The sequence below is a fragment of the Sinohyriopsis cumingii genome, chromosome 7 (assembly GCF_028554795.1).
Source record: "Sinohyriopsis cumingii isolate HCF-2022 chromosome 7, ASM2855479v2, whole genome shotgun sequence".
Classification (NCBI taxonomy): domain Eukaryota; kingdom Metazoa; phylum Mollusca; class Bivalvia; order Unionida; family Unionidae; genus Sinohyriopsis; species Sinohyriopsis cumingii.
In genome coordinates, this window is record NC_142967.1 from 85,203,973 (window position 1) to 85,348,151 (window position 144,179).

At 39.3% G+C, this 144,179-nt stretch overlaps 2 protein-coding genes and 1 pseudogene across 2 annotated transcripts; 2 read left to right on the forward strand and 1 right to left on the reverse strand.

Moving 5' to 3' along the window:
• Positions 1-27,270: 27,270 nt before the first annotated feature.
• Positions 27,271-28,653, forward strand: LOC149795658 (uncharacterized). The gene is made up of 6 exons (XM_089963835.1): positions 27,271-27,291; positions 27,604-27,870; positions 27,913-28,020; positions 28,066-28,107; positions 28,240-28,325; positions 28,464-28,653. The coding sequence occupies exons 1-6, from the start codon at positions 27,271-27,273 to the stop codon at positions 28,651-28,653; spliced, it is 714 nt and encodes a 237-aa protein (XP_089819961.1).
• On the reverse strand, positions 28,474-105,882 carry LOC149795659 (transferrin 2-like). The gene is made up of 14 exons (XM_089965501.1): positions 105,704-105,882; positions 98,430-98,610; positions 75,520-75,644; positions 70,036-70,137; positions 66,167-66,325; positions 59,790-59,974; positions 57,097-57,406; positions 54,159-54,405; positions 52,985-53,100; positions 45,240-45,356; positions 38,690-38,863; positions 38,029-38,223; positions 37,434-37,509; positions 28,474-30,248 (listed from the first exon to the last, which is right to left on the reverse strand). Exons 1-14 carry the CDS (start codon positions 105,768-105,770, stop codon positions 29,996-29,998), a joined length of 2,307 nt encoding a protein of 768 aa, XP_089821627.1. The 5' UTR covers positions 105,771-105,882; the 3' UTR covers positions 28,474-29,995.
• On the forward strand, positions 98,799-103,846 carry LOC149795660 (uncharacterized; annotated as a pseudogene).
• Positions 105,883-144,179: the final 38,297 nt, after the last annotated feature.

The window sequence follows — 144,179 nt, forward strand, 5'->3', positions numbered from 1 at the left end:
TTTTGTCTTTTGTATTCATGTTTGAAAAAAACATTCAATAAACGTGTTCTGAAAAAGTATATAAACTCTTGTCTTGTTTGTTTTTCGTGTCACAAGTGACATTCCTCACACTATGGCTACCTCCACTGTCTCTGCTCCCTCTTCCTCTACTGTCAAAGTCATCGACGAACACTTAGATCGTGCCAGTTGGGAGGCTTTGTATCTTCGCCATCCCTTTAACATGCTCATTGCTGGACCTAGCGGTTCTGACAAAACCGAATTCGTCAAATGTTTGATCGAACATAAACATCATTTGATCGATCGACCACCTCAACGGATCGTGTGGTGTTACAAAGAGTGGCAATCGGCGTACAGCCTCTTGCGAGAAAGTCAAGGCGATTCCATCGTGTTTGTGGAAGGCATTCCTAAAGAAGACGACGGCATCGTATCTGACTCCCGTCAAACCCATTTGGTCATTTTCGACGACATGTTAGGAGAAGACGAAGAAGAAATTAAACTGTGGTTCACGCGCAAAGGGCATCACCGTAATGCCAGTGTCGTTTACATCACCCAAAATTTGTTTCAACAAAGTAAAACCCATCGCACCATCAGTCTCAATGCGCATTACGTGGTCTTGTTTAAAAGCCCTCGAGATAAATCGCAAGTGCAAGTCTTAGCCAAACAGTTAGGAACGCCTTGGCTGACTCAGGCGTACGACGATGCCACTCAAACGCCACACGCCTATTTACTCGTCGATTTGAAACCTACGACCCCCGATGATTTGCGATTTCGTACCAACCACTTGTTTCACCACTGGTGCCAAGACGGAGGGCCTGTCCTGTACACGTCTCCGTCCTCGACTTCATTTCACTCCCCATAAAAAAAATCTAAAAAAACCTCAGACCCTTTTTCGTCTGTCTCACACAGTGTGAACATGACGTCCCTTCAGTCGCATCTTCCCGTCAAATTGATTCGTGCCTTGTATGGCATCAGTCTAGAAAAAAATCTACAAACACGAGCTCGTGTCTTAGAAGCTAGTCTCAAAGAAGTCTTACGATGGTTCACGGTGACGGCACGTCAATTACTCCAAGGAATCATTCAGATTCCTCATCAAACCAAACGCTTTTTCGATCGAAACAAAGTCGCTTTGGTCCAACTGGCCGACCCCCGCATCGACACTCAAACCAAAAAACAAATCATTTTGAAACCTGGAGGGAGCGGTACTCTAGGAGGGGTCATCATTCGCTCTCTCTTAAGATGGGATCCTAATGCCCCCAAAGTTATCCCCAAGAAAAAAGTCCAACGAAGCCCCAAGAAGAAAAAGAAAAAGACCAGGTCCCCAAGGAGAACTTCTCCAGTGGCAGGACCCTCCTCTGACCAGACACCACCACCACCCCGGAAAAAGAAAAGAAGCCCCCAGAAAAAAAAAACAGAAAAAAGTCCCCAGAAAAAGAAAAGTCCACAGAAGAAAACTAGTCGCAAGAGAGGCACTTCGGCCAGGACGCAACCTTACACTCGCAAACCACGACCAGCCACGGCGGTGACCGTATCTCCGGCATCCTCACGTTTGTCCACTTCTCCGTTGATGACACCAGGAACTGAAGAGTACTTGGAGACGTTGATCACACCAAGAACTTCTCCGTTGATGACCCCCAAAAGAACTTCCCCATTGGCAGGACCCTCCAATTTAGCGGCAGTGGCTGCTGCTCACAAAGTACCTTCTCCCAAAATCAAAGTCCATGAAAGATCGGGCATGTTACAAAGTTTACTGGATTTGTCCAAGCAAGAACTGGCTCGATTTAGTCCGTTGCGTACCCCTGCACGACGTGTCATGCCTATCCTCAAACTAATACGACGTAAAGACAATCAGTGGCGACGCGTTCCAGTATAAAAAAGGCCTGTGACCAAGTAGGGGTATCAGTGAACTTGTAAAAGATGTCACCTCCAAGAAGCCAAAAAAGAAAGAGACAAAGGCAGACGCGTCATCCGACGAAGCGCTTAGCCAAGCATCGACATTACCCTAAGAAAAGACACAGTCGTTCCAAGAAAAAGAGGCGTCAACAAAGGGGAGGATTCCTTGGCGATTTTGGGAAAAACATTGTCACCTTTATGACAAAGCGATAGTCGTAAAAAAGATAAAAGGGTGTGTGTTAAGTCATCGACGTTAGTGAATGTCCCGGAACCCACAAGCAAAGATGTCACCCTCCAGAAAACCCCAAGGAAAGAAAAGGAAAGGACTGCCACCACGTTTAGCCAAACATGGGGACATGTTATCTGTCCTGTCCAAAGCTTCTCCACCCCTACGAAAAAAACTCATTCAAACGGCCTCCAAAGAGGTCATCGATACCGTGTGCGAATGTTGTTTGAACGTCTTGAAAGGCACGATCCCTTTGTCCAAACACCAGAAACAATGCTTAGGCAAACATCGTCACGTTCTTCGCCAAATGGTTCAAAAGAAAATTCCCATTCGTCAAAAAAAGAAGATGTTGGTCCAACGTGGAGGCATTTTACCCCTCTTGTTAGGTCCCATACTGAAAGGAGTCTTGGGAACCATGTTGGGAGGACTGGTGGGAGCAAGATAAAAAGGCACTCGGAAGTCCCAAGATCTCAGAATCGACCCCTGACAACCCCATGGAAGGACGAAAACTAGCTTTAGTGCCTTACAAACGATGGATGGAATACCATCGGTGGCAAGAACAACGCACCCCGCATTTACCTCCCAATCCCAATTTGAGCGAGATGTCCCAGTTACAACACGAATTGCAGTCCTTGATGGATCGCCAAGATTTGTCCGAAACAGAAAAATCGCAAAAGTACGGTCAACTCTTGCAACGATTGCAACTCTTTCACCAGAAAGCTTTAGACGAAACAGCTTTACCCACTCTGAAAAATTTTAAGACCTTGATGAAAAGTCCAGCACCATCACCAGTACCAGTACCAGTACCATCACTACCCGTGACCAAGACAGAAAAAGAAGAAGAAGAAGAAGGGTTTCAAACTCCACCAGAAAAAGTACGCAAGTTAACAACACCACCTACCTCCAGAATTGGATGGATTAAAAAGATGATGGCCACCCCTTCTTCATCACAAGAGAAAAAGAAAGTGAAGACAGAAGTGAAGACAGAAGTGAAACAAGAACCGATATCCCCCGCTCAGACATCCTCCTCTTCAACACCTATTGCCGGTCGCACACGCAAAGCATTGCAATCCAAGAAAATACCCCAAGAGAAAAAGAGTAGCATCCTCCGAGAGTGGGTGCCTTATTAACACACCAACCAACACAAAAAAAATGGAAAAAGTCTTAGCCAGCATTTACTACGATCCCTCGCATCCTGCAGGTTACGCAGGAGTTCAAAAATTGTATCGTGCTGCCAAAACTCGACTGAAAAGTCTCCGTTTACCTCAAGTGCAACGATGGTTACAAGAACAAGCTACCTACACTTTACACAAACCCATTCGACGCAAGTTTACCAGAAGTCGCACCCGAGTGGAAGGCATCGATCATCAATGGCAAGCCGATTTACCCGATGTCTCTCATTTGGCCAGCTACAATCGCGGCTACAAATATTTGTTTTGTGTCATCGACGTCTTTTCCAAATTTGCCTGGGTCGTGCACTTGACTTCCAAATCGAGCAGCGAGTTAGTGCGAGCCCTGCAACAGGTGTTGAAACAAAGCGGTCGTCACCCTCTTCGATGGCAAACGGACAAAGGCACCGAATTTCTGAACCAAGCTTTCCAAAAAGAATTAAAGAAACGTGACATTCATTTTTTTACCACCGAGAATCCCGAAACCAAAGCCAGCATCGTTCAACGTTTTCAACGCACTTTGAAAGAACGCATGTGGAAATATTTTACGCATCACCACACTCTGAAGTACATCGACATCTTACCGCACCTGGTGCAAGCGTACAACCAATCTTACCATCGAAGCATTGGACGTGCCCCGCAAGACGTGACTCCCGAGAACGAAGTGTTGGTGTTTGAGCGCCTGTTCGGTACGTCCCCGACGAGGGCTGTCCCCAAGAAAAGTGGAGAGTTGACCGTAGGAGATTGGGTGCGCATTGGCAAAACCAAACGCACTTTTGACAAAGGTTACTTACCTAACTGGACGACCGAATTGTTTCGCGTCACTGGACGAGTGCATGGCCGTCATCCTGCCGTCTATAAATTGGAAGACATGAACGGAGAAGTGCTCAAAGGAACGTTTTATTTGCCCGAGTTACAACGTGTCACCAAAAAAGAAGACGACGTGTACGACATCGAAAGCATTCTCGAACGCAGAACCCGTAAAGTGGGCAAACGACGTGTCAAAGAAGTCAAAGTACGTTGGAAAGGATATCCACCCAGTTTTGATTCTTGGATCGACGCTTCACAAGTCATCGACTATAAAAAGAAGTGACCATCATGCCCTTTCACACAGCAGACGCATCTACGTCGACCACTCCTCCTTCACCTAGTTCTTCTGTGCAAGATTTACAAAAACAACCCTTGTGGGTGTGGTGTGGAGAACGTGTGCCTAAAACGCAAATTGTCTTTTTCTGCCAAATCTTCGTGGTGTATTGTGTCATCGGGGCAACCATTGCCAATCTGAGTTTGCAACAAGGAGACAAACAATTGTGGACCATTTTATTGAGCAGTTGGATCGGTTACCTGCTTCCCAATCCCTCCCTGAAATTCTCCTCGAACGGGAACCACGGGAACCTTGTGTCCAGTGCCAGTGTCAGTCACCACACCAACAACCACAACCAGAACCCCATTTTGGGCGGACACACGCCTCTGACGTCCACTAACCCCTCGGACAGCCACAGAACTCTGGAATTATGAGTCACCAAAACCAATTTTACTTAACCTTACCCAGTGGCAGTTCCATGGAGGTGTTTCCCAAGAACACGTTGTGCTGTTACACGGCCAAATTACCTCAGGCCATCCCATTAGATCACGAAGCCCATTGGGAAGTGGCTTTAGCAGAAATGATTCACCCGACCCAAGTCCTCAATGTCCTTCCCAATCAAAATTTTTTTGATGTGGAAGTTCATGACGAGCAAATGCAACAGTGGATGGATAGCAATGTCAAATGTGACAAGAAAACCCGTACACAAAAGTACACCACCTATCACTTGTTCATTCCCCCAGGCTATTATTTTAGTGGTCAACATTTGGTCAGCACCATAACCTCCAGGTTTAATGTCGTGTTTCTGAAAGCTTTGGAGCATGTCAACAAAAGTGTCACCATGGAGTACCACAAAGCAGCTCGTCGCTTCTTGATGAAATTTGAACGAAGTAAAATCATGTCCATTTTATTTTGTCCTGAATTGTTTGACATGTTGGGCGGAGACATGGACATGAGAAAGACCATGATGAAGAAAAACGAATTACCCATCCTTTACGACAACGAGTCTTTTAGCAAGTTATTTCGTGCCCCGGTAGAACTGAACCAAGGACTGAATTTGATGTTCGTGTATTCCGATGTGGTGGAGTACAACGTAGTGGGACACACCTCCGTACCGTTACTGCGTGTCATTCCTTTCAAAGTTGATTCTGCCACGAACACTGACGAGGAAGGTGGAAACACTTACCACGTCCACCGCGAATTTGTCCATCCTCACTATTTGCCTGTCAGTAAGTCGTATTTGGACACGGTGAACATTGCTATAAAAGGAGATCTGGGACAAAATATTCCATTCACCAAACGAAAAGTCACGGTGAAACTCCATTTTCGAAAACGGTTCTCTCACGACTCGTAAGTAAGTCATGTATCCAGTGTACCGAGGTGTTGCTCGACAGCGAGGACACGGTTTAGGAGATATGTTAAAATCGGCCTTTCGTTCGGTGGCCCCGGTGTTGAAACCGATGGTGACACGCGGATTGCACGCCTTGAAAGATGCGGCACTGACGCAAGGCAAAGAATTTCTCCAAAATGTCATCATCGACAAACAAAACCCTAAAGAAGCCTTCATGAGGGCAGGCAAAAATGTCTTGCTGCAAACGGGTAAAGACATTTTAGGCCGACAAGACACACCTATAAATGCATTGCACGCTACCGAGTCAGGCATTCAGCAAGGACAAGGCAGAAAGAGACGACGAAGAAAATACCCTTTCACCAGACTTCAAGCGAGAAAGGCGAAGAAAAGAAGAACCGTTCGAGACTTAGACGTTTTCGATTATTGAGACCCAGAGAAAAAATGATGCACCGAGAATCTTGCGCTTGTTCCAAGACGGAACTGGACCTGTTTGCCATGCCCCCCACGATGATGACGATGCAAGAATCCCAATGGGTGGAATTTCACCCCGTCTCCTCACTGACCGATTCCGCTCCCATCGAGTTTGAAATCAAAGGACAGCCTGAAGATTACATCGATCTGAATAGCAGTTACTTGTACCTGAAAGTCAAAATTCTAGATAAGACTGGAGGTCCTATAGACGATGAAGCAGTAGCTCCCGTCAACAATTTCATGCATTCCTTGTTCAGTGGAGTGGACTTGTACTTGAATAACAAATTGGTCAGTAGCAGCATGGATACTTACCCTTATCGTGCCTACCTGGAAAATCTCTTGACGTACGGAATAGATACCAAGAACACTCATCTCAATGCCTGTGTGGTATGGGAAGCTGACGAACCTACCAAGTTTGAAATATTGGAAACTGATGAAAAGAAAGACAACAATGATGGATTTGTAGAACGAAGAAAGAGAATCACGGGAGTCGACACAAGTTTAGAACTGATGGATCGTTTGCATTTGGACATGTGGTTGCAAGAAAAGTATTTGCTGAACGGGGTGGATGTCCGCCTGAGACTGAATCGGAGCAGTACCGCTTTCCATTTAATGGCTGATAGTGACGGTTACAAAACCAAAATCCAAGAAGCCAGACTCTACGTACGCCGTGTGGAAGTGTTACCTAAAGTGGGAAACGACATCAGTCAGACGTTGAGCAGAACGACCGCCAAGTATCCCATACGACGCGTGGAAGTGAAAACCTTCACCATTCCCAAGGGACAGCGATCCATGATCGAAGATCATCTATTCCAAGGACAGTTACCCAAACGTTTGATCGTTGGTATCGTCGAGAATACAGCCTTCAACGGAGCTGCCGAAAAAAATCCTTTCTACTTTCAACACTTTGGCGTGTCCAAAATCGAAGTCAGTCGCGATGGCAAAACCTTGTGTACCCGACCTTTCGAACCTGACTTTAAAAAGAAGAATTACTTGAGATCGTACTTGTCCTTGTACGAAGCCACCGGACAGTTACGAGGATTATGCAGGAGGCTATGCTTTGTGGGCTTTTGATTTCACTCCAGACCAAGGCAGCGACGAGGGACATTTTCACCCTATAAAATCCGGCCAGATTCGTGTGGAAATTCAGTTTAAAGACCGAGACCCTGATGAAACGGTGAACGTCATCCTGTATGCAGAATTCGATAATACGATAGAAATCAACAGTTTGAGAGAAGTCATTCTAGATTACTAGAAGCCATGGAAGACTGTTATCCCTCTTTACCTAGTGGAGAAACTTTAGACATGAAATGTGAGGAGACTGTGGAAAAAGAAGAAGTGTTCATGATGAAGTCAAGATGGCCAGAATAAGAAGCCCATTTAGTCTCCTGTTTTGCCAAACACTTGGTCGACAAAATGACGGAATTGATCAAGAAAAATTGCTATGGATGTCAAAACGATCATCCCAGTCAAATTCAACACGATAAATGCCTGATGCTGAGTCAAGAAGAAAAATTGGACGAGTATCTGGACGAAGCTTGGAGTCTCATCTCGAACAAAGACGTGTTGCACCAGTGGTATAAAGACTTGCGTGAACATTCTTGTCCACCATTAACCACTCAAGAGATCCATCGTATCGAAGCTCTCCTGAATCAGAGTGAGCAGACGAAACGAAGAAACGGTTATTCGTCAGACATTTTTAAGCAAAAAGTCAGGATCGAATTGACGACTTATTATTACCTGTGAAGAAGAAAACACACAAATCAATGGATACCTGGGAACTTTATTACCTTTTGAACCACAGTTCGTATACGGCTTCTTGGAATCCTGTCGTCTGTGCAAAAGATGAACTCCCTCATCGCAAACCTAAAGACCATCAAGCTTACGTGATCAACACGGACGAAAGTCATCTCCCAGGAACCCACTGGGTAGCCGTCTACTTTCCTCAAGAAGGATGTGTGGAATATTTCGATTTGTACGGATTGCCACCTTTGGAAGACGATATCATCGACTTTATGAGAAGAAATGCTCAAACCACCCGATTCAATAATGTGAAATTACAAGGCGCAGATTCCTTGGTGTGTGGACAGTACTGTGTGTATTTTCTGCATCATCGTAGCCTGGGATATTCCTTAGAACATTTATTGACTCATTTTGATCCTAGTTCTTCTTCTAGAAACGATGTGAAAGTAGATCGATGGTTCTGTGACCATTATGCTTATCTTTTGTCTCAAGCTAGGAAACGTAGTGTCCATCAATGGCCTAATGATTTCCAACAGTGGAAATCACAATTTCATTCACAACGTTGTCAGCCCTGTTTAAAGTAGATTGCCAATTGAGAAAAAAATGTTTGTGATTTGAAAAAAATGTTTGATGTTATCATGTTGGATTATTGTTAAAAATGTTAGAGTTGTTGTTTAGTGTTAAGTGATTTTTGAATAAAAAATGTTGTGTTTTGAAAAAAAAATGCCTTTGTCTTTTGTTTAGCCATAAGAATGTTGGATTGATGCTCTTTCATTTCTTACTATCCCTCGCATGACACTCACTGAACGTTGCGGCTCGAAAACCGTGTGGGGGATGTTTTCCTTCACGTCCGCGCTTTGACTTTAAGAACCGGGGTTGTTTCCAGTCTAACCATCTATTGTCGACTCATCCTCCTAAGAAGATGTGCTCCAAACTAGCTAAGCTCAACGAAGCCTACGTGAATTTGCATAGGGTCAGACACAGTCTGATACCGAAGCCAGAAGAAATAGAGAATGTGAGAATGTTAAAAATCACTGAAGACCTGATAGAAGAACTCTTCAGAGAAGAAATGAACAGGGAAAAAGAAGAATGGACAGAGAAGTACAAACTTCAGAGACAGCAGCAACAGCAGCAACAGCAGCAGCAGCAACCTGAAGCTGACAGAGGCTTTGTCGATTGTCGTATCGACACCAAAGAGTTCTTCTTCTCTTTCCGAAGAAGCAGACCTATCGCCAGAAAGTCTATCCTCAGAGGACATCGCATTCTTAGAAACTAAAAAAGATTGCCATAGCAAACAAAAAAAACAGCCCTTTTCAGGGCTACCCCAATACTCTAGAAAAGAAATAACGATTCATTTGCCAATGTGTGTAGGTAGAGTAGTGTGAATATAAACACTAACTCTTTATTGATAGTGAGAGTGTATGTGTTTGTGTGTTTGTAAGTGCTCACGTACGTTGGTGTGGATAGTAGATTAAAATCATGTTTTTTTTGGTGTTTGAGGTGTATATTTGGAGTTAGATTGGATTGCTTTGCGTATGTAAATAGTCTATTGAAATGATTTATAAAATTTTTTAAAATAGTGATAGGCAGCATAAAAAAATGAGTGAGTGTTTCTTTTAGGTCGGCGCGTTGTTGTTTTTGGTCATGATCTAGGTAAGATCAATTTTATGTTTTTAGGGGGATGTTTTCCATCACGTCCGCGCTTTCACTATAAATTGAAACTCGCTCGGCAGTCTAGCTACCCTTGTTGATTGATCAACACCAAAAATGAACACGAGACTGGAGAAACTGTTGGAACTTCATGTGCATCTGGAATATGCCAGGCGCATATTAAATGAACTGGCCGCGGAAGCCATTGTGGAGGAGGGAAGGATAAGAGAGGAGGAGGAAAGAAGAAACAAAGAAGAGGAAGAGAGAAGATATAAAGAAGAAGAGGAAAGAAGAGGAGGAGAGAAGATACAAAGAAGAGGAGGAGGAGGAAAAGGAGAGAAGAAGAAATTTCAGAATCCCAGAAACCGAAAATTGGGATTCTGAAGCCACATATCCTGCCTCTGCTCTCTCCCCCAAAAAGGTAAAAAGTAACTGGGGGACAAGATGTGTATGTGGCGCCAGGCCTGGAAGGTGTCACCATTAACCAGGTGTCCATGAAGTTCAAAAAAAACCCAGCCCTTTTCAGGGCTACCCCAATACTGTAGAAAAGAAATAACTATCGATTTGCCAATGTGTATAGGTAGAGTAGTGTGAATGTAAACACTAACTCTTTATTATTAGTGAGAGTGTATGTGTTTGTGTGTTTTTGTTTGTAAATGTTCAAGGAAGTTTGTGTGAATAGTAGATTATGGGTTTCTTTATTGTTTCTTAGCGTATGTGGAGAGTATAGTTTGGGTTTGATTATATGAAATGAGAAAAGTGGGGGATGTTTTCCTTCACGTCCGCGCGTTGTTGGGTCATGATCTAGGTAAGATCAATTTTGTTTTAGGGGGATGTTTTCCTTCACGTCCGCGCTTTCACTATAAGAACCCACAGTATTCGTCGTTCAAACCATTCTACAAAGAAGATGGCTTCTAACCAAATGGACAAAATACAAACATTGCAAGACGTTTTAGACAACTTAGGAATGATGGAGCAGATGTTAATAAGACTCGTTGAAGACCATTATTCCTATAGTCCCCATCGTGTAAAGATGGAAATTAATAACTTAAAAAAGGTAAAGGACAAGATTAGTGGTGTCATGAAAGAGATAAAGGAGGAGAAGGAGGATGAAGAGGAAAGAATAAGAATAAGCAAATGGAACGAAAAAATTGAAAAAGAAGAAGAAAATGAGAAGAGGAAGAAAGAAGAGGAGGAAGAGAAGAAGAAAGAAGAGCAGGAGAAAAAAAAAGAAAGAGAAGAAGAGAAAGAGTGTAGGAGATAAAATAAGAACTTGGTGGAGAAAAAGAAGAAATTAGAAGCAGAAGAAAAAGAAAACCCAAAGGCCCTTTTCAGGGCCAGCCATATTTCTCGAAAAGAGATAGCCTTTCCATTGCCTACCCCTTTTTTTAAATTTAAATTTAAATTTAAATTTAAATTTAAATTTAAAAAAAAAATCCCATATTCAATTCCCCTTGTCCCTAGACAAACCCAAACTCTATTCCCCCATGTTAAATTCCCCCTTGTACGTAGAGTGACCCACGATTTTTCACCATGTTCAATTCCCCTTGAGGCTAGAGTGACCCAAGACTTTTTCCCATGTTAAATTCCCCTTGAGGCTAGATTGTCCCACGATTTTTCTCCATGTTAAATTTCCATTGAGGCTAGATTGTCCCAGGGGGTCCTGTAATGATAATTCCCATTGAGGCTAGGGTATCCCCCCTAACTACTGATGTTTGTGAAATAAAGAAAAATAGAAAGAAAAACTGAGAATCTTTATCGTTTATGTGAGAGTTAATCCACAAAAAAATGTGAAAACACTTATATATTGTGGCAACAGGGCTTAATTTAGCAAATCTAACATTCTTTGCTCAGAATGGCACATGTATAATTGTTTTAAGAACCAATTTTTTTTGTGAAATAGTCGTTGATGACAGTAAAGAGTAGCCTTGTGTGGATATACATCATGCAGGTTCGAATGTAAAAAGTGTACCTTTTTCTGAAGAGGAATTTGCACACTGTATACTTAGATTCAAGTCTGGAAAGGCTGGATTTTTGTTGTAAGTGCACTATGCCACTTAACAGCACTTTTAACAAAGTTTTAATACTGATATTTTTCCAAGTTCTTTGTATCAAAAATGTTCTTTAGACGATCCTAATAATTGCAGGGGTTTATCTTACATTAATGTAATACCTCTATTTTAAACAAACGTTTATTCGAATGGACTGAAAGTAGATTTATTAATGACGAAGCACTAGCTGAGTTTCGGCAGGGATATTCCGTTACTGCTAACATATTCACTTTAGAGTTAAGTTAAATTGCAGAAGTACATTGCCTCAAAAGGTATTTTTATCCGTTTCAAATTGTATGTACTCCTACTCGTAGTCATGTGTAAAGTCAAGTGAAGGCTTAACGGAATACTCTGTATGCTGGGGACTAGACAAGGTTGTGTTTTCAGTCCACTGTTATTTTCTTTGTTTATTAATGATTTGATTCGACTACTAAGCGATAATTGTGGTAGAGGTATTTTTCAGAAATGTCCCCGATCTTTTAGCACTCTTTTTTGCAGATGATATAGTTAATTGCGACGATAAGTTAATAGTATCGCATCATGTGCACATAATATAACGGTTTTACAATACCACTGAAACAGAAGGTTTTAAATGGGGCATTGGGGCATTCATGGGTAGAGGTACATTTTACCAATATATAAGGCTTCTGTTTGCACCCGAATTATCCTGGACAAAGGCTAAATAAACATTAGTAGCTCGGAGTATTAAATATATTATGACTACCATTTATAGTACCTCACCCTCCTTGATTTGTCTGCAGCATTTGACACAATAGACCATGATATATTACTTCACCGTCTCCAGCATGTATTTGACATTCATGATACAGCCTTACTGTGGTTCAAGTCCTACTTGGTCAACAGGACTCAAATTGTATCTGCAAATGGAGTACACTCCAGCCCAGTTGATCTATGTTGTGGTGTTCCACAGGGGTCTGTTCTTGGACCTGTTCTCTTCATTCTATACACTCAGTCGCTCTCAAGTGTCATAGATCATCATCCAGTGTCTCACCAATCGTACGCTGATGACACCCAACTATACAAATCTAGCCACCCAACTGAAGTTGATGCTACCATCCAAGGTGTAGAGAGGTGCATTTCCGATGTTTAAATCATGGATGACATGTAACAAGCTGCAGATGAATGATGATAAAACTGAGGCCATTCTGATCACGACACAAAGACTTTCTCATTCACATCCTTTACCTCAAACAATAAATATCACCAACACCAACATTAAATTCACACAATCAATACGAAACCTAGGTGTTACTCTGGACAGTACTCTCACATTGTACCAACATGTCATGAACATCTGCAAGGCTGCATATCTTGAGCTGAGACGCATCAGCTCCATTCGCAAATATCTTTCAGTTGATGCCACTAAAACATTTGTGTGTTCATTAGTACTTTCAAGACTGGACTGTTGTAACTCAATTCTGTCTGGTTCATCTCAATATCTGCTCCAGAAACTTCAAAAAGTTCAAAACACAGCTGCTCGGATCATATTTAGAGTACCACGATTAGAGCACACCTTCCCGCTGCTCTGTATCCTAAACTGGCTATCCATTCGATCCAGAATCAAACACAAAATTTGTTCTCTGTGCTACATTTCACTGTCGGACTCTAGTCCAACATACCTATCCTACCTCACCCATGTGTACACACCAGCAAGATACTTACGCTCCTTTTCTGACAATCGTATACTCATTATTCCCACTAGGAAAACAAAGTCATATGGACAGCGTTCTTTTGCATACCAGGGCCCAGCAACGTGGAATGAATTGCCCACTGAACTTAGACACAAAGACACAGTGATCCCATTCAAGAGTGCTCTCAAAACTTACTTATTTTGACTGGAAGAACAAACTTAAAGACCTAATAATGTTTCCTACCTTAAATAGTCTCAGCATGTTTTTTTTATGTTTTCCAATTTCATGGTGTTTGTTTTTGTAATCATATCATAATATATGTCTTTTATCTTATATGTGTTGTCTAATGTTGTAAAGCGTTTAGAGCTTCTAAAGATTATGCACTATACAAAGTCCTCATTATTATTATTATTATTACCAAAGGAAATTTGGGTACTTTTGTTGTGTAGATGCCTTTGTAAATAGTTGATACTCTGGTAAAACCTATATTATATAAAGATTCTCAAATTTGGAGACATTAATATTGATAATGTATTGATAGTCTTTAAAGCCGCTACTGCAAACAATATCTATGTATCTGATATGACGTGAATAATAATATTGCCGTTAAAGAATGTGGCAGACTTTGTGTGTTACATATTAATCTAGACGCGTTAAATATTGGTGTAAATTGTTACGTGTGGATTGGAGCAGATATCCAGCAGAATACTATAAAATGCTTAAATCATTATATGATAATGGACGTGTCACATGGGCATCACGCACGAGACATTTTTTTAAATTTGAAATGGTTTTGGCTTTGACTGGATATCACAAGACGTTGGAGATGTTAATGTATTTGTAACAGCATTATTTCAATGATTGAAAGATTGTCAAAACTGACACGATAAAATCATGTAGTCGTCAAAATATAGGTATTATCAAAATTATAAAACATTATGAAATGTTGAGAAGTATCTTTCTATAGGTGTACCTATTTATACCAGTAAAGTTTTTTAATGATTCAGATGTTCTGGCCGTAAACTTTATATAGGTTTACCTATTTATACCAGTAAAGTTCTTTAATGATTCAGATGTTCTGGCCATAAACTTTATATAGGTTTACTTATTTATACCAGTAAAGTTCTTTAATGATTCAGATGTTCTGACCGTAAACATTCTATAGGTTTACCTATTTATACCAGTAAAGTTCTTTAATGATTCAGATGTTCTGGCCATAAACTTTATATAGGTTTACCTATTTATACCAGTAAAGTTCTTTAATGATTCAGATGTTCTGGCCACAAACTTTCTATAGAGACTGGTAGATAAAATGATGTTGTTACAACACGTTATTTGTGTAAGTTTTGTTATTACAGTAACATGGCATTCGTAAAATATGAATATCAGGCATTTTCCGTCTGTAAACATTATCAAGATCTAAGAGAAAAGTATTTAGACAAACGTTGATATTAGTAATCCTAACATGACAAATAACCTTTAAAAATTTAGAAATAAATGGAACGTCACACTAAAACATAATTATCAAAATGATGACTGGAAATTTATCAAATTTACTACATTTGACAGTTACAGCCGATAAACGACTATGATAAATTTACTACATTTCACAGTTACAGACGATAAACGACTATAATAAATTTACTACATTTGATAGTTACAGCCGATAAACAACTATGATAAATTTTCTACATTTCAAAGTTATAGACGATAAATGAATATGATAAATTTGCTACATTATACAGTTACAGCCGATAAACGACTATAATAAATTTACTACATTTGACAGTTACAGACGATAAATGACTCTGATAAATTTACTACATTTCAAAGTTATAGACGATAAATGACTATAATAAATTTACTACATTTGACAGTTACAGACGATAAATGACTATGATATATTTACTACATTTCAAAGTTACCGATGATACATGACTTTTGAGTTTTCATTTCAAAATCATTCATAGGATAATGGATTGTTTAAAATACAAACTTAGGCAACAAGCCTTTACATTTTTTTTTGTAATGAGCTCTTAGAAACACTAATTTATTTTGATTGTGCTGTGTAAAAACATTATTACTTAATTCCCTTCACTATTGAGTGATAAATGCGGTATGCAAAGCGACGTAACTGCTAGTAATATCTTACTGGGTTTTAGAAAACAACCTACAGATTATTATATTTGTGTTTATTATTGATTTAGAATACCGGCAGAATGTATTATATTATATTTATTATTGGTTTAATAATGCATATTGAATATGTTATATTTATATTTATTATCGGTTTAGAATACCTTCAGAGTTTGTGATCGTATTTGTGTTTATATTTTTTTTATAATACTTACAGAGTATATTATATTTGTGCTTGTTATTGGTTTCACAATACCTACTGAATATGATATTATATTTGGCCAAGTGCAGTAAAATCTGCAAGACTAGTTGTGCTAAAGAGGTTGTCATATACTACATTAAGTTAGAAGACATGGGATTGTCATATACTGCATTAAGCTACAAGACATGAGATTGTTATATACTGCATTAAGCTACTTGAAGACATGGGATTGTCATATACTGCATTAAGCTACAAGACATGAGATTGTCATATACTGCATTAAGCTACAATACATGAGATTGTTATATACTGCATTAAGCTACAAGACATGAGATTGTCATATACTGCAATAAGCTACAAGATATGAGATTGTCATCTTGTGAATTAAGCTGCAAGACATGAGATTGTCATCTATTGATTTAAGCTGCAACACATGAGATTGTTATATTCTGCATTAAGCTACAAGACATGAGACTGTCATATACGACATTAAGCTGCAAGACATGAGATTGTCATCTATTGATTTAAGCTGCAACACATGAGATTGTTATATACTGCATTAAGCTACTTGAAGACATGGGATTGTCATATACTGCATTAAGCTACAAGACACGAGATTGTCATATACTGCATTAAGCTACAAGACATGAGATTGTCATATACTGCATTAAGCTACAAGACACGAGATTGTCATATACTGCATTAAGTTAGAAGACATGAGATTGTCATATACTGCATTAAGCTACAAGACATGAGATTGTTATATACTGCATTAAGCTACTTGAAGACATGGGATTGTCATATACTGCATTAAGCTGAAAGACATGAGATTGTTATATACTGCATTAAGCTGCAAGACATGAGATTGTCATATACGACATTAAGCTACAATACATGAGATTGTTATATACGACATTAAGCTGCAAGACATGAGATTGTTATATACGACATTAAGCTACAAGACATGAGATTGTCATATACTGCATTAAGCTACAAGACATGAGATTGTCATCTACTGCATTAAGCTACAAGACATGAGATTGTCATATACTGCATTAAGCTACTTGAAGACATGGGATTGTCATATACTGCATTAAGCTACAAGACATGAGATTGTCATATACTGCATTAAGCTACAAGGCATGAGATTGTCATATACTGCATTAAGCTACAAGACATGAGATTGTCATCTACTGCATTAAGCTACAAGACATGAGATTGTCATATACTGCATTAAGTTAGAAGACATGAGATTTTCATATACTGCATTAAGCTACAAGACATGAGATTGTCATCTACTGCATTAAGCTACAAGACATGAGATTGTCATATACTGCATTAAGTTAGAAGACATGAGATTGTCATATACGACATTAAGCTACTACAAGACATGTGATTGTCATATACTGCAATAAGCTACAAGATATGAGATTGCCATCTTGTGAATTAAGCTGCAAGACATGAGATTCTCATCTATTGATTTAAGCTGCAACACATGAGATTGTTATATTCTGCATTAAGCTACAAGACATGAGACTGTCATATACGACATTAAACTACAAGACATGAGACTGTCATATACGACATTAAGCTACAAGACATGAGATTGTCGTATAGTGAATTAAGCTGCAAGACATGAGACTGTTATATACGACATTAAGCTACAAGACATGAGATTGTAATCTACTGAGTTAAGCTACAAGACATGAGATTGTCATATGCTGCATTAAGCTACAAGACACGAGATTGTCATATACTGCATTAAGCTACAAGACACGAGATTGTCATATGCTGCATTAAGCTGCAAGACATGAGATTGTCACATACTGCATTAAGCTACAAGAAATGATATTGTCCTATACTGCATTAAGCTACAATACATGAGATTGTTAGATACTGCATTAAGCTACAAGACACAAGATTGTTATATACTACATTAAGCTGCAACGCATGAGATTGTCATAAACTGCATTAAGCTACAAGACATGAGATTGTCATATACTGCATTAAGTTAGAAGACATGAGATTGTCATATACTGCATTAAGCTACAAGACATGAGATTGTCATATACTGCATTAAGCTGTAAGACATGAGATTGTCATATACGACATTAAGCTACTACAAGACATGTGATTGTCATATACTGCAATAAGCTACAAGATATGAGATTGTCATCTTGTGAATTAAGCTGCAAGACATGAGATTGTCATCTATTGATTTAAGCTGCAACACATGAGATTGTTATATTCTGCATTAAGCTACAAGACATGAGACTGTCATATACGACATTAAGCTACAAGACATGAGACTGTCATATACAACATTAAGCTACAAGACATGAGATTGTCGTATAGTGAATTAAGCTGCAAGACATGAGACTGTTATATACGACATTAAGCTACAAGACATGAGATTGTCATCTACTGAGTTAAGCTACAAGACATGAGATTGTCATATGCTGTATTAAGCTACAAGATATGAGATTGTCATATACTGCATTAAGCTACAAGACATGAGATTGTCATATACTGCAGTAAGCTACTTCAAGACATGAGATTGTCATATACTGCATTAAGCTACAAGACACGAGATTGTCATATGCTGCATTAAGCTGCAACACATGAGATTGTCACATACTGCATTAAGCTACAAGACATGAGATTGTCATATACTGCATTAAGCTGCAAGACATGAGATTGTCACATACTGCATTAGCCTGCAAGACAAAGAGTTCAACAACTCTAAGAATAATTGCAAGAACAGTGATTTATCAATGTACACAACTTAAAGAGTCGATAATAGTATCATTTACAAAGTTTCATAGCAATCCATAAAAAATAGAAGACTAGTTAAACACATGGCATTGTGTTATATATTGCTACAATACAAACAGGGCAATTATTATAACAAAAGATGTGAAAGTAATGTGATTTGTTGATATGTACATAGTGATAACTAAAATATTTACCAAGTTTCATGGCAGTCCAGCAAATACTGTAACACTAGCTGTGCTAATGAGTGTCAGAAGGAAGACAAGATGATATGAAACAAGAAGATACAGGTGTTTAAAATTTAAATTTCACATTCGGGGGGCAATGAAAAAGAGTTGTCACCTGATGAAACGGATGCTCTACGATGCAAAAACAACTTCAGGGAATTCAAGATCATTTCTTTTTTTTTAACTGCATAGTGTTGAAACCGTCTTTGATGTTATTCAACGATAAAAGATTGTCAAATTAGCCGCCATAGCGGACATATTGGACATCAGAGTGACGCCATTTTCATTTAGGACCAATAAGACATCATCAGAAGTCTTCAGGTGGTAACCCCATGTTGACATCACTTTCACATTGGATGAGTAATGATAAGAAAAAAATGTTTGCCATACTGGATATCAGACTGGGGCTATTTCTCTTTAGTAGCAACACGACATCATAAGACACCAAAAGAGAAGTACTGATAATGTGATTTTTTCAGGATCTTCATTGTGACAGTCATATTAGAAGTTAATCTGGTACCATTTTCATTTACGACTAACTCGATATCGTATGAATGCGTTCAGTGAAATTATTTTTTTTTAGTAAATATGTTTCTTCGCGAATACTTACCCAACCATAATGCCTAGGAGAACTACTACTATCTCACACACCCAGACCTCCCAGGTAACGCTCTTAGCTGAAAAGAGCTAACGTTATTTGACCACCAAGGTGGCGGTCAGGTAGAGTGATCTCCCCTTGATGTAGGGATGCCCGCAAAATCCCATCAATATCCTAGTTACATCTGGAGCGAAAGGCACGCTTTTTATTATGATATAACTGCGGGGAGGATGGGATGGTGCATGTGTATTATGATTAGTTAAGTATTAAGTAGAGTGATCTCCCCTTGATGTAGGGATGCCCGCAAAATCCCATCAATATCCTAGTTACATCTGGAGCGAAAGGCACGCTTTTTATTATGATGTAACTGCGGGGAGGATGGGATGGTGCATGTGTATTATGATTAGTTAAGTATTCGCGAAGAAACATATTTTACTTTAAAAAATTAGTTTCTTCTTTAAATACATTACTCAATCATGATACCTTAGGAAAATAAGTAAGAAGTGGAAGGAGGTACATCGCCTTACCCCGGAGATGCCATCACCGGTCCCCTAAGGTATGTGAGACAGCTTATAGGTAACCAGACTGGAGACGACTCCATCTGTAAAGGAGTGGCTACCAAAACGGAAAAATTTTAAATCCCACAAATCCAGCGGAAGTCGTGAAATCGCGTCTTACGAAGCTGTCGAAGGACCTGATAAGGTGAGCTGTCGCGTTCCGGTTATAAATCTCACCAGCTCGAGTTGAGCCTTTTGGGACGAAAGATCTCGGAGGTAAAATCTTCAGAACGTGGACTCTGATCTCCATCCCACGGCATGAATAATGTCATGTAGAGAACAATTCCCGTCAAAGGCTATGCTCGTGGCAAGTGCTCTAAAATCGTGAGCCGAAATGCATAATAAATCCAATGAGCTGAGTTATTTCTCGATATGTAGAGCGCATAATCCGCTTGATCCAAGACAAAGGGGTCGATCTATTATATCGTCCTGGCCATGTTTGATACATAAAAATAAGCGTCATCTCCCTCGATGCAACGGCTCTGATATTTTAAGACACCACATCACAGCTCGTACTAGATCTTGTACTTAGTCTTGAGCTGGAGTGTCCAGATTAGACAGTGATTTCATTACAAAAGTCTGGTTAGCCATGGACGGGAGCCAGTTCTTGGCAATGAAATAGGGTACCCAAACTCACTCGTCTTGTTGGAGCTGCATGTAATTTGGGTACACTGATAAGGCATGTATTACTCTGATTCTGCCTGCAGTCATGAATGTAAAGAAGGAAGCAGGTATTGTATGGAAGGTGAGTCAACGATGCCCTTGCAAGTCGGCGGGGAGCGTGCTTCATGAGCGATATTGACCCATCACATTGGAACTGTAAGTAGATGGGTCCACCAAGAAGTGTATTGCTGATTTTGCCTGCCGACCGCAAAGGTAGAGAGGAGGCAGGACTCGTATAATAAGTGAACTAATTAAGCTTTTGAGAGCAGTTCAGTTTGTGTCTTGTTCAGCACAATTCATCCCCATGAAAAGTCCACTTAGGCAAGGGTCCAGTGCCGTTGGCCAGGTGGAATCCAAGATCAGACAGGTCTTTGTTTTGTGCGATATGCTGTATTATATGATAGGTGAAACGATATGTTTAACTGATGGATGCTAAGTGTTTGTTTCGAAGAGCCTAGAACGTTTGCTGATGTGGCATGGATGTATCCATTGGAATAAAGTACTCTGGTGTGAACTACTGAGATTGTATTCCATTGCCTTCCTATACTGATCCGGTTAGTCCTGCATTCTCTATTTTAGTAGAGTAATCAAGAAGAAGAGAGACTTACATATATTTGGTTCCTGTTCCACGTTCAGAATCCAACCTGTTTAAATATGAATACATTCGACCAAGATGTAGGGAGCAGCAATTAGACCAGCAGTTGTGCCAAGGATTTGTGTGGCAAATGCTAGGACTTTGGCATTCCATCTTGTCAATCATGTCCATCAAAAGTCGATCTCCTCGGGCATGTATCCTATCAAACTGACGGACGTAAAGGCCGTTCCGTTAGTAAGAGTTACTGCTTGCAGAAATAGGAGTCGCCAATACATTAGCCAGCCTAGGATATGTCGAACTGAAACTTGGATTGCCGTTGCAGATACCACTAAAGAAAACACAAAACAAGAAAGCAAATGTCTGAGTTCTTGTTCCACTTTGCTGTTTGCGATCAAGCACCATACTGTAGTTATTCGTCAGAATGAGAACGCGATTCCCGTGTAGGTTCGCCGGCCACCAATGACTGGCTTTCAAGAAAGGTCATTCATTCTATGATATAGACATACAAATGATCCTTAGAGGGCCAAGCTCCTATGTCAGTCAGAAATAGTAGGTTACTTGTTCCACCTAGTCTTCTGTGTTAGCAAAATGTTTTCGTGATGCAGCCTCGAATAGTTGTCGATTGAGAGCGTTTGTCCAATTGTCAAGGTTCGATCTCCACTTGACCACGTAATCATTGTTATGAATGACCAATACAGTGACCAAAGAATAAGACGCCCGGTACTGTAATGAACAAAAATGAATACACTAGCAGATGGATTGCACAAAAGAGGCACATAATTTACGATTGCATGAATTCAAATCTCCTTTTCCCGGGGAACACATTCTTCGCACTTGAACAAAGAGTCTAGACCTAGTCGACCGAATCTTGAATGGGTACGATGTCTAAGATGTTATTGTTGACAAGAGATTGAAAATAAAAGGAAGTAACACGTAAAACAATGTCTTGCTCCAAAATATCACGAGTCTGTTGTTTGTAACCTGTCGTAGGCGAATCAGCGTTTCTGAAAGCCGTTGAGTGGGACGTGAAACGACGTCTCTTGCAGGTCCACACTGATTGCGCAGTCTTCACGGCTGACAGCTCTAGAATCCGTTGTTGTATTCCATCTCAAGCCCACGAGCGTATCATGGTTGATTTAATGCGCTTATGTTAAAGATCAACTATAAGGGCTGCGTTGTAGCTGAAAGAGCTGTGTCCAAAGTCTTAGAACGTACTCCAAGTACCGTTGGATCTCCAGGTCGTCATAGTAAACCTTCTTCAATCAGTCACAAAGGATTGGAGTATTCTTTCTACCGGGATCTGAGATAAGGGTAGGATGTGGGGCCTGTGTGTATGTAATCAAGATAGGGATATTCTCGTGGAAACGCTGGACCTCTCTTTGACTCGTCCACTTATTTCAGGAGTTGTAAGACTGTTTTCCAGTGGCATGCGCTCTTCTGACATCCCTGCGACTTTGTTGGTTGCCTTGTAAATCCCTCCGCTATAACTGAGAGAGATAGAGAGAGAAAGGGGGGGGGGGGGCGATGGTCTTGTAGCGAATTCTGTCAACTGATCCTTAAGGTAGGAAAATAGATGATGGAAGTTGCGAGCGTACCTTGGGCCCACATGGGTCTGTAAGGTGGTAGAGCATTGAATCTCTTCCAACTGATGTAAACCTCATAGTAACTGGTATGCCTATAGGATGTGGTACCTTTTATGACGTAAACCCTCCTATGAACATGCACCCAATTAGTTTCCTTTAGTGATTCGTGGTGAAAGGATATAAGCTGTGTTGCGCATATTGAGGATCGTCAAAATATTTGATACAAGTTTGATCCCGCATCCAGGACGTTGTGAATCAATTCAAAAGTATTCTTCCAGGATCGTCAAAATATTTGATACAAGTTTGATCCCGCATTCAGGACGTTGTGAATCAATTCAAAAGTATTCACATGGAAGACAGGAAGCATTTGTGATATAATACACCCGTAGATGCTTCGTACTCGTAATTGACGACGTACACAGTCCCAAAAGCTGTTCAATTGCGTAAATAATTGAAAGCAAAATCTTAAAAGAGTTTTAAATAGCCCATTAAATATTTGCACACATATAAATTAAAGCTATAGCCAGAACTATTGTTTAAGTCACATAGGCTACGGCTGCAAGTGTGTAGATGACAGCAAGTGATGGCAAAATGCTTTAATTGTAAAGGAAGCCCTTTGTTGTCTTAGGAAGAAAGAAAAGTTTGAAATATAGAATAAAATATACTTTCCTTTGAAGTGAAGACACCTCCAGCTTATGAGTGTAGGACTTCTAGAAACTTGGTAGATGTCCCTCGTGGTGAAAGCCAGCTTCTTGGCATGAGGGGAAGTAATAACTTATATATTAATGGAATTTGGCGTCAATTACTGTATCAAGTGGAGATCACTTTGCCCGACCACCTCATAGGTGGACAGATAACTTAGCTCTTTTTAGCTAAAAGTCTGGGAGGTCTGGATTTGTGATGTAGTAGTTGCCCTAAAGTATTATGATTGGTAACGTATTTACAGAAGGAAACCCCATGTTGATATGACCATTCATTTCTGAGAAATAGTGATAAGATTTTCAAAATGGCTGCCATGGTGGCCATGTTGGATATCAAATAGGCAGCGGTGTTATTTAGGACCAATCAAACATCTTATAAAGTCTATTTTGTGTGAAAACCACATGTTGATATCACCATTTATTCCGAAGAAGCATCGCCAAATTTTCAAGATGGCTGCTTTGTTGGCCATACTGGATGTCTGAAACAACTTGACCATGGGATGAAGGTGTGTGTAAAGTTTCATGGCAATCTTCCAAATAGTTTAAGAGCAGCAATACTAAGTGTTTGCTACTGAATAGGTGGATGACAGAACAGGCTAATGAAAAGATGGATGACAGACAACAGGCTCATTAAAAGTAGCATGTCAGACTACAGGCTAATGAAAATGTGGATAACAGACAACAGGCTAATGAAAAGGTGGATGACAGACAACATGCTAATCAAAAGGTGGATGACAGACAACAGGCTAATGAAAAGGTGGATGGCAGACAACAGACTAATGAAAACGTGGATGACAGACAGCATGCAAATGAAAAGGTGGATGACAGAAAACATGCAAATTAAAAGTAGCATGACAGACTACAGGCTAATGAAAAGGTGGATGACAGACAACAGGCTAATGAAATGGTGGATGACAGACAACAGACTAATGAAATGGTGGATGACAGACTACAGACTAATGAAATGGTGGATGACAGACTACAGGATAATGAAAAGGTGGATCACAGACAACAGGCTAATGAAAAGGTGGATGACAGGCTAATTAAAAGTAGCATGACAAACAACAGACTAATGAAATGGTGGATGGCAGACAACAGGCTAATGAAATGGATGACAGACAACAGACTAATGAAATGGTAGATGACAGACTACAGGCTAATGAAAAGGTGGATGACAGACAACAGACTAATGAAAAGGTGGATGACAGACAACAGGCTAATGAAATGGTGGATGACAGACAACAGGCTAATTAAAAGTAGTGTGATAGACAACAGGCTAATGAAGTGGTGGACAACAGACAACAGGCTAATGAAATGGTGGACAACAGACAACAGGCTAATGAAGTGGTGGACAACAGACAACAGACTAATTGTTGTTGTTGTGTTGTGTTGTGATTTGGATTTTTAACGTAGCTTTAACAATTTCTCAGTCATATCGCTACGATGTCTGCAATGTGGCAGTTTATAGTGATGTCTAGCACTGGGGCATCATGCCGCAGACATGTAGCATGATGTCCCACCCAGTCACATTATCCTGACACCGGGCCGACCAGTCCTAACACTAACCTCTTAATGCTGAGCGCCAAGCGAGGGAGCTGTTAGTACCATTTTTGTAAGTCTTTGGTATGACTCGGCCGGGATCGAACCCACGACCTCCCGCATCCGAGGCGGACGCTCTAACCACTAGGCCACCGGAGCGGTCAACAGACTAATTAAGTGGTGGACAACAGACAACAGGCTAATGAAGTGGTGGACAACAGACAACTGGCTAATGAAAAGGTGGATGACAGACAACAGGCTAATTAAAAGTAGCATGATAGACAACAGACTAATGAAGTGGTGGACAACAGACAACAGGCTAATGAAATGGATGACAGACAACAGACTAATGAAGTGGTGGACGACAACAGGCTAATGAAGTGGTGAACAACAGACAACAGGCTAATGAAGTGGTGGACAACAGACAACAGGCTAATGAAGTGGTGGACAACAGACAACAGACTAATGAAGTGGTGGACAACAGACAACAGGCTAATGAAGTAGTTGTTGTTGTAGGGTTTAACGCCATTTTTCAGCACAAGATAGGCTATATATGGCGGCCAGTATAATTGGTGGAGGAAGAACCCTGAAAAACCCGGGGAAGAACCACCGACCCACGAGAAGCTACTGGCAGGCTTTCTCACATACCAACGTTAGCCGAGGCTGAGACTCGAGCACACGCAGACAGAGGTGAGATGGCAATGATCCGTAATGGTAAGCGCTTTAGACCACTCGGCCACTCGGGGCCCCGGCAAATGAAGTGGTGGACAACAGACAACAGGCTAATGAAAAGGTGGATGACAGACAACAGGCTAATTAAAAGTAGCGTGATAGACAACAGACTAATGAAGTGGTGGACAACAGACAACAGGCTAATGAAATGGATGACGGACAACAGACTAATGAAGTGGTGGACAACAGACAACAGGCTAATGAAGTGGTGAACAGACAACAGGCTAATGAAAAAAAAAACAGGTAAATTAAAGTATTACTGCCTGAAAATGTGGTCATGCCATCTGCCTATAACTTTAAACTGTCCAAAAAAAATATGGCCCAAAAATAGTTTTCTAATAGTGTCCTAAATTGGATTTCAGATGGATAGACAGATAGCAGCCATTGCAGTCAAGGCATAAAATGAAAGCAGTTTTCTGAAAGTTACATTCCTTACCTATAACTTGGTGAACTTAGAAATGTCTTCATCAGATATCAATTGTCCAGCAAATATTTTACCCTATGGAGTGAAAGCTAACACAACATGCTCCAACCACATTCCTCATTTGGCATAAAGTAACGGAAGCAGAAAAAACAAAAACAAAACATACAAAACTACAGTAGAAGATTTTTATTACAATGAAATGTTAAATTCATACAAAAATATCATTTAAAAATGAAATGATATGTACAACGATCTGTATACTAAGCTGAATGTTTTCGGTTCCAAGTTTCCCTTCATTTTAATCACATTAATGAAGGAAATGAAATATGAGACCAAAAATGTGGGCACAATTTAGAAAATTTATCACTGCAAATTTTACTTCACAAGGTTCTAATAGTCTGCAGACAACAATTTTCAATTTAGCAATGGAAAACAAGAAGTCTCAAGTTTTGAATAAAAACTACATCAGTAAATATTTAGGAAGCTGGTCTGAGAGTCGGACACAAACTTTGTTATCACTAATCAAATACTTTAAATCCTTATGTACTGCCCTTGTGATAAGCATCACACACACACATACACACACACAACCATGCATGTGTAAAATGAAGTTATGAAACAGTAAAGATGTTAAAGTTGGCTTCATCAAATTGTATAAAACATTTAAAAAGAAAATGCTGTTATTCACAAAAATACACTCTTTAAAGTTCAATTTCCAATGTATGTGCACTTAACAGCAATAACGTACTGAAATAATAGTTCATATATGCCAATATGTACATAAAAATACTAAATAAAGTGGCATTGAAAAAGACCCCAAACAAATTATGTATACATTGGTCTAAAAAAAAAATGATGAGGAAGAAAGCAGGTCAAGTATCTGTCCATTAAAATATGTGGGACAATGTCAAAGCATGCTCATTATTTTCTTAATATCACATCTATTTTGTGTATTCTGTATAATTTTTTATATATCCAATGCAATGAAATATTATATACCAGTTATGTTCTTGTTGGTATAACCTAAACAGTCTTTGACAGGTACCTGTTCTTCATTTTGGAATGTATATTCCTAACAGTCTTTGACAGGTACCTGTTCTTCATTTTGGAATGTATATTGAATTCTAGCATTCACTCTATTTTCTATTCCCAAACAAATCATGATGGGAAACAGGCATCAATCTTGTCAACCAATACATCTTTTTTAGGCAGTGCATTTCATCAACAGCAGCACTCTTAAACTTTCAAAGACAGATGCTCACCTTGTGTTGTAGTGTATCAATAAAGGAATTATGAAAAACTGCAACACCGAAGCCATTCTTTCATTCAAGCTTGAAAAAACATAAAAGGAAAGTAGCAAATTTGACACTGCTTAATCTATAAAACTATTTATCTAAATTTATTGCATAGCTAGACTACAGACATACAGACAGACAGATGCCAAACTGACCACTATGTTGAGCTTCTGACAACAGGTACCTCCTTTTGAAGTCCTGAACAGAGTATTAGGTAGCATATAATCTACAAAAGGTCTAACAACAGGTCATTCAACATGTCTTACAACAGGTCTTGTATGCCTTATAACAGGTCATTCAACATGCCTTACAACAGGTCTTGTATGCCTTACAACAGGTCTATCAACATGCCTTACAACAGGTCTTGTATGCCTTACAACAGGTCTTGTATGCCTTACAACAGGTCATTCAACATGCCTTACAACAGGTCTTGTATGTCTTACAACAGGTCTTGTATGCCTTACAACAGGTCATTCAACATGCCTTACAACAGGTCTTGTATGTCTTACAACAGGTCTTGTATGCCTTACAACAGGTCATTCAACATGCCTTACAACAGGTCCTGTATGTCTTACAACAGGTCTTGTATGTCTTACAACAGGTCTTGTATGCCTTACAACAGGTCATTCAACATGCCTTACAACAGGTCCTGTATGTCTTACAACAGGTCTTGTATGTCTTACAACAGGTCTTGTATGCCTTACAACAGGTCATTCAACATGCTTTACAACAGGTCTTGTATGTCTTACAACAGGTCTTGTATGTCTTACAACAGGTCTTGTATGCCTTACAACAGGTCATTCAACATGCCTTACAACAGGTCCTGTATGTCTTACAACAGGTCTTGTATGCCTTATAACAGGTCATTCAACATGCCTTACAACAGGTCTTGTATGCCTTACAACAGGTCTTGTATGTCTTACAACAGGTCTTGTATGCCTTACAAGAGGTCTATCAAATGCCTTACAACATGTCTTGTATGCCTTACAACAGGTCTTGTATGCCTTACAACAGGTCTATCAACATGCCTTACAACAGGTCTTGTATGTCTTAAAACAGGTCTATCCACATGCCTTATAACAGGTCTATCAACATGCCTTACAACAGGTCTTGTATGTCTTAAAACAGGTCTATCAACATGCCTTATAACAGGTCTATCAACATGCCTTACAACAGGTCTATCAACATGCCTTACAACAGGTCTTGTATGCCTTACAACAGGTCTATCAACATGCATTACAAAAGGATAAACTCTTTATCAGATCTTTGGTTGATGGGAAGCAACTCAAATATGACTAAGACATATTGCCATTATAAAAAAGCAACAAATGGCATAAAGTAATTACATTTTTTTGTTGCTATAACAACTTGATTAGCTCACTTGACATAAAAGGGGTGTCAACCGTCTTCTGTGTCAAATTTCCATATCAAAAGTAATGGAGGAATTAATGGTACTTTTTTCAGACATTTTCCACAATGTAAGACAAAAGTACAAATAATATGTTCATATAATACATGTGTTTCACAAATATACATCTGTAACTTTTAGTGTATATATATATATAATCCATGTGTTTCACAAATATACAACTAAAACCTTTAGAAAGTAAATATCAACTGTATACAGGAACATGACATCAAATGTGTGGCAATAACCTAATAAAACGTTCAAAATAAGTGGCCTTCATTGATCAGTTATCTCCCAATCCGATGACAACAGAAAAAGGCAGTCCATATAATTTTTAATTATCCCTAATCCTTTTACTAAATTGTTTCTAATGCTAAATACTGGGTTTTTTAATATGAAAAAATGAGAAAACTAATTAATGGAAAATTCAATCTCAATAAATCAGATGTTCTACCTCATTAATCATAACAATAATTAGTCTACACATTATATTTCTATTCTCAAAGATTTTTTTTCTCACTTTAAATTCAATGTACCTATTACTTTCCAGCTTATATTGAAAAATAATCAGTGGTTAAAGGTAAACATAATCAGTGGTTACAGGTAAACATAATCAGTGGTTAAAGGTAAACATAATCAGTGGTTACAGGTAAACATAATCAGTGGTTACAGGTAAACATAATCAGTGGTTAAAGGTAAACATATTTTTCTATCAAGGAAAGAATAACTTAAACTACAATTCTTGATTCTCTTTGTTGGATTTGAATTTCTGGTGTCGCTACCCATCAGAATGGGTGAATGTAACCAATCAATGTGGAACCCCCAAATTATGTCATACAAATCCGACCTATTAATAACAAGATCCCAAATGATAGTTATTCCACATCAAAATTCTATCTGCCAAACCTGTCATTTCTTCTTTTTATTTATAAAAGCCTTTGTCAGTTTTTCCTCATTTTATGCATGCTGCAATAAAACAACTGAAAATCCTGGCCAAAATCACTAGTTATTTTTAAATTCTTCCATGAATTAATCAACACAATCTAACTGCAATTAAGGTGATAACATGCAGTACTTTGTCAATAATCAAAAGTGCATGATCATATATACAAGAAAATGCTAATGTGGGAATTATATGAAAATGTACAGTTCAAAATGTCATATTCGTGTTTCGATAATTGATCTACATTTATCTGAGTCCATGGTATAAATTGTATCAAGATAAAACTGGACATATAAATATGGGAAAATTACATCTTGCAGCTTTGAATTACCACTATACCATATATTTAACAATGAGAAATAGTGAAGACAATACAAATGATAAATGGGCAACTATTGATGTTGCCGAGCTAGTTGTTGTACAGGTGTAATCTTCAAGATAGATAATCTGATTGATAAATTCATAGCCCAAGTAGTTCTTGTAATCTTGCTTGTCTTCCTCAATCTTCATCAGGCGGACAGCATCATCATTAAAGATCAGATCACTGTAGAACAATCCAGAGTCGAAAAGATGGAAGTCCCCATCACTGTAAACATATAAAACAAAATAATATTTACAAGAAGAAACATGTGGCAAAGCCTCATTTTCCAAATATTTTTTTAAAAGCCATTTATTACCTGCACACACACTTAACCCCTATCAAATATCCACAATATAGAATTGAGTGGATTTACGTCCAAAATCATCATGCATATTTAGCATCCTAGCTTAAGTACAGCATCACTGCTCAAAGTTAGTGATGGTCCGCTATCCTGGGGCTAGTAAATTTCCTGTTGGACTATTAGCATTCATGACTAATGAAATCTAACCTGGTTCTCCCTATCTGCATTGATAGTCACAATTGACTGCAAATCTTGCAGCCTACACATCCATGACATCAGAGGTACAATAATCCTGTAATGCCAACAAAATATCACTTTTGAATGGTCATAGGAAATTTGGACTAAAGATTTTAAACTGGACATGAATTTGGCACAATACCACATTACTGTAGTGCCATAGACATCAAAACCCCTATTATCATTGACTGTTCCATCCTTAAAAGATTACAATGAGACCAAAATTTTTCTTGATAGTTTTTGAATTATTATGTTGCAATGTCTATACTGCTATGATGAGAGATGTTGCCATGCTTTCACTGTAGTAATGTCTATACAGCTATGACGAAAGATCTTGCCCTGCTTTCACTGTACCAATGTCTATACTGCTATGATGAGAGATCTTGTCCTGCTTTCACTGTAGTGAGGTCTATACAGAGAAGCCTTATTAATCCAGACACCTTCATTCCCAGTGAATATGTCCAGATTAACGAGTTTTCCAGATAATTGAATAATGCACCTTTTTATTTCACGATGTCATCATACCATATACATGTACATGCTTGCTGTAAATGTACTGTATATTCAATATTGGTCGAAATAAATTAATGAATACATCTATTGACTAATGAGCTATTAATTGACATCCCCATTTTATTCTGAAATGAAGCCCTATATGGTCCACAGCTTAAATCAATCAACTGTATTTGTACAGCCATCAGTAAACTGTGATTGCTACATACAATTGGTAAACAACAAACAAGCTTAATGACCCAATTTATTAACCGTACGCTATGTCAAAAAGCATGGACGATTTGATCCCAGTGTGTTTATTTAATCATTAACACCCCGTTGGTGACTAGCTAAAACAGACATTGTTTATACAATCGCTGGTTACAATAAGGTCACACTACTTAGTTTTTCCACACACATTATCATGTGATCAATTGATAACTTTAAAATACCACTAGAATTTGAGCAATCAAAGATTGATACCTTGACACACCTCCACATTTGCGTAGGTCAATCTGTGTTATCTGATTGACTGTATTTTCATATAAGACTTTTCAAATTATCTTATTTTTGTAGATTATTTCCAGATTATTGAGACTAGTTTTCTAGTAATTTTACACTTTGGTCCCCAATTTTGATTCCCAGATCCGTAATGCGGAGTTTTTGATTAATGGAGCAAATTAATGTTATGGAATTCTATTCCCGTTTTATTATGTCTGGATAGCAAAGTTTCCGGATAAACGAAGTCTGGATTAATGAGATTCCTCTGTACTGCTGTGATGAGAAATCTTTGTCTTTTTTCTCTCACATTATTTTTTTTGTCGTGAGTAAGCTCTGAAAACTGTTTATGAGGCATCCTTTTACATGGTTAATTTCTGGGAAATGTTTATGAGGCATCCTTTTGTATGGTTAATTTCTGGGAAATGTTTATGAGGCATCCTTTTATATGGTTAATTTCTGGGAAATGTTTATGAGGCATCCTTTTATATGGTTAATTTCTGGGAAATGTTTATGAGGCATCCTTTTGTATGGTTAATTTCTGGGAAATGTTTATGAGGCATCCTTTTGTATGGTTAATTTCTGGGAAATGTTTATGAGGCATCCTTTTGTATGGTTAATTTCTGGGAAATTATGGTTTTCTAGTGAACTTGTACTGAATATTTTCAAGTAAACTTGCTGTTTTTCAAAACCAAAGATTTGTACATCTGAATTGTGAATGATTGTGATATTTAAGAAATAAAAATGTTATTCATCTAGATATGTGTTTGACATTGTTCTGTGGGACAGACTAGTGAAGATTCATCAGGACTAGTAATTCTACTTGTCCTTCTAGCAACAAGAATTTTTTTAAAAACTTCTAGCTTGTGCATGTACTTGCTTATAAGTTTATTACAAATAAAAACTGCGCAGACCCAGATCTGCCACTGCATAGTGTGCCAGCAGACCTGGGTCTAGTCATTGCAGATTGCTGGAGTAATTAGTAGAACAAACAACAAACTTGTGCATTAAGTGTTGACAGATCAGTGTCTATGTTGTTTGCAGTTGGATTCAAGTTTTAACGTGTATATACATCTAATTATTTCAATAGATAAAGTTCTGATGTGTGCACATTTAGTGAATATGTATGCACATACATGTACCAGCAGTAAGTTATCACATGGTTTGCTAATTGCCTTCAAAAGGTGCTTTATTTTGTTTTGGGGTTTAATGCCATTTACATGATTGGCAATATATGACAGCCAGTATAAGTGGTGGAAGATGAACCCTGGCAAAGCCCTGAACCACACCCTGATAGCTTTCTCACATATCCACATTGCCCAAGCTGGAGACTCACAAAGAAAGAAGTGCGATGGCAGTGATCGGTAAAGGCAAGCGCTTGAGACCACTTTGGGACCACGATAAAAATTAGCTATGACCATGCAAAAACAAATCCAAGCTAAACAGCTTTAGACATTTTTTGTGCAGTGGTAATATTTCTATTATCTGCCATAAACATCAATTCTACTTTCTTTTTCTTAATCAACATACAAAATGTTTTTTTTTTTAATAACTTACTAGCCATACTGTATTTTGCAAAACTGAAAGCATTTAATTGTATTCATTTTGTACCAGTGAAATTCAGGATTGCTTTAATCCACTAATCAAAAGACCCACTGAAAGGTATTATGCCTAGTAGTAAATAGACACCTGCAAAATTAAAAATCCACTAAACTGCCAAATATGTTAAATGCAAAATTAGAGGAATTCACATTGAAATATTACATGTAACAAACCATTCATTAAAAATATTTTACACATTAAAACTGGCTTCCCACTGGGAGAAACAAAATAATTCATACAAAAAAAAAAGCATTTCACTAAAAGTTAAAATAGAAATATTCTTAGAAATGTAACAATGAGAGCTGAATAACAATAATGTGTGCTTTTACTTTAGCAAAACATCTGACCAAGAATCTAGGATCTGATCCATTCTCATTAGTATATTCATTTAGTATTATGAGAAAAATATGAGGTACAGTTGCAAAAATTTAATTTGATAAGTTAAAAACAGATTGATCTTTGATGTCAGTAAAAGTATGAAACAAAAGCATAACCTGAAAACATGAACAATATTTTGTATTTAATATTTGATGTTCTCTATTTTATAAAAATAAAAAACCAAAAAGGAAAACTAGATCATATACTGGAATCTTCCGTTTATAACTCACATACATATATGAAGCACAACACGCATCGAAATCTAATGACAGTATGCTAACAGCTAATACATGATGCAAGAATATTTATGAATTTAAAACAACTATTTATAAACAACGAAGTGCACGACACCTTACAATTTAAGTTAGAGATGGTAACAATGAAAAACTTTAAATGAAACACAAGGCTGTTACAAGGTTGTTCTTGGCAGCAATGTCAGTTTAAGATTACAGGTTCTGGGAAGCTCATGACAAATCTATTCATCAACAAGCATCCAAAATTTAAATGATACAAATTATAATACAATGTCTCAATAACAACACAACAATAATAACGCCTTTCCATAATTTAAATGATACAAATTATAATACATCACAAATAAGAACACAACATAATGATGCCATTCCAAAACTGAAATGATACGAATTACGTCTCAGGTGACTTATTTACCTGGCTGCAAAGACATTAACTTTCCACTTTAGTGACTTCTCAACCTGGCTGTAAAGACAATTCCTTTCTGCTCTTGTGACTTATCATCCAGGCTGTAAAAAATGTTTACTTTCCACTCTTGTGACTTATATACCTGGTGTAAAGACATCTACTTTCCACTCTAGTGACTTATATACCTGGCTGTAAAGACATCTAAATGTTTTTTTACTTGTCTATACAACTGGATAATAATGTAATAATGACTAGATAAGTCTTGAATTATGTTTGTTTTTAGCTGTAATTACTGTACTGTAGTCAAGGATACAGAGATACAGAACATGATCCATTCAAATTTTCAAACTAAAAGACATGAACACATATACAAAGATAAGAAATACTCACTTGATATCAAATCTTGAATTGTGAAAAATGAAAAGTTACTAAGTTGTCATTCAAGTAAACTTCAATTTTGAGTTGAATTAACACTCCAAAGTTCCAAGTATATGAATACAAAACTGCTCTCTTTCTCTTGAACAAATCAGAGAAAGAATTTATAAGCATTTGAAGCATTAAAGCACAGTACAAAGAATACTGCAGTATACATACATACATACATATATATATATATATATATATATATATATATATATATAGTACTCTCCACAATACACACACCTCAAGTCAGATTTTTAGCACAAGCTGAAAGCACTACATAAGTGAGCTTAATTTTAATGAGTTTGAAGTTTTGTTTTTGATGTTGTGAAGATCAAAACAATGGATTAAGAAGGCAACAAAACAACAGATGAGGAAGGCAACAAAATAGATTAGGAAGGCAACAAAACAATAGATGAGAAAGGCAACAAAACAATAGACAAGGAAGGCAAAAAAACAATAGATTAGGAAGGCAACAAAACAATAGATTAGGAAGGCAACATGATTAAGAGTTTTTTGACCATTTTCCATTCAAACCTGTGTAACTGATTTACACTCCACTACACTGTGTTACACCTGAATAAATGTATGACTCATTAAGATGCCATCTGCTGCATGTTCTTAATTGGCATGGGTAGCCCTCTTGTGTGTCGGTGGAGCCGAGTGTAATCTACACCTGAGAGTGTATTACTACCAGAGTTGGAATATAACACCAGCTCCAGTCAATTAACTAAACTGCACCTTACATTAGTAAGCACAAATGTAGCATGGTCAATCCAATTCGGTATGTGCCAAATTGTAAAAAATTATGACAATGAGAAACAAGTATCAACATTTTCAACTGTGAAATATGTTATCTTAGAAATTATCCACCATCTGTATAATCTGATCACCTTTGGCAATTTCTGTGTTTGCTAGAGTCAACAGGGAATTAATGATGGTCCTAACCAACGTAAAATATCAACTAATAAGCAAGGATGCATGGAAATTAACAATGGAGAGATTTATATGAAGAACACAATATACTGAGGAGTTTTAAAGGGAGGCAATACTGTAGTAATACATAAATATCCATAATTTCATAAGTGCATTGAATTGTTAATTATTATTACTGAATTATTAATTATTAATATCAAGTGCAAATAATACTCTTTGACAATGAAAATATTTTTGATTGCTATTTCACCAATAGAGAAATTCAAATTAGCAGTGTTTCAGCAAAGTTAGAGGAAAACATTGGGCCAATGGTACCATCATAATGAACCAGCCTTATAATAAAATGAGATATCATTTACATTGTCTATTTTACATGTAACTGGTTTAAAAAAACAAAAAAAGGAACTTTATTATCTGTAAGATTCTCCACTTTATTGCCTCCGACCATACTCTGATATCATGGGAAGAGGAGAATCTACAACGTATGCCTTTCTAAGATTACAGTCATCCAGTCTTCGGTAAATGTCAGCGTTTAAGAGATTCTTCAGGGTGTGATGATGTTTTCTTTTATCTTTGGTTTTGCTATTTTGAAATCCAATTCCCTGTTGACGTTTCACTTTCTGTTTGACTTTTACCTCAACTTTTGTAGGTTTTATCAGCTTGCTCAAAATAAACATTGTATCTGCAGTCATGTGTATCACTTTTATGATCTGAACATGAAAAATGGGTGAAGAAATCAGTTATCCATCATTCCATATAAACCTCTTGGCAAAAGTCTGCCGCCTTTACAAATAATAAACTTCATCAGTGTCAATAGGGAATGGAAGTTATGTTGGTTGAATTTGTTTCCAATATTCATCGATTATTACAATTAGGTACATGCTAGCCTTTCAACTAATAAATATTATCGGATATACTGATTACACAATTATTTCAGGATGATCCTGAACTGTGCCATATATGAGATTAGAAGAATGGGGAAAACCGATAGTCCTAACATAGCAAACCAGCAATCATATTAAGATATCTTGATGGATTTTTAAAATATTTTGTAAAGTAATAACTGAATAATTCAGACAATTCACAATCTGTTGATTGATCTGCATCAGATTCAAGGCGAAATAACGTGCCTTGTTCATTTTTGGGAGTCACATTTCATACATCAACTCTTTTCTTGTGGGACTTTGTGTCCATTATGTACAAATTCTGAACGGGTACATATTGGCTGAAACACTAAAAAAAGCATCTAATGATAAGCTAAAATAAATTTCAGGACCCCCTCCCCCTGCACCATATACTTAAACTGTGTTACTCATAATACGCCCCTCCCCCTGCACCATATACTTAAAATGTGTTACTCATAACACGCCCCTCCCCCTGCACCATATACTTAAATTGTGTTACTCATAATACGCCTCTTCCCAAGGACTGAAATATAATATATGAAAAGTGTGTGTTTGTGTGTGTGTGTGTGTGCTAGCCATTTGGATTTTTAATGTAGCTTTAAAAAAAATTCAGTCAAATTGCTACGATGTCTGCAGTGTGACAGTTTATAATGATGTCTAGCACTGGGGCTTCATGCTGCAGACATGTAGCATGATGTCCCACCCAGTCACATTATCCTGACACCAGGCTGACCAGTCCTAATGCTAACCTCTTAACGCTGAGCACCAAGCGAGGCAGCTGTTAGTACCATTTTTGTAAGTCTTTGGCATGACTCAGTTGGGGATCGAATCCAGGACCTCCCGCATCCAAGGCAGAAGCTGTAACCACAAGGCCATTGGAGCAGTCTATATGAAAAGAACTCTCTGAATAATCTATGGTTTGCTATATATGTCCATTTTTATTTTATCTTATAATAATTGTCTAACATAATTTCTACTTACATATCTGAGGAAAAGAACTGCTGGGCATTGGCAAATAAGTTCCAATAGATGTCTCTCTCAGCCCGAGTCTTGAAACCTGGCAAACAATAAAATGATCAATGAATAAATCAACCAATCAATATAAACATGGCTTCTGGAACACTTATAAATCTTAATGCAGCGTGAATCACCCTGTATTAATGTTATCAAAGCTTCCACAGTATACCTGTATAGCCAAGCCAGTATGACAAAATTTAAGTGTACAAGTCGGAATGTGACATTCATTTTCTACATGAAGTGCTTAAAAAGAGAAATTAAACATTAAAACTCTGTGGCAAAGAACAGCTAAATTGGTGCAAGTGCATCTGAGGTAAAATCACCCTGGCCTTCTGTTGTGATGTGTCACTATCTGAGAATGGGAACTAACTCTTCCTAAACCATACCTTTAGAATCTAAATGCAACATATTGAGAGAAAGTTAAGATATGAGTAGAAAACCAAAGGACTACAAGAACTGCTCATACAATTGATTATTCGGTTGCTGTTAACTTCATAACATTATGAATCAATGTGTATTTTTTCTAATCAGTCAATAAATGCATGCAACAGATTCTCACCAGCTGTAACAACAGCATTCGACGGGACAGTACCAACAAAACATCTTTCCCAGTTGTCTATTGCAGTTCTTCTGCCATCTTTACACATTATCTCATAGTCATCAGAACGCCTATTTCTCGCCCATATAGCCTGGTTACGACCATCCGTGTTGTCTCTGACTGTAAGATGTCGAACAAAAGCAACATCTCCAGCCTCTGCAAAGAGATTCCACTGTTGATTAAAGAAATGTCTAAAGTACAAAGAGAAATGTAACAGTATAGCCTTGTCAAACTTGACCAATTCTCAGATTCAAACTCAAAATTCTGAATTTTGATTACATGCAATCAAATTACTGCCAATGATTTACGAAATATTTTTAACTTGGTGAAGAACAATGAAATAAATATCAGCATCAACTTAATACATTTTGAAATTTCTTTTTGACAAAGGGAAGCATTGTGTGTTCCAGCCATTACTAGCAGATTGCAAGATGTCTTTACTTGTGATGCTAAAGAAACCCAAAATGTGTTTAAACCAGGTGAAAGGTTTCCCTTTCATTAATTAACAGCCGTTTCATTCTTCCTTGTTCAGAGATTTTAACTAATCATAAATTTATACTTAAGATTTTTACATCCTGGAAATGTACAGTCCAATTTTGCCTTCTGTACAAGGCCAACTTACTTTCAACAAGGCACCTAAATGCCCCCTTGGGTCCATAGTATGGTTCGTCGCTGTTACGCTGGCACTTGCGGTATCCACCTGCTGCACACCCTTCACAAAGATTAATTGGCTTGCCATTACGATTGTACTCCTTTTCAAGTGCACCTGGAATACAGCTCCTACTGAACAGCTGACCTGAAAAGAATGCAGTAATTCCAGAGTAGGAAGAGTACCACATATACGTTATCTAAATTTCAAGAACTTGCATGCCACATCTAATGAATATTAATGTTGCAACTGCCATAAATAGTAATAGTCAACTTGCTAATTGCTACTTTAGCAAGCAAGGAAAAACAAAAATGTGTTTATATGAACCAAAAATTCAGTCATAAAAAATCTCCTGAGGCAAGATCTAACATATCTGCTGATGTAATACATTTATATATGTCTGCTTTCTTACAACATAACCATAACTTACAACTGAATGATAACTCATGTAATGTAGAAATGCAATGTTTCATACTGGTCTCGTGTCTCCTCATCTGCTGCACATGAGACTTTAGGTGATTATTCCGGATGGATTTAGATTATACTTTCACTTTTAAGGGAGAGTACTGCAGAAGGTGAAGGAAGCACCCCAATAAATTTATCATCTACAACGATGTTGCAGCAGCCCTAGGCAAGACTGGACTAACAATCTGTGACCTTTAACCCTTACTTTTCAATAAACCTGATGATACATGAATGGAAATGGAAGATACAGATCGTTCATAAAGCTCCAATTATTTACAAAAAGAAAACAACTCATCTTGTAACCTTGCCTCTTTTGACATTTGTCAGCCCAAAAAATTTAAAAAAGTATGTGTGGTTCTGGTTTACCAACCCACCCTATTTATTCCTGCAAACCCTATTTCCAGTGTCTGTGTGTGTGTGGGAGGGGAGGGGGTTGAAGGAGAAAAAAAATCTGACAAGAAAGAAATATACCTCCAATTCAGAATGCAAATGACACTTATTTCATGTCTCATTCAAATCCATCCAGACCAAAAGAAAAAAAGCAACAAACTAGAAGTGTGTACACAACTACCTACCATAAATTTTTTCAACATAATCAGAACCACAAATATTTTTTCTATTTGGCACCATGATGGATAGCATTCATATTCAGTGTTTCAAGAAACAATGTGCTAGAACACCATTATACACGATTGAAATTCAATTTTATTTTTTATATATTTTTTTTATAGGTTTCTTCAAGGTTTTACAAGTTTTTGGCAGTCTAAGACACAACCAGTTTCAAGATTATCACCATGATGAGCATAACAAATATTAAATATTTGATAATGTATGTTCTGATTTTGTCTCTACAAAAAAATGAAAATAAATTGCCAGTAATTGGTAAAAAATTGTGCAAGCTTTTTTAACTGCTAGGCTAGCCTAATGAAGAACTGTATCCAAAAACAGCTTTTTATGTCAGGGTAGAGCCACTTATTTTCCCCAAACCAAAAATTTTTATAAAAATTTAGGTGTTCTTCAGTTTTCTTAGGCTTTTGTTAGGTTTTGAAGATCAAAATGAAAATTTAGGTTTTTTTAGGTCAACTTCTAACCCTGATTATATCACTGAAACATTGATGCCTTGAGGTCCACAAAATAATAAGTAAGCAGCACTGTCATGTACCTTCTCTGTGCATGACTTAACATTAACACAAAATATTTATACAAAATTTCAAAGTTTGAGGAGGACAGCACCAATACTGAAAAAGTGTCATCTGACTCATACAATTTACAACACTAATGAGACAAAAGAAAAAAATGGAAGCCTAGTTTTATAGTTGTTCAAATTACTCACACAAAGGAGAATATAAATGTCTTCATATGTATTATGCAGTACCTCATCACTTATAATCTCCTGAACTGTAGAAAGTAGTTCCATTACTAAAATATAATTCTTTAAAGATATACAATAAAAGCACAATGAAAATATAGTGTGTTGATCATGTTACATCAATATATAGTGTTGATCATGTGACATCAAAATATCATATAGATCATGTGACATTAATATGTTGATCATGTGACATCAAAATATAGTGTGCTGATCATGTGACATCAAAATAACGTTAATCATGTGACATCAACAGTGTTGATCATGTGACATCAAAATATCATGTGATCATGTGACATTAATATATAGTGTGTTGATCATGTGACATCAATATAGTGTGTTGATCATGAGAGCTAATCATCTATTGCATGAGACAACAGCAGATCTCGCTGAAGTTTTATGTCTCATGAAATCTTATATCACATCCACACTCAAGACAGAGTTTCACTGATCAACATAGTCCACCGATTATGCTTTTACTTACTGATAATGCATTGGTATGAAAATATAACAAATATGTCATGCATTTATTCTAGTTATTATGACAAAGATGTGATGCATTTATTGTAGTTATTATGACAAATATGTCATGCATTTATTATAGTTATAACAAATATGTCATGCACAGTTTGTAGTTATTATGACAAAGATGTGACCCATTTAATGTAGTTATTATGACAAAGATGTGACCCATTTAATGTAGTTATTATGACAAATATGTGATGGATTTATTGTAGTTATTATGACAAATATGTGATGGATTTTTTGTAGTTATTATGACAAATATGTGATGGATTTATTGTAGTTATTATGACAAAGATGTGATGCATCTATTGTAGTTATGATGACAAATATATCATGCATTTATTGTAGTTATAACAAATATGTCATGCATTTATTGTAGTTATTATGACAAATAGGTCATGCATTTATTGTAGTTATTATGACAAATATGTCATGCATTTATTGTAGTTATTATGACAAATACGTGATGCATTTGTATGCAGTTATGACCAAAAAAATAGGTCATCAACATCTAGTTATGACAAATACTTTATAGATTTCTAATTATGACAAATACACCATGCATTTACATGCAGTTATGATATATATGTCATACATTTACATGCAGTTATGATACATATGTCATACATTTACATGTAGTTATGATACATATGTCATACATTTACATGCAGTTATGATACATATGTCATACATTTACATGTAGTAATGATACATATGTCATACATTTACATGTAGTTATGATACATATGTCATACATTTACATGTAGTAATGATACATATGTCATACATTTACATGTAGTTATGATACATATGTCATACATTTACATGTAGCAATGATACATGTCATACATTTACATGTAGTAATGATACATATGTCATACATTTACATGTAGCTATGATACATATGTCATACATTTACATGTAGTTATGATACATATGTCATACATTTACATGTAGCAATGATACATGTCATACATTTACATGTAGTAATGATACATATGTCATACATTTACATGTAATAATGATACATATGTCATACATTTACATGTAGTTATGATACATGTCATACATTTACATGTAGTAATGATACATGTCATACATTTACATGCAGTTATGATACATATGTCATACATTTACATGTAGTAATGATACATATGTCATACATTTACATGTAGTTATGATACATATGTCATACATTTACATGTAGTAATGATACATATGTCATACATTTACATGTAGTTATGATACATATGTCATACATTTACATGCAGTTATGATACATATGTCATACATTTACATGTAGTAATGATACATATGTCATACATTTACATGTAGTTATGATACATATGTCATACATTTACATGCAGTTATGATACATATGTCATACATTTACATGTAGTTATGATACATATGTCATACATTTACATGCAGTTATGATACATATGTCATACATTTACATGTAGTAATGATACATATGTCATACATTTACATGTAGTTATGATACATATGTCATACATTTCCATGTAGTAATGATACATATGTCATACATTTACATGTAGTTATGATACATATGTCATACATTTACATGTAGCAATGATACATGTCATACATTTACATGTAGTAATGATACATATGTCATACATTTACATGTAGCTATGATACATATGTCATACATTTACATGTAGTTATGATACATATGTCATACATTTACATGTAGCAATGATACATGTCATACATTTACATGTAGTAATGATACATATGTCATACATTTACATGTAATAATGATACATATGTCATACATTTACATGTAGTTATGATACATGTCATACATTTACATGTAGTAATGATACATGTCATACATTTACATGCAGTTATGATACATATGTCATACATTTACATGTAGTAATGATACATATGTCATACATTTACATGTAGTTATGATACATATGTCATACATTTACATGTAGTAATGATACATATGTCATACATTTACATGTAGTAATAATACATATGTCATACATTTACATGTAGCAATGATACATGTCATACATTTACATGTAGTAATGATACATATGTCATACATTTACATGTAGTTATGATACATATGTCATACATTTACATGTAGTTATGATACATATGTCATACATTTACATGTAGCAATGATACATGTCATACATTTACATGTAGTAATGATACATATGTCATACATTTACATGTAGTAATGATACATATGTCATACATTTACATGTAGTTATGATACATATGTCATACATTTACATGTAGTTATGATACATATGTCATACATTTACATGTAGCAATGATACATGTCATACATTTACATGTAGTAATGATACATGTCATACATTTACATGTAGCAATGATACATGTCATACATTTACATGTAGTAATGATACATATGTCATACATTTACATGTAGCAATGATACATGTCATACATTTACATGCAGTTATGATACATATGTCATACATTTACATGTAGTTATGATACATGTCATACATTTACATGTAGTAATGATACATATGTCATACATTTACATGTAGCAATGATACATGTCATACATTTACATGCAGTTATGATACATATGTCATACATTTACATGTAGCAATGATACATGTCATACATTTACATGTAGTAATGATACATGTCATACATTTACATGCAGTTATGATACATATGTCATACATTTACATGTAGCTATGATACATATGTCATACATTTACATGTAGCAATGATACATATGTCATACATTTACATGTAGTTATGATACATGTCATACATTTACATGTAGTAATGATACATGTCATACATTTACATGTAGCAATGATACATATGTCATACATTTACATGTAGTAATGATACATATGTCATACATTTACATGTAGCAATGATACATGTCATACATTTACATGCAGTTATGATACATATGTCATACATTTACATGTAGTAATGATACATGTCATACATTTACATGTAGTTATGATACATATGTCATACATTTACATGTAGTAATGATACATATGTCATACATTTACATGTAGTTATGATACATATGTCATACATTTACATGTAGTTATGATACATATGTCATACATTTACATGTAGTTATGATACATGTCATACATTTACATGTAGTTATGATACATATGTCATACATTTACATGTAGTTATGATACATATGTCATACATTTACATGTAGTAATGATACATATGTCATACATTTACATGTAGCAATGATACATGTCATACATTTACATGCAGTTATGATACATATGTCATACATTTACATGTAGTAATGATACATGTCATACATTTACATGTAGTTATGATACATATGTCATACATTTACATGTAGTTATGATACATATGTCATACATTTACATGTAGTTATGATACATATGTCATACATTTACATGTAGTAATGATACATGTCATACATTTACATGTAGTAATGATACATATGTCATACATTTACATGTAGTTATGATACATATGTCATACATTTACATGTAGTAATGATACATGTCATACATTTACATGTAGTTATGATACATATGTCATACATTTACATGTAGTTATGATACATATGTCATACATTTACATGTAGTAATGATACATGTCATACATTTACATGCAGTTATGATACATATGTCATACATTTACATGCAGTTATGATACATATGTCATATATTTACATGTAGTTATGATACATATGTCATACATTTACATGTAGTAATGATACATGTCATACATTTACATGTAGTAATGATACATGTCATACATTTACATGTAGTTATGATACATATGTCATACATTTACATGTAGTAATGATACATATGTCATACATTTACATGTAGTTATGATACATATGTCATACATTTACATGTAGTTATGATACATATGTCATACATTTTTATATATTCATTCAGATGCACTACAGCTCCTATTCAAGTTATGAGCAAACAAATTTGTCACTACACATCTCAATTGAGGATCAAATATTTACAAGTTTTATGGCAATCAGGCAAAAATGAGGTGACTATTTATGCGTACAAGACTTGACCAGAACGGAGAGACTGATGGACATCAGGATTCCTATATACCAAAGATGGGAGTATAATGCAGTAACTAAGATTAAATACAAACCAATGTTTTCAAATATAGAACACTGTGCGGGCAGGAATTGCTGAGTCTCTATGTAGACATTGAGGGGAATGATCCAGCCATCTCCACGCCCAATTCCTGCATGACAGGCACGACGATCTGCAAAAGAAATGTGGTTTTCTTAAAGCATGCCAAAATGTATTTCATGTACTAAATATAGAGCCACAGCAACAAAAAATACATGTTTTTATCATATTTCTTTGATGACAAGAACAGGGTCCAGTCAACTATCATTTTAAAAAAGGGCTTATTGTCCAATAAGGTCTTGTCAAATTTGAATCAAATTATCAAAGATTATGTGTTATAGGCTTCACTATTCATTAGGTTACAGGGGCCCCGAGTGGCCGAGTGGTCTAAAGCGCTCTTCGTTACGGATCACTGCCATCTCACCTCTGTCTGCGGCGGTTCGAGTCTAAGATTCAGCCAATGTGGGTATGTGAGAAAGCTTGCCAGTAGCTTCTCAAGGGTCGGTGGTTCTTTCCGGGGTTTTCCTGGGTTCTTCCTCCACCATTAATACTGGCCGCCATGTATAGCCAATCGTGTGGTGAAAAATGGCGTTAAACCCCACAACAACAACAACATCATTAGGTTACAGGCAACGATAACAAAGCAAGAGCCATTCATTTTACCCACATTATTTACCTTATATGAAACATCTTTATCATAAAACCATTTAGAAAGCACACAACTTTTTATGCATGAACAATCTGGTCTAACTCCAAAGCCAATTTCAGACATGTAATCTGACCCTTCACTGAGGTAAGTTCTAAAAGCAGTACCCGCACACTTGGTGTTATGGATCAAAGATTAATTTCACTTGAGAAAATATATTTTAAATTATAATTTAATATTAAAACATACCCTCATTTTATGCATATTGTGAATTGACAAACACTGGAATGTAATTATTTTTGTGATTGGGTACCAGACTACAAACCAGGATTTGTTCATTTCTTCTTTTACAAAGACGTAAACTCAACTAGAACAGAGTGGTATGAACCCTTCCATGAAGTCATTACGTTTAACAAGTCTGATTATCAATTGGACATTCCATATAAAGAAAGGAAAGTTTCGACTATTTCTAAAAAAATAAAGTTTGATGATGTGATTACAGAAACACAGATTGCTTAATATCTTTCTGAACTGCAAACAAAATTTTTTGTTGACATCTAATATGTACAAGGCAATACCATATTCAACTAAGATGTACAAGGCAATACAGGATCCAACTAATATGTACAAGGCAATACAGGATCCTACTAAGATGTATAAGGCAAATACCATATGCAACTAAGATGTACAAGGCAATACAGGATCCAACTAAAATGTACAAGGCAATACCATATCCAACTAATATGTACAAGGCAATACCATATCCAGCTAAGATGTACAAGGCAATACCATATCCAACTAAGATGTACAATGCAATACAGGATCCAACTAAAATGTTCAACGCAATACCATATCCAACTAATCTATACAAGGCAATACCATATTCAACTAACATGTACAAGGTAATACAATACGCAACTAAGTTGTACAAGGCAATACCATATGCAACTAAGGTGTACAAGGCAATACCATATCCAACTAAGATGTCCAAGGCAATACCATATGCAACTAAGATGTACAAGGCAATACCATATCCAACTAAGATGTACAAGGCAATACCATATCCAACTAAGAAGTCCAAGGCAATACCATATGCAACTAAGATGTTCAAGGCAATACCATATCCAACTAATATGTACATGGCAATACCATATGCAACTAAGATGTACAAGGCAATACTATATGCAACTAAGATGTCCAAGGCAATACCATAAGCAACTAAGATGTCCAAGGCAATACCATATCCAACTAATATGTACAAGGCAATACCATATGCAACTAAGATGTACAAGGCAATATCATATCCAACTAAGATGTACAAGGCAATATCATATCCAACTAAGATGTACAAGGCAATACAGGATGATTCTGACACATTGCTGTTCTGTACAACAATGGTGTTATGTAGGGTTGCACTAGTACACCAATGAATTGATATAGATTGATATTGTATGCAAATATGATAACCAATAATCCATCTTAACTGTATCAGTTCAATATTGAATTTTTATATTCCATTAAACACTTAACTTACCATTTGTCAAACTTTCACTACTATCTCAACAATTAATGGTACAGCTAGTGTATTCCCATATCATTGGTAAAGAGAACATTTCAGTGTAGTGTAGCTTCAATTAGGACAAAAACATCAATAATTTAAAGGTAGACATGCTAGAAAAGCATATCATATATTGGAACTAGTGTATCATATGTATAATAAAAGAAAGACGAGTTAAAAATACCCAGCCATATTATCTCATTCAGTTAAGAAATTCTAGCAATCTGACAGGATATGAAATTATTTTTTATGAGTAACTAATTTTAACACATTGAACAGGAAGGTCGCTTTAAAAACAGTGTCTGCAACTATTTTCTTACTGATACACTGAATGAATGATGTTTTTCATGCCATTGGGACTACAGTAACAAGAAAATTATTGTTGACTTGGACTACTGTTAACATATCCCACCTCCAACCAAACCAAACCTTGAACCTACAACCCAACCAAACCTTGCACCTCCCAGATGTCCTTAACCCAAGAGTTGTTGTTGTTGTTGTTGTGGGATTTAACGCCATTTTTCAGCACATGATAGGCTTTGCACCCAAGAATTGTAACCAAAATCCATTATATACATCGTGTGGCTAAGCTATGAATGCAGTGTTAACATTTTAAAACAAAAAAATTGCCAGGTCTTTTCCAGTTTTCTTCCTTGATGAAATTGATTTCTGTGAGCACGATTTGTTGTCCTAAGTGAATGGACTCAATGTTTTGAACCATGAAGTATGAATTTTTAAGAATGAAATCTGCTTTCAAGACTCCTATTACTCAGACAATATCTCCATCCACTTTGATGGTCTGTACAGCATTATATCAAAATCCCAAAATAAAAACATTATTTACACTGATTACATGTACAAATTTATTTGCAGCCATATTTGCTGATAAGACAAACTTCATGCTATTTGTTATGACATGATGCTGTGGCAGACTTGAACTTTATCAAATTGGTAAATTTGTTTTCAACACAGTTCAGGTTTCTTGCCTTGTGGTTGATCTTGGTGACTAAAATTGCTGCAAATTTTCAGCACCTAAGGAACCCCTAAAGTCCATCTTAATTTTCCTCACGATAGAAACTACTCTTTCACTGTCACTGGTCTCCAACAGACAAAGGCAGCTTATGTTGGCAAGAAAACTCACAATGCTTCAGCAATGGTAGCTTGCAGGTCTTCAGTTGAAGGTTTTAAGTATTCCTGAGCTGAAATCTGCTGGGTGCTCCTAATTTTACCAATATCTGTGCTTTCTGCTAGCAGTGTGCTTTTCACATCATCTCTGCCACATGCCCACAGGGGCTTGTATAGTTGCTTACAATTTATGTCATACATGTACTAAACAATATTATGATACAGTACATATATGAGAGGCAAATTGTACGCAATGATTCGAGTCCATGTGCATATTTGCAATTCTAAAATTCATGGAACACTGTGCAAAAAGTATAAACTTCAAGGTTTGATGGCTGAACGAAAGGCCAATTTTTGGTGTATTCCAATCTATTCTTCACTTTTAGTGGAATACATATCTTTTTCCTTGGAGGTGAAAACATTTTAACTGTAGTGTAGCTTAATTACAAAATGTTGTCGTTGTTGTTGTGGGGTTTAACGCCATTTTTCAGCACACAATAGGCTATGCCTTGCGGCCAGTATTAATGGTGGAGGAAGAACCCGGGAAAACCCTGGGAAGAACCATTGACCCGTGAGAAGCTACTGGCAAGCTTTCTCACATACCCACATTGGCTGAATCCTAGACTCAAACCCATGCAGACAGAGGTGAGAGGGTAGTGATCCGTAACGGAGAGCGCTTTAGACCACTCAGCCACTCAGGGTCCCAATTACAAAATGTTATTTAATTCTGAAGAGACATCGAACAGTTAACTATTAGTGGTGTTGGCACATGCGCGGAAAAATATGAACTCAAGCAAATTATGATATATGCTAATCTTTCAACATTTCAAAAATTCCTACACTTAAAAAAGGTGTCCTCATGTAGTATGAGTATGTACATGTGCCACTAAAAAAAAAATTCCAGCTGAGCCCCCATTTTCTTCACAAGTATTTGTAAAACTTGTGTTCTAAATATAGATTCAATACTTTAAAATGCTTGCTACAGGGCAAACTGGAAAAAATGGATATATTTTTATTAACATCGTGACAAGCAGTACAGGACAGTTATTTTGGCATCAGTGACCAATGCTGATATCATGACTTGCATTTAACAGGATAAGTTATTTTATTCCTGATTTAAGCCGATTGAGAATTGGGGAATTTGTGATTTTCTGGCATGCAGTGTGAATCCACGAATTGCTACTGAGAGTGATGAAATTCAAGCCAAAATCATCAGCATAGCTGCCAACCTTCCAGGCTCGCAATTAGTGAAAATAGGAATAAAAATAAGTGAATTTGGACATGAATTAGTGAAAAATGCCAAGACAATAACTCCATCCACTCTGACCATCAATACTACACTATATCAAGATCACAATATAAAACTAAAACACTACATATATGCAGAAATATACCTGCATTTCAATTTATTATGGCATTCATAAACTTCACTTGTTCTTGTGATAATTTATCAAGACATGATACTGTGGCAGACTTGAACTACCTCAACTGCTTAATCGTAAATTTGTTTTCTAAACAATTCAGACTTCTTGCCTGTTGGTTGATCTTGGGGACTAAAATTGCTGACAAATTTTCTGCAGCTAAGGAGGCCCTAAAGTCTGTCTTATTTTTCCTCACTAGAGAAAACTAGAGAAAATACTCTTTGGATGTCACTGTTGCTGTGAGGAATGCACAGGAGCTGCAGCACTTTTGGTTTTTCCACAGGAAAATTTGGAAGCGATCTTCGAGTCTGGGAACATTTGTCGGAACAAATGTTTAGCATGGTCTCCAGCTGATAAAGGTAGATTGTTTTCAACAAAAAAAAACCTCACAAATAATGCTTCAGCGTTGTTAGCTTGCAGGTCTTCTGCCGATGGCTTAAAATATTCCAGAGCTGAAATCTGCAAATTCTTCATTTTCCCCAAGTTCTAGGTGTTTTTTTTGCAACCTCTATGTGCTTCCTCACATCATCCCTGCCACCATGCCCAATGCTAAATTTGTGGCACACTTTGTGCAAAAAGCATGATGTATATCAATGTTTAATGGCAGAATGCATGGCCAATTTTTTATATATTCCAAATCAGACTTCACTTTTTGAGCAATACATTTCTTTTTCCTTGGTGGTGAAGACATTTCAAGATCTTACATGTGATGCTGAACGGTAACTCAAATCAGTGTTGGTTACGCATGCACGAAGCAAAATTCCGGTTAGGCCCCAGTTTCTCTCAAAAGCATTTGTGAAACTACTCTTATACATATAGATTAAAATAAGCTAAAATACTTGCTACCGGGCCAACTGTACCAATCGGCAGTAGTTCTACTAATAACGCGACCAGCAGTACCGGACCGTTTCGGTAACTGCCAATATCACGACTAGCGCTTAACGGGAAATCAGTTATTTTATTAAAGAATTAAAATAATTGAGAATTGGAGAATTCGTGAATTTTTGGCTTGTGGTGTGAATCCGTAAATCTCGGAAAAAGTCATGAAATTCATGCTAAATTCATGAGGGTTGGCAGCTATGTGTGAGGGTTGGCTGGTCTGCATCCTAACAGTTCTTGTCATGAATTACAAACATTTTAAAAATCTGATCTATGAATATTTTTATTATTTAGAGACCAAAATCAGATACCTCTACATTCAAATCAAACTAAAGCATGTATCATTTTACCTCAAGTAAATTGTTGCTAAAACAGAAACAAAACAGATATCTTCAGCTATCCAAGAAAGAAAAATTAACAGTTTTTATCTTTCAGTTTTACTCATTTTGAAAACATTTAAATAAAAGTGTTGGATTATTCCTTCATTACAATGGAAGTATTTCTCCGTTAATAAACAGTTTAAAATTGGAATACATTAGATGATAAATTAAGTATTGGTATGTTCTAATAAGTGTATGGCTGCATTAATGTGTCATATTTTTATTTGTCCGAACTGTCAATAAAAACAAAATAACATCAGTCAGTGAATAATATTTTACAGGCTACATAATTACCACTAATGAACTTAAAACCATATTATGACTGAAATATGGAAAGTTTGATCCTTACACTTAATCATTATTTAGTAAACTCAAGACTTCCTAAGTTTTGTATTTTTTTGTATATCCATTACTACATATATGTTCCAATTTTTTTCAGAACAAAACCAACAGTGGGTTAAGGAATGGGCTGACACAGTTGGTTAAGGAGCAGGTTGAGACAGTGGGTTAAAGAACAGGTTGAGACAGTGGGTTAAGGAGCAGGTTGACACAGTGGGTTAAGGAAAATGTTGACACAGTGGGTTAAGGAACAGGTTGGCACAGAGGGTTAAGGAACAGGTTGGCACAGAGGGTTAAGGAACAGTTTGACATAGGGTTAAGGAACAGGCTGACACATTGGGATTAAGGAACAGGATGAGACAGCTGTTTGTTCAGGAGCATGCTGACACAGGGTTAGGGAACAGGTTAAGAGTGGGTTAAGGAACAGGTTGACACAGTGGGTTAAGGAACAGGTTGACATAGAGGGTTAAGGAACAGGTTGATACTGATGGTTAAGGAACAGGTTGACACAGGGTTAATGAACAGGTTGACACAGTGGGTTAAGTAGCATGTTGACAGGGTTAAGGAACAGGTTGACACAGAGGGTTAAGGAACAGATTGACACAGTGGGTTAAGGAGCATGTTGACACTGGGTTCAGGAACAGGTTGACACAGGGTTAAGGAACAGGGTGACACAGAGGATTAAGGAACAGGTTGATACAGTGGGTTAAGGAACAGGTTGACACAGAGGGATAAGGAACAGGCTGACACAGAGGGTTAAGGAACAGGTTGACACAGTGGGTGTTGAATTACATAATGATGATTAGTGCTGAATAATTTTGCCTAAAAGACTTTAATTTTAAGGTGGCAATACAAATATATGAAGTAAAGAAATAAAAATGATGCTATTTATTTTAATTCTATGGCAAATGACTTTGAAATTAAATCATTCACTTTTAAGTTGGGAAAATAAAGAAAATTACCTAAATATATGAACTTTTATATTTCACTGACATTAACATTTTTCACTTTTATCATAATACACATTTAAAAAAATATTTTATAATGACAATGCATGCTTACCCTGATGCATTGAAAAATGTCATGGGAGATCACCAATTCTGAATGGTGAATTTTATTAAAACTTGAAACTGCAAAATGCAGAATGGTTGCATCTGTGAATAGTGTAGTGTCATTGTGGTTACATGGAAATATTTCATATGATCAAGATAATCCATCCACACCATGCATACAAGATATCCACACCATGACATACAAGATATCCACACCATGCATACAAGATTTCCACACCATGCATACAATATTTCCATACCATGCATACAAGATTTCCATACCATGCATACAAGATTTCTTATGCTAAGAATTATAGTTTATTCTTGGACAGGAGAAAGTCATCTAAAAGAATATACTTACTTTTGAGGTTGAAAAGTGTCATGTTGAGGTTGGCCTTCAAGGCAGCAGCCACTACTTTGAATGAGCCAGTCATATCTCCATAATCCTCAGCTGCTATTGGAACCAGATTATAGTACCTATAAAGACAATTAGCAGTGCTGAGTTTAAATACAAGGATTCAGTAGATTATGGTGTATCACCTATTAAGGATGTTGATGTCTCAGCATTCTGCTTAATCAAGCAGACCAGACTGGAAATCCAAGCATACCAGACTGGAAATCCAAGCAGACCAGACTGGAAATCCATGCATACCAGACTGGATAACCAAGCATATCAGACTGAAAATCCAAGCAGACCAGACTGAAAATCCAAGCATACCAGACTGGATAACCAAGCATACCAGACTGGAAATCCAAGCATACCTGGGCACAAACTATTGGCAAACAGTGATATTACAGCAGATTTTCAGACAAACATTGCGACTTGTTTAGAAGATATGTAATCAAAAATGTTCACAATTACAAAGAATCTCAAAGGTGATGCTGCCAACTGCCAATAATGGCCAGTCCGGAAACCTTAGTAAATCTAGATACAAACCTAGACATATAGTAACAACCTGCCAAAGTTTGAAGTCATTAATGTAAAAGATGATGAATGACTTTCAGGTTCACACTGATAATGATATTGCCACTGCTGGTAAAAGGTTCTGTTTATATGCCACCATTTACAAGACAAGCAAAAACACAAGTTTCATCTTCATTTGTTCCAATCTAGCAAAGATTTAAGAAATGGTCTGACTGATAGCTTTTAACAAAAGTGACCCACTTCCAGGTTTGCTCGTAATTCGCCAGTGGTATGAGGGTAATTACTGGCAGATTCATGGTATGAGGGTAATTACTGACAGATTCAGTCAAATAAAGTAAAAGAACACTCTTTGGAAATGAAGATTGAATTTGTACTGCTATCTTGATGACAATAAATCAATAAACAATGGTTTTCAAGGTGTGGAAACCCAAATGATTGTAAAAGCAAATTCCAAGCAATAGAAGGGTAACTACAATTCTTTACCTATGATAGCAACAGTAACAAAATCAGAGACAAATAATGAGCAACACAACTGCTGTAATACCTTGCAGATTTGCTGCATCAACTATTCTTTTATTCAAGAATCTGTCTGAAAATAAGAGACACTTACTTTCCAGCAATATACAAATCTCCAGCATCCAGTACCATCATATCGGCATCACCTTCCTGGATGAGACTCATACAGTGACGAATGTTTGTTCCTCGCAGGCAATCAAGGTCAGGTTTCAGATCGTTCCCCTTAAATGCCTCAACCATCATCTCACATTTTGCCTGCTCTGCATCTGAGATCACACAGAATCTTGCCACTGCAAGTGGGCAGTAGTTTAGCACATCTAATTTCGTACGGAACTCAGTACCTGAAATATGCACAGATTTTCATTTTTATTCTGCTGGGTATATGTGCTTTTAAGTATATAACAATGTTTGCTTATATAATATAATTAGTTCTCAGGGTTGTACAAATATTTTTTCAGCCACTTGTTGTGGACAGGTGACTTTGGAAAAGTGGCTTGCGCTGATCAATTTCTTACAGTACACACAATGTGTATTGAGCATTTTCTGCCTATCTGTGTAGCTTTAACTGATTTACATCACACTACACTGTGTAATATCCAACTGTTGTAGGTGGAGTTAGGATGAAGCTAAATTGCATTGAAGGGTATATGACTGATTGATTTATGCCTAATAGTCCAGGAGTTACCACTTAGATATATACATGTTGGTGATAATACAAGGTTACAATCCATAAATTTGACAGGTAGACTCCACTTATGCCTGTTACGAGTAGTATAGTTAATATCAAGTATAACTACACTAAAATGCATCTACTCCAGTACAAATGTGGAATGGTCCACTTTGTGTGTACTGTATTTGACCCATTGTTGTCCAACGCTGCATCTATCAAAATAATAATGTATAATGTAACCATTACAAAGCTGAGGTTTATTGATACCACAGAAATAGGGCCAAGATTGTAGCAGGTATTTCTCCTTGCTAATAAGAGTCAGGAGGGCCTGACCAACTTTAGAAGGATCGGGAGGGCTAGAAAGACATTATAAGAATCGGGAGTGCTAGTCAGATGTTATAAGAATCGGGAGGGCTAGACAGACATTACAAGAATCAGGAGGGCTAGACAGACATTATAAGAATCGGGAGGGCTAGACAGACATTATAAGTATCGAGGGCCTGACCAACTTTAGAAGAATGAGGAGTACCAGATGGATGTAAGGGAGTGCTAGACAGATGATAGAATTGGGAGGGCTAGAAAGACGTTATAAAAATCGGGAGTGCTACACAGACGTTATAAGAATTAGGAGGGCTAGACAGATGTTATAAGAATCAGGAGTGCTAGACAAATGTTATAAGAATCAGGAGGGCTAGACAGACACAATAAGAATCGGGAGGGCTACACAGATGACATAAGAATCAGGAGTGCTAGACCGACGTTATAAGAATTAGGAGGGCTTATCAGACGTTATAAGAATCGAGAGGGCTACACAAACGATATAAGAATTAGGAGTGCTAGACCGACGTTATAAGAATCAGAAGGGCTTGTCAGACGTTTTAAGAATTGGGAGGGCTAGACAGACATTAAAAGAATCGGGAGGGCTAGATAGATGTTATAAGAATTGGGAGGGCTAGACAGATGTTATAAGAATAGGGAGGGCTAGACAGATGTTATAAGAATTGGGAAGGCTAGACAGACGATATAAGAATCAGGAGTGCTGGACAGATTTTTATAAGAATCAGGAGGGCTTGTCAGACGTTATAAGAACTGGTAAGGCTAGACACACATTATAAGAATTGGTAGGGCCTAACCAACTTTAGAAGAATCAGGAGTGCTGGACAGATGTTATAAAAATGGAGAGAACTACAGATATTATAAGAATCAGGAGTTCTAGACAAATGTTTTAGGAGTGCTAGACAGACGTTATAAGAATAGCGAGGGTTAGTTACACATTATAAGAATCAGGAGGGCTAGACAGACATTATAAGAATCAGGAGGGCCTGACCAACTTTATAAGAATCAGGAGTGTTAGACATTATAAGAATCGGGAGTGCTAGACAGACATTATAAGAATCAGGAGTGCTAGACAGACATTATATGAATCAGGAGGGCTAGACAGATGTTATAGGAATCAAGAGTGCTAGACAGACATTATAAAAATCAGGAGGGCTAGACAGACATTAATAGAATCAGGATGCTAAAAAAGATGTTAGTGAAAGTACAAGTTAGTGAGCAATTTTAGGATAACAACAATAACAGTGATAATGACTAATGGAGTTGTGAGAGCATTCAGGTTTTTTTGTCTGACACCTCATATTATTCATTTAAACAAATTTTCCGGTTTACAAAAAAGTCATCTAGAGGACGACTTGCCAAGTTTGTAAAAGTTGACAAGGAATAAGCTGATTATGTAAAGCATTGTATTTTTTTTATCTGTTAATGACAGTGAATATGTGAAACTTACCGTGAATATGTGAAACTTACAGTGAATATGTTGAACTTATAAAGAATACATTAAACCAAATGCAAACAGATTAAAATGCAAATACATTAAACTTATAGTGAATATATAACTTACAGTAAATACATTAAACTTACAGTGAATATATTATACTTATAGTGAATATATAAACTTATAGTAAATACATTAAACTCATTTAAAGATAGTGAAAATGTTCCGATTTACAGCAGTTTAGCATCCTTGTCCAGTATGCATTTCCACAAATTCTTTCACAGTAAGTAAGAGACATATCGCATTGATACAAAAGGATATTTTTCACCAAATGAGCCTCCCTTCTTATCCAAGTCACAACATTTTACCATGATTAAATTATCATGAATTCATTAATCTCAGTGATATTTTATGATCAAGAGTAGATGCCCGAGTTATAACAATGATATTTAGTAGTGTTCCCAATGTTTTAATTAAGTTAGTTGTCTAAATCGGTCAAAAAAAAACTGCTAGGAAATGTGTGATTTACAGTAATTTCTCATTACCTGTCCAGGAAATGATGCGTGATTTACAGTAATTTCTCATTACCTGTCCAGGAATAATAGGTATCTTTATCTCCCACATCTACAAGAGTCTTGGTAGCATCAGAGAATAGAAGATTTGACCGCTTAAGGTAGGAATAGCTAGAGGAGCTGAAGATGGAAAACTGGCTGGAATATGGCTTTCCTGCTGCAAACCACTCCACTAGCTGCTTCAAAAAGCTCTTATAGCTTGCTATGGTTGCTGCATTCTTCAGGCTGGATGTCATGACAATGTTATTTGGGACTTTTCCAAAATTACACTGCTGGTAATCTGTGATAGCAGCTGAGGAGCCAGTCGGGCAAATAAGCTCAAATTCCTGAAATGTGTAATTTTCTTGTTAAAGGTTTTGCTTAAAATAAAATCTTAAAAGTTAGCAATATAACATTTAAGTATATTTCAATGACAGCAAGGAGAGCTGGCAGAGTATTTGACTCATAAACCAAAGAATGTGGGTTTGAAACCTGCATAGGCCAGCCATGGTTGGCTGCCACTGTGCATTGAGCTTCCATTCCTTTTGAAAATATAGCCATTAATTTGCATTTTTATTTCAAACGTGAATGTTTAATGAGGATCTATTTAACTATCCATTCATTTTTCTCATAAAAAATTAATTTGACATTTATTCATCATAAAAAAACGTATGAAGGATAAGCTTGTCACAGCTTCCAGATCTCAGGAGAAATGCCAGCTGGCCGCTTGTCCTGTATTGAAAATTACTTGAAACTTGAACTCATTAAGCATCAATACTGCTCACCCTACACTGTACACTTGAACTTGAACTCAACAAGCATCAATATTGCTCACCCTACACTGTACACTGGAACTTGAACTCTTGAGGCATCAATATTGCTCACCCTATCCTGTACAATGGAGCTTGAACTCATCAAGCATCAATATTGCTCACCCTACACTGTACACTGGAACTTGAACTCTTGAGGCATCAATATTGCTCACCCTATCCTGTACAATGGAGCTTGAACTCATCAAGCATCAATATTGCTCACCCTACACTGTACACTGGAACTTGAACTCTTGAGGCATCAATATTGCTCACCCTATCCTGTACACTGGAACTTGAACTCATCAAGCATCAATATTGCTCATCCTACACTGTACACTGTAACTTGAACTCATCAAGCATCAATATTGTTCACCCTACACTGTATACTGTAACTTAAACTCATCAAGCATCAATACTGCTCACCCTACACTGTACACTGGAACTTGAACTCATCAAGCATCAATATTGCTCACCCTATCCTGTACACTGGAACTTAAACTCATCAAGCATCAATATTGCTCACCCTACACTGTACACTGGAACTTGAACTCATCAAGCATCAATATTGCTCACCCTATCCTGTACACTGGAACTTAAACTCATCAAGCATCAATATTGATCACCCTACATTGTACATAAAACTGAAACTGCTTACAATGTAACACCTGTCAAATTAAAGAGCATTTTGAAAAAGTTACCCACTCTTAATTTGAAAAACATAAGCTGACAAGATTTTAAAGTCCATATCTTAATCCCTAAATTAAATTAAGTGTCTTATATGATATCTCTGCAATTATAGATATTATAGTGATAAAAATCAATTAATAGGTTTAAAAACAAAACAAAAACTGAAGATAAAATCTGTTCTTTACTGATCTTTTTTGACAACAGCTTGCATTATTACAATGCTGCTAAATCTGTGTGTGTGTGTGTGTGTGCGTGGTTATTTGTAAGGCAATTTACATCAAGATTTTACTCCAAAAACAATTTCACTAATTTCCTTTGGTGATTACTGTGGCAAAATGCACTTGCTTTAATTTCAAGTAATATCTTAACAATAAGCAAATTAGGTCTACTACCTCGTTCATCCAGCATGTGACAAGGTCACATGACTGGTCATTGGTTCTGACCCTGGATGGCAGGAATATACACGGATTCAGTGAAGAAAAGGGAAATGTTTGCTTACATTTAGCAAAAGCAATGTTTTTATATTCTATAGTGGAGTAAAACAATACACAAACATTCCAATATGACACAACTGATGATGAAAGATCTGCAGATTTGTAATTTTATTTAGCTTAGTTCTTCATCACCCTGTAGAGCCCCCATATCTCTTTACATCAACCAAGTTAGCAATGTGACATCATCTTTGTCAATCATGAAAGCCCTAATTGAAAGTCGCACTAACCGAGTGATCTGAGCATAATAAGCAAGTTAAGAAATACATATCCATACACATGACATTTTCATCTAAAAGGAAAATGCCCTTCATCAAGAGTAAATGCTTGGTTTTGCATAGTTACATAAAGTTGTCACTGTTGATAAACTTGAATGCCTGCTTAAAGCAGAAAGAAACCATTGTCTGGTTTGGAAATATACCAGTCTGTTGACTGAAAATGAGGTAGCTGTTAAATACATGACCTTTATACTGGAAATTTGGTGGGGAGGAAACGAAAATGGCTGTTTAGACCCGGTGACTGTTGAATAAAGGTGACCATTAATAAAGACAAATATGCTTGCATTTTATACTGTAATTGGGACCCATTATGATTGGGGTTGGGACATTCTGCAGTCCCTGAAGACCACTTAAATAACATCTCTGTAATACTTGAGTATCTTCAGCAATATCTCCTTTTACACACATATATTTCTTTAGCAGGTATGACATTTATACCAAGAGAATTAAAATAGCATTTACCTCTGGGTCAACACCTTCCACAACAGCCTGGAGTTGCACTGTATTGTGTCGTAAAAAGGCTATGTCACCACTATTACTGGACAGGCACCGGAACGCCCCATCTTCACCAGCATTGGGATCACTAGATGTGCATTGCTCCACCCCAGATCCGATACACAAGTCACAAACGCGAGTTGGGTTGTTACCTGAAAAAAAATGTTGCAATTCGTATGTTTTTCTTAAGTGGAAGGTCTAATTAGAGATATATAACTGGACAAAGTTAAACATATTTTTTATTTTTTTTTAAATAAATACTGTTATAACATTCATGATGAAAACCTTAAGAAAAAACAAACAAAACCAAAATGGTCTCTCTTAACATATTCATTGTGACACAGTAATAAGTGTTTAAATGTGGCACTAGGTGTTTAAATGTGGCACTAGGTAAGCCTGTGCAAAGGTCAGATGTTATTCACTGATACAAAAGTGAATAAAGTGAAATCCATTATTAATAACTGCTTTGTGGAACTCATCCATGTTCAATGCACTCATGTGCAACATACAAATACACTCCAACTTTCAAAACCATTAAGACAAATCTTAAATGCTGTCACTACCACTGCTGTGACCACCAGAAACATGATATTCATGCCTCATGCATATATTAGCTGTCAGCAAACTAGGATTTAACATGATTCTATAGTTAGAATCCAACATATACTTACCCATCACTATTGTATAGCTTTTACTTTTTTGTGCCAACAAACCACATCTGTTCAATGTGAATACATCCTCCAACAGTGGAGAATTGTCAATAAGACAAGGTCCACCTGTGCACCTTGCACAGAACAGTCATAACAGGGCATCAGATTTGAGTGTTGATGGGCACTCAGCTGGACATCAGATTTGGGTGTTGATGGGCATTCAACGGGACATCAGATTTGGGTGTTGATGGGCATTCAGCAGGACATCAGATTTGGGTGTTGATGGGCATTCAACGGGACAGCAGATTTGGGTGTTGATGGGCATTCAGCAGGACATCAGATTTGGATGTGATGGGCACTCAGCTGGACATCAGATTTGGGTGTTGATGGGCATTCAATGGGACAGCAGATTTGGGTGCTGATGGGCATTCAGCAGGACATCAGATTTGGGTGTTGATGGGCATTCAACGGGACATCAGATTTGGGTGTTGATGGGCATTCAGGAGGACATCAGATTTGGGTGTTGATGGGCATTCAATGGGACAGCAGATTTGGGTGTTGATGGGCATTCAGCAGGACATCAGATTTGGGTGTTGATGGGCATTCAACGGGACATCAGATTTGGGTGTTGATGGGCACTCAGCTGGACATCAGATCTGGGTGTTGATGGGCATTCAACGGGACAGCAGATTTGGGTGCTGATGGGCATTCAGCAGGACATCAGATTTGGGTGTTGATGGGCATTCAACGGGACAGCAGATTTGGGTGTTGATGGGCATTCAACGGGACAGTACATTTGGGTGTTGACGGGCATTCAACAGGACATCAGATTTGGGTGTTGATGGGCATTCAGCAGGACATCATATTTGGGTGTTGATGGGCATTCCGCAGGACATCAGATTTGGGTGTTGATGGACATTCAGCAGGACATCAGATTTGGGTGTTGATGGGCATTCAGCAGGACATCAGATTTGGGTGTTGATGGGCATTCAACAGGACATCAGATTTGGGTGTTGATGGGCATTCAGCAGTAGCAATGACTAAGTGTTGGATAATTAGTTTTACCACCTCAAAAAATAAAAAATCTTACCCATCACTACTGTGTAGTTGACTTTGTCAGTTATGTTGGAAGGCTGATGTTGTTTAATTGATTTTTAAAAACAAATGTACTCACCATGTACAGGAAAGATCCACTTTACAGAATGCAATATGTTATGCTGGGTCCAAGAGAAACATTGGCTGCACTATGCTGTGCTAATGAGCGGAAGTAGGAGAAGATAGTATGGGATGCTGCCTTTATGATGTCCTTGAATGAAGATAGTATGGGATGCTGCCTGTATGATGTCCTTGAATGAAGACAGTATGGGATGCTGCCTGTATGATGTCCTTGAATGAAGACAGTATGGGATGCTGCCTGTATGATGTCCTTGAATGCCTTTATGTTGTCGCTGAATGAAGATAGTATGGGATGCTGCCTGTATGATGTCCTTGAATGAAGATAGTATTGGATGCTGCCTTTATGATGTCCTTGAATGCCTTTATGATGTCCTTGAATGAAGATAGTATGGAATTCTGCCTTTATGATGTCCTTGAATGAAGACAGTATGGGATGCTGCCTGTATGATGTCCTTGAATGAAGACAGTATGGGATGCTGCCTGTATGATGTCCTTGAATGAAGATAGTATGGGATTCTGCCTGTATGATGTCCTTGAATGCCTTTATGTTGTCCTTGAATGAAGAATCATTAAGATAGGCCCACAAGGAAGTACAGGCTCAAACCTCATGCATTTTTAATTTAATAAAAGAAGGATCTCCCTAAGTAAGGGACCGATAAGCTTTTCTGATTGTAGCAACAATCCACCATGAGATAATGAAAGCCAAAATATTAATTGAACCCTTAAACGGATGGAACTGCCCATCTTGATGATTCCTAAAACAGATTCTGCTGAGGTTGGAGATCCTGATAGGCAGTATGTTACAGAAGGTAACTGATATTTTGGTAAAAGTTCTGGTTAACAGAAGAGAGTAATGAATTCGTAATTCCCATTATACCAGAGACAGTCATTACACAATGCACAAATTTTGCTCTGCCTTTTCACAAATGCCAATGTGAGTAAAAGCAAAAGGAAAGGAAGCCTCACTCAAAAGGGTTAAAACACAAGACAGATTCTACATGGGTATAAGAGAGTGGGAGACAAATTATACATGGGCATAAGAGAGTGGGAGACAGATTCTACATGGGCATAAGAAAGTGGGAGACAGATTCTACATGGGCATAAAAGAGTAGGAAACAGATTCTACATGGGCATAAGAGAGTGGGAGACAGATTCTACATGGCATAAGAGAGTGGGAGACAGATTCTACATGGGCATAAGAGAGTAGGAAACAGATTCTACATGGGCATAAGAGAGTGGGAGACAGATTCTACATCACATAAGAGAGTGTGAGACAGATTCTACATGGCATAAGAGATTGGGAGACAGGTCAAGCAGCTTGAAAAACTTAACGAGATCAGCAAGGTGTAAATCCGAACCAATTACCATGCCCCAAAAGTATTTAAGTGTGTTAAGAAAAGACAGCTCTACAGCCCATGATAATAAATACTGAAATTCTTTTGTTCTCAAAAAAGAAACAAAAGGAAAATCAGCAACACTAATCACAGATGGACAGCTAGGATCTGCAGCAATCACCTAGCATTATATATAGACCTTGGATGTAGAGGCTCCCCTGGCCTGAATGATTTAACTGGCAACTCTGCCAACAACCTTGTTCTGGTAGATAGGTCATTTAATATAAGCTAAGCATGGAGGAGAATATGTGGGTAGCTGTACAGGAGGGGGACCCTGTGCTGCAACAGAAGATCAATCCTGTGCAGTACAGACCTGGGTTGAACCATCAACAGGTCTAGAAGATCAATGAACCACAACTGTTAGGCCACAGTGTGGCTATGAGAATGACATGATCAGTGGAAATTCTGACTTTTTTGCATTGCAGTGAGAACAGTTTAAAGGTGTACATGACCTGATAATCCCACTGCATTGAAGCTGAATACATCCACTGTTCATGCTGTCTGGTCCAGGAGAAACATAAAAGGAAGTCTGTTGCTGAGCCTGGTCCCAAACAAGATCACCAGGGGCTTTCTCCATAGTGAGAAAAGGGACTCTCTCACAGAATGGTGAAGAGAACCTTCCATGAGGACCACTTCGCCTTACCAGGACTGTCAGTTAATGCATTCTTCTTCTCTTTAATGTGGCAATTTTTTTCTAAGGTGGCCCAGTGAAGGAGGTTCCAGACCTCCACACAAAGAGAAGGGGTATGTGTGCCTCCTTGACACCAGATATATATTATGATGGATGTGCTGTCATCAGAGGTCATGGTGCATTAAGACAGAAAGAACAAGCTGGAATGTCTCAGCCACAGGATCAAGCATGTTTTGTTATGCTGCAGATTCAATGCAGCTTACTAAATGAAGTAGTTAAGAAACAGTCAGCTATGGTGACTAAAAGCCATGCTTTCTGTTAAGACTCAAAGTGTTTTTATGCATGCTCATGCTACATTTGAGATACCCCTTTGGGATGAACCAGCATTCAAATTAAACCTCTTCGGCGAGTGTATCCAGTAACTTGAAATAGAGACCAGAGTTCTCAAGGTAGACATAGGAATGGACCACACTCTATGTTGCCAAGCAATGTCTTGGCCTGTTGAAAATCTCTGATGTTTCCTAAATCACTGAGGAATGAGGAGGTCTGGTTGTGGTTGACTCCCAGAGATAGTTTCCAAAATGCACAGGATCTTCTTGGACTGTGTACCAGATGGTTTGAGGCAAAGATCTACAGGTAAAAAGACCAGATCTCCTCCTCCTCAGAGAGGATCTGGTGGGCCCAATAGGAGGCATGAATTATGCTGCTTCTACCTCAAACATATTGGAGTCGACTAGGATAGAAGCATCATCATCTAGTACACTCTGAGAAGGAGAATGGCTGGGCACCACTATGTCATTTAGTGAATAGGATGATATAGGAGCACTCTGCACCACCATAACAGCTCACTGTGGCAAGTAGGAGCTTTGTGTACTAGAAGTTCAAGTGGAACAATGGGGACATCTATCTGTCTGGGATGATGCTATGCCTCCAACCTTCTGGTGGATGCCACCTGACAAGGAGATTATAGCAGTACATGAGCCACCGCATCACATCTACTCTGGGTCCAGGATTCAGTGGCCCATGGAGGCATAAAGGACCGTTTACCCTGAAGTTGAGAAGCCCCCACATTCCATAAGGATTCATTGGGATAGGAAAGTGTAGATACTGATCTGATCCCAAGTCCTAAGTCAGTGGGCAAGCTCCAAATCCTGCACAGAGTATGACAGTGAAGTGAGGGAAGGGGGAAAACATGGTCCAATCCCTATCCCATACCATGAGCAATGACCAGTGAATGAGTGACAACTGGTAGGATATGACTTGTGGCCAGTGACTAATATGATCCAAACAGTCACAGAGACAAAATAACTACTGAATGGTCAAAATACACTGACCAGTGACCAGTCATGTCAGGGCCTAGTTCATCTGATTCATCACTCAGTAAGTTGCAGTGCTGCTCTTCCACTCTGGAGGGTAGAACATGCTACCCCAAAAGTGCTGGTTGTGGTGCAAGTCCTCCCTTGCAGGAGAGTGTGACAAACTGTACAGAATACAAGATAAGCAGTGCAGAAGGAAGAGAAATGCTACTCTAAATGTGAGGAGTGTTCAACTTCCCCCTTTCATGTCGAGGCAAACTACTGTCTGAAAGTTAATTCCTCTCCTACTGGAGAGGTTTCACTCATCTTCAAAGAGAACAGTCCTATAAGCTTATGAGTTTTCTTTCAAAGTGAAGACCTATTCATCTTGCAGTGGGCCCCTTGGAGCTCTGCAGGAGAGAAACCTGAAAAAAGAGAAAATAAAGGGGAATGTCATTTCCTCTGCTCTCTATTAAGTATGCCTTGATTCGGCCAGATATCAGATTTCATTGGTCCATATTTTGCAAAATACACAACGACTCTTTCATGTGCACTCTGAAAATGTGAGGCTGTCTGGGTGAGTGTCCCAAAGTACCTTCTTGCAGCCACACTTTCCCACAGACATCCCAATATTCTTCTCAGAAATAATAAATTTAAAAAAAGAACAATAAATAATGTCAATATGTTATTATGTCATACAAGAAACTTAACTGTTTGTATATCCTGTGTACCATGTGCACCCCAGTGTGTGCACAAAGTAAACAATGAACTCACTTGTTAGGAATGTAACTTGGTAAAGTAAGACATTTTAATTGTAAATCATTGTTGTTCTCTGGAAGCAAAGCAGACACAACCTAAAACTACAACCTATGAAACCCTATTTCACTTCACTAACAAAAACCCAGTCTGAACCCACTTTCCTCTCCACAAGAAATGAGTTATCCAATATGACTGCTGACACAAAGTCTGTTTTAAAAAAATATTGGAAACGCTATTTAATTTTTGACATCCCCCTCACCCTAGCAAAGGGAAGAAAGTAGTAATACCCCTCTTAAGGTTGACTACGGTATGAACTAGATAATGTCCAAGTTCTGTGAATTTCGATCCAGAAGTTCAGCTGAAGACACAGCAATGGACTGACACATATGTACTATATTCCAGACTGTGAAATACACAGATAATGTAACACAGTACTTACCAAATGGATTGTAGAAGGATGTGAGAGCTCCAGGCAGACACATTGGGCCAAAAAACTCTGTGACTGTCTTGACTACAGCATTGCACTCAGATACCGTGATCAGCTGATTCTGCAGCAAAAAGGCCACTGGATAAACCCAGCCAGCACCTGTACCAATTCCTAGAAACAAATATAAGGATTGCAAGAATCAGAACAAAGGTCTCTACATTTTTTTTCAGCCTGCTTTATGTTAGTCAGTAAAGGAGACTTTCCAATAGTCCCCATCATTATAAAAAGTCTGGATTAATGAAGAGTGTGTGTGTGTGTGTGTGTGTGATTTAAATTTTTAACGTAGCTTTAACAATTTTCCAGTCATATCTTTACAATGTCTGCAGTGTGGTAGTTTAAAGTGATGTATAGCACTGGGGCATCATGCCAGACATGTAGCATGATGTCCCAACAAGTCACGTTATCCTGACACCAGGCTGACCAGTCCTAACACTAACCTCTTAATGCTGAGCGCCTAGCGAGGCAGCTGTTAGTACCATTTTCGTAAGTCTTTGGTATGAGTCGGCCGGGGTTCGAACCCATGACCTCCCACATCTGAGGCAGACACTCTAACCACTAGGCCACCAAAGCGGGGGACTAATGAAGAACTTAAATACTTGGTTATCACAACAAGAAGGCCAGATCATGTATGCTGAGACAATGACCAAGAAGCATCACTTTAAAACATGTGATTCTGGCTACAAGGCCAAAAGGGGAGAGCATGCTACTGAATAAATTATCTTAATTTCATAATAATTTTTCAATGTCTAAACAAAATCCATCAAGCAATTTAGGACTTACAAGCCAATGAAAAACATAAACTAAAATTTTAATCTACATTTTCTATGACTGTAACCTTGACACTAGGTTAAAAAGAGCTGAATCGATTGTCTTTTTGATGCATAACAAGTATGGTGACAGTCTATCAAGGTGATTAGAAAATATATGCAAACGAAAAGCTCTAACAACAACCTTTAAGAACTGTTGACTCCAATGCTGCTGTTGGAAATGAGATTGTGATGTCCATTAAAGTGGATTGACAACAAAATACAGACTAATCAAGGCCTTCAATGGCATCAATCACCTGAATAATATTGGTCTGTGTCATGAATATGTGTCAGCTCCACTATACAAACTATCACCCTGCAAATGAAACCTACATTTCTATGGTTTGCCAATTTTAACGGCGCTTTTAATACAAAACAAATCATGCCAAGGAAATAGTAGCCTTTCCTAAGGTCGAACCAAAGCAAATGAACAGGGATGGCAAGGTTAGAAGGGTATCAAACCCATGACCCCTGGACTAACAGTCCATAGCCCTACCAACTGTTCTACCTTAAATTTCCTAACGTATGGACATAATACTAATACAACCCAACATAAGTGAGAAGACATCTTTAAATGTTAAATTCGAAATTAACCTGAATGCTAAGGCCCTTATTTTAAATGGTTGAAATGTACAAATACTATGAATGCTGTTTATTACCTGTCTCTGGAGAGGGGAAAAGAGAAAGTCCTGAATACAAAATGTGACTTTTTTATTTAATGAAAGATCTACAAATGTTTTAAAAATTTAACCAGTGAAAATTTTAAATATGTCAATAGCCACAAGAGTGTGTGTGTGTGTGTGTGTGTGTGCACGCGCGCGCATGCGTGCTTTGGATTTTTAATGTAGCTTTAACAATTTTTCAGTCATATCGCTACAATGTCTGCATTGTGGCAGTTGTTTTATAAGACTCATCTCGGGTTCTAATCCATGACCTCCAAGGCGGACGTTCTAACCACTAGGCACCAGAGTGGTCTGAGAGACTAGAGAGAAAGATCTAATTAAAGACATCAACAATTTATCAGATGATAATGAAATATATAATGTGTGTGCATGTGTGTGATTTGGATTTTTAACATAGCTTTAAAAACAAATTCAGTCATATCGCTCTGATGTCTGCGGTGTGGCAGTTTCTAGCACTGGGGCATCATGCCACATGTTGTAGCATGATGTCCCACCTAGTCACATTAACCTGACACCACTTACCTCCTAATGCTGAGTGCCAAGTGTGGCAACTTAAGTACCATTTTTATAAGTCTTTGGTATGACTCAGCCGGGGATTGAACCCATGACCTGCTGCATCCAAGGCAGACGCTCTAACCACTAGGCCACCAGAGTGGTTGAAATATTTAATACTAATTTGATAAGTGAAAAGAAAAATGAATTACAAGAATTTAAGGGTCATATGATTTGGTCTAGAGTATGAAACGAAGAGAGTGAGAAAATGAAAAATATTTTCTAACTTAGAAAACCAAAACTACCTCAGCAAATATATGAAAAGTATCATAAAAAGTGACAACACTATTATTACCAAACAAAAAGAAATACTTGAAGAGACACCATCCTATTGTGAAAGTCTAAGAGATGTTGAAAATCTAGATCTCAACTTAATACTCAAAAACTAATTACAAAACTGAGCCAAGAATTAAGGGCAAGATTTCTTTTCCAAAGGTTTAGCTGCACTAAAAGCATGACAAATTGTAGAAGTCCAGGTTCTGGTGGGTTTTCTGCTGAATTTTTAAAGCTCTTTTGGAATGATTGAGGATATTTTCTAGTTAGGTCAATTAACTTTGGTTATGAAATAAATAGTCTCTCAGCAACTCAGAAGGAAGGGTTTATTACTTTTATTCCTAAAGATGATAAAGATAAAAATTATTTAAAAAACTGGAGACCAATATCTTCTCTTAATAATACCTATAAATTTAGCCTCAGTATGTATTGCAAACAGGATTTTATAAAAATATTGCCATAATTAATGATGATTATACTGGTTTATAGCATACCAGAAACAGATTGACTTTGAAAAACATAGCATACCAAGAACAGTGACTTTGAAAAAGCTTCCGATTCAGTGGAATGGGAATTTTTATTTAAAGTACATTTTTTTTTTCAACTTTGGTGATTCAATTAAAAACTGGGTTCAAATATTTTGTCACAATATAAATTCATTCGTAACTGCTAAATGGAAATATCTCATCTTAGTTTCATATATTGAGGATGCAGACAAGGCGATTCCCGTTCAACTTATTTATTTTTACTCTGTGCAAAGATATTGAAACAAATAATTAAAAAGAATAAGGATATAAATGGTATTAATATAGATGGAAATGAATTTCTAATATCTCAGTATGCAAATGATACAACATTGTTTTTGGATCGATCTGCAAAAACGGAAAATGGAGTGCTACAATATAAATCAAAGTATATTCACAGTATTGTTGTTTACAATCTATCTGTCCCAACGTAATCCACTGTGCTAATGTATTGCAATCATTGTGTTCTTATTTCCAGTATGTCTGCCCCACACTGATTAACTGTTCTGACAAACCTGGATCTCAGCACTGCTGTTCACAGTATGTCTGCCCAACATTAATCAATTCTGCTAACAAACCTGGATTTTGCCCCATAATAAAACTGTGCCAGCACACCTGGATTTTGCCCCATTCTAAATCTGTGCTAGCAAACCTGGATTTTGCCCCATTCTGAAACAGTGCAAGCATACCTGGATTTTGGACCATTTTAAAACTGTGCTAGCATACCTGGATTTTGCCCCATACTAAAACTGTGCTAACACACCTTGATTTTGCCCCATTCTAAAACTGTGCTAGCACACCTGGATTCTGCCCCATATTAAAACTGTGCTAGCATACCTGGATTTTGCCCCATACTAAAACTGTGCTAACACACTTTGATTTTGCCCCATTCCAAAACTGTGCTAGCACCCTTGGATTCTGCCCCATATTAAAACTGCAAGCATACCTGGATTTTGCCCCATACTAAAACTGTGCTAGCATACCTGGATCACAGACTCTAGCTCCCTGCAGGTTATTTATATTTAGCATTGATTTGACCTTCTTTCTTACTGCCACTGCATAATGCTCCATCTCAGATAGATTTACTGAAATTAAAAGTGTCAAATTTTTTAAAACCAGTCCAAAGAAAACCTTTGCAGAGACACAATATATATTAACATATGAATTATATGAACAGAGTAATACTGACCATTGGTATACAAGTACTTTACTTTAAAACTTTCATGGTCCAACTGTAATTTTAATCGCCATTGAATAATATAAACTTCAAGCCTACTAAATGTATTAGTTACTGTGAACTGATTCTTTTTGTAGGTAAAAATTATCATGGTTTTCATGCTTGCTATCAACCACTAATGTAAAGGCCCTCTATATCATCCATCAGAAGAAACAGAAGGGCTTCTTCCCAATCCACGAATACAGAAAAACATGTCTTGAGAGAATGACCCTTCTGCCAAAAAAAGTGGTCTCTCAAAACAAGTATTCTCTCAAAACAGGTTTTTACAAAAGGACCAATTTCCGAGGATGAAATTCAGCCCTATTTAAGAAAGAAAAACAGCCACAATCACTGTACATATCTTATATTCTTTATTCATACTTCCTGTTAAAATATTGCATGCATTCATCTGAAAATAAAATTACATAGGAATAAAGATATACATCTAACATTAAACATAAATGACATCTATATTTGAAAATCACACATACACATATTAGTATATGAATTCAAAAGTTGCCTTCTCCGAAGAATACATTTCCCAATCACATTATGTTAGGACAATAAGTAATGGGAAGAGGGGTTGCTGAGCATTTGACTTCTACCTCAGGTATCCTTCTTGGGAAGAATAGCTTGATTCCTCATGTGAACAAGAACCAATTTTCCTAATTACACAAACAGCACAGCCTGGGGTTACTTGACCTGTGACCCTTATATATGGTTGAGAAGATAGTACCTACAAATTTTCACCAGCGAAGCTAACAGGCTGTGTTGATTGATCTAGTTGGTTCTGGTGGCCCTCTGTGTTGCCACCACTAGATCTACCAGATTCAAAGTTTGCCTCTGCGAAATTAATTCTCAAGACGATGGTTGACACTGCATGCCAACCAACAGCCTCTATTATATCTTGGATAGAACAATCTGTTGGAACAAGAAGATTGCAGAGATGGCTCAAAGCTTCAAGCTACATAGAATAGCATTTACAGCAGAGGAGTGACTGTCCATGCTAATAGCATTTCAGTTGTGCTAAGTGTTATGGAAAAAGAGAAGGTATAAAGAAGAATGTAGACATTGTAGCAATCCTGTATGCATGTCATGGTTTTGCAATATTAACCTAGACATCTTAAATACTCTTTACACAGCCCATACAACTTTTATAAGCACCAGTCATCACTCAGATGTGCCAGTTTTTTGTGGGTATTTTAACACCCATTGCAGCATTATATGGGAACCCTGACAATTAGTTTAAAAACAAACCATAGGTGAAACTTACTGCTCATGTATATTCTATCCAGGAGATGACACGTTTTCCTGCCAATCAAATCTTTTACGGAGTGTTTTCAGATTAACTGCAGTTGGTTTCTAAGGCAATGGGGTTGCAAAGGGTAATGGTGGCTGCAATCACGGAGTTTAGCCAAATTTGTGCATTTACATGTACTGTGAATGACTTTAAAATAATGGGAATCAAATTTCATGGCTTGGTTGTTGTTATGGATTTAATGCCATATTCAGTGCATGACAGGCTAAATACACTGCAGTTGGTATAGCTGGCAGAGAAAGAACCTGGAAACCCCAGTAAGTACACCACTGACCCATGTGGTTTGGTTAAAAGATGCATATTTGTAGATACAGTGGCCCCCCTCTGGAATGCCCCCCCCCAACCAACCAACGGCCACACGCTTCTTAAGGCCAGAATCTCTTAGCACTGACGAGTTTGTTTAAAAGTACCCCTCAAGAATGACCACCCCTCTAATGCGATCAGCATATTAGTACAAAAATGTAAAATGTTCCCCTCACAAGCAGCCATGTTTTATTTCAAATATGTCCAGAACCAATAATTAATTCATATCATGGCATTAAGGTAAGTGATCAGATTATCTCTACCGTCGATATTTGTCTCCCAATTTCAGGTTTCCGTTACCGAAAGAAATGTTGACTAAAGTACATGTAACACTAAGATTAATATTATATCATTATCTATAAAAGCCGACGTTTACAATGTTAAGATAGAGTTTTGGGATTCACACATGCCAAGTTCTTCTCTTTGATGATTACAACCAGACGTATTTGTCAAGATCATAACATGGTCAGCATAAGCGAAATACAGATTTTGTGCATTAACACACGCACAGAAATTAACCTTGAGCAAAACAGGGTAATAGACAAAGACAGAAAAATCATGTTAATCAAGATTAAAATGATGTTTTGAATGGTTTTGCAATGTGCATGACAACAATATCTGCTCGCATATAACACTTATGTAAAAAAATAAGAACTATTATATTCAGTTGAAATAAGTCTATTTTTAAGACAAAAAAAAAAACTTTTAATAATTTGAAGTATGTCGCTTTCTTACTACATACATTACAAATACTTCTCACAAAAATGTAGTCCCCCTCTGGAAAGGCCACCCATCTTATAAGGCCACTTTCCCAGTGCAGAAGGGGTGGCTGAATAAGAGGGGGACCACTGTACTCAAATTCATGGATTGGTCATTTCATGATAAAATAATATGCAATAATCAGTGCTACTAGGATTTTAAAAATAAGTCAGTCCCCATATCCTTTCCAAAAGTGAGCCAATTCTAAACTGAATGGGTCAAATAAAGCCCTCTTCCTTGAGAAATATGAGTAACAAAGAAAAACATTTCAACTGAATGTAGCATCCTCAAAACAGGTTATCATTTGATTTATTGCATCTAATCAATCATTTAGCTGGTATACCTGATTCACAATTTTAAAAATATTTACCAATTTGAAATGTGTTTCTTTTTTATGGTGATTATTTGTCAAGCATGGGTGTAATAATGTGTACAGGTGTAATAATGTCTACAGGTGTAATAATGTGTACAGGTGTAATAATGTGTACATGTGTACAGGTGTAATAATGTGTACAGGTGTAATAATGTGTACAGGTGTAATAATGTGTACAGGTATAGTTGTTGTTGTTGTTGTTGTTGTAGGGTTTAACGCCATTTTTCAGCACAAGATAGGCTATACATGGCGGCCAGTATTAATGGTGGAGGAAGAACCCAGGAAATCCCCGGAAAGAACCACCGACCCTCGAGAAGCTACTGGCAAGCTTTCTCATATACCCACATTGGCCGAATCTGAGACTTGAACCTACACAGACAGATGTGAGATGGCAGTGATCCGTAATGGAAAGCGCTTTAGACCACTCGGCCACTCGGGGCCCGGTACAGGTGTAGTAATGTGTACAGGTTAGAATGGCAAGTAGAACAGTGTTAAAGGAAAAATGACTATTTCTTTTCAAATAATTACAACATGAAAGTATACCACTTTGTAAAAACACATTCTTTTTTAAATTTTTAATTTAAAAAAAACATCCAGCATCCAATTAGAGTATTTATGCAAGCATCAATCAAACTGCAGGACTTTTGACATATTGGTTTGTTCAATTTGGGCAGGCTTGTCATGACATGCAGGATTCACAGTGTGACCAGTAAGTAGCACATAATAAAAGATCATAGTCTCTTCCATGCATTTTGAAGCAAATGGGCTTAATCTGTATCGAACTAACTGAACTGATGTCATTTATTGTTAACACTTATGATAAATGTGGAGATATGACTCTAAGAAGATCCAGATATCCATTTGCTTAAAATCATACAAGCTTTGTACCACTGTTGTCATTTGTCAGCGTGAACAGTGCGTGCTTTAATGGATACTTTCAATGCACATCAGAGATTGCAGTCTCATTTAATGGAAACAGAAACACACCTTTCTCGACAAATTTTCAAGGAGGAATAAACTCACTTTCAAGAGTTGTATTTGGCCCGGGTGATTTGGGGGAGAGAGATGTTCGATTAGATCAATTCCCATTCTACCTGAAAAACATTTACCCTTAAGCCAATTAATGCAAAGTGGATTACCTTCACACATGAGATGAGAATGTATCAATCTTGATTAATGTGATAAAACTAACTTCAAGACAGCTGGACCGACCTGCTGATTGTTATTTCAGCAGTTCATTATGTGTAAAGCATGAGTAATAATAATTTGTTCGTTTGTTCATTCAGAAGTTCATTATATGTGCAAAACATAATTAGTAGTAACTTGCTCTTGTGTTCATTCAGTGGTTCATTATGTTATGTATATTTATATTGTGTGCATGACCTTTGTCCATGATTGAGGTTCAAGTTCTGGCCTACCTGACTTTGGTTAAAAAAAATTAAAATTATGTTTATTGGGTTTTAAGTTCAAGACCTGGGGTTTTGCCTGGAAAATTCTCTTGTCTATCTGATTTTTGTCATATTGTTTGCTAAATTGTAAGTAAACAGATCTGACATTGTTCAAGACTTTGATCAAAATGAAAATGACCAACATCCAGGAATTCTGCTTTATAGTAAGTCCAGTGACAGTCTGTATTGAAAGGACTAAGTAAACAATTATTCATCTTAAGATCAGTTTGTGGAATCACTTGTTTGTAGGATTCAGTTATTATTTAAGAGGACTTATTGATTCAAATTATTCACTGGAATTACAAAGTGCTCACTGGCTTTCTGGACTAAAACACTGGGACTATTAAGGACTCATTCAAAGACATTCTGGATTATATCAATGTCATTAACCAACCCATAGAGACATCAGCACATTCATGATTAAGCAATTTATCTGGAACATTCTATACTTCTGAACTTGTGATAGAACATTTAGGATTATCTGTGATATAATTCTCACTATTGTAAGCATCTTTTGAATTTTCCCTTTGTATTCTATGGAAAATAAACTATCAAATTTTAAAAAACTTGTGTTTTCACTTCTTTCTCTTATTTAGTTTAAAACCATAGTCATAATTATGAGTAATAACTTTGTTTGAAAATGTTTTTAAATGTATGATATGATCAATCAATATCAATGTTATGGAGGGTACTGTTTTGGACATCATTTTTACAAATGTGTGGATAATAATGCATTCAAGCTGACAATACTGCATATATTTACTTCTAAGTCAAGCCAAAATGCAAACCACACACTGCATAAATGTGCTGGCAGATATGGTTCTATGCAGTCTGCTATGAACAACCAGTAGAACAAACCACATAGACCCCAATCTGTCTGCACATTATGTGAGGGCAGATCAGGGTCAATTTTGTATGCAGTTAGACCTAATTTACAATAAGTGAATACATATGGTAAAGTTCCTAACATAAAAACCAACTCCTACTAAACTTAAAGAAATGGCTAAATGTATTTTAAAAAAATATTGAGCACACAAAAAAGTGACATACATAGGTTGTAGATTTCAGCCATAATCGGCATCATAGAATGGTATCTGCCTGCAAAGTAACCCTGTCCAGCTTCCAAGGTCATCAGATCTGCCTTGTCATCTTGTATCATTTGCATGCAATCAGTACTGCAAATAGAAAGCAGGGGAAAAAACAAGTTAACTGACCCTTCTATGAATAGACACAACACTAATAAAATGTACATTAAATGGAAGTTTAATTTTGGCAGACAATAAAAAAACAGTGCTATAATTAGACAGACAAAAGAAACAGTGCTATAATTAGACAGACAAAAGAAACAGTGCTATAATTAGACAGACAAAAGAAACAGTGCTATAATTAGACAGACAAAAGAAACAGTGCTATAATTAGACAATGTGATTAATATAATCATGTATACAGAGTTTTTCAAGAATGGGTCACACAAAAATTATATTCTGTCAATATGCTGGTACAGCAAAAGCATAGTATGTATGGTAGTTGATGCATACCTTACTAAGTAAACACCCTTTCTTTTGGTTTAAACTAACAAAGAATTACCATTACTGGTCACATTTCTCATTTCTGGCCTTATTGTTTGTACTGTGTGCTGCATGAGTATTTTCAAGGACTTCAAAACAGAAATGAAATTTTCTCTAAATGTTACTTTGTTTAGCACTGCACTGACAGGTGTAAAAGAAATAGCCACTACAGCAAGGGGATTCTACTCCATCTACAGTACGCATGTCATGGATTATGGAAAATCTAAGTTGCAATGGTGGACCATAATACTTTCATGCTGTTATCACTTACAAACTGGATGCAATGGGCATTGTGGATTGTCCATGTCATGACTGATAGTGGACAAGTAAAGTTTTTGCCGCAATTAGAACGTCACAGCAATATAATTATGCAATAGTGTACCTCATATATACCATGTGCAACTTACCTGTCAGCTATAATACACTAAGCAAACTGTTCTTTTTAAATTGAACACAATGCAGTTTGTTATTCAAAGACTCACTGGTTAAAACACATTCATTTCGAGTGATGAAAGATAAATTTATGAGCAAATAATCCCAAGAATATGTGCTTTACAAAATATACAAACGTTTAATGATGGTAACTTACTGATAGAAGATTCTGCTTTTAAACAAACAAAAGGAAAACTAAAATATGCAAGAAATCCTACAATTTAATTTTTCATTCCACAAGCCACTTTTTAATTGTTTGCTTAGCATGTACCTACACAATGAAACACACATAGCACTATCCAAAATACTACTGTCTACTAGTTATGCCTCCTTTTAGTGTGTGTGTGTGTGTGTGATTTGGATTTTTAACATAGCTTTAACAATTATTCAGTGATATCACTTAGATGTCTGCAGTGTGGCAGTTTATAGTGATGTCTAGCACTGGGGCATCATGCTGCATACATTTAAGCAGCAGGGGGGGCGAATCGGACATTTTGTCCAATCGTTATTTTGCTTAATTATTACTTCTGCACTCAGCGGATCCGGTGTAATCAGCGCTGGTAAAAAAAAAACGACGTCGGTCCATCCTACACGATGGTGACGTCATTTGGTTTAATTAACACCTTCTGCGCGCCGATCCCCAGCGTCGTCAGCGTCCGGTAAGCACATCGACGACCGCGTCGATGTCATCGCCCCCCCCCCCTGCTGCTAAGTGGCTATTTACAATGATCTTACAAACAGAGTGATCACTAACTCCTCCTCCTGTAGATCAATTAGGTTATTTGACTGATCGGTGAGTTTAAAATTAATTCTCGTTAAAAACCGATCATGGCATCGCATATAGACCGGATTAATCGGATTCTCAACGATTAAATATCCCGGAGGGGCTGTTGGTGAAAATGAATAAAGGATATATCCCTGTTGAGCTTGATTTGATTGATTGGTATCTACCTGGTAACTCCCTTCGATAACATCACACACTAGATTGATTGCTATCACCGATGCGATATTTACGTTGTATGGAGCAATATGCCTACCATCATCCCCGTTATCGTGTCTGAGGATATAAGTTGATGGACTGATAAAATCATTAAGAGACTTTCTTAGTTCTGGCGCGTTGTATCTTGGAAACTTAAAATCGGGTAAATCGGCTTCTGCGATATTATACTCGGTTAGGAATTTTTGTTTATCATTAATTCTGCTAGCGGATATTACCCCGACGATTCGTTCATTGATATATTCCATGTCTGATATAAGTTGATTTAACACCTCAACGTGTTTTTGTGCTTTTGTTTCCCGTAGCTGTTCTAGTTGTGATTGGTAAATACGATTAATCTCGATAAAAAACCTATCGATATCATTTAAATTAATTTCGGCCGTCGAGACCGATCTAGGATTTTTATCGTCCCTAAAATACCAATACATGGTATTCCTGTCTTGAAATGTAAACCAGTCGGGGAGTGACGCGTTTTTCATAATAAACAAAACATCTCGATAACTGGGATTAATCACATGATACGATTGCTTGTCCGCGGGGTTTTCATGAGGTGGATTCTTAGGCCATCCTAGTATGGTTCTTATTGAACTGTTATAGATATCAACCATATACCCCGGTGTGCTTATTTCAATCGTCGACGATAACGTCGGTTCATGAACCGTAATAGCGATTTTTGATTCTTTTCCTGTGATCGATTTTATCCTGCGTTGAAATTCTTTATTGATTTGTTCTATTTGGTATGACCCAGTTGGTATTGTAACCTCCTTCCAGTCTGGGGTTCCATCGGGTTTATTTGTCCGTGCAAAAACCAGCGAGTTATTAGGTTGTTGTCCGTTAAATGCGTCCGCTCGAATATTAGGCCAACTGTGATATACTCGCAATTTTGCCAGCGCTATTTCCTTCACTGGAACCGGCGACGGGAAGTTCACACTGAATTCGGGTTTCGTTGACGTTATTGATATCATACTTGTTTGTACCGGAGTGGTGTTCTCCGCGATCCGCTGAAGTAATTGAAACCCTTCGGGGTTCAGCGACATTATTATTATTTGTTGTCTTTAGTGTTTAATATTAATAACCAGGTGGTTCCGGCTTCCAGTTAAAAATCCTCGATTTTTGACATCGCGGAGCTATACAACTGGACCATCGTGGAGAATTCAACATCGGATACGAACAAATTATCAATCGATAACGAGATCAACCCGGATAATTTCGAGTACGCGTCGGATACTATTTGATGTTTTACTGTATACTTGTTGAGTTTTTTCTGAAAACACGATGATATCTTCCTAGTGATTGCGTTGGCGACTCCAGCAACTGTTGTCATCGTGGAGACAGCGATTGGAACAGCGATCGGGGCTATCGTGGTCACCGTGGATAAAATAACACCGGTACCGGCCACTATACCCGACACCGAGTACACGACCGCGTCGATGGCGGTTATTTTTCAGCGGTATTTTTTTATTTTTGCACGGTATTGTTCGGAAAGCGTTTTCAGGTTCGCGGAGAATTCTTTTGCGGTATCGAATCGATATTGATGTGACGTCGGTGATACCTCTGATTCAATTACCTTGGTGGTCATTTTTATTTTAAAAGAGCTAGTGTTTTTAATTACTTAGATCCACTACAAATTCCGCATACCATGTGATGTTTGCCCTAAATAGACTGCTATCAACGGCTTTAATTATAAACCGTTCGATTGTATCCTTGTCAATGATTGTTGATATTGTATTGTTAAACCCGGATGAACTCGGCGATGATATACTGAACTGCATCGCCGAAATTAATGTCAATCGATAAATGCCCTTAACAATTGCGGTGACATCTATTGCATTACGCATAGGAGTCCAATCGAATGATCCGTATTGAACCGTGTATACGCCACTGCCGATGATCCCATGAGGTGTTTTCATTTTTTCGAGTTGCTCTGTCATTCTAGGTAGTCTGTCCTTAATCGTTTCAACATCAGTTTTGATTGTTTTTATTTCCCCTCCATACGCGTCTACATTTTTTTTGTTCGCTTCAATATTAGTTTCGAGTTGCTCTGTTATTCTCGGTAGTCCGTCTTTAATCGCTTCAACATCAGTTTTGATTATTTCTATTCTCCGCAAATTCGCGTCTATATTATTCTTGTTCGTTGCAACATTAGTTTTGATTGTTTCTATTTCCCGTGTATTCTCGGTCATACTTTTTTTGTTCGCTGCAACATCAAGTTTGATTGTTCCTATTTCATATGTATGCACGTCTATACCTTTTTTGTTCGCTGCAACATCAGTTTTGATTAATCCTATTCCCCGCCAATACGCGTCTACATTTTTTTTGTTCGCTTCAATATCAGTTTTGATTGTTCCTATTTCCTGTGTATGCGCGTCTACACCCTTTTTGTTCGCTTCAATATCGGTTTTGATTGTTCCTATTTCCTGTGTATGCGCGTCCATATTATTTATGATCGTTGTAACATCAGTTCTGATTGTTTCTATTTTCCGTCCATGCGAGTCTACATTATTTATGATCGTTGCAACATTAGCGCCGATTATTTCTATTTCCCGTTCATGCGCGTCTACACTCCTTTTGTTCGTTGCAACATCAGTTTTGATTGTTTCTATTTCCTGTCCATACGCAGTGATATCATTTATAGTTATTGTGATTTCATCCGGTTTGGCATTTTTTTTACCAAGGAATTTATCAAAGTTGTCATCGATCCTGTTAACATTTTTTCGTAACGAGGTAAATTGGCCCGACAGCGTCGTAAACTCCAAAATAGTATTTTTTATTGTTGCAAGATTCGGTTCGGTTACCGTCGGGGTTCCAAAAAAACTAGCGGTAGTGAGTTGTATATCGGTGACAGATTTTTTCACCTCGGCGACAGATTTTTTCACCTCGGTGGCAGATTTTTTCACCTGCGCGTCAAGTTCGGTCACCGATCTGTCTAACCTTGTAAAACCGTCCTGGACTAATGTTACCCTATCCGTCACCGCTGATATATGTCCACCCAGTTTGATTCGTCCATCGGCGGTATACAACGCGATAGCGCCCTCGTCGGTATCACGCTGTCGTATTAAAACGTCATTCAGTGACACATTACCGGATTTCAATTTACCCTGGCGGTCTTGAAATACAACTATTTCGCCCGGGTCAACACTTGTTAGATTCAACATATCAGTGATTTCATCCTCAATTAGTTTTTTTATGTCATCGGTGGCGGGCGTTTCCGTGGGCTTTTTCAGCGCCGAAACCGGTCGCCCCCAGATATCAATCATTATTATTGTAAATGTTATTCTCTAAAATCCGTTGAGCTTCTACGACCCCACTAGTGTATTCGTTTACAACCACATGAGGTGGTTTTCGCGATGATGAAATCGCCGCAAGTACGTTTAATACCTCACGGCCACATATCGGCGGGTCACTCAATTGCTGTGTTGGCAGCGTGGAATAAAAAACCCGGGCTGAACACACCCGGATATACCGCATGAACTCTTTCGGCGGGGCTAACCCGTATGAATCAAAATAGACGATTGCACGCGGATCAATCGCGTATGCAACCCAATGAGTTCCCGCTCCGGAGGACCCATCGAGGTTAATTATGCCTGTTTCAGTATTCCTTGGGGCCGCCGGTAATTGATCCCTCATAAAAACACCTCTGAAGTTTTTTATCGCTAGCGCGTTTGCGGCGTCTATTAAATCAAAATTAGACATGGGAGTCATTGACTCCTGCGTTAATAAACGGTTCCCGGTAGTCTTAGACCCTTTCCCGAGTACCATGAATACGGGGTTCCCGGTAGTCTTAGACCCTTTCCGGCCACGGGTCGTTTTTTTTTGTAGCCTTTCCCGGTTGCCTTCTTTAATGCCATTCCCGCCGCGGTACCAACGGCCCCCAACGCCGCCGCCTTAGCCACTGCTGGTGCGGCCGCGGCAATCAACGCTGGAATCGCAGCTAACAGCGGAAATATCCCACCGGTCTTTTCCATGTTTTTAATTGCTGCGGCGGAAAAATCTATTTGAACACCCTTTTTATTCTTCATCGCATCATTGAAATGTTTTATTTGACGCGCCGTCAACGATATCTTATGATTACCACCCGCCATCTGTGACGGCTTCAGCGTTATTGTGGTCCCGCATTGTTTAGCCGACTTTGATCGTAATTTCTTGACTTGACCATCAGTCAACTCTACACTGACGACACTATACGACATTTTATTGTAAACGCGTTTGTGTTTTCAATTACATGTTTTCCACTGGCGCATCAACGATTCTCATTCGTCCACCAACACCTTCTAGCAGCATTGATTTATCGCTGAGAATGACAGCAACCGCTCTATAATCAACACCACCCGGGGCTATACGAGCTCGGAAGTGTATATCAACGACGGATTGTCTCGTTAAATCAAGATGTTCCAGCGAAAAATAATAAATCGGATACAGGTTTTTAAAATCAAGTTGTGATATTTGCAAACCAGTGTCGACGTTTTGATCACGACCCATATATGACAGCAATCGATGATACACACGTGCGATATGGTTGTCGCCGTAATTAAGCTGTATATCCTCGGATGGTTCCTGTTGTCCGTTTATTCTCAGCGAAACATCCCTGACTCCTAATTGATCAAATATCATATGGCTGCGTTCTTGACTACCCAATCGTTCCCTATTCTGTAGCGCTATGAATATATGACGCGGGGCTGAAACACCCTGTTTTGACGCCAAGTGCCATGTAAACGTATCGGCGACGTTATCCTCTTTAGCATCAGTTGTTACCGCTAGCCAACTCAACAACGATTTCCCTCCCTGTTCCATAAATGCTAACAATAATGCTTCCTTGGTAACTGATGGATTCAGCACCGGCATCCACAATGCCAATTTAGTTAAAATGACTTTACCGGCAGCGACGCCAGCAGCATGCCATATTGCATTGTTATCATCGCCCCTTCGCGTCAGCGCGATTGTATGCTTAGCCCCATAGATAACCTTCCTGACATTTCTGCAGAATCCAAATATGTGATGGAGTGGAATCGCGCATGAAAACTGTCGGCGTGGTCCTTGCAACATCCCTACTCGTGTTGCGAATCCTAGATTGTAATCATTGTTGGTGCTTTTTATAACAGTGAAATTAGCGCCTGGTCTTGCTCTGCGGTCTGGGTTATTTGCTTCAGCCTGTGGGTTAGTTGCGGTATCTCCTTCCACCAGCACGTTGATGTACTGAAGATGGTCAGCGTTATTAGTGGTGTCCTTTGCGAACATTATAGATGGGCCCGCCGATCTTGTATAATCATCCGAGTATCTCGCCAACCCAATTATCGTCGTTGCAACATCAACCTCGCGTTCTATTGATTCAATTTCTCGCCCGTCAATAAGATATCTGGCGCTCTCAAATAACGCCATGATACCGTTGTTGACGAAGCCAACTCGAACACGATGGTCATCTGCGTATGGTGCATTATCGGCGGCATTTGTCACGAGTTCTCCCTCAATTTCGATAAACGCTTCACACGGCAGAAAGTATTTACTGGTATCTTGGACCTGAAGTTCAATTCGCGATCGTAGGTCGGGTTGCGCTGCATAATAAGAATAATATTGATAATCACGGACAGAATCATCCCTGCGCACTGGGGCATCCATATCAAACGCGGGATCAGCGGTACGCGCAAACATTCTATTATTTATCATGTTGATGTTTTCAATTGCGATTTTTTCGTCGTAGACCACTTCCCGCTATCGCGTTCATGAGCGCGTTGGTTGCCGCATCGGCGGATGGCGAAGTCGCCAACGACGGAGTCGTCGCCGCCAACGACTCTAATTTTTCTTCCACGGCGTTATTTATTACTTTACTGACATTTGCAGGCATCACTGTCGTTGATGGCATTACCGGTGGTTTCTGTTTTCTTTTTGAGAATCTCTTAGATTTCACCAATGACATTAGTTTGTCCCGCGCGGCTGAAAGCGCCTTTCCGGCAACATCTCCAATAGCACTAATTCCCTTATCACGAATAACATCAATAGCCTTCATTCCTAATTGTTTGGCTAACGGCGCTACTTTTGGAGCCATTCTTGTAAATAACCCCGCAATGGTGCTACCGAGACCATCTCCATAGTACGCGCGGTAAACAGGCAATCGCGAGTTTACCACGTAGACGAGTACTGGTTTATCATGGTTGTAGTGTATGATCATCCTTATTAAAAACACCAGTTTTCCAATTAGTGATTGTGATCACCAGTGATTGTAATCACCAGTGATTGTGATCACCTCCCCCCACCGAATCAAAAACCGGAATAAATTTTATCAAAATTTCCTTGGGTTTTTGCCCTCGATAAAAATCTGGTTTTTTTCTGGTTTTTTTCTTGATTTTTAGTCATTTTTGGTCGTTTTTTGTTGCCTATAGTCGTTTTTTTCTCGATTTTTCAGAAAAACATCGATTTTCTCTAAATGATTTCCTTGGGTTTCTGCCCTCAAAAAATGGCCAAAAACAGTCAAAAAATGGCCAAAAACAGTCAAAAAACGACCAAAAATGACTAAAAACTGTCAAAAACAGTCAAAAAACGGTTAAAAATTAACAAAAACGATAATTTTATAATTTTATAATTTTATAATTTTTTTAATCATCCACGAGTTCGTCTATGAGCGTTCGATATGCATTAATGTCCATAATACCGCCTGCAAATAACCGCTTGCAAATATCAGCGGCCTCATTGATTATTTCCGTAGAGTTATTTCCGGCTCGTTTTCCTCCGATTAGTACTTCCAGCCGTGATATATCACTGAGAACACTATTAGGGCAGGTAACGCCGTAGGATTCTTTACCAACAGGGTATCCTTTTCCTTTTTTTGGTGTTATACTCTTAACTTCCTTGTGGAATGTGTCGTAATCGGATTTACTACGATGTGGTAATGCATCTTTATGTTTACTTGCTAAATACACTATTCTTGCCCAGTCCTTTAACGACTTTATATTTTTCTCGTAACTGCTATTGATATGCTTCTTATCTCGTATGCTCTTAGCAAAATTGTTGGCAGCAAAATTAATTAATTCTTCCCTGTTGCTGAAGCCTCTAATTTGATCTATTGTGCTCTTCTTGAGTACAATACGGGGTATATTCCCTTCTTTTTCTTCCGGTATTTCTTCTTCTGGTGTTTCTTCGGGTATTTCTTCTTCTGGTTCTTTCGCAGTAGCGCCTAGTTCTTCCTCGTCGGCCATTGTAACATAGGGTTCTTGTGGTTCGGTTATAGCGAGTGGTGGTGGCCTCCGTGTTGTAGCAGCCGCTATTTTTGCAGGGAGTGTTTCTAAAGACCTTTTTGTTTGTTTTGTCTCTGCCGCTATCTTTTCAAGCGCACCAAGAACGGGTACAGTTGCCGCCGTAACATCCTTAGTCGCTTTAGTTACCGGGGCAAATAACTGTTCACTTCCAACAGCAAAATCAGTTTGCATTTGTTGTCGCGTTTGAAGTTTCTCTCTCACTCTATCTCGTAACGGTATAAACTTTATAAGCGCTGCTAGCCGCTCTCTGGCTAGCCGAGTAGTAAGTGATTCACCTACCATTATTGTAAATTGATCCGCAATTTCAAATAAAATTTTCCGCCGGGTCTTTCCATGGTGGCAGAAATATATCGTGTCATTGTGTACATCACATATATATAATGTTACATTTGTATGCCAACTTCGTCACGCGACGTGGGCACAGGTAACTTCAAGCTGAGGCTCCCCACAGGGGTTTCGTCTATGATCCTCCTAATGTTTTTAATCTTACTAGAGATCTCGCGGCGTTTTTCATAAAGCTGCCCGAGTTTTTTTCGTATTGTTTCAATGGCAGTGAATAACCCAATGAATACGCTTACGTCATTGCCATACAGGTTCTCATTAATTGTATGTTGTAATCGTTTTATAAAAGAATACTCGCGGGCTAGCGTAAAACGCCCACGCTTCAATTGCTCGTTTATAGCCTCATAATCGGATAATATTTCCTCGCTGTTGAGCCTATCAGATAATACAATTCCTTGATTTTTTAATTTTGAAATCTCAGTTAATATATTATTGATGTCTTGGGGATCCATATTCTTATAAACATCTTATTTCTAATATCAAAAATTTTAATAAAATTTAAGTTTAAAGTTTAATAAAATTATTGGGGGTCATTTTTGACCCCGTTTTTGTATGGACAGTACAATGCCGTAAATCTCCACTCGAGTGTTGTGGCAGATTGCAGGCATACATGGACAGTACAATGCCGTAAATCTCCACTCGAGTGTTGTGGCAGATTGCAGGCATACATGGACAGTACAATGCCGTAAATCTCCACTCGAGTGTTGTGGCAGATTGCAGGCATACATGGACAGTACAATGCCGTAAATCTCCACTCGAGTGTTGTGGCAGATTGCAGGCATACATGGACAGTACAAACAATGACGGGGGCGTGGTTTGCACTCAACCGAACCAAAACGCAACCCATGAAAATCAATCATGGTTGCGTAGTTGGAAAAAACCAACCGCGCACACTATGAATGATAGTGTGGGCTGCGTTTTGGTTCGTTTTGAACTTCAACGAAGGGGGCTTTATCCCCTCCCCCCCAATTATATAGAAAAAAAAAACATCTGACCGTTTCCCGCCAGGCAATTGCCCGCTGCGAGGCGCGAACCCGTAAATTGTTGACTCGAGTTTCATAGTCAAACATGTTTGCATTGGACTACGGACCGCACCTAACAAATAACGAGTTTTTAAAAAATATAAGCACGTAATGCGTTCCAGGTGAACGCGCATAGGTAACTTATTTACATTGAAACAGACGACTATTTGCAAATCACGTGACAGCATAACTCTATCATGGTGACTTCGTCATACCCTCACGAGTTATCCCCCTTCAAATATGAAAATCGAATTCTATGTCCGTTTTTACTTGAGAAAGCTGTTTGATATACTCGTTCTGCAACAAATCGTACTGAGGCGCTACAAATGTCAAAATATTTTCCTGCCTCATTCATTGACTGAAATATTTTTTCCTCGTGCGTTGACGTATCAAATGATTTGACGCCCCTTACTGCTTTTGAGTACTTACCAGTCTGGCCTTTTTTAATATTTTCACTCTGAGAGATAGCTTGCAGATTACACAGTCTGTTATTTTGATAATTAGAATCAATGTGATCAAAAACGAGACTATCTTTGATCAATCCGTGGAAACATTCATAGATGATTCTGTGACAGAGATATTTTTTCCCTCCAGCAGTAAACATTAAATACCCGTGATTGTTTTTCCATCCAACCGGCTTCTTCAGTCTGCGGTTTCTAACAATACCGTCGCGAGATGCCTCGTAATTGACGAGCAGGGGTGCGGCTGAAATTCTTGGTCCATTTATATAATAATACTACTTGTCTAATTTATTATTTGGTTTAATTATAAATCTTTCAACATAGTCTTGGGGGGTTTTGATGACGGAGTCAGCGGTGGGGTCAATGACGGCGTTTTTAATTCGTTTGTTATAATAGCGTTTTAGTTCCCTGTATCGCTTTCCGCCACAATTAATACACAACTGCGATTTTCCTCTTACACCAACGTGACAAACCAAGCACGGGAGGGGGCCAAGAGAACCATTACGAACGCTTTGTAAATGATACCCGCAGAATTCACCTCTACATGATTTATTGCACGGGGTTATCGACCCAATCATCAACCATTTGCATTTATTCATTATACTATATTCTTTTATTTAAATACTTGTTTTAATTATATGGATGAGTTTGAGAGATTAGCAGTAATTAAACCCTGGAAAAATATTAAGTTCAATCTCGATAGAGTCCTCAAGGACACACCAAAAGCGTTAATAAACGATAAAACCCTGTTGAGTAAAATACGCGATTGTATCAATGAATTCAAACGTGATGGTGCATCTCATAGTTGGTCAACATTTCGAATTGATGGTGTTGTTGATGCTACCATGAACGACAACCGCGCAGCAACGATAATATCACAACCTGACGGTAAAAGGTATTTCTTCAGAGTAAAATTCATTGTCCGGGTGGAATCAGGCGATTGGATCATACGTGATAAATTTGAACCAGTTCTCAGCGACAAGAAAACAGTCACTGTCAGCCGCGACTCCAAGCCGGGGTTGTTAACCGGAATTGACAGACCATACTATGAACGAGCGTATCCTGAAACAGCAGTTGTTTATGGAATATACCCGTTAAATAAGAAACCTGATATCGGAAAACTGAAACCGATGAAACAGTCAACGGGGATAAATTGTGTAGCAGAACGAATAATAGAGCATTTTACAAATGCATGTCGAGGAAACAAATTGACTGATTTACGACGTAGCAAAATCAACCAGTGGGAACTAACCGTAAAAGAGCGTGGAGCAACCATCAGCGACATAGCGAGATTAGAAACATCGCTGAGATTTCCAATAACCGTTACAACGATAACCGGTGAAGTATTATACGAATCGAAGTATAAATCGAAGGGAGCCCCAATCAAAATTATTGATCATAACGAACACGCATGGACGCCCGCGATCACAATATTTCCACGGGATAGAACAGTAAAGTATATACCCGAAGAATTCCTGGGAGAACAATTCTCCAAGGATGGTTTTCTCGCGGAGAGGAAACTATTTGATGCTATTGCCTACTTGTGTAAAAACGACCCTGTATCAGTGTGGTTACTTCGCAGCGCTGAAAACGATGCGGATACCTTTGATCAGTTTGTAAGACCAAACGGCGAATTATATCGCACTGAAGCATTTCACAACAGGATGAAAAAAACCGCCATGGAATTTGAAGAGCATGATGAACAACTGCTAACAAATTGTTTTACGATTCCATCGGTTGTAGCTCATGTTGCAGCAAGGAAAAATGCGTGGAGACCAACGTGCAAGGAATTTCTGCCGGATGTACAATCCAGTTGTTTGGAATACTATCACGGTGGACTATGGAACACTGAATACAGCCGCGACGCTATGATCTCGGTTGATATGGTTGCCTGTTATCCAGCGAGTTTTCTCGGGTATGGATCCGCCGCTGAGTACTTTAGACGATTTGGACACCCCAGTCATGAAATGACTCGTGTTGCTATTAATGGACCTCTGCCTGATTTTGATTTAACCGGATTCGCTCGCATAGTATCATTTGAATTCGCGGCAGGACTCCATCGCTGTTGCTATATTTAGATCGGTAGACACATGGCTGAAAAGAAGTGGTTGCCAATAGCGCTGCTACGGTATATGATTGATTGTAGCATGCTAGTTTCGTTGATTGTCAGTGACGCGATTATATCATACCGGGCGCAGACTGAAGTCTGGTTACCAGAACCGGAGCGTCTAGATAGCATAATTGACGAGTCCAGAAAACACGTTGATGCCGACGAGGAATATATCATCGAATGGTCCAGGAGGATATTCAACCAACGAAACCGCGAGGCAAAAGATCTCGGTAGAAGAATAATTGGTAAGTTCACACAAGGTGGAAAAAACCACGACTACAAACGATATTGCTCACGGCTGATTATAGATGACGCAGAATATGATTTCGTAATCAAGGACGCAGTGGCAAAAAATAGATACGTGAACTGCAAAACAGCTTTCTTGTCCAATGGAACAAGGTTGGGTACAGTTGTTACCTACAGCGATGGAGACAGCCCAGCATACCCGCATTTGAGGGCGTCTATGCTGGGTTATGCTTGCATAAATTTATTCTCGATGATAAATAAATTTCCCGACACCGCGGTTAGAGTAGCCGTTGATTCGTTTTATGTTGACGTAGCGTATAAGGAAAACGTAGCCGGGTTTACTAGTCCGGACGAGAGTTGGGGTACATGGAGAATTAAAAATGAAATACGACGCGATTATTCCCCGTCAGCAGATGTCACCGTTGAGAACAACTACTTACGCGGTGATAAATTGTCAGAATGGTCTAATGCACCATCGTGTTCTGATCCAATTTGTAGACACAAGACGGTTTATTTAAGCGGCTGTGGCGGGTCGGGAAAGACGACTCGGGCAATTGAATTATTTCGAACGCGGGCAAGTATAATCGTGCTTACACCGACCCATAGACTAGCGCGAGAGATAAAACAACGAAATGTTGACGCCGTTACTTATCACAGCTTTTTTCGATACAGCGGCGGTGAGTGGACTCCTGATCGAATGGGGGAAAAATTTATTCCTGAGGTTATCATCTGGGACGAAATATGTACTGTTTCGTTAGATACTTTACAAATGTTTCTTGATTGGTTGCTGCTCGCGAATACAGCGGTGATCATGTGTGGCGACCATGGTCAACCACCACCATTTGTCGGCGAGGGCCCACATGATTGGTTAAAGGGTTTTGTGGACTATTATGAAGAAACCGATACTGATTACCGAGCACTTGATGAACAACTGCGCGAGGTTAAAAAATTAATCAGATTACAGCCGGATAGAATTCAGTGTGAAATAATCCGCGAGGTGATTCCGGAAACGCCGTTAAATGAATTCTGGGAAACATGGAGACCAAATGATTTGATTGTAGCGAGTAGAAAGATAGTCAGAGACACACTTCAGCGGAGGTTGTTTACGTTTCATAAGGAAAAGTTTCCAACGCGCCCAGTGCCGTTATGTTATAGACCCGCGGATATACGGCGGCAGAACATTGAAGTTGAAATCCCGGCCCCGACAGCGTCAGGGACAAAAAAACAAATTCTCGTGCTGAATGATATCGTGCTCGTTGATATCAGCGTCGTCGAGGACGCGCTACGTGCTGATAAATCCCCGTGGACGCTAGGATACGCAACGACAATACATTCCTCGCAGGGACTAACCATCACGGACACAATTGTTTGGATGGTTGATAATCGCATCGAATGGTCGAATCTAGTCTATCTTGCAGTGTCCCGAGTATGGAGAATAAATCAGCTTCGAAGAATTGTTATTGACGAAGCCACCGACGAAGCCGGCGACAAAGTCACCATCGATGCAAGCGTCATTGATAGAAAACTCTCGGGTTACCGCCAACAGGATAAAAAAAAACAGCGGCGTTTTGATATTGATGCCGAATTAATAATTGCGTTACGACAACAACAGAATAATCACTGCGCGAGTTGTAATTGTATAATGAGTTGGCGTTATTCGGATAAAGACACTCGCCAATTTACCGTGGATAGGATCGATAACAGTCTCGGTATTGTCAAAAACAATGTGAGGTTGACCTGTCTTGAGTGTAATAGACGCAACGGCGCTAGTTAAGACCACGCGGGGTAATTGAGTATCGTCAGGTATCACTTGTAGTTGCTCGCGTGTAAATCCGCGCTGAGGAGCAGTTGAATCCAGTCTGTAGATCGGTGGTCTACCAGTTGATCGTGTTATCGTTGATATGTTATGTGTGGTAACACTCCAAATAGGATCAGTAGCCCTTTTTTTACCGCCTTCAAGCTCTCCTGGTTCATATAGATATCTAATAGTGACATCGCCAAGAATCGGCTTGGAAACACTATCTATTTTTGATTTTCCGAGTATATACTCGTATTTAATCGCGTCGCTGGGCTTCATGTTGATTGCTCGGGTAATCTCGTTATTTAACGCTGCAATTACGCCTGGCAACCTTTTAACCCATTCACGAGATCGTTTTTCTTGGATGAATTCCTTCGCGTATTGATATCCAAATAACCGTTCAGCAAGAGTCCGATTGAATCGTTCAACAATTGCCTGATCACGATGTAGCGCAGTATGACCTCGTCGTATCGCGACGCTATGATGTTTCAGCGTTGATAAAACAGCGCCGCGAAATTCACTACCGGGATCAACTTGTAATAGATTTGGCCAGCGCAGAGGACCTCTTTGATAAATTCTTTCAAACGCAGCGGCTACTTCAGTTGCTGACTTTGTTTTTAACGGCTCCGCTTGTTTGTATCGACTCGCAACATCAACTACGGTTAGCGCGTATTTGCAACCATTGTCATGCGGCAAAAATAGTATATCAGCCTGATGAACTTCATTAGGTACGCTGACATCAAAGCGCGAGAAGTTGATTTGTTTAGGCGGTGGTAGATAAATTTGCCATATAGCCTGTTTGGATAACCAATTAGCCGCAGTGGCCTTTGTTACCTTTGCAGCGTTTGCAAGCTTACCAATTGCGGCCTTCCCCTTCCAGTATCCTCTCGGAGAATAATAGATGGATTCCATGTTGTTATTAATTACCAGCGCCCATCATTAATTTACCTTTCATAGCCGATTTTACCAACCATGAAGCCAATTTTTCTTTGACGGATTTATCAGGAATAGCATTTAATGCGTGAATTAATTTTACATCCGCGATATGACGCTGTTGCAGATCGCTACTTTTGTAAGCAACATCATGAGCATGACACGCCTTATCGATAGCGTTTATTGGATACTCACCGGGTTTGGGCTGATTTTGATCATCGAGTCTAATATCTAATTGTGTTCCGGGGCCACAGTAGTTATATCCTGGGAGGTGTTTTTCTCCTGGATACTTTGCCCACGGTGTTCCGGGGAGTTTTGCCAATTTGGCTGCAATATCACCTCCTCGCTTTTTTTTAAAACATCCCCGGGTTTAATAGAAATAAATCTAAATTTCTTTGTACCGCATTGTGCACACTTACCAGTAAGGGCCGATCTGTTATTTCTTGTTGTAGCGGTTGTCATATCATTTGTGCCAGTACGTACTCTACACTTCACACAATATAGATCCATAATTTATGTATAGAGATATGAATATAATTGATTTTTCGGCGACTAAAACAAGAGAACCAGTTAAGCATGTTGCAGCGTTACCAAACTCGATCCGGATGATTATCATCGGACCATCTGGATCCGGCAAGACGCAATTGTTACTCAATTTAATAATGAGATGGATGAAGTGGGATAAGTTGTATTTGTTTGCTCCTAGCGTGGATGATCAACGATGCTACGAGGTGTTGAAAGATTTCAACGAGAATGCATCAGCGATCGCTAAAAAAAATGTTATTGAGTTTATTACAGATATCAATGATGCACCAGGTATTGATGATATTGATGGCGACGTTAACAATCTAGTCGTGTACGATGATGTTATGTTAGACAATCAAAAAAACCCAGCTAGGATATTTTCCAGAGGCAGGCATAAAAACACTGACGTGATATATGTCACTCAACGGTATACTCAGATTCCAAAAGTAATCAGAGATAACTGTAATATTCTTGCTGTATTCAACGGCGTTGATACACACACGCTACGAAATATTTGGCAGACATGGTGCGGCGGTGACATGGACTTTAATGGTTTTTCGAAACTTTTTTAGTCATGCTCAGTCGACCCCACATGGATTCGTAACGATAAATTTACATGATCCTCGGACACGATATCGTATCGGACTTTACCAAATATTCGGTTAGTTGTAAATAATTTTCATTGTAAATAACCACTTAGCAGCAGGGGGGGGCGATGACATCGACGCGGTCGTCGATGTGCTTACCGGACGCTGACGACGCTGGGGATCGGCGCGCAGAAGGTGTTAATTAAACCAAATGACGTCACCATCGTGTAGGATGGACCGACGTCGTTTTTTTTTACCAGCGCTGATTACACCGGATCCGCTGAGTGCAGAAGTAATAATTAAGCAAAATAACGATTGGACAAAATGTCCGATTCGCCCCCCCTGCTGCTATTTAGCATCATGCCCCACTCAGTCACATTACCCTGACAACAAGCTGACCAGTCCTAAAACTAACCTCTTAATGCAAAGTGCCTAGTGAGGCAGCTGTTAGTAACATTTTTTGTAAGTCCTTGGTATGACTTGACAGGGGTTTGAACCCACGACCGTCTGCATCCAAGTCGGACACTCTAACCACCTGAGGTCAACAGAGTAGTCCCTCATTTTAGTAACTGCAACCCCAATATACATGCCCATGCAATAGATTTTCTCAGGCCCTAGACAATAGTGTTTACTTTTACCACTAATATGTTTGTACGCAGACTCCACAATGCATGTGATACAGCATTCTATAACAAACAGCTTAAAAATATAATTAGGATTGCTGGTTTGGTCATTTGACAATCGAACAGGTGAAAGCAATGAAAAAGTATAATCAACAATACGAGATAAATTTGTAGGTATTATTTTCAGTTACTGCAGATACAATTTATTTGCTACATAGAGGATATTTTCAGTTCCTATGCTACTACTGGATACATTTCATCGTGTGGTACTAAAAAACAAGGTATTTTAATGAGTGGGTAAGGAAAAGAAAATTTTCTTATTATTATATACCAAACATGGTGCAGAATTGAAGTTTAGAAGATTAAACTAAATCTTCTGCACAACACGCTCAACTCAACCCCCTTTTTCTAAACTCACCTTGTTTTCAGAGCCCGATCATATAAATAAATGTGTCTTAAGAAAGAAGTAGGACTGGGTTGACCTAATCTGTCGCAGTAAATTACATTTTCGTCATTTTGCTAACTATTTGACCCTATCTGAAAACATTGCAAGTCTCATTCAGTAATGCATCATAGTGGATTTGTTGTTGTTGTTAAGGAAGTAAGGTGAGATAACCAGTGAGATGAGAACGGCATTGGGTCAAATTTCTTTTCCAAGGATAATTTCTATGTTTGAAACGTAAGGCAGTTTCTACTTATTTGTTCTATCTCACAAAGTACTTGTTTTTGTTGTTGCAGGTACAACGTTTGTAGGCACACACAATCAAATATCAACACTACCCCTCATTACAGTTGGGTACCACAAACAATTTTGTACCATGATATGCCACAACTATATTAGGGACTAACAATTTAATGTTCTGTCAGGGGCCTGACACTTTTGTAATATAACACCTGTCAGTAGCTGGAGAAAAAAACATCTTGCACTGATTTATATAAAAATTTCACCATACTATATCAATTATGGAAAAAATCAACTGTCTTGAGACAAAATAAAATAAAATATCTTGGCTCAAAAACAAATCACAGCCACCCTCCTACAGAAAATGTAATCGCCAGTACTTAATAGCAGACAAAATTGCTATGCAATATGTTAATTATTGAATACACTGTAATCTAAAACTAACTAAAGTGGCATGATTAACCTTACACTATAGCTGATGCATTGTGAAAGACATTGTACTGACAGAGACTCAGAGCTTGCATTGATACTTAAGTATACAATTACTTAGCTAAATTATTCAAATAAATTTTCTATCTACCCAGTTTGACATGTTTATTTTTTACAAGTGCAACTGTGACTCACTGATAAGAAGCCACCCCTTCAGATACATCTGACTTGCAAAATACTTAACAAATGGGCCAAAGAAAAATTGACTTTCTGTAAATCCAAAAATGGGGTGGGAGGGTCAACTTACAGTCAGCTTGACTTATTACTGAGTATACATGCTAAATGTAGTTCAAGTTTGATCAAAACTGGAACAGAAATATGGCTTCCAGAGTGGTAACAAGGTGCAAAATCACATCTTAAACTCATTAATCTCTGAAGCCACAATAACTCAGCGTACTTTACCTCCCTCATGTCCCGAGTGCCATGATAATGCGGCTCTGTTTACCTGTCTAGTATCTTGGGCGCCAAGTTTGAGTGTCAGTATTAGTCTAGGCCTGTGTTCAATTGGCGCAAAGCCATTGGTTGATTTCAAAGAATTTCCTAATTATGAAGGCTGTTTATCCAATAAAATTTTAGCTTACATAGAATAAAAATTGCTGAACAAAGGAAAAAAAATTTGACTTCAATAGCGGCAGAAATAGTGGAATTATACAGATCTGAAAATGATGCAAAATGATGAGAATCAGCCATTTGGTGGAGACTTTTACTTAGACTAATGGAGAATTTTCAGGATTTTCATCAGACGAGATTAACAGTGATGTTGAAATACCCACAGATGACAATAGCAGGAGTGATGAAAATGAGAATGTTGAAGAGAATGGAAGAAGAAAATGAAAGAAAAGGTGATCGATGGATAATAAATGAAAGAACACACATCAACAAGAGGCCATTCACAGGACCAACACCAGGGCCAACAATGGATTTAGGCCCAAAAATTGCAAATGAATTTGATTAATACTGAAAACTTTTCCAGCATTTTTGATTCAGCTTATGAGTCCAATCTCTATGTAATACGAAATCAGGAGGAGAAAGAAGACCCAAACTGAAGAGATGTCATGGAGTGTTATGCATATTTAATTTAACTGTATGTTTGTTTGTTTTAAAAAAATTATTATTCCATTACATGCTATTGTCATGTAACATTGTTTACTGGATCTGACATTGTTCAGAACAGAAACACTGTATCTAGTTTCTGACCTTGTTCCAAAAGCAGTGACAGTTTTGATAAACAACTTTTTTCTATTTCTTTAAAATTTTTCTCAGATTAAAAATCAGTAAGTTGAGTCAAAGTCATACCTGGACAACGTGTCATTAAGCATGTGTCAAATGTAAACAAACTTCTATTTTTTCCAGAATGAACTCTTGACCCCTATTCGAGAATCTGTTTTGCATTTTAATTAGTCTTATAACTGATGTTATGATAAGTTTTGCTTTAACATCGGACATGTTAAGTTGTATTATGTTGTGCCATATTTGGGCTGAATTTTATTTTTCTTCAAATTATTGAATTCAAGTGATTAATTTCCCTGGAAATACAAGAGTGCTCTGATAATTCTTGGACAAAGACATTTACTGGAATTTATATAAAATTCAAAACTGGAATAATATTTTCTGTGAATCAACAAGAGTACCAGAGTACAACAATACCATGAATAGAGTGGACACTGCAGTACAACAATACTATGAATAGAGTGGACACTGCAGTACAACAATACCATGAATAGAGTGGACACTGCAGTACAACAATATCATGAATAGAGTGGACACTGCATGCATGCAGACCAGCACAGGACGCAGTACAGTACATACAGAACAGCCGAGAAATGGTGGTTGTACCATTTTTGGCTTATGTTTGATATTGCAGCCATCAATGGATTCATACTAATGAAAGAATCAGAACAACACGTCAAGCAGAGCAAGAACAAATGGATAAAAGCACATAGAATGATAGAGTAGTTGATTTTAAGATGAATCTAGCAAAATTGCTTATTAGAGACTGCAGGCAAAATGATATAGCAGTGCTAGCAACAAACACAGAAGGACACAATCCTAAGAATGGTGAAAAGATGGGAAGATGTTGACAATGCAGCAATCAAAAGTGATGCCTTGAATTTACAAATATGTATATTAAGTGTAATATTCATTTGTGTGTGGATTGTTTTAAACCATATCATGTATATCTTCAGTAAGTAAACATCTGGGAAAATGCATTTTGTGTTCATAGTTCCGAGTTTGTTAAAATGTTTTGTTAGTTTTAAATTTTCAGAGGAGAATTCTAAGAAAATAGATAAGTAAAGAACAAAGAAAATATGTCCATCTGTTTGCAGTATTCACACAAAGTCAAGTTTGCAAGAGAGATGACAACTAGAATTTCTGTGTACATAAAAAAGAATTATTTCATTTGTTAAATATTCAGTGTGAATTTATAATGGATTATCCATGGCAAGAGAAACAAATTGTTAATTAAATCATTTATGCACAAGTTTTCTTTCCATATGTAGCATGATAATTTATACCATTATGTAAATAATTTTATTGAAAACTAATGTACCAAATTTCAGCTTAATTAACTGAATATAAATTCAAAAAAATAACACATTTAGAGCAATTATTCCCTCTGTAAAAATCTGCAACTCAGGTGCTGTCAGCGAGTCTCAGTGATGCAGGCACTGGTTAGGTTAACATGGCTCAAGGCGACCTCTCTGCAGGTATACTATAGGGGAATGCCTAGCTGTTTGACTCAGGGGTTACTGACTTAATGTTCATGGATCCTGTATATCACTGCAGTTATAAACCCATATTTCAAGACGGACTGATACCAGTCATCAGAAAGATGACTCCAGAGTTGTGACAAGCAAATGCTGATTGACAGACACATGACAGCTGCAGTATGATATCAGAAGCTCCTTTGGTCACACATCCAGCTCCGCTAAACTTAGGGCAAATCCTGACACATTAGAAACCATTGTGTATGCCACAAATAGTAGCTTCAACCGATCATATCTGGGAAATACGGATTAAAACATGGCTTTTTCCAGTACCTGCAGAGATAGATATCGATATATACCCACATCAGACAGTGGAGTAGGGTAGTTAAATATATCATTAATGCATGTTGTTTGTTTAATCTTGCCTAGATGGATTGTTGTTGTTGTTGTAGAAGGGTTTAACACTATTTTTCAGCACACAATAGGCTATGAATGGCGGGCAGTATTAATGGTGGAGGAAGAACCTGGGAAAACTACGGAAAGAACCACCAACCCACGATAAGCTACTGGCAAGCTTTTTCACATACCCACATTGGCTGAATCCGAGACTCGAACCCATGCAGACAGAGGTGAGATGGCAGTGATCCGTAACGTACAGTGCTTTAGACCACTCGGCCACTCTGCCTAGAGGGAAACCAGCAATATCAAACATAAAGTAAACAGAAATCCATGTGACAAATGACAAAACTGCTAAAGACATGAAACTCTTGTTACAAATACACTGACCATAATTTGATTTGTGTGTCAAGAATACGTACAATGTTAGCATATCCTTTGTCATCTTTGTCAAATCTGTATAACTTATGCAATACTTTGTGCAAGTGGAAGCTCCATCTTTGATAAATTTGATTTGTGTTTTGTGTAAGTTGGTATTAACAACACTTTTAATAGATTAGTGGTTTTATAATGTCCAAGAAATGAGAGCATGTGCCAAGGACACAATGAGGCAGTCAACCTGAGCTGGTCTGGGCTGGTATTGTACCTATACCCATTGGATTAAACTCTGACCCGAACCCTTTGGATTAAAATCTGACCCTAAACCCTTGGATTAAAATCTGACCCTAACCATAACCCCTTGGATTAAATTCTGATTTTATTCCAATCAAGCTACAGTAGCTTATAAGACTTACATATCAACTCCTCGGACACAGTTCAGCTGAGGAAGAAGATTCTTATTGAGACCGCCTGGCGCTCTGAATTCCGGAATTACGTTTTGGGCCATTACTGGATTTGCCTGGATATTCATAATGGCCACCAGCATGTCATTGCACTTTCTCTCCTCTGCCTCTTTCGTTACACACCATCGCAAAACTGAAATAGAAACTGAAATTGTTAAATCTCTTGCTTTAGTAGACAAAACCATTTTGTCAGTATCAGTGGACCAAATGGGTTGGTACCAATGCATACTGATGTTTCCCTATTCTACAATCTGAACCTTCATCTCCTCAGCACAAAGGATTCATAATACAGACACTGTCTAGTAAACTTTTTGCTTTAGAATGAATATTAACTTGAAAGTTACGAAGAAAATCTTTCATAGTCCAATTGACTCTATGTTTGCATTTGGGCTGAGACAAGGAAATCCCAGTCATGGGGTTATATTATTTGTCTCTTGCCTGTGCCTTGTGGATAGACAAATAACGTAACCCCGTGACTGAGATTTCCTTGTCTTCAACAGATTATTTTTCTCACTCCATATTTTTCCAGTTAAATTAATGTAACCCTGCACTTTTGCAATTTATCTGTGTTACATTTAGGCTCTTACAAAACGCAACAAAAAACTTGCGAAGACAACAAGCATTGTAAAATTTAACAAATAATTTATTTCCCTAGAAAATCAAGGTAAAAATGAGGAAACAACTTACAGTTCATCAAATCAAATCCAAAAATAATCCAAGAATTAAAAAGTAGAAGTCCTAGTAATAAAAATTCCTAATAAAACTGAGTTCAAACCCCGATGAAATCCAAAATGGAAGACGATAACATATGCTGTGGTCAGTGTCGTACTGATGTGTCAACAGTTCTTTGCTGAATCACAGAAAATAATATTCCAGTGTTTTAATTTTGTGTAATTTCTATAACTGTCTTTGTCTAAGAATAATTTTAGAGCACAAGTATTTCCAGGGAAAAATAATCTCTTAAATTAAAAATTCAACTCAAACTGGTCACAAAAAAAACACCTTTAAGTGTCAATGGTTTAAAGCCCGACTGACTAAATTCTCTATAGAAAACAGTTATACACTAATTTAAGATGCAAAACAGATTCCCATATGAGGGTCAAATGATGTTTCTAGAACAACATAGAAGCTTTTTACATGCCTATCATCACGTACTCCCAGTATGGCCTTGACTAAAACCAATGATTTTACTCTTGGAAAGAATTAAAAACAATTTTAAAAATTGTTTACTTCAACTCTTACTGATTCTGAATGGAGGTCAGGAACTAGGTCAGCATTAGATACAAAGTTTCTATTATTAGGTGTTTACAAAAAAGAGTCGGATCAAAAGAGTTCTTTTTATGAGAATAATGGTAAAATGTTGTTGCTTGATGGCAGAACAGTAATCGGAAATAACGGCATGTACAGGTTGGTCATCCTTCAACCATCATATGACATTAAAACTATTTGGAACAGAAGAATCGTATGATGTTGTTGTTGTAGGGTTTAATGCCATTTTTCAGCACACAATAGGCTATACATGGCAGTCAGTCTTAATGGTGGAAGAAGTACCCAGGAAATCCCTGGAAAGAACCAACGACCCTTGAGAAGCTACTGGCAAGCTTTCTCACATACCCACATTGGCTGAATCTGAGATTCAAACCAATGCATACAGAGGTGAGATGGCAAAATGTATGGTAAAATGTATGCATGTTTTTGTAAATCCTTCCTATTATATTTTTACCATAACTCTTCCTGGCACAAGGCAAATGAAAAAATCTAAACAATGAAAACAGTACGACATAAATGGGTTAAAACAAACATATGAAAATTTCATTTTAAGAAAAAGCAGATGTTTATACCAAAGAATGAGATCATATAAACATTCGTCATTATACTAAATTTCTTACAAAACTGTAGTAGATTTGTTTTGATGTGCAATGTACTTTTGAGGATAGACTCACTGAGAATTACCGAGATATCATGAGTTAATATCAATTTGCTTATGACTTAAGAATATGGTATTTCATGCACAAACGTTTTAGTTTTAGTGGGACACTTGGCAAACAAAGCAAAGAAAGACTTCAGAAGTAATTGTAAAATAGAAAATGTTGATTTATTCTTGAAGCTGAATGTTCACAAAGCATTTATAGATAACAATATTTTGGAAATATGCAAATTTTGGACTGAAATGACATGAAGTCAAGAATTTACAAAGACCAAAGAAGCAACTGGGGCGACGCTAGAGGGCGCTGGAAATCAATATGATGATTTTCTCAAAATGGCAACCACATTACCCCTGGTACTTTCTCTGATTTTATATATAAAAAACTGTCATTACTGGATCCAAATGTATTCATGGTTGAAAGGTCAAAGGTCTATATTTAGCATATATGACACTGGGCCTTTTGTACAACATATTCGGCAGAAATAAACAAGAACATAATATTTCAAAATGCAGTAAAATTAAATAAACGAATAAATATGCTGACCTATGGCTACTTTCAAAATACTTTGGAGATCATTTTACAAAAATAATGCAACAATGTAAGAGGATATTTGTGAAAAAACCTCGAATTACTCCTTTTAAAAAGGCCACCCATGCCAGCAAGAACAGTAACTCTTTCTGACATATACATACGTAAAAATGTAATCAGTGCGAAAAATACTAAATAAATTGATTTCGAATCACTCAAAAACTCAATCTTATGAAAAATTAACATTTATATAGAGGAATCAGATTACAGAAACTTGTTGTCATCCAATAAACTAAATATATTAAAAAAATTTGGTAATGGTTTTTCGAAACTAGAATCGGACTTGACAAGTGACTGGTGATACTGATATAATGATAGTTATTATGATATGTGATCACCTTGATGTTATAACTGTCAGATCATTGTACGATTCTTACCTAGAGACTGGTTTGGGGCCATCCATTTAGAACGTAAGCAAAAATCTGGCAAAGCCTGACCCTTCTCTGTACACATGCATACTCTTTTACACACACCCCACCTGCGTATGTACGCTTGATGCACACCCACCCAATTTCTATAGAACGGCCTATATTTAATCCACGCAGAAGCAATCAAGGATTAATAATATAACACGTTTAATAAAACAGAGTCCACCGACGTTGAATGTCTGGCTGCATCAAAGAAATAAGCTGCATAACTTCAAAAAAGTTGTCTAGTGTCGCCTAAAATTCAAAACAACCAACTGAACCCAGTCAAACAGGTCACACATTAGACAAATTATTTACGAGGTGTCATCCCCCCAAGTTTCCTATGCTTACGTACATTATCACTAGACCCCCTATATGCCAACGTATGCATTTGGGTTAAACCTCCCCTCCATGCATATGTACTAAATGGATGGCCCCTATTTAAATTAAAATTTATGTGTTTCATATAGGTGAAAAACGGTAAAATTTTAACTATTTTGAATAATTTTGAAGAAATTAAAACTAATTTGTGTCATTCTTTGTGAAAAACAATCTTAACAAATATTGTCATTATAATGAACAGAAAATCAATCTATAGCATTTCTCTATTTAAAAAAAGCAAAACAAAACATAATCATGAATATTTCCAGACAACAAATTCAGTGGCAGTTCCTTCTCTCTCATTTCCTACTTTAACACTAAGCCATGAACTGTATAATACTGCTCAAAACTGGGCATCATTATTAAGACATATCTAGCACATGGGATATCCTAAATTTTAATTTTGCAACATCTGCAATTTATACCATAGAAATGCAGATTTACTGTAATGAATATTTATCTGAGAACCTGGACAATATGATAAGCTGAATGAGGACTTTTCTATCTTACAAAACAAGATTCTAAACTGGCAATTGTGGCTTACTAAATTGTGATTTCAGATCAATGTATACGGTACCTGGACGTTTCGCCCCATGGACGTTTCGGCCCAAGACATTTCGCCCCACTTCAATGGACATTTCGCCCCACTTCAATGGACATTTCGCCCCACATGGTACATGGACGTTTCGCCCCATGGACGTTTCGCCCCATGGACGTTTCGCCCCACATTAAATAAAGTATGAACCCTCACTCGAGTACGATACTGAATAATCAGTATATCCATGAATAGTTTTACTTTTTCTCTTCCATTTTCAGGTTTTTCAGTCAATCAAGGACCTATTGCCTGAAACGAAAGTCCAGTCATTTGTTGTTGACTTCGAAAAGGGTCTTTGGCAAGGAATCAGAGCAGCTTTTGAAACCCCGCAAATACATGGTTGCGCATTTCATTTTGGACAGGCCCTTTGGAGAAAGGTTCAGGAAATGGGATTACAGGTAAACTCATTTCAGTCCACTCTATTGAGTTGCGATGCTAATAGTTACGATGTCTTTAGATTTTGGATAGCCAGTTCAAAACTATTTTCGTAATGCTGAAAATCATTTATAACTCAACAATATTTTGGGAAATTCAATATCTTGAGAAGTCAAAATCTAAATTATTTACGATAATGTATAAATCTGTTCATCCCAATTCCTTTTTTTTTTAATTTAAAAAATAATTGTATTTTCGTTTCCAATTCTAGCGGGTCTATCAGGAACACGACAGTATGTACAAACTTCTGCGAAAGGTTTTCGCGCTCCCCCTATTACCAGCAGACGACATACCACCGTCATTTGCAGAATTACAACGAAGAGTTGATCCAGAGGCAGTGAATGTGCAGTCATTCCTACGATAAGTGGAAGACACCTGGATTCACAATGACATATGGACTGTTGACTCCTGGTCAGTTTATGGCAGAAGCATCCGAACCAATAATGATGTGGAAGGGTGGCATAATCGTATGAACAGGAGAGCAAGAAAGGGAAATTTGCCTTTCTATCTCCTCATAACTTTACTTTATAAGGAAGCCAGAGAAGTTGGATCTGTAGTTCGTCTGTTGCAAGAGGGGAAGATAAGACGACATCAAAAGAAACAGACAACAAAAGTTCAGGGTCGCCTTATCAAGTTATGGGAGAAGTATGGAAACCACCAAATCAGCACGAACACCTTGCTTAAATGCTGTGCCAGATTGTATGGTCCGACATAGCAACATTAAAGCTGGACGGAGTAATGCTTTCCAAAACTGGACATATTTTATATACACGTGCCTTGTGCGTTGTCCATATGTTGAAAACATTATACTTCAGTAGAGATAATATATATATTTGTATTTCAGTTTCGTATAGCAGTAGCTGATGTTTTACTTGCATGCATTAAAAAAGAAATCATTGATAGTTACTGTTTAGAAGTATACTTTTGCACATCATAATTTGACATCTATACCTTGTCATGAGATGTAATTTTGATTAGTGATGTGTTTTGATTTAAAAATGCAAATACATGCTTCATATTTCAAAAATATAAATCTCTGAAACCATTTTTATATCGCTTTATTGTTAATTACAATTAACATTCCTCGTCCCTCCTCCTGTCTTTTCATTGCTCGCGATATGTCGGGCTATTCTGTTCACAGCTTTGAAAAGATGTAATATATAACGATCGGGATATAGAAATGAAATACATTAATTTGGACTGTTTCTGTCAGCAGTTCAGTCGAGTAATTAGGACCCGATTTATAGCTAGTTTTACAAAATTAAAAGTAACAATGCCAATAAATGGCAGGAGATAAAAAGTCAATTAACCCGAGCTTGAAAAAAATGAATAAAGTTCAACATTTAAAAAAAAGTTATTTTGCTGGCGACCACAAGTCTTTAATCATCATAGCTTTTATTTAGCGAAAGGAATATATCTAACTACATATGTACGATCGTGATATTGACTGTTAGAATTACAAAGCCCCCTTTTAAGTTGTGTCTAATGTACGCTCGCTGATTGGTTAAACGAACAGCATGATAAGTGGCGATATGCCAATTTCCTACAAACGGTAAATGTGGTCTTCATCAGTATCTGTAACAGCGAAAATAAAAGTACTGTAAACGATAGATTAATTTTCTGATCAGTCTTATTACATAAATGAAGAAAGAAAAAAAAGGAAAATATTGTCTGATATAACGGCACGCTGAATGTAATTGAAATGGATGAGAGTGATGGGATTATGGGGCATGAAATTAAATCATAACGACAGGCCCCTAAAGTAAAATGAAGATAATGGTGTAATGCTTGTGAATTTCTATAAATGTCCGATATTTCCAATCATGTGGGGCGAAACGTCCATGGGCCGAAACGTCCATGGGGCGAAACGTCCATGTACCATGTGGGGCGAAATGTCCATTGAAGTGGGGCGAAACGTCCTGGTCCGAAACGTCCATGGGGCGAAACGTCCATAATCCAATGTATACATATACAAGAACACGGTAATGAATATACACTATGGGTTTTAAGAGTAATATATAACTTCAACTTGTGTATGACTCATCGTTATGATATTTCATGCAAAACTTGGGGGGGGGGGGGGCTAAGGAAAAAAATAGGCTTGTACCTGAAACAAAGAAAATGTGAATTTATTCATAAAGCTGAATGTTCACAAAGCATTTCTATTTAACCATATGCAAGAAATATGCCAATTTCAACTTGAAATAAGAGGTCAAGACTTTGCAAAAATGACCAATACTAAAAATGGTGGACAGTGCATGTGTTTGAATGCTTACTGTGAACTTACTTGAAAAGATATCATTAAGATGAGTTCATTTTTTTAACTCAGCACATTTGAATTACGTAGAAAACATTCGATTTTTATTTATCGTAAATTTCTGAAAAAATCACCTGTTGCTAACCAAGGACCAATATTAAAAATGGTGGACAGTGTATGTGCTTAAATGTTTCCTGTGACTTTAATTCAAAAGATATCAAAAATATGGTTTCAGTTCTGAATTCTGCATACTCAAATTATGAAGAAAACATACCAGTTTCATATAATCTATAATTCCAAAGAAAACAAAATCATCCCCTGCTGACAGACTAATTTGCCTTCGCAGGTAGTCGGGGGAATTTTGGTCACATATTCGCGTTATATTCTAATCGATTCAGCAAAACAAAACAGCTTAATTGCAGAAAGTCTCTCCTAATTTTAAGACAAAACAATCCATCTGATGTAAGCAATGTTCCCGCTTACTTCAATATCATACATGTAAACAGGTATAAACTGCCCTGTAGTACTGTTATTGGTTTCTACTACGCTCATGTACAGATCAGGTATAAACAATTTTACCTGGCGGAGAGAGTACAGTGTATGTTTTGGATGATAATCGTTTTCATTTCACTCACCTGCTTGCGATGAAACCATCTCGGTTAGCACAATAACTACGATAGAAGCGAAAAGGAAACGCTCCATGTTCACAAAATGTTAAATATCTCCCAATACTGTCACAACAATTTAGGTTCGGTAAGGTATTCAATAGGTCATCCACTCTACCATTTTAGACCACATTACAAACTAATGTGTCACTGTTTTCGAATTACAGAAAATAGTTCTCTAAAATGTTTCCCATGCCTTAGCAAACAAAACTGTATTGGTGTGATAATTTTTCGATTATACAGAAAACAATTGTTATACCTTATTTCAAATATAAAATTGAAGCTTAAAAACTATGCTAATGTAGGCCTTTATTTAGCATGCGTATGAATATTTCTAAGGTGCACACCTGTGTAAGGCGACACTATTGAACGACGACAATTACTTGGAGGGCGATAAAGAGGGAGATAATTCTATCATTCCCCCATCACCCACAATCCTGTACAGCATAACGTTAACCGAATGATACTGGTACACTATATTAGTCCGGTATCATACTGGGGTGGCATGGACCATTCCAAAAATCACCGTAAAGTTTAATGCAGCTTGTAAAACTCGGTGCGTTGAAAGTGTACAAATTAGTGTAATTATACTCTTTTGAATATCTATAGTGAGGTGTGGTGGTGGGCGGGAAGAAGGCACGTCAACACCAATCTGGCTATACAGTGTTAATTAGGTTTGTATATTTTAAAAGAGCATACCCAAGAAAGAAAAGGCAAAGACTAACTTTCTGTGTTATAATATATTCTACCTTCAAAGAAAGGTAAACTTCGAATTTATTTTATATTGTAAACCGCATTCCAATATCTGGTCAGTTGGAACATCATCACGGGACGCATCCCAGGACGAAAACGTTGCTTCCATTATACATTGTAGCAGTCATCTTCGCTAAACAAAGATCCGATGTGTTAACCCTATTTACATCTTGGTGGATCGAACATATATTTCAATACTTTGTCCTAGCGACATCTATTGGAGTTCATGCATTGTCAGTAGTATATGGGGCCAGTAGTGAATAGGGATACCCTAGGAACTAGGGCACTTCCATGTTAAATTAGAGAGTTGTACCCTGGGGACTATGTAAAATTTAACATTAGAGAAAAAAGTTTGTACCCTAGGGACAATGGGAATTAACATTGGGGAATAGTTCGTGGGACTGTCTAGGGACAATGGGAATTTAACATGGGGAATAGATCGTGGGACTGTCTAGGGACAATGGGAAATTTAACATGGGAATAAATCGTGGGACTGTCTAGGGACAAGGGGAATTTAACATGAGTAGTGAAAGGGGATATTATAGCGTCAATGGGACTTATCATTAAAAATACCCTTGGGAACATATAGCGTCAAGGTAAATTTAACATGGAGAAAAATCGTGGGAACATATAGCGTCAAGGGAAATTAACATGGAGAAAAATCGTGGGAACATATAGCGTCAAGGGAAATTAACATGGAGAAAAATCGTGGGACTGTTGAGCGTCAAGGGGAATTTAAACAGGGTGGGACTGTATAGAGTCAAAGGAATTTAAACAGGGTGGGACTGTATAGCGTCAAGGGAAATGGAACATGGGATTTTTTTTTAAAAAAATAAAAAAAAAAATAAGAAAGGGGTAGGCAATTCAAAGGCTATCTCTTTTCGAGAAATATGGCTGGCCCTGAAAAGGGCCTTTGGGTTTACGTTAATGTATTCATTAACATAAAGGGCACCGTATTGGTCTTCTTCTTGTCCTTAGGCTGCGTCTCACTGTTGGCCCGTAAACCAGCACTCTTTTCAGGCATCCTTGTCTTTCAACGTAGATCCTACGTATCCACAGGCTGGTGTTTGTCCTGTGGACAACGGTCCACTTGGATCGGACATACTTAAGCAAGTCTGTCCGAAACATCATGGAAGACACAAGGGTGGATGACTCAACTGTGGTCCACATCTTCAAGCGACGAGAACAGGTGGATCAATGCACTGAACTGCGCTTATTTATAGGTACAGGTAGGATTGAAACGGATTGAGTTCATTCACCAATCCGAACACGCGTTACAAAATTCAGTCAGCCCGCATCCAATCCGAAGAGAGCAGTCTGTGAAGTCACGTAGTCTATATAGATTCGCTAGCGCTTGTGTGCAGTCAATCTATGCGACAGTGATTCAACATGACGGAAACTCAGAAAACGATCCAATGGGGTGCACCAACAGGGGAGACCGCCCAAGGGAACCCGGACTTACTTTCAGAAGAGGTGAATTGGGATTTTGTGGATTTTCTCTCCTCGCAAGAATTTGTTCCGGAACCTTCGTTACCTTCTTTATTACCGCAAGTGGAGAATTTTAGACAGAGACAGAAAGAAGAATTGGAGAAATTTATACAACGACAAAAGGAAGCGGAACAGGCTTTTCTCCTACAGCAACAGCAACAAGAAGAAGAGGTAAGAAAAAAACAACAGCAACAACAGCAAGAAGAAGTAGCAGTAAAGAAACAAGAGGGTGAAAATCAAACGGTCACGGTACTGTTGGACATTTTAGCGGAGTTAAGAAGTCTGAAACAAATGTATCAGACTTCTTTATCACGACCGAAGAGAATACGACCTTCCCGAGCTAAACACGTCAACCCTGTGACTAAGCCTACCGTACCACCCTTAGTGATTTCAACCCAATCATCATCAACATTATGCAGTTCAGAAGTAGGCCTTGGCCGTGGCAAAGGCATAAGGCAGTTAAAGTTGATTGCTTAAACTCACCCCTACACCATAAAGAGAAAAAAGGCCCTTTTCAGGGCCACCCACATTTCTCGAAAAGAAATACAATTTCAATTTGCCAATAACTCAAAAAAAAAAAAAAAAAAAAAAAACACCCATTTTACCTTTATACTACGTGTCTGTGTATGAGTGCGTGAGTGTACGTTCTTATTTTAAAATCAAAACTAAAAGACTCTTACCTTATATCATTCATTTATTCTTTTATCCATTTTTTACAATCCAATTCACAATTCACAACACAACACTTTAATAAAAAAGTTCATTGACTTCTTCTTTCTCCTTGTTTAGTCTCTCGGTTTTTTAAATTTCTTCACCGTCTTTTCCTCATTTTCTTCCCTTCTTCTTTTCTTCTTCTCCTGTTTCTTTGCCTCTTGTAAATAGAATTGTCTTTTTTCTTCCTCTTCTTCTGAAGAATTCCTCTCTTCATCCGAAGAATCCCTCTCTTCTTCTGAAGAATCCCTCTTTTCTTCTGACTCCTCTTGTTTCTTTTTTGGGCAATCTGGAGACCAATGTCCTTTTTCTTTACAATAATAACAGGTATCTTGACTTTTGTCTTTTTTAGTCCCTGTTTTTGTTCTTTTTTGACGGTCTGGACACTCTGAAGACCAATGCCCTTTCTTCTGACAGATATAGCAAGTATCTTGACTTTTATCTCGAAAGGAAGGAGAGTAGTCCGTCGGCTGGTCTGAAGAGAATTTTCTAATGACCCCTCGCGAAGCTCTGACGAAACGTTCCATCTGGTTAGTCTCTTCCATCGTTGTGCTCGGCTTGAGAGTGAAATGAATAGTGAAAGGACAAGACACACACCCTTTTATATACGCTGGTATGCTATGACTATAAAGTAGCTCATGGTGTTTGAACTTGAGTCATTTGACTTTTTGCTTTCAAGATGAAACGATCTAATTCATTCGAGAAGAAAGAAGAAGAAGAAAGAAGTAAGAGGCAGAAACGTGATCTATCGCCTCGTACCAGGGCTGAAATCTTGGCACAAATTCATGCCAGTGATTTTGAAGAGGACATGAGTGAACCTGAATCAGAACCCTCTAAACCAATTTCACCACCCTTAGTTAACCCTGAAAAGTACTATTCCATTCGAGAGACGGAAAAGCGCTCCTCTAGAAAATTTAGAACTACGGCTTACAAATACACAGTGAAGTTTAAAGATTTCAAGGCTGAAGTGCCGTGAGAGAAAGCAGAAGTGTTTATCACTGGGGTGTGGGATTCTTTGCTCACTGCACTCAAGCAACAATGTCAACCCAAAGAAGACGATCGCTTGAGACTTTCCATACAACACGACGGTTTGAAATCCCCTGTTTGGATCGAGTTTAGCACCCCTGCAGAATTGACCGCTTCCAAAGTCATGGACAAGATTCAACACGTGCAACAATCTAATGACCAGTTTGACATCACCGATGGAAAAGCCACATTGGACATGACCCACGTCTCTCCACCTCAAGGGACCGGACGCAAAAAGATGTTATTGGTGAACGACCTTCGCAGCATTAAGCGTAGCCTTGTCCAAATTCACAACCCTCATGACCAGATGTGTTTAGCCCGTGCCATCGTGGTGAGACGAACCTATGCCAACAAGAACGACACGGTAGAATGGAAAAGAACCTGGAAAACTATTCAACAATCCGACCGAGCCAAACAACGAAACGAAGCAGAACTCCTGTTGCAACAAGCTGGCCTGTCCAAAGACACACCCTGTGGCATTCCTGAGATGCAAAAATTGCAAGATGCCCTAGCTCCACGATACACCTTGAAAGTGCACCCTCAAGAAGTGCGAGGGTCTATGTTGTTTCGAGGGCAAGATTTTAAGGACGGAAAATACATTCATGTTTATCATCACGATGACCATTTCGATACCATTACCAGTATCACCGGATTCCTGGGATACGGTTATTACTGTGAGAAATGTGACCATGGTTATAATAATCGAGAGCAACACAAACATTGTGGATCGAAATGCCCAGGATGTTTGGCCTCTTCACCCTGTCTGAGCGAAGAACCAGTGCCTTGTTCAACTTGTCTGCGCACGTTTGTCAGCTCTACCTGTTACCAACAACATCTGAAAACGCAAGGTTCACAGAAGAAATGCGCTTGTCAACTGCTGAGATTGTTCTCTACGTGTGAACAAGTCATACGTACCAATAATATCAAGACACACGTATGTTCAGGAAAGAAAAAATGTCACATTTGTCACCACATCGTGGACTTGGAACACCAATGCTACGTGCAAAAATACCAACCCCCACCAGAGAAAGAGGACGGTCACAAGAAGAAAGGCAATTTCATCTTTTTCGATTTCGAATGCATGCAAGAAACCGGCATTCACATTCCTAATTTCTGCGTGGCTCATCGAGCGTGCGAGAAGTGCATTCAAGAACCTATTTTCAGTCATTGCCCTCACTGCAGCAAGATTCCTGGAGGACGTGAAAAAATCTTTCGGGGACCGAACACGCTAGCCGATTTCGCTCGATGGGTCTTAGACCCCATCGACAAGACGTGGAGCCAAGAGGACATCGAACGTTACGGAGATTGTCATCGTCATGCCACGGTGATGGCTCACAATTTCTCCGGATACGATGGACAGTTTCTTTTGAGGTACTATACGGAACAAGGCACCGAACGTCCTAAAGTGACTTTGAACGGAGCCAAAATCATTTTCATGCAAGTGGGACAAGTACAGTTTAAAGATTCGATGAGCTATTTGGCCATGCCTTTGAGTCGAATGCCTAAAACGTTTGGAATGACAGAAATGGCTAAAGGGTATTTTCCACACTTTTTCAATACGGAAGCCAATCAACATGCCGTTCTACCCCATTTACCCGAGGCTCACTATTACGACCCCGACAACATGCGTACCGAACAACGAGAAGCTTTCTACGCTTGGTACCAGGCTCACGCCTCGGACCCTTTCGACTTTCAGGAAGAAATGCTAAAGTATTGTCGTTCCGACGTGGACATTTTACGGCGTTGCTGTGGAAAATTTCGAGAACTGTTCATGGAACACGGAGGGGTCGATCCTTTGAAAGAAGCTTGCACCATTGCCAAAGCGTGTTCCTTAGTGTATCGACAACGATTCATGCCTGAAAACACCGTGGCTGTCATCAGCCCTCAAACGACCCACTTTGTCAAACGTCAATACTCGGTCAAAGCCCTACGTTGGTTACATTACTTGTGCGACAAGGAAGACAAGTGGATTCAGCATGCCCGCAACGGAGGGGGGCGAAAAGACCATCGGAACGTATTCGGTCGATGGCTGGGACTTAGAAAACCCCAAGATCGTGTACGAGTTTAACGGTTGCTTATTTCACGGATGTCCTTTTTGTTACCCTGACCGTGGCACTAAAAATCAGTTTTTGCAACGAACCATGGAAGACTTGTACCAGGACACTTGTCAGCGACGCCTAAAGTTAGAACAGGAAGGATACCAAGTGGTGGAAATGTGGGAACACGAGTACGATCACCGTATGAAAACCGATCCCGAGTTTAAACGCCTCGTGGAAAGTTACCAGTTCATGGACCCCCTGAACCCGAGGGATAGTTTGTACGGAGGAAGGACCAATGCCACCTGTTTGCTGTACCAAGCCGACGAAGAGAAAGGAGAAGAAATCAAATACTTGGACGTGTGTTCGCTGTATCCCTACGTGTGCAAATATTGTTGCTTTCCTGTAGGGCACCCGCAATTGCTGACGGAACACATCGACCTGGTCAACATTCGACAATACGAAGGCTTGATCAAGTGTAAAGTTTTGCCTCCCACGAACCTATACCATCCCGTCTTACCTCACCATTGTCAAGGCAAACTGATGTTTCCCTTGTGCCGTACTTGTGCCGAAACGTGCAACCAAGACCAACCTTGTCAGCACAGCCAGGAAGAACGGGCCTTGACGGGAACGTGGGTCAGCGTAGAATTGTTCAAAGCTCTGGACATGGGATACCAACTGTTAGAAGTGTACGAAATTTGCCACTTTCCCAAGACACAACAATACCGCAAGGGTGACCCCACTCAGAAAGGCATTTTCGCCGACTACGTGGATGCCTTTTTGAAACTGAAGCAAGAAGCCAGCGGCTATCCTTCCTGATGTCACACTCCCGAAGACCAAATAAAATTCAAAGAGAAATACCGGGAACAAGAAGGCATCACTTTAGACCACATCGAGAGAAACGAAGGCAGGCGATCGTTTGCCAAAGTGATGTTAAATTGCTTGTGGGGTAAAATGGCACAACGACCGTGTTTACCCAAGACGGAATATTTGACAGAACCTTCCCGCTACTTCCAGATGATTCACGACAAAACCAAATACATGAAACACGTGGACGTCGTTCGAGAGAATTTGATCTTGGTCAATTACGAAGAAGATCTGGACTTTGTACAAGACGACCGTTTTGGAAATGTCATCATTGCGGCTTACGTGACAGCCCATGCTCGCTTAAAATTGTACGAAGCTTTAGAACTGTTAGGGGAACGCGTCCTGTACTTTGACACGGACAGTTGCATTTACATCCATCACCCGATTCAACATCACCCTAACATCGAAGGAGACCGTTTAGGAGCCTGGACAGACGAGCACCCCGACGACAAGATTCTAAGTTTCGTCAGTGGCGGTCCCAAAAATTACGGCTACGAATACCGTGACAAACAAGGAGAAGTGCACACGACGTGCAAAGTGAAAGGACTGACTCTGAATTATCGTACCAGTCGTGTGGTCAACTTTGGGGTATTGAAAGAAGCCTTGCAATCGGGAGAGGATGGAAACTTTAAAGCGACCACCTATCAACCGAACAAAATTGTACGTTTACCCACTCACCACATCGTCAGTCGACCCTTGGAAAAAGTCTATCAAATTGTATACCAGAAGCGAGTGCGACTTCCCAATCATTTCACCTTACCGTACGGTCACGTTGGTATTGGTCTGTATATAAAAAAGGAACCCTAGGCAAGATCGATAGTTCATTGTGACTACCAAGACCGAGCGAACAAGATGAATACTTTCAGAGAAACACAGAACAAGTTGTTTAGAAGGGCACAATTCAAGTGTGAGGCTTCGGAAGTGGAATGCGATTGTGAGCCTTGCGATGGGACCGATGCTGTACGTTGTGACCTGAGCGATGCCGTAAAGCATCATGGGAACTTTGTTCTCACTACCCCTGTCATGGAAAGTGATGCTGTGCGTGTCAAACCTGAGGGATGCGAAAGTGATGCCGCTCGTCCTCTTAGACATTTTACTGGGTTTAAAGGGGAATGTTCACCTTCACGTCTACCCCCTTACGGATGTCATCCAGCCTTGAACAAACTCCTGTTCCTGTCACCCAACCCCCATCGAAACGAACCTGTGAAAGACGAATATTCGTTTCCTGTGCGTTTGTCGGAATACTGCGACTTTGAAAATCGTCTTCAATCGTTCAAAGGAAAATGGCCAAAGTATCTGGGAGGACCGACCCCCGAAGAATTAGCCAGAGCCGGATTTTTCTACTTGGGCGAAGGAGATAAAGTCAAGTGCTTCAGTTGCGGTGTGTCACTTCACCACTGGGAACCGCAAGATTCGGCCTACGTAGAACATGCTCGATGGTCACCGAATTGTCATGACTTACCTTTAGTGGGACCGAGACATTGAAGTAACTTCTTACCATAATAATCTGTTTATGGATACTTTGCTAGAGAACATTCGTGCCTTGCCTGTGGAATTGAGAGAATGCATTTACCGAGAGCTGGTCAAAATACAAGTGAAACGTAAAGAACAATTGCATCCGTTACGTCACCGGTGTTTGAACCACTGGTACCTTCAGGCTATACAAGGACTGATTGAGTTGAAAGTGTTCCATTGGACAGACATTGATCAACGACCTCCTGGTTATAAAAAGGAATGGTTTGGTATTGACGATTCTATCTACTACATTGTAAACGTACTGCATCGAATTCCAGAGGAAGAGTTAACGAATTACCAACATCTTTCACGCGATGTCAACTTGGTGAAAGAGGAAACTTCTGAACGAATTGTAATGTGTAAATTAGTGGTGAAACGATTTAGATTCGACAATGAATTAAAACCATGTTTGTGCAAACAGTACATTTCTTGTGTCAGACCAAAGAGGATTTAGTATGACCTATTCATGGATACTTTGCTAGAGAACATTCGTGCTTTGCCTGTGGAGTTGAGAGAACGCATTTACCGAGAACTGATCAAAATACAAGTGAAACGCAAACTCAAAGTGATTCATCCGTTTTTAAATTATGCTATGTTTCAAAGTACAAGAAGACTGATTATGAGTGGATATTACATCAGGCACAAAGTTAAACGAGGCTATTGGCTACCACCCAACGATTCCAAAAACAGTGTATATACTTATGGATACTTTACAAGAGAACATTTTGGGCTTGCCTGAGGAGTTGAGAGAAAGGATTTATCGAGAGCTGGTCAAAATACAAGTGAAACGTAAAGAACAATTGCATCCGTTACGTCACCAGATCTTTAACCACTGGTACCTGAATGGTATAAGAGGACTGATTCGTCAGAAATTTTTTCACTGGTCAGACCTTGTTGAATACTTTCAGTATATGAATGAGGATGGGTCAGACGTTCGTAATTTTGGTTACTTGGAGATTCACTTACTGCAACGTATTGAGGAAGACGAGTTAAAGGATTACCAACATTTGTTACATGGAATCTGCTTAGAAAAAGACGAAACATCTAGACAAACTCTGACGTTTCAGTTACAGTATGTAACATTTAAATTCCCTACTGGAGAACGAACGTGTTTGGTTAGAAATTACCTTTATTGCTTCCGAAACAAAGACACTATAAAATCAAGTTGCCATGCCACGGATTATGTCACATCATTCAACAGATTCCGTGGAAGGAACTCAATGACCATATTCAAACCGTGGATCATTACCATCGATTATTACAAGAACTGTATCCGTTCAATTTGGGACGACAAGTGGTGTGTGTCTTAGTGACTTGTTTTCTGGGATTTCGTTTACCAGCCGATTCTTTGTGGACTCTTTACGATCAGTATTTAGCACCTCGATGGCCTTAAATGGTCACGAAAAACTCCTTTTGCTCAAAGCCTTGCGGTTTCATCTGGATACTTCTCGACCTCAACAGGAAAAAAAGATTCGTCAACTTTTAGCTACCCAAGACGTATATGACGATGTGTGTGTAGCTTGTGACTTACATCCCCATTGGACAGATGTCCGTGCCTTGAAAGAATGGGGTTTTGAGGCTTGGACCCAAGAAGTGGCCCAGTATGCACGAGAGTTGTTCAAGGAAAAAAGTTACTTTTCAACCCGTGTTAGTGACGGTGCCAGAAGAACCCGTCACCCAGGACAGGACTGTCGTGGACAGACCTGAAAGACCCTTTCGGGAGGACACTTGTGTGACCTTACCCCCTACTATAGAACTGGTTAGAACATTACCCAAAACATGTTGTACAGACACTTGTGTTTATTCCACGTTCATAGTTATCATGTGCCTTTTATCCTTGTACTTAAGCCTTTGGCTTTTATGTATTTTTGTCTTTCGTATTCATGTTTAAAAAAAAAACATTCAATAAACGTGTTCTGAAAAAGTATATAAACTCTTGTCTTGTTTGTTTTTCGTGTCACAAGTGACATTTCTCACACCATGGCTACCTCTACTGTCTCTGCTCCCTCTTCCTCTACTGTCAAAGTCATCGACGAACACTTAGATCGTGCCAGTTGGGAGGCTTTGTATCTTCGCCATCCTTTTAACATGCTCATTGCTGGACCTAGCGGTTCTGGCAAAACCGAATTCGTCAAACGTTTGATCGAACATAAACATCATTTGATCGATCGGCCCCCTCAACGGATCGTGTGGTGTTACAAAGAGTGGCAATCGGCGTACAGCCTCTTGCGAGAAAGTCAAGGAGATTCCATCGTGTTTGTGGAAGGCATTCCTAAAGAAGACGACGGCATCGTCTCTGACTCCCGTCAAACCCATTTGGTCATTTTCGACGACATGTTAGGAGAAGACGAAGAAGAAATTAAATTGTGGTTCACGCGCAAAGGGCATCACCGTAATGCCAGTGTCGTTTACATCACCCAAAATTTGTTTCAACAAAGTAAAGCCCATCGCACCATCAGTCTCAATGCGCATTACGTGGTCTTGTTTAAAAGCCCTCGAGATAAATCGCAAGTGCAAGTCTTAGCCAAACAGTTAGGAACGCCTTGGCTGACTCAGGCGTACGACGATGCCACTCAAACACCACACGCCTATTTACTCGTCGATTTGATACCTACGACCCCGGAGGATTTGCGATTTCGTACCCACTTGTTTCACCACTGGTGCCAAGACGGAGGGCCTGTCCTGTACACGTCTCCGTCCTCGACTTCATTTCACTCCCCATGAAAAAAATCTATAAAAACCTCAAACCTTTTTCGTCTGTCTCACACAACGTCAACATGACGTCCCTTCAGTCGCATCTTCCCGTCAAATTGATTCGTGCCTTGTATGGCATCAGTCGAGAAAAAGATCCACAAACACGAGCTCGTGTCTTAGAAGCTAGTCTCAAAGAAGTCTTACGATGGTTCACGGTGACGGCACGTCAATTACTCCAAGGAATCATTCAGATTCCTCATCAAACCAAACGCTTTTTCGATCGAAACAAAGTCGCTTTGGTCCAACTGGCCGATCCCCGCATCGATACTCAAACCAAAAAACAAATCATTTTGAAACCTGGAGGGAGCGGTACTCTAGGAGGGGTCATCATTCGCTCACTCTTAAGATGGGATCCTAATGCCCCCAAAGTTATCCCCAAGACAAAAGTCCAACGAAGCCCCAAGAAGAAAAAGAAAAAGACCAGGTCCCCAAGAAGAATAACTTCTCCAGTGGCAGGACCCTCCTCTGACCAGACACCACCACCCCGGAAAAAGAAAAGAAGCCCCCAGAAAAAGAAACAGAGAAAAAGTCCCCAGAAAAAGAAAAGTCCACAGAAGAAAACTAGTCGCAAGAGAGGCACTTCGGCCAGGACGCAACCATACACTCGCAAACCACGACCTGCCACGGCAGTGACTGCGTCTCCGGCATCCTCACGTTCATCCACTTCTCCGTTGATGACACCCAGAACTGAAGAGTACTTGGAGACGTTGATCACACCAAGAACATCTCCGTTGATGACCCCCAAAAGAACTTCCCCAGTGGCAGGACCCTCCAATTTAGTGGCAGTGGCTGCTGCTCACAAAGTACCTTCTCCCAAAATCAAAGTCCAAGAAAGATCGGGCATGTTACAAAGTTTACTGGATTTGTCCAAGCAAGAACTGGCTCGATTTAGTCCGTTGCGTACCCCTGCACGACGTGTCATGCCTGTCCTCAAACTGATTAAACGTAAAGACAATCAGTGGCGACGCGTTCCAGTATAAAAAGAGCCTGTGACCAAGTCGGGGTATCAGTGAACTTGTAAAAGATGTCACCTCCAAGAAGCCACAAAAGAAAGAGAGAAAGGCAGACGCGTCATCCGACAAAGCGCTTAGCCAAGCATCGACATTACCCTAAGAAAAGACACAGTCGTTCCAAGAAAAAGAGGCGTCAACAAAGGGGAGGATTCCTTGGCGATTTTGGGAAAAACATTGTCACCTTTATGACAAAGCGATAGTCCCAAAAAAAAGATAAAAGGGTGTGCGTTAAGTCATCGACGTTAGTGTCTGTTCGGTGAATGTCCCGGAACCCACAAGCAAAAAATGTCACCCTCCAGAAAACCCCAAGGAAAGAAAAGGAAAGGACTGCCACCACGTTTAGCCAAACATGGGGACATGTTATCTGTCCTGTCCAAAGCTTCTCCACCCCTACGAAAAAAACTCATTCAAACGGCCTCCAAAGAGGTCATCGATACCGTGTGCGAATGTTGTTTGAACGTTTTAAAAGGCACGATCCCTTTGTCCAAACACCAGAAACAATGCTTAGGCAAACATCGTCACGTTCTTCGGAAAATGGTTCAAAAGAAAATTCCCATTCGTCAAAAAAAGAAGATGTTGGTCCAACGTGGAGGCATTTTACCTCTCTTGTTAGGCCCCATACTGAAAGGAGTCTTGGGAACCATGTTGGGAGGACTGGTGGGAGCAAGATAAAAAGGCCCTCGGAAGTCCCAAGATCTCAGAATTCACCCCTGACAACCCCATGGAAGGACGAAAACTAGCTTTAGTGCCTTACAAACGATGGATGGAATACCATCGGTGGCAAGAACAACGCACCCCGCATTTACCTCCCAATCCCAATTTGAGCGAGATGTCCCAGTTACAACACGAATTGCAATCCTTGATGGATCGCCAAGATTTGTCCGAAACAGAAAAATCGCAAAAGTACGGTCAACTCTTGCAAAGACTGAAACTCTTTCACCAGAAAGCTTTAGACGAAACAGCTTTACCCACTCTAAAAGATTTTAAGACCTTGATGAAAAGTCCAGCACCATCATCATCATTACCACCACCACCACCACTTCCATCCCCAAGGGTCACCAGAGATGCTACCCCACAAAGACCTGAGGAAGAAGAGATGCGCGAAGTGTTTCAAACACCGTCAGCAGCTCCCATTTCGAGTAAGATTGCAGCATCCTTGTTGACCCCGTCCCCCACACCCCAACGAGAAGAAATGAAAGCTTGGGTTAAAAAGATGATGTCCACGCCTCCTTCGACAGAAGTGAAAAAGAAAGAAGGGAAACCAGAAGCGAAAAAAGAAAAGAAAACCAAAGCCATTCCATTGCCACCTCCACCACCACCACCACTACCTTCGACTTCTACTCCCGTAGCCCATCGGACACGTAAATCCGTTTCCAAACCACCCTTTCGACCCACCCAAAGTAGCATCACCGAAGAGTGGGTGACTTATTAACACACCAACACAAAAAATGGAAAAAGTCTTAGCCAGCATTTACTACGATCCCTCCCATCCTGCAGGTTACGCAGGAGTTCAAAAATTGTATCGTGCTGCCAAAACGCGACTGAAAAGTCTCCGTTTACCTCAAGTGCAACGTTGGTTACAAGAACAAGCTACCTACACTTTACACAAACCCATTCGACGCAAGTTTGCCAGAAGTCGCACCCGAGTGGAAGGCATCGATCATCAATGGCAAGCCGATTTAGCCGATGTCTCTCATTTGGCCAGCTACAATCGTGGCTACAAATATTTGTTTTGTGTCATCGACGTCTTTTCCAAATTTGCCTGGGTCGTGCCCTTGACTTCCAAATCGAGCAGCGAGTTAGTGCGAGCCCTACAACGGGTGTTGAAACAAAGCGGTCGTCACCCTCTTCGATGGCAAACGGACAAAGGCACCGAATTTCTGAACCAAGCTTTCCAAAAAGAATTAAAGAAACGTGACATTCATTTTTTTACCAGCGAGAATCCCGAAACCAAAGCCAGCATCGTGGAACGTTTTCAACGCACTTTGAAAGAACGCATGTGGAAATATTTTACGCATCACCACACTCTGAAGTACATCGACATCTTACCGCACCTGGTGCAAGCGTACAACCAATCTTACCATCGAAGCATCGGACGTGCCCCGCAAGACGTGACCCCCGAGAACGAAGTGTTGGTGTTTGAGCGCCTGTTTGGTACGTCCCCGACGAGGGCTGTCCCCAAGAAAAGTGGAGAGTTGACCGTAGGAGATTGGGTGCGCATTGGCAAAACCAAACGCACTTTCGACAAAGGTTACTTACCTAACTGGACGACCGAATTGTTTCGCGTCACTGGACGAGTGCATGGCCGTCATCCTGCCGTCTATAAATTGGAAGACATGAACGGAGAAGTGCTCAAAGGAACGTTTTATTTGCCCGAGTTACAACGTGTCACCAAAAAAGAAGACGACGTGTACGACATCGAAAGCATTCTCGAACGCAGAACCCGTAAAGTGGGCAAACGACGTGTCAAAGAAGTCAAAGTACGTTGGAAAGGATATCCACCCAGTTTCGATTCTTGGATCGACGCTTCGCAAGTCATCGACTATAAAAAGAAGAAGTGACCATCATGCCCTTTCACACAGCAGACGCAGCTACGTCGACCACTCCTTCTTCCCCTAGTTCTTCTGTGCAAGATTTACAAAAACAACCCTTGTGGGTGTGGTGCGGAGAACGTGTGCCTAAAACGCAAATCGTCTTTTTCTGCCAAATCTTCGTGGTGTATTGTGTCATCGGGGCAGCCATTGCCAATTTGAGTTTGCAACAAGGAGACAAACAATTGTGGACCATTTTATTGAGCAGTTGCATCGGTTACCTGCTTCCCAATCCCTCCCTGAAATTCTCTTCGAACGGGAACGTTGTGTCCAGTGCCAGTGCCAGTCACCACTCCAACAACAACCACAACCAGAACCCCATTTTGGGCGGAGACACACCTCTGACATCCACTAATATTCCCTCGGACAGCCACAGAACTCTGGAATTATGAGTCACCAAAACCAATTTTACTTGACCTTACCCAGTGACAGTTCCATGGAGGTGTTTCCCAAGAACACGTTGTGCTGTTACACGGCCAAATTACCTCAAGCCATCCCCTTAGATCACGAAGCCCATTGGGAAGTGGCTTTAGTAGAAATGATTCACCCGACCCAAGTCCTCAATGTCCTTCCCAATCAAAATAAATTTGATGTGGAAGTTTATGACGAACAAATACAACAGTGGATGGATACCCATAGCAAATATGACAAGAAAACCCCTAACAAAGAAAATCTAAAGTGGACCACCTATCAGTTGTTCATTCCCCCAGGCTATTATTTTAGTGGTCAACATTTGGTCAGCACCATAGCCACCAAGTTTAATGGCGTGTTTGGGGAAGCTTTTAAGAATGTCAAGAACAAAACTGTCACCCTGGAATACCACAAAACAGCTCGTCGCTTCCTGGTGAAATTTCCTGAGGGGGATAAAATCATGGGTTTCTATTTCTATGATGAATTGTTTGACATGTTGGGCGGTGACATAAAGATGAGGAAGAAAGTAGAACTACAAACACCACCCCAAAAAACCATCATTTACAGCAACGAGTCTTTTAGCCAGTATTTTCGTACCCCGGTAGAACTGAACCAAGGACTGAATTTGATGTTTGTGTACTCCGATGTGGTGGAATACAACGTGGTGGGACACACCTCCGTACCGTTACTGCGTGTCATTCCTTTCAAAGTGGATTCTGCCGCAAACGCTGACGAGGAAGGTGGAAACACTTACCACCTTCACCGCGAATTTGTCCATCCTCACTATTTGCCGGTCAGCAAGTCGTATTTGGACACGGTCAACATTACTATAAAAGGAGATTTGGGACAAAATATTCCATTCACCAAAGGAAAAGTCACGGTGAAACTCCATTTTCGAAAACGGTTCTCTCACGACTCGTAAGCAAGTCATGTATCCAGTGTACCGAGGGGTTGCACGACAGCGAGGACACGGTTTAGGAGACATGTTAAAATCGGCCTCTCGTTCAGTGGCCCCGGTGTTGAAACCGATGGTGACACGCGGATTGCACGCCTTGAAAGATGCGGCACTGACGCAAGGCAAAGAATTTCTCCAAAATGTCATCATCGACAAACAAAACCCTAAAGAAGCCTTCATGAGGGCTGGTAAAAATGTCTTGCTACAAACGGGCAAATACATTTTAGGCCGACGAGACACACTTATAAATGCCCTGCACGCTACCGAGTCAGGCATTCAGCAAGGACAAGGCAGAAAGAGACGACGCAGAAAACACCCTTTCACCAGACTTCAAGCTAGAAAAGCCAAGAAAAGAAGAACCGTTCGAGACTTAGACGTTTTCGATTATTGAGACACAGAAAAAAATGATGCACCGAGAGTCTTGTGCTTGTTCCAAGACAGAACTGGATATGTTTGCCATGCCCCCCACCATGATGACGATGCAAGAATCCCAATGGGTGGAATTTCATCCCGTCTCCTCATTGACCGATTCCGCTCCCATCGAGTTTGAAATCAAAGGACAGCCCGAAGATTACATCGATCTGAATAGTAGTTACCTATACTTGAAAGTGAAAGTGATCGAACCACCCAACGCTAACATAGACGCTGATGAAGCAGTAGCTCCCGTCAATAATTTCATGCATTCCTTGTTTAGCGAAGTGGACTTGTACTTGAATAACAAACTAGTCAGCAGCAGCATGGATACTTACCCTTACCGAGCGTACCTGGAAAATCTCTTGACGTACGGAAAAGAAGCCAAGGATACTCATCTGGATGCTTGCGTGGTATGGAAACCTGACAAAGCGACTAAGCTTAACGGCATTGTACTTGCTGGGGATGCTTCGAATCCAACGGGATTTGTAGAACGACAAAAGAAAATTGCTGGAAGTCGTAGTTTAGAACTGATGGATCGTTTGCATTTGGACATGTGGTTACAAGAAAAGTATTTGCTGAACGGGGTGGATGTCCGCCTGAGACTGAATCGCAGTAGTGCTGCTTTCCATTTGATGGCTGCTGCTGATGCCACTTACAAAACCATCATCCAAGAAGCCAGACTCTACGTGCGTCGTGTGGAAGTGTTACCTAAAGTAGGTAACGACATCAGTCAGACGTTGAGCAGAACAACCGCCAAGTATCCGATACGACGCGTAGAAGTGAAAACGTTCACCATTCCTGCTGGACAGCGATCCATGATCGAAGATCATCTGTTCCAAGGACAGTTACCCAAACGTTTGATTGTTGGTATCGTCAAGAATTCAGCTTTCAACGGAGCCTACAATGAAAATCCTTTCAACTTTCATCATTACAAAGTGTCCAAGATTGAAGTCAGTCGCGACGGCAAGACCTTGTGTACCCGACCTTTCGAACCTGTCTTTAATGACGACAATACTAAGTCGAATTACTTGAGATCGTACTTGTCCCTGTACGAAGCTACCGGACAGTTAGGAACCAACACCAGTCACGGCATTACGTACGAAGATTATGCAGGAGGCTACGCTTTGTGGGCTTTCGATTTCACTCCAGACCAAGGCAGCGACGAGGGACATTTCCACCCTATAAAATCTGGCCAGATTCGTGTGGAAATTCTGTTTGCAGAAGCTTTACGCGCAGATAATACGGTGAACGTCATCCTGTATGCAGAATTTGACAATACGATAGAAATCAACAGTTTGAGAGAAGTCATTCTAGATTATTAGAAGCCATGGAAGACTGTTATCCCTCTTTACCTAGTGGAGAAACTTTGGACATGAAATGTGAGGAAACCGTAGAAAAAGAAGAAGTGATCATGATGAAGTCGAGATGGCCAGAACAAGAAGCCCATTTAGTCTGCTGTTTTGCCAAACACTTGGTCGACAAAATGACGGAAGTGATCAAGAAAAATTGCTATGGATGTCAAAACGATCATCCCAGTCAAATTCAACACGATAAATGCATGATGTTGAGCCAAGAAGAAAAATTGGACGAGTATCTGGACGAAGCTTGGAGTCTCATCTCGAACAAAGACGTGTTGCACCAGTGGTATAAAGACTTGCGTGAACATTCTTGTCCACCATTAACCACTCAAGAGATCCATCGTATCGAAGCTCTCCTGAATCAGAGTGAGGAAACAGAACGAATAACCGTTTATTCGTCAGACATTTTCAAGCAAAAAGTCAGGATCGAATTGACGACTTATTATTACCTGTGAAGAAGAAAACACAAAACAATGGATACCTGGGAACTTTATTACCTTTTGAACCACAGTTCGTATACGGCTTCTTGGAATCCTGTCGTCTGTGCTAAAGATGAACTCCCTCATCGCAAACCTAAAGACCATCAAGCTTACGTGATCAACACGGACGACAGTCATCTCCCAGGAACCCACTGGGTAGTCGTCTACTTTCCTCAAGAAGGATGTGTGGAATATTTCGATTCGTACGGATTGCCCCCTTTGGAAGACGATATCATTGACTTTATGAGAAGAAATGCTCAAACCACCCGATTCAATAACGTGAAATTACAAGGCACAGATTCCTTGGTGTGTGGACAGTACTGTGTGTATTTTCTGCATCATCGCAGCCTGGGCTATTCCTTAGAACATTTAGTGACTCATTTCGATCCTCGTTCTTCTGCTAGAAACGATGTGAAAGTAGATCGATGGTTTTGTGACCATTATGCTTATCTTTTGTCTCAAGCTAGGAAACGTAGTGTCCATCAATGGCCTAATGATTTCCAACAGTGGAAATCACAATTTCATTCACAACGTTGTCAGCCCTGTTCAAAGTAGATTGTAGATTGAGAAAGAAATGTTTGTGATTTGAAAATAAATTGTTTGATGTTATAGTGTTGGATTATTGTTAAAAAATGTTAGAAATGTTGTTGTTTAGTGTTAAGTGATTTTTGAATAAAAAATGTTGTGTTTGGAAAAAATGCCTTTGTCTTTTGTTTAGCTATAAGAATGTTGGATTGATGCTCTTTCATTTCTTACTATCCCTCTCATGACACTCACTGAACGTTGCGACTCGAAAACCGTGTGGGGGATGTTTTCCTTCACGTCCGCGCTTTGACTTTAAGAACTGGGGTTGTTCCCAGTCTAACCATCCATTGTCGATTCATCCTCCTAAGAAGATGTGTTCCAAACTAGCTAAGCTCAACGAAGCCTACGTGAATTTGCATAGGGTCAGACACAGTCTGATACCGAAGCCAGAAGAAATAGAGAATGTGAGAATGTTAAAAATCACTGAAGATCTGATAGAAGAGCTCTTCAGAGAAGAAATGAACAGGGAAAAAGAAGAATGGACAGAGAAGTACAGACTTCAGAGACAGCAGCAACAACAACAACAAGAGCAGCAGCAGCAGCCTGAAGGTGACAGAGGCTTTGTCGGTTGTCGTATCGACACCAAAGAGTTCTTCTTCTCTTTCCGAAGAAGCAGACCTATCGCCAGAAAGTCTATCCTCAGAGGACATCGCATTCTTAGAAACTAAAAAAAGAATGCCATAGCAAAACAAAAAAAACAGCCCTTTTCAGGGCTACCCAATACTCTAGAAAAGAAATAACCATCAATTTGCCAATGTGTGTAGATAGAGTAGTGTGAAAATAAACACTAACTCTTTTTTAAAAAAATGTGAGGGTATGTGTTTGTGTATAGGATTGTGTGTTTGTGTGTTTGTAAGTGATAAAGAAGGTTGGTGTGGATAGTAGATTAAAATGATGTTTGTTTTTTTTTGGCTGTTAGAGGTGTATATTTGGAGTTAGATTGGATTGCTTTGCGTATGTGGATAGTCTATTGAAGTGATTTATAAAAAATTTTACAATAGTGATGGGTAGCATAAAAAAGTGAGTGAGTGTTTCTTTTAGGTCCGCGCGTTGCTGTTTTTTTGGGTCACGATCTAGGTAAGATCAATTTTATGTTATTAGGGGATGTTTTCCATCACGTCCGCGCTTTCACTATAAATTGAAACTCGCTGGGCAGTCTAGCTACCCTTGTTGATTGATCAACACCAAAAATGAACACGAGTCTGGAGAAACTGTTGGAACTTCATGTGCATCTGGAATATGCCAGGCGCATATTAAATGAACTGGCCGCGGAAGCCATTGTCGAGGAGGGAAGGATAAGAGAGGAGGAGGAAAGAAGAAACAAAGAAGAGGAGGAGAGAAGATATAAAGAAGAAGAGGAAAGAAGATACAAAGAGGAGGAGAGAAGATACAAAGAAGAGGAGGAGGAGGAAAAGGAGAGAAGAAAAAATTTCAGAATCCCAGAGAGCGAAAATTGGGATTCTGAAGCGACATATCCTGCCTCTGCTCTCTCCCCCCAAAAGGTAAAAAGTAACTGGGGGATAAGATGTGTATGTGGTGCCAGGCCTGGAAGGTGCCACCATTAACCAGGTGTCCATGAAGTTCCAAACAAAACAGCCCTTTTCAGGGCTACCCAATACTCTAGAAAAGAAATAACGATCGATTTGCCAATGTGTGTAGGTAGAGTAGTGTGAATATAAACACTAACTCTTTTTAAAAGATGTGAGGGTATGTGTTTGTGTGTTTGCGTGTTTGTAAGAGCTCAGGTATGTTTGTGTGAATAGTAGATTATGGGTTTCTTAGCGTATGTGGAGAGTATAGTTTGGGTTATATTATATGAAATGAAAAAGTAGGGGGATGTTTTCCTTCACGTTCGCGCGTTGTTGGGTCATGATCTAGGTAAGATCCATTTTATGTTTTTAGGGGGATGTTTTCCTTCACGTACGCGCTTTAAGTATAAGAACCCACAGTATTCGTCGTTCAAACCATTCTTCATAGAAGATGGCTTCAAACCACCTGGATAAATTTCAATCATTGCAAGACGTCCTTGACAATTTGGGAATGATAGAACAAATGCTCGTACGACTAGTTGAAGATCACTATTCTTATAGTCCGCATAGAGTAAAAATGGAAATTAATAATTTAAGAAAAGCAATGGATATGATAAGTGGTGTAATGAAGGAAATAAAGGAGGAGAAGGAGGATGAAGAGGAAAGGACAAGGATGAGAGCATGGAATGAAAAAATTGAAAAAGAAGAAGAAAATGAGAAGAGGAAGAAAGAAGAAGAGGAGGAAGAGAAGAAAGAAGAGGAGGAGAAAAAAAAGAAGAAAAAGAGTGTAGGTGAGAAAATAAGAAGTTGGTGGAGGAAAAGAAGAAATTAGAAGCAGAAGAAGAAGAAAACCCAAAGGCCCTTTTCAGGGCCAGCCATATTTCTCGAAAAGAGATAGCCTTTGAATTGCCTACCCCTTTCTTATTTTTTTTAAAATTTTTTAAAAAAAAAATCCCATGTTCCATTTCCCTTGACGCTATACAGTCCCACCCTGTTTAAATTCCTTTGACTCTATACAGTCCCACCCTGTTTAAATTCCCCTTGACGCTCAACAGTCCCACGATTTTTCTCCATGTTAATTTCCCTTGACGCTATATGTTCCCACGATTTTTCTCCATGTTAATTTCCCTTGACGCTATATGTTCCCACGATTTTTCTCCATGTTAAATTTCCCTTGACGCTATATGTTCCCAAGGGTATTTTTAATGATAAGTCCCATTGACGCTATAATATCCCCTTTCACTACTAACATGGGATTTTTTTTTAAAATAAAAAAATAAAACATGGGGGTAGGCAATGAAAGTCAAGGTCTTTTACGAGAGATAGGAGTGGCCCTGAAAAGGGCCTTTGGTTTTATGTTAATATTAAGGTATATTAACATAAAGGGCATCTGTGACTTCTTCTTGTCCTTAGGCTTCGCCTAACTGTAGGACCATAGACTAAAACACTTTTGAGGCATCCTTGCCTCTCCACATAGATCCTACGTATCCATAGGCTGGTGTCTGTCCTATGGACAACTGCCCACATGGATCGGACATACATTGGTATGTCCGTCCGGAACATCATCGAAGACACAAGCGTGGAATATTGTACGTCGGTCCACATGTTGAGGAGCCGAGAACAGGTGAAGGAATGCAGTGAACTGAACTTATTTATAGGGAGAGGAAGGATTGAAACGGATTGAGTTCTTTGACCAATCCAAACACGCGTTACAAAATTCAGTCAGCCCACATCCAATCTGAAGAGAGCAGTCTGTGATGTCACGTGGTCTATATAGATTCGCTAGCACCTGTGCGCAGTCAATTAATGCGACAGTTTTTTCAACATGACGGAAACTCAGAAAACGATAATTTGGGGTGCACCAGCTCTGGAGACTACCCAAGGGAACCCGGACTTACTTTCAGAAGAGCTGAATTGGGATTTTGTCGATTTTCTTACCTCGCAAGAATTTGTTCCGGAACCTTCGTCACCTTCTCCTTCATTACCGCACGTGGAGAACTTTAGACAGAGACAGAAAGAAGAATTGGAGAAAATTATACAACAGCAAAAGGAAGCGGAACAAGCTTTTCTCCTACAGCAACAACAACAAGAAGAAGAGGTAAGAAAAAAACAAGAAGAAGAAGAAGCAGCAGCAAGAAACAAGGGTGTGAAAATCAAACGGTCACGGTACTGTTAGACATTTTAGCGGAGTTAAGAAGTCTGAAACAAATGTATCAGACTTCTTTATTACGACCGAAGAGAATACGACCTTCCCGAGCTAAACACTCCAACCCTGTGACTAAGCCTACCGTGCCACCGTTAGTGATTTCAACCAAATCATCATCATCAGAAGTAGGCCTCGGCCGTGGCAAAAGCTTAAGGCAGTTAAAGTTGATTGCTTAAACTCACCCCTACACCAAAAAAGGCCCTTTTCAGGGCCACCCACGTCTATCAAAAAGAGATAGACTTTCAATTCTCAACATCCATTCAAACTAAAAAAAAACAAAAACATTTTACCCTTATAGTACGTGTGTATGAGTGTGTGAGTGTAGGTTCTTATTTTAAAATCAAAACCCAAAGTCACTTACCTTTTTATACCTAATTTATTCTTTTATAAATATTTACAATCCAATTCACAATTCACAACAGAGCACTTTAAAAAGTTCATAAACTTCTTCTCTCTCATTGTTCACTCTGTCTCTGTTTTTTCAATTTCTTCACCGTCATAGTCTTATCCTCCTCTTCCTCCTCACTTTCTTCCCTTCTTCTTTTTTTCTCCTGTTTCTTTTTCTTCACCTGTCTGCTTTCTTCCTCTGAAGAATCCCTCTCTTCTTCTGACTCCTCTTGTTTCTTTTTTGGGCAATCTGGAGACCAATGTCCTTTTCCTTGACAATAATAACAGGTATCTTGACTTTTGTCTTTTCTAGCCCCTTTTTTTTTCTTTTTCGACGGTCTGGACACTCTGAAGACCAATGCCCTTTCTTCTGACAGATATAGCAAGTATCTTGACTTTTATCTCGAAAGGAAGGTGAGTAGTCCGACGACTGGTCTGAAGAGAATTTTCGGATGACCCCTCGCAAAGCTCTGATGAAACGTTCGATTTGTGTAGTCTCTTCCATCGTTGTGCTCGGTTTGAGAGTGAAATGAATAGTGGAAGGACAAGACACACACCCTTTATATACGCTGGTCTGCCATGACTATAAATTAGTCCATGGTGTTTTAACTTTAGTCATTTGACTTTTTGCTATCAATATGAAACGATCCAATTCCTTTGAGAAGAAAGAAGAAGAAAGTAAGAGGCAGAAACGTGATCTATCGCCTCGTACCAGGGCTGAAGTCTTGGCACAAATTTATGCCAGTGACTTTGAAGAGGACATGAGTGAACCAGAATCCAAACCCTCTAAACAAAGTTCACCTCCCTTAGTCAACCCTGAAAAGTACTATGACATTGGAGAGACGGAAAAGCGTCCCTCTAGAAAATATAGAACCACGGCTTACAAATACACGGTGAAATTTAAAGATTTCAAGTCCGAAGTACCGTAAGAGAAAGCAGAAGGGTTCATCACCGAAATGTGGGATTCTTTGCTCACCACACTCAAGCGACAATGTCAACCCAAAGAAGACGATCGCTTGAGACATTCCAAACAACACGACGGTTTGAAATCCCCTGTTTGGATCGAGATTAGCAGCCCTGCAGAATTGACCGCTTCCAAAGTCATGGACAAAATTCAACACGTACAACAATCCAATGACCAGTTTGACATCACCGATGGAAAAGCCACACTGGACATGACCCACGTCTCTCCTTCTCAAGGGACTGGACGCAAAAAGATGTTATTGGTGGACGAGCTTCGCAGCACCAAAACAAGTCTCGTCCGAATTAACAACCCTCAAGACCAGATGTGTTTAGCCAGGGCTATCGTGGTGGGAAGAACCAATGTCGACAAAAACGACACGGTAGAATGGAAAAGAGCCTGGGAGAACATTCGAAAATCGGACCGAGCCAAACAACGAAAGGAAGCAGAACTCCTGTTGCAACAAGCCGACTTGCCCAAAGACAAACCTTGTGGCATTCCTGAGATGCAAAAATTGCAAGATATCCTAGCTCCACCTTGAAAGTGTACTCTCAACAAGTGCGTGGGCCTCTGTTGTTTCGAGGCCAAGACTTTAAAGATGGAAAATACATTCATCTCTATCATCACGATGACCATTTCGATACCATTACCAGTATCATCTCATTCATGGAATACGGTTATTACTGTGAGAAATGTGACTATGGTTATAATAATCGAGAGCAACACAAACATTGCGGATCGAAATGCTCAGGATGTTTGGCCTCTCAACCCTGTCTGAGCGAAGGGCAAGGACCAGTGCATTATCCAGCTTGTCTGCGCACGTTTGTCAGCCCTGCCTGTTACCAACAACATCTGAAGACGCAAGGTTCACAGAAGAAATGTGCTTGTCAACTGCTGAGATTGTGCCCTACCTGTGGACAAGGTCTGTGTACCAACAGCACCAAGGCACACGTATGTCGAGGAAAGAAAAAATGTCACATTTGTCACCGAATCGTGGACTTGGAACACCAATGCTACGTGCAAAAATACCAATCCCAACCAGAGAAAGAGGAAGGTCACAAGAAGAAGAAAGGCAATTTCGTCTTTTTCGATTTCGAATGCATGCAAGAGACCGGTATTCACATTCCTAATTTCTGCGTGGCTCATCGAGCGTGCGAGAAGTGCATTTAAAAACCTATCGTGAGTTATTGCCCTCACTGCAGCAAGATTCCTGGAGGACGTGAAAAAATCTTTCGAGGACCGAACACGCTAGCCGATTTCGCACAATGGGTCTTAGACCCCATCGACAAGACTTGGAGCCAAGAAGACATCGAACGTTACGGAGATTGTCATCGTCATGCCACGGCGATGGCTCACAATTTCTCGGAATACGATGGACAGTTTCTTTTGAGATACTATACGGAACATGGCACCGAACGTTCTAAAGTGACTTTGAACGGAGCCAAAATCATTTTCATGCAAGTTGGACAAGTACAGTTTAAAGATTCGATGAGCTACTTGGCCATGCCTTTGAGTCGAATGCCTAAAACGTCTGGAATGACAGAAATGGATAAAGGGTACTTTCCACACTTTTTCAGTACGGAAGCCAATCAACACGCCGTTCTACCCCATTTACCTGAGGCTCACTATTACGACCCTGACAACATGCGTACCGAACAACAAGAAACTTTCTACGATTGGTAGAAGGCCCACGCCTCGGACCCTTTCGACTTTCAGGAAGAAATGCTAAAGTATTGTCGTTCCGACGTGGACATTTTACGTCGATGCTGTGGAAAATTTCGAGAACTGTTCATGGAACACGGAGGGGTCGATCCTTTGAAAGAAGCTTGCACCATTGCTAAAGCGTGTTTTTTGGTGTACTGGCAACGATTCATGCCTGAAAACACCGTTGCTGTCATCAGTCCTCAAACAACCAACTATGTCAAACGTCAATACTCGGTCAAAGCCCTACGTTGGTTACATTACTTGTGCGACAAGGAAGACAAATGGATTCAGCATGCTCGCAACGGAGGGGGCGAAAAGACCATCGGAACGCATTCGGTCGATGGCTGGGACTTAGAAAACCCAAAGATCGCGTACGAGTTTAACGGTTGCTTATTTCACGGATGCCCCGTCTCTTACCCTGATCGTGGCACTAAAAATCAGTTTTTACAACGAACCATGGAAGACTTGTACCAGGACACTTGTCAGCGACGCCTAAAGTTAGAACAGCAAGGATACCAAGTGGTGGAAATGTGGGAACACGAGTACGATCACCGTTTGAAAACCGATCCCGAGTTTAAACGTGTCGTGGAAAGTTACCAGTTCATGGACCCCCAGAACCCGAGGGATAGTTTGTACGGAGGAAGGACCAATGCCACCTGTTTGCTGTACCAAGCCGACGAAGAGAAAGGAGAAGAAGTCAAATACTTGGACTTGTGTTCGCTGTATCCCTACGTGTGCAAATATTGTCGCTTTCCTGCAGGGCACCTACAATTGTTCACCGAGAACATCGACCTGAAAAACATTCGACAATACGAAGGTTTGATCAAGTGCAAAGTTTTGCCTCCCACGAACCTATACCATCCCGTCTTACCTCACCATTGCCAAGGCAAACTGATGTTTCCTTTGTGCCGTACTTGTGCTGAAACGTGCAACCAAGATCTACCTTGTCATCACGCCCAGGAAGAACGGGCCTTGACGGGAACCTGGGTCAGCGTAGAATTGTTCAAAGCTCTGGACATGGGATGCCAACTGTTAGAAGTGTACGAAATTTGCCACTTTCCCAAGACACAACAATACCACAAGGGTGACCCCATGCAGAAAGGCATTTTCGCAGACTACGTGGATGCCTTTTTGAAACTGAAGCAAGAAGCCAGTGGCTATCCTTCCTGGTGTCACACTCCCGAAGACCAAAAGACATTCAAAGAGAAATACTGGGCACAAGAAGGCATTACTTTAGATCAAATCGAGGAAAACGAAGGCAGGCGATCGTTTGCCAAAGTGATGTTAAATTGCTTGTGGGGTAAAATGGCACAACGACCGTGTTTACCCAAGACGGAGTATTTGACAGAACCTTCCCGCTACTTCCAGATGATTCACGACAAAACCAAATTCATTAAACACGTGGACGTCGTTCGCGAGAATTTGATCTTGGTCAATTACGAAGAAGATCTGGACTTTGTACAAGACGACCGCTTTGGAAATGTCATCATTGCGGCTTACGTGACAGCTCATGCTCGCTTAAAATTGTACGAAACTTTAGAACTGTTAGGGAAACGTGTCCTGTACTTTGACACGGACAGTTGCATTTACATCGATCACATGAGTCAACAGCACCCTGACATCGAAGGAGACCGTTTAGGAGCCTGGACAGACGAGCACCCCGACGACAAGATTCTAAGTTTCGTCAGTGGTGGTCCAAAAAATTACGGCTACGAATACCGGGACAAACAAGGAGAAATGCACACTAAGTGTAAAGTGAAAGGATTGACTCTGAATTATCGTACCAGTCGAGTGGTGAACTTTGGCGTATTGAAAGAAGCTTTGCAGTCTGGAGAAGATGAACACTTTAAAGTGACCACCTATCAACCGAACAAGATTGTACGTTTACCCACTCACCACATCGTCAGTCGACCCTTGGAAAAAGTCTATCAAATCGTGTACCAGAAGCGAGTGCGACTTCCCAATCATTTCACCTTACCGTATGGACACGTCGGTATTGGTCTGTATATAAAAAGGAACCCTAGGCAAGATCGATAGTTCATTGTGACTACCAAGACCAAGCGAACAAGATGAATACTTTCAGATAAACACAAAACAAGTTCAGAAGGGCACAATTCAAGTTTGGGGCTTCTGAAGTGGAATGCGATTGTGAGCCTTGCGATGGGAACGATGCTGTACGTTGTGACCTGAGCGATGCCGTAAAGCATCATGGGAACTTTGTTTTCACTACCCTATCATGGAAAGTGATGCTGTGTCAAACCTGAGGAATGCGAAAGCGATGACGCTCGTCCTTTTGGACACTTTACTGGGTTTCGTTTTAAATGTGGATGTCCACCTTCACGTCTACCCCCCTACTGATGTCATCCAGCCCTGAGCAAACTCCTGTCCATGTCACCCAACCCTCATCGAAACGAACCTGTGAAAGACGAATATTCGTTCCCTGTGCGTTTGTCGGAATACTGCGACTTTGAAAATCGTCTTCAATCGTTCAAAGGAAAATGGCCAAAGTATCTGGGAGGACCGACCCCCGAAGAATTAACCAGAGCCGGATTTTTCTACTTGGGCGAAGGGGATAAAGTCAAGTGCTTCAGTTGCGGTGTGTCACTTCACCACTGGGAACCACAAGATTCGGCCTACCTAGAACATGCTCGATGGTCACCGAATTGCCATTACTTACCCTTAGTGGGACGGAGACATTGAAGTAACTTACCATGTCGTTGAAGAAGAAACTAAATTAGTTAGGAGTCAAATGTTGGACATCACCGAGACCAGTATTTAAACTTCATTTCAAAAACGATATTGAATCATTATCTAAAGAACTGCAAGAGAAGATTTACAAGGAAGGTTGGAAGGGGCTTGCCAGAGTGAAATCTCAGTTTGTGACTGTAGAACTTTTGTGCCGAGAAATTCACAAGAGGAAAGTGAAAAAAGTCAATCAATGTGTTAGATTTCTCTGGGTCAAGGGTGCATTCATCCTATTATATTACTCTAAACCGTTTACATCAAAAGATTTCAATGAGATTCTTGAACGTTACCCTGAGTGGCAGTGGTCAGAAATTACTCACTATGTGGATTACTTTTGCTCTACGAGACGATTGTGAATTGTACGGACTGACCTATTCATGGATACTTTGCTAGAGAACATTCGTGGCTTGCCTGTGGAGTTGAGAGAAAGGATTTACCGAGAACTGGTCAAAATACAAGTGAAACGTAAAGAACAATTGCATCCGTTACGTCACCGGTGTTTGAACCACTGGTACCTGAATGCTATACAAGGACTGATTCAGTTGAAAGTTTTCCATTGGACAGGCATTGATCAACGACCCCCTGGTTTTAAAAAGGATTGGTTTGCTATTGATGATTCTAGCTACTACATTGTAAACTTACTGCATCGAATTCCAGAGGAAGAGTTAACGAATTATCAACATCTTTTACACAATGTCAACTTAGTAAAAGAGGAAACTTCTGAACGAATTGTAATGTGTAAATTAGTGATTAAACGATTTAAATTCGACACTGAAGTAAAACCATGTCTGTGCAAACGGTACATTTCTTGTGTCAGAAAGAGGATGTAGCATGACCTATTCATGGATACTTTACAAGAGAACATTCGTGCTTTGCCTGTGGAGTTGAGAGAACGCATTTACCGAGAGCTGGTCAAAATACAAGTCAAACGTAAAGAACAGTTGCATCCGTTACGTCAAAAGATCTTTAACCACTGGTACCTGAATGGTATAAGAGAACTGATTCGTCAGAAATTGTTTCAATGGTCAGACCTTGTTCAATACTTCCAAGCCACCGATGATCCACGTGTTGATAATTTTGGTTACCTCGAGATTCACCTAGTGCAACGCATTGAGGAAGACAAGTCAAAGGATTACCAACATATTTTACGTGGAATCTACTTAGTGGAAGAGGAAACTTCTAATCGATGTTTGAAGTTTAGGTTACAGTTTGCAACATTTAGATTCCTCACTGGAGAACGAAGATCTCTGGGTAGAAACTACGTGTATTGTTTCCGAAACAAAGAGATTTTAAAAACAGGCTGCCATGCCACGACTTTTATCACATATGATTGAACAGATTCCGTGGAAGGAACTCAATGACCATATTCAAACCGTGGATCATTACCATCAGTTATTACAAGAACAGTATCCAATCAATTTGAGTCGACAAGTGGTGTGTGTCTTAGTGACTTGTTTTCTGGGATTTCGTTTGCCAGCCGATTCCTTGTGGACTCTTTACGAACAGAACTTACCACCCAAATGGTCTTAAATGGTCACGAAAGACTCCTTTTGCTCAAAGCCTTGCGTTTTCATCTGGATACTTTTCGACCTGTACAGGAAAAAAAGATTCGTCAACTTCTAGCTACCGAAGACGTGTATGACGATGTGTGTGTAGCTTGTGACTTACACCCCCATTGGACAGATGTCCGTGACTGGAAGAAAGGGGGATTTGAGGCTTGGACCCAAGAAGTGGCCCAGTATGCATGAGAGTTGTTCAAGGAAAAAAGTTACTTTTCAACCTGTGTTAGTGACAGTGCCAAAAGAAGAAGAACCCGTCACCCAGGACAGGACTGTCGTGGACATGCCAGAAAGACCCTTTCGGGAGGACACTTGTGTGACCTTACCCTCTATAGAACTGGTCAGAACCTTCCCCAAAACATGTTGTACAGACACTTGTTTCTATTCCACGTTGATGATTTTGATGTGCCTTTTATCGTTGTACTTAAGCCTTTGGCTTTTATGTATTTTTGTCTTTCGTGTTCATGTTTAAAACATTCAATAAACGTGTCCTGAAAAAAGTATATAAACTCTTGTCTTGTTTGTTTTCGTGTCACAAGTGACATTCCTAACACTATCTCTACTTCTGCTGTCTCTGATCCCTCATCCTCTACTGTCAAAGTCATCGACGAACACTTATATCGTGCCAGTTGGGAGGCTTTGTATCTTCGCCATCCCTTTAACATGCTCATTGCTGGACCTAGCGGTTCAGGCAAAACAAAATTCGTCACACGTTTGATCGAACAATAACATCATTTGATCGATCGTCCACCTCAACGCATCGTGTGGTGTTACAAAGAGTGACAATCGGCGTACAGCCTCTTGCGAGAAAGCCAAGGCGATTCCATCGTGTTTGTGGAAGGCATTCCTAAAGAAGACGGCGGCATCGTCTCTGACTCCCGTCAAACCCATTTGGTCATTTTCGACGACATGTTAGGAGAAGACGAAGAAGAAATTAAACTTTGGTTCACGCGCAAAGGGCATCACCGTAATGCCAGTGTCGTTTACATCACCCAAAATTTGTTTCAACAAAGTAAAGCCCATCGCACCATCAGTCTCAATGCGCATTACGTTGTCTTGTTTAAAAGCCCTCGAGATAAATCGCAAGTGCAAGTCTTAGCCAAACAGTTAGGAACGCCTTGGCTGACTCAGGCGTACGACGATGCCACTCAAACTCCACACGCCTATTTACTCGTTGATTTGAAACCTACGACCCCCGAGGATTTGCGATTTTGTACCCAATTGTTTCACCACTGGTGCCAAGACGGAGGGCTTGTCCTGTACACGTCTCCGTCCTCGACTTAATTTCGCTCAACAAAAAAATCTATAAAAACCACAGACACTTTTCGTCTGTCTCACACAGTTTGAACATGACGTCCCTTCAGTCGCATCTTCCCGTCAAATTGATTCGTGCCTTGTATGGCATCAGTCGAGAAAAAAATCCACAAATACGAGTCCGTGTCTTAGAAGCTAGTCTCAAAGAAGGCTTACGATGGTTCACGGTGACAGCACGTCAATTACTGCAAGGGATCATTCAGATTCCTCATCAAACCAAACGCTTTTTCGATCGAAACAAAGTCGCTTTCACCCAACTGGCCGATCTCCGCATCGACACTCAAACCAAAAAACAAATCATTTTGAAACCTGGAGGGAGCGGTACTCTAGGAGGGGTCATCATTCGCTCTCTCTTAAGATGGGATCCTAATCCTCCCAAACTTCTCCCCAAGAAAAAAGTCAAACGAAGCTCCAAGAAGAAGAAAAAGAGCCACGGTGTCAGGACCAAGTCCCCAAGGAGACCCGTGTCTCCAAGAACTTCTCCAGTGGCGGGACCCCTCCTCTTACCAGTCACCACCCCGGAAAAAAAAGGCCTCCAGAAAAAGAAGCAGAGAAAAAGTCCCCAGAAAAAGAAAAGTCCACATAAAAACTAGTCGCAAGAGAGGCACTTCGGCCAGGACGCAACCTTACCCTCGCAAACCACGACCTGCAACGGCGGTGACCGCGTCACCGGTAGCCTCAGGTTCATTCACTTCTCCGTTGATGACACCAAGAACTGAAAAGTACTTGGAGACATTGATCACACCAAGAACTTCTCCGTTGATAACCCCAAGAACTTCCCGAGTGGCAGGGCCCTCCAATTTATCGGCAGTTGCCGCTGCTCACAAAGTACCTTCTCCCAAAATCAAAGTCCAAGAGAGATCGGGCATGTTACAAAGTTTACTGGATTTGTCCAAGCAAGAACTGGCTCGATGTAGTCCGTTGCGTACCCCTGCACGACGTGTCATACCTGTCCTCAAGTTAATACGCCGTAAAGATAATCAGTGCCGACGCGTTCCAGTATAAAAACGGCCTGTGACCAAGTTGGGGTATCAGTGTTTTTGGGTGCTGAAGACTCAAAGATGTCACCCTCCAGAAAACATCCCTCTTCTAAACAACCCCAAGGAAAGAAAAGGAAAGGACTACCTCCTCGTTTAGTCAAACATGGGGACCTGTTATCTGTCCTGTCCCAAGCTTCTCCACCCCTACGAAAAAAACTCATTCAAACGGCCTCCAAAGAGGTCATCGATACCGTGTGCGAATGTTGTTTGAACGTCTTGAAAGGCACGACCCCTTTGTCCAAACGCCAGAAACAATGCTTAGGCAAACATCGTCACGTTCTTCACCAAATGGTTCAAAAGAAAATCCCCATTGGACAAAAAAAGAAGATGTTGGTCCAACGTGGAGGAATTTTACCCCTCTTCTTAGGCCCATTACTGAAAGGAGTCTTGGGAACCATGTTGGAAGGACTCGTGGGAGCAAGATAAAAAGGCCCTCTGAAGTCCCAAGATCTCAGAATCGACCCCTGACATCCCATGGAAGGACGAAATCTAGCTTTAGTGCCTTACAAACGATGGATGGAATACCATCGTTGGCAAGAACAACGCACCCCGCATTAACCTCCCAATCCCAATTTGAGAGAAATGTCCCAGTTACAACACGAATTGCAGTCCTTGATGGATCGCCAAGATTTGTCCGAAACAGAAAAATCGCAAAAGTACGGTCAACTCTTGCAACGACTGCAACTCTTTCACCAGAAAGCTTTAGACGAAACCACTCTATCCACTCTGAAAGATTTTTAGACCTTGATGAAAAGTCCAGCACCATCACCAGTACCACCACCACTACTACCATCCCCAGGGGTTACCAGAGACGCTACCCCATGAAGACCTGAGGAAGAAGAGATACGAGAAGTGTTTCAAACACCGTCAGCAGCTCCCATATCTAGTAAGATTGCAGCATCCTTGTTGACCCCGTCCCCCACACCCAACGAGATGATGTCCACTCCTCCTTCGACAGAAGTGACAAAGAAAGAAGGGAAACCAGAAGCGAGAAAAGAAAAGAAGACCAAAGCCATTCTATTGCCACCTCCACCACTACCTTCGACTTCTACTCCCGTAGCCCATCGGACACGTAAATCCGTTTCCAAACCACCCTTTCGTCCCACCCAAAGTAGCATCCTCGAAGAGTTGGTGCCTTATTAAGAAGCAAAAAAAAAAAAATGGAGGTGTTAGCCAGCATTTACTACGATCCCTCCCATCCTGCAGGTTACGCAGGAGTTCAAAAATTGTATCGTGCTGCCAAAACGCGACTGAAAAGTCTCTGCTTACCTCAAGTGCAACGATGGTTACAAGAACAAGCTACCTACACTTTACACAAACCCATTCTACGCAAGTTTTCCAGAAGTCGCACCCGAGTGGAAGGCATCGATCATCAATGGCAAGCCGATTTAGCCGATGTCTCTCATTTGGCCAGCTACAATCGCGGGTACAAATATTTGTTTTGTGTCATCGACGTCTTTTCCAAATTTGCCTGGGTCGTACCCTTGACTTCCAAATCAAGCAGTGAGTTAGTGCGAGCCCTGCAACGGGTGTTGAAACAAAGCGGTCGTCACCCTCTTCGATGGCAAACGGACAAAGGTACCGAATTTCTGAACCAAGCTTTCCAAAAAGAATTAAAGAAACGTGACATTCATTTTTTTACCACCGAGAATCCCGAAACCAAAGCCAGCATCGTGGAACGTTTTCAACGCACTTTGAAAGAACGCATGTGGAAATATTTTACGCATCACCACACTCTGAAGTACATCGACATCTTACTGCACCTGGTGCAAGCGTACAACCAATCTTACCATCGAAGCATCGGACGTGCCCCGCAAGAGGTGACTCCCGAGAACGAAGTGGTGGTGTTTGAGCGCCTGTTTGGTACGTCCCCGACGAGGGCTGTCCCCAAGAAAAGTGGAGTGCTGGTCGTAGGAGGTTGGGTACGCATTGGCAAAACCAAACGCATTTTCGACAAAGGTTACTTACCTAACCGGACTACCGAATTGTTTCGTGTCACTGGACGAGTGCATGGCCGTCATCCTGCCGTCTATAAATTGGAAGACATGAACGGAGAAGTGCTCAAAGGAACGTTTTATTTGCCCGAGTTACAACGTGTCAACAAAAAAGAAGACGACGTGTACGACATCGAAAGCATTCTCGAACGCAGAACCTGTAAAGTAGGCAAACGACGTGTCAAAGAAGTCAAAGTACGTTGGAAAGAATATCCACCCAGTTTTGATTCTTGGATCGACGCTTCACAAGTCATCGACTATAAAAAGAAGTGACCATCATGCCCTTTCACACAGACGCAGCTACTACTGCTACCACTCCTTCACCCAGTTCTTCTCTGCAAGATTTACAAAAACAACCCTTGTGGTTGTTTTGTGGAGAACGTGTGCCTAAAACGCAAATCGTCTTTTTCTGCCAAATCTTCGTGGTGTAATGTGTCATCCGGGCAGCCATTGCCAATCTGAGTTTGCAACAAGGAGACAAACAATTGTGGACCATTTAATTGAGCAGTTGCATCGGTTGCTTCCCAATCCCTCCCTGAAATTCTCTTCCAACGGGAACCACGGGAACCTTGTGTCCAGTGCCAGTGTCAATCACCACTCCAATAACAACCACAACAACAACCCCATTTTGAGCGGAGACACGCCTCTGACGTCCAGTAACCCCTCGGACAGCCACAGAACTCTGGAATTAATAGTCACACTAACCAATTTTACTTCACCTTACCCAGTGACAGTTCCATGGAGGTGTTTCCCAACAACACGTTGTGCTGTTACACGGCAAAATTACCTCAGGCCATCCAATTAGATCACTAAGCCCATTGGGAAGTGGCTTTGGTAGAAATGATTTACCCAACACAAATCAAAAACATCACTGAAACTCAAAACACTTTTGACGTCGAAATTCTGGACCAAACAGTGCAGCAAACCATGATTACCACTAATCAACATAGATCACTTCCGAAGGACACAGTACCCCGTAGCAACAGTGACACTTCTCCTCTTTTTTACGTTTATCACTTTAAAATTAACCCAGGTCATTATTTCAGTGGTCAACATCTGGTGGAGGCAATCGCTGACAAATTCCATGCAGCATTTGACAAAGTTCTGACCGCACTAAAAAAACGTGAGTACCATAACTGTCTCATCGTCTACTAATCAAATTCGAAAGTGAGGAAAAAAGTATACGTATTCAATTTTGCCCTGAATTGTATGACATTTTAGGTGGAGACCTCAATATGGTCACGGATAAGTACACCAAAAAGATTAACATCCCAGACATTGACAGTAACGGGCATTTTGCTAGGTATTTTCGTTTCCCTGTAGAACTGAACCAGGGGCTGAATTTGATCTTTGTGTACTCCGATGTGGTGAAGTACAACGTGGTGGGACACACCTCCGTACCGTTACTGCGTGTCATTCCTTTCAAAGTGAATTCTGCCACGAACGCTGACGAGGAAGGTGGAAACACTTATCACGTACACCGCAAATTTGTACATCCTCATTATTTGCCTGTCAGCAAGTCTTATTTGGACACGGTCAACATTGCTATAAAAGGAGATTTGGGACAAAATATTCCATTCACCAAAGGAAAAATAACGGTGAAACTCCATTTTCAAAAACGGTTCTCTCACGAGAGTCATGTATCCAGTGTACCGAGGGGTTGCTCGACAGCGAGGACACGGTTTAGGAGATATGTTGAAATCAACCTTTCGTTCGGTGGCTCCAGTGTTGAAACCGATGGTGACACGCGGATTGCATGCCTTTAAAGATGCCGCACTGATGCAAGGCAAAGAATTTCTCCAAAATGTCATCATCGACAAACAAAACCCCAAAGAAGCCTTCATGAGGGCAGGCAAAAGTGTCTTGTTGCAAACGGGTAAAGACATTTTGGGTCGATGAGAAACACCTATACATGCCCTGCACGCTAGCATTCCCGCTTCCCTGAAGTTACAGCAAGGACAAGGTAGAAAGAGACGACGAAGAAAACACCCTTTTACCAGACTTCACACGTCTAAAGCTAGAAAGACTAAGAAAAGAAGAACCGTTCGAGACTTAGACATTTTTGATTATTGAGAAACAGCAAAATGATGCACCGAGAGTCTTCACCTGTTCCAAATCGGAACTGGATCTGTTTGCCATGCCCCCCACCATGATGACGATGCAAGAATCCCAATGGGTGGAATTTCATCCCGTCTCCTCATTGACAGATTCCGCTCCCATCGAGTTTGAAATCAAGGGACAGCCCGAAGATTACATCGATCTGAATAGCAGTTACTTGTACTTGAAAGACAAAATTCTAGATAAGGATAATGGTGGAATAGAAAACACTCAGAATGTAGCTCCCGTCAACAATTTCATGCATTCCTTGTTCAGCTCATTGGACTTGTACTTGAATAACAAACTGGTCAGCAGCAGCATGGATACTTACCCTTACCGTGCCTACCTGGAAAATCTCTTGACGTACGGAATAGATGCCAAGAATACTCATCTCAATGCCTGTGTGCTATGGGAACCTGACGAAGCGAACAAGTTTGACACATTTGACAATGACGGCTTTGAGGAAAGACGAAACAAAATCAAAGATGGACACAGTTTAGAATTGGTGGATCGTTTGCATTTACATGTGGTTGCAATATTTTCTGAACGGTGTAAATGTCCGCTTGAGACTGAATCTCAGGAGTACCGCTTTCCATTTGTTGGCTGATACCGCTGCTACTACTGGCGGCAATCCCAAAAGCAAAATCGAGGAGGCCAAACTCTACGTACGACGCGTGGAAGTGTTACCTAAAGTTGGGAAATGACATCAGTAACACTTTGAGCAGAACGACCGCCAAGTATCCAATACGACGTGTGGAAGTGAAAACGTTCACCATTCCCGCTAACCATCATTCCATGATCGAAGATCATCTGCTTCAAGGACAGTTACCCAAGCGTTTAATCCTTGGTATGGTCGAGAATTCAGCCTTCAACGGAGCCTTCGCTGAAAATCCTTTCAACTTTAAACACTTTTTGGTGAAGAAAATCGAAGTCAGTCGCGATGGCAAGACCTTGTGCACCAGACCTTTAGAACCTGACTTTAGTGACGTGAATAAGATGAATTACTTGAGATCGTACTTGTCCCTGTACGAAGCCACCGGCCAGTTAGGAACCAACACCAGTCACGGCATTACGTACGAAGATTACGCAGGAGGCTATGCTTTGTGGGCTTTCGATTTCACCCCTGACCAGGGCAGTGACGAGGGACATTTCCACCCTATAAAATCTGGCCAGATTCGTGTGGAACTTCAGTTTGCAAAAGAACTGAAAGAGACAGTCAACGTCATCCTGTATGCAGCATTCGATAATACCATAGAAATCAACAGTTTGAGAGAAGTCATTCTAGACTATTAGAAACTATGGGAGACTCTTATCCCTCTTTACAAAGTGGAGAAACTTAGGACATGGAATGTGAGGAGACCGTGGAAGAAGAAGAATCCCAAGACAAAGACGAAGAAGTTGTCATGATGAAGTCGAGATGGCCAGAACAAGAAGCCCATTTAATCTCCTGTTTTGCCAAACACTTGGTCGAAAAAATGACGGAACTGATCAAGAAAGATTGCTATGGATGTCAAAACGATCATCCCAGTCAAATTCAACACGATAAATGCCTGATGCTGAGTCAAGAAGAAAATTTGGACGAGTATCTGGACGAAGCTTGGAGTCTCATCTCGGACGAAGTCGTGTTGCATCAGTGGTATAAAGACTTGCGTGAACATTCTTGTCCACCATTAACCACTCAAGAGATCCATCGTATCGAAGCTCTCCTGAATCAGAGTGGGGAAACGAAGCGAAGAAACGGTTATTTGTCAGACATTTTCAAGCAAAAAGTCAGGATCGAATTGATCACTTATTATTACCTGTGAAGAAGAAAAAAAAACATGGATACCTGGGAACTTTATTACCTTTTGAACCACAGCTCGTACACGGCTTCTTGGAATCCTGTCGTGTGTGCTAAAGATGAACTCCCTCATCGCAAACCTCAAGACCATCAAGCTTATATGATCAACACGGA

Excerpts from the sequence above, each read along its gene's own strand:
- LOC149795658 (XM_089963835.1), top strand. The coding sequence starts at position 27,271 with ATGCTCACCTTGTGTTGTAGT. Across the intron at positions 28,021-28,065 it reads TCTTGTATGCCTTACAACAG|GTCTTGTATGTCTTACAACA; the intron begins GTCATTCAACAT and ends GTCTTACAACAG. Across the intron at positions 28,108-28,239 it reads TCTTGTATGCCTTACAACAG|GTCTTGTATGCCTTACAAGA; the intron begins GTCATTCAACAT and ends GTCTTACAACAG.
- LOC149795659 (XM_089965501.1), bottom strand. The coding sequence starts at position 105,770 with ATGGAGCGTTTCCTTTTCGCTTCTATCGTAGTTATTGTGCTAACCGAG. Across the intron at positions 66,326-70,035 it reads AGCTAGAGTCTGTGATCCAG|GAATTGGTACAGGTGCTGGC; the intron begins GTATGCTAGCAC and ends ATTTGTTTCTAG. Across the intron at positions 30,249-37,433 it reads CAGTTCTTTTCCTCAGATAT|TGATGGGGACTTCCATCTTT; the intron begins GTAAGTAGAAAT and ends ATATGTTTACAG.